The sequence below is a fragment of the Rhipicephalus microplus genome, chromosome 2 (genome assembly GCF_043290135.1).
Source record: "Rhipicephalus microplus isolate Deutch F79 chromosome 2, USDA_Rmic, whole genome shotgun sequence".
NCBI classification, from domain to species: Eukaryota; Metazoa; Arthropoda; class Arachnida; order Ixodida; family Ixodidae; genus Rhipicephalus; species Rhipicephalus microplus.
The window spans coordinates 28,108,394-28,252,572 of NC_134701.1; the positions used below are offsets into that span (position 1 = coordinate 28,108,394).

The window sequence follows — 144,179 nt, forward strand, 5'->3', positions numbered from 1 at the left end:
GCATATTTGGCCTGAGCAGTCGCAAATGCTTATATTTGTTTGATGCACAAGTGGCCTGTGCATGCGTTCATTTCGTATCATGTAATGCTCTTTTGCTCACGCTGGCTTTACCGCAGTGCTTTTTCCATGCAGTTAAGCTTGATCATAGTTCGGTATTTGTCCTTTTGTTTGCCTGAAACGGACGTGCCAAGATGCATATTTGGCCTGAGCAGTCGCAAATGCTGATATTTGTTTGATGCACAAGTGGCCTGTGCATGCGTTCATTTCTTATCATGTAATGCTCTTCTGCTCACGCTGGCTTTACCGCAGTGCTTTTTCCATGCAGTTAAGCTTGATCATAGTTCGGTATTTGTCCTTTTGTTTGCCTGAAACGGACGTGCCAAGATGCATATTTGGCCTGAGCAGTCGCAAATGTTGATATTTGTTTGATGCACAAGTGGCCTGTGCATGCGTTCATTTCTTATCATGTAATGCTCTTCTGCTCACGCTGGCTTTACCACAGTGCTTTTTCCATGCAGTGAAGCTTGATCATAGTTCGGTATTTGTCCTTTTGTTTGCCTGAAAAGGACGTGCCAAGATGCATATTTGGCCTGAGCAGTCGCAAATGCTTATATTTGTTTGATGCACAAGTGGCCTGTGCATGCATTCATTTCGTATCATGTAATGCTCTTCTGCTCACGCTGGCTTTACCGCAGTGCTTTTTTCATGCAGTGAAGCTTGATCATAGTTCGGTATTTGTCCTTTCGTTTGCCTGAAACGGACGTGCCAAGATGCATATTTGGCCTGAGCAGTCGCAAATGCTGATATTTGTTTGATGCACAAGTGGCCTGTGCATGCGTTCATTTCTTATCATGTAATGCTCTTCTGCTCACGCTGGCTTTACCACAGTGCTTTTTCTATGCAGTGAAGCTTGATCATAGTTCGGTATTTGTCCTTTTGTTTGCCTGAAACGGACGTGCCAAGATGCATATTTGGCCTGAGCAGTCGCAAATGCTGATATTTGTTTGATGCACAAGTGGCCTGTGCATGCGTTCATTTCTTATCATGTAATGCTCTTCTGCTCACGCTGGCTTTACCGCAGTGCTTTCACAAGGCAGTGAAGCTTGATCATAGTTCGGTATTTGTCCTTTTGTTTGCCTGAAACGGACGTGCCAAGATGCATATTTGGCCTGAGCAGTCGCAAATGCTTATATTTGTTTGATGCACAAGTGGCCTGTGCATGCGCTCATTTCGTATCATGTAATGCTCTTCTGCTCACGCTGGCTTTACCGCAGTGCTTTTTCCATGCAGTTAAGCTTGATCATAGTTCGGTATTTGTCCTTTTGTTTGCCTGAAACGGACGTGCCAAGATGCATATTTGGCCTGAGCAGTCGCAAATGCTTATATTTGTTTGATGCACAAGTGGCCTGTGCATGCGTTCATTTCGTATCATGTAATGCTCTTCTGCTCACGCTGGCTTTACCGCAGTGTTTTTTTCATGCAGTGAAGCTTGATCATAGTTCTGTATTTGTCCTTTCGTTTGCCTGAAACGGCCGTGCCAAGATGCATATTTGGCCTGAGCAGTCGCAAATGCTGATATTTGTTTGATGCACAAGTGGCCTGTGCATGCGTTCATTTCGTATCATGTAATGCTCTTCTGCTCACGCTGGCTTTACCACAGTGCTTTTTCCATGCAGTTAAGCTTGATCATAGTTCGGTATTTGTCCTTTTGTTTGCCTGAAACGGACGTGCCTAGATGCATATTTGGCCTGAGCAGTCGCAAATGCTTATATTTGTTTGATGCACAAGTGGCCTGTGCATGCGTTCATTTCGTATCATGTAATGCTCTTCTGCTCACGCTGGCTTTACCGCAGTGCTTTTTCCATGCAGTGAAGCTTGATCATAGTTCGGTATTTGTCCTTTCGTTTGCCTGAAACGGACGTGCCAAGATGCATATTTGGCCTGAGCAGTCGCAAATGCTGATATTTGTTTGATGCACAAGTGGCCTGTGCATGCGTTCATTTCGTATCATGTAATGCTCTTCTGCTCACGCTGGCTTTACCGCAGTGCTTTCACAAGGCAGTGAAGCTTGACCATACTTGCTTTTACGTGTATTGCGACTTATCAAAGTTTTGTAATAGCTCAACTGTTGACGCTAGAAGTGATGCATTCTATGTGAAAGTTTTATACTTAACTTCGGGGATTCATGTTTTCATAAAGTTTTCACAATATATCAGTAAGGTCGAGTTGGAAACTATGCATTTTTGGAAAATGCCCACGAACACGACGGAGACACGAGATTAGAAAGACTCAGTACTTCGCCTTTGTCTTGTCCCTCCGTCGTTTTCACGTTGATTTTCAAAGTATCTATCAAAATGCTGACAACGCTGTTTCACTGCCAGCAACCTTTGGCGTGTAAGAAAGGGAGCTAAATTTTCTCTCAGCCTGTAAACCAAGCAATTGCGGCTACTCGATGTGCGATAAATAAAAGACCAAAATTAAGAATGACCAGCTGATGTTGATAACAGGTGCTCATAGCAGCACTTTTTTGCTGTGCACTTGAATTCCTGTTTTATGTAATGTTATGGTCCGTGAGTACACAATGACACTACTACAACCAAGAAAAATTTTACTAACATTTATTTGTAAAATAACTGCTACAAAATAGAATTCTGATCCCCTTCTTAGTAGTTGCATAATTTAGCTAGAAGAAGACAGCATCATCCAACTTCCTGACAACTTGACAACAGGGTGAGTCCACAATGTACTGGACCTGTACAAGATGAAGAAAACAGACGAAAAAAACAACAGATAAATCAAAGAGTTCAAAAAATGGCACCTGAAACTTTCAACTTGCCCACCACAGCAGTGAAAAGACTCCTGTTGTCTTATGTATTTTCTGCCTGTTGGTCCGCGGGCACAAGTGCCAGTCTTGTTTATTAATAGAAGCTGCTTAGCATCACTTCATTGCAAGACTTTTCTCTATCCGCCACCCGAGAACGCGCTCTGTAGCGGTCAGGCTCCGCCTAGAGACTTGTGGCAGTGTGACGTTAATGTGGGCTATATATAGACAGACTTTGGTTGCTTAATTTGTAGCAAACTCATTGTGAGCAAATTTCATATTTGAATTCATAAAATATTTGAATGTTATATTGTAATATAACACTAAAATGCTGAGGTTTTAGAACATTACAAACTCAGCCTGCCTACATTAACAATCTCAGTGCCACAGGCATGCAAGAACTGCTTGCATAATCATGAATCAACTAAACCATTTTGATATATTGACAGGTTTTCAAAAAAGACTATTTTTGAAAACTTGATATTCATATTTTTCTCTTAAAGGGCAAGTTACTGTTGCTGAAAAGAAAAAAAAAGCAAGTCGTATACAATATCTGATACTTTTTGTTTGCAGTTTACAGCTGCACATGGTGAAAGGCTGCATGCATGAGTGTTTGTTGTGTGCCATTCATGGTATTATTTCCGAAATCCTTATTCAATTGACATTTAGTAATCAGCCTATAAATTTTCTTGTTTTTTATTTTTCATTCCGTGCATTAGATATGAATATATTTTAGTTCAGGAAAATTTGCTCAATGAAGGGAAGTTTTCCTACTTTTGGCAAAAAAAAAACAAAACAAAGCAAGAACTAGTTCTAGAACTTTTATGAAAGAGACAGGTTTGAGGTTTGACGTGATGAGAAGTCAATAAAGAAGGAATGCCACAGAAAGGATTGCCTCAACAAAGGAATTTGGTTCGTTGGGGTAACATACATTTGGCAATGTTTTTATGTACTTCTAGTTAACGCTCCACCACTAGCTTACAACAAGGAAAAAAAATAAGGTGGTGCATGCAGAAAGTTAACTCATCACATAGCGTGAAAATTTGACCCAGAACAAGAGAAGGAACAAAGACGAGTGCTCACCTCCAACAAGATTTATCTTGAAGAGCAAACATATATACTCTTGAAATGCAAAAAATAGACAAATCATTCAAAAAGCCCACAACTGCCATGCACGAAAACCTTACATCCTCAGGAAAGACAATTCGTTTTGACGAATCCCTAGAGACAGAGTGAGAGAAAGTACTGATGCAGCTCAGCTCTAGTCTACAAATCTTTTTCGCCACGACAATTTCTCTTGTAGTTTTTTTTTCCCAATGATAATGGTGTCACACAAAAGTGGTTTAGAGCCACACCTGCTGCAGTGCAAGGCCAAGAAACGATTGCGACCATTCTTGAGGTTACAAGGGTGTTCATTGCAGCACGTGTGGCTGCAAAATGATTTTGCGGGACATCATTATTGCTGGAAGAAAAAACAACAAATAAAATGACAAGAGAAATCATCGAGGCAAAGAGGATTTGTAGACTAGAGCTGAACTGCATCAGCACTCTGTCTCGGGCTTTGTCAAATTGTCTATTTTGAAAATGTAAGATATTTGCGCATGGCAGTTGTGGGCGTCTTGAATGATTTGCCTGATTTTCACATTTCAGGAGTATATATGTGTTTGCTCTTCAAGATAAATCGTCTTGGAAGTGAGCACTCGTGTTTGTTCCTTCTCTTGTCCTGGGTCAAATTTTTGTGCTATGTGATCCGTTATGCATTACCAACATGCCTAACTTCATACTTTCGATCCCTGAAGTCAGTCCTTAAAGGGCCACTCACCAGGTCCCATAACAAACTGTGGAAGTTGTGTATCTAACGGAGAGCATTATACCACAAAAAGTTTTTCAATCGGTTCATTACGAGCTGAGAAAACAGTTTCTTCTTTTTTTAACAGCAGGAAACAAGGATGAAAGGAGGCAAGCCCAAAACCCTTGCCACTTCCCCGTGTAGCCTTCACAAGCCAAATCTCTTTCCTACCCTCTCCAGCATCCAACCAAGAGGTCACGTGCACATGACGTGCTCAAACAAGCCCAACTCTTGAGCGCGCGAGCGGTGTTGTTTTGTTGACCAGCATTGTATTGTGTCTACTGCCTGTTTTTGCGACATTGTTTGGAAACGCTGGCTTTGATGCGGTTGAAAAGATGAGCATAATGAGTGCTCGAATGCGCAGGACCATTAATTTCTTTTCCAGGACAGGAGTCTGCTTGATGCAGTAACCGCGGAGACACAAACGCATGCGAAACGCCAGCACATTAGCTCGGCATCTCGTTGCAATTCACGGGGAAAAAATGCAAAAGACAAACACATTCTTCTATTGCGTCTCAATATGTATCCCAAGTTTTATTCATCTCTTCAAGCAACAAATTACATTAACTACGCATGTCACGTTAAATAATTTTCGTCATGTCACGTGCCACTGTTGGCAGCGTCAGAGCACAGTCGTATACATATAGGACTAACGTCACTGCACTGCTGTGTATGTAGGGCGATTCATACTTGCACATCATAACCTCCTTCTCTGGGGGCGTGACCCCCCAAAAAAAGGGAGAAGCGTTCGTTTTGAAATTTGACCCATTTCCGTGTCGCATAAAGTTGCAATGTTTGACAGACGTGACCACAAACTCCCGATGTACGCATTGCACTTGTCAACTCAAAATCGCCAAACCCGGTGAGTGGCCCTTTAAAGAAAAGCAAAAATTAGAGGAGGAGACATGAAGAATGCTTAGAAATTTTGCCATATGTCTACACTAAAATGGAATGCTATTATTAATTAGAAGAATGTATCTTTTCCTTGGCAACCAGCAAACATGACTGAGAACACACGAATACTTTTTTGTCCAAGTTATCTGCTAAAGAGCCGAGACAAGCTCCGTGAAATCCTCTTGAACAACTTGCACAAGTAATGTCCAATACTACCCCACTATATTGTGGTTGCCGGCAGACACAATGTAACTTGTAAATACTATCTCTTGGCTGTACGTGAGCAGCCATGGAGTTTATGAGGGGAAATTTTTCGATCATACCATTCTGTATGCATTGCAGCAAATGTTTGCGTAGCATAACTTGGTTAAGGTTCAAAGTTTCTGGTTTTCTGCCTGACGCTATATAATACATGTTGGCAATTGCAAACAAGCCACAGTCAAGTGTGTTGCACTGGTTTTGTGCCTTCATTGTTTGAATGGTTAATGTTGGCGATTGTAATTTTAGAATATGACAGATTTGCCTAACAGCGTCAGGAGGGGTATCTTGATCAATTGAATCATATATGAAGACTGTGTTTTTGTCCGCACCAACATTTGTTACTGTAAGCCAATGATTGGGGTTCTGAACATGCAAGATTTGAACGAAAGGGCCTTTGATTTGAGTGAATTGTAAACATCGGCCCAGTAAGACATCTTGAAAGCCGACACAAGTAGGATACTTTTTCTGAATTAAATACTGTGCGACATTTATTACGCTATCTGATATGGAGGTGCCCTGTACCAGAACATTTAAATCTGCATCTGAAAGAGAACAGTTGCAAGGCCTACCTTTTTTACTTGATTTGGGAAAAATTTACGCTTGACAGCTCTCACTTTTTTTGGCCGCCCCCTTCTTGCTTTAACCAAAGGTACCACAAGTTTTGTACTGTTAGAATGCCCAAGATAACTTGTGGCAGTAGTTTGTGCTAACTGAGCTGGTGCAGCCTTTATGGCTGCTGAAGTTTGGTTACGAGGAAATGTGGTTAAATTTCTGAAGAAAGCCTCGCAGGACGAAAGTTTTTCCATTAACTCCTTCTCACCACAATTAGATAATACGTTAGCCACGGTTTTTGACATTTCGCAAAGACTCCTATAAGCATAAGTATACTTCTCTTGTGCAGTGTCAAGCTTCACACAGGGTGGTGACTGAATGCTGCTTATTACCACTAGTGTGGCACTAGTGGTTGTGCAGCTGTCACTCAGGAAATGATCCTTGCACCACCTGTCTGGTATGCAAGCCTTGTCGAAAAGATCTCGCTTAGTAAAGTCACGCACTGCTAAAATATGTGCACAAGGCAGAGTGTACTGGTTATAAAAAGCACATGTGCAAGAAGCCAAGCACAATGAAACACTATAGTACTGTGATCTTGGTGAAACTACAACATAAGAATTAGGAGTGGAAGTGACTTGATAACTTACATTTTTAAACTTCTCATACTGCTCTAGTACTTTACTTGTAGCCTCATAAGTGCAATTACAAGACAATTCTAGCTGAAATGAGTCATTGAAATCATTTATGTTTAGGTTCAGCTTCATTTCTTTAAGCTTAGAGAACTGTAGAGATAAAGAATCGTTATCAATGTAACCTACCAATGCTACTATTGCTTGAACCAAATGCATGCTTGAAGAGAGATAATTTTTAATCTTTTGATTGTGGCACTCAATGCGATTATTAGTATTATTACCAAATGTAGGAAGGGCTTGCCGATATGCATGTACCCACATTTCCTCACACAAGTGCCAGTTATGCATATAGTAAGAAATGAAATCTGTGCAAGTCATAGCTTGGAGGTTAGCAAGCTTATCGAAGTAGTCTTGCTCAGTGGGGGAATAAACTAAGCTTTTTAAGAGAGGAAGCAACTGATCACGTTGCTGTCTAGCTTTTTCATTAACCTTTTGCTGGAAACAATGCAACACATGCCACGTACACAAAAGTATGTTAGAATTAGGAAGAATACTGGTTAAAATGTGCAGTTCATTGAGATCTTTATCAATCATCACTACTTTGCAAGCAGACACAACAAATGGGTTGAAATCTACAAACTTTGTGAACATGGGCTCAACAATTTCAGTCGTCTCATTTCGTAAGAAGGCATAACACACAGGTCTCCCACGACCACGACCATCTTGAACTAATATAGAGTAAAGAATATAACCCTCAATATTCACTTTATACGTTCCATCAATAAATAGAATCTCTGGATACTTTTCCAAAATCTCACGCATGTGCGTTGTTTGAAGAAGTATGAATTGCAGGTTATTATTTTGATTCATTTCATAGTGAATAACCCAGTTTGAATTATTTTTTAGCAAGGTCTCTAACTTCTCTAAAACCATTTCACCATGAGCCTGCTCATTGCGGATAGGAATAGAAAATCGTTGCTTGTAATTATTAATGTCCTTTGTAGTTAACTTCTTACCAGTTTTTTGCTCGACCAAATTTTTAAAATCCTTTGCGCCAATATTACACTTAGCTAAGTCAAAGAATTCTTCTTTTTCTCCATGATTCAGGAGCCTCTTCTGAGGATACAAATCATAATATTCTGTGGGATGGTTATGCTTAGCTTGTTTGATTGATATGTGGGGTTTAACGTCCCAAAACCACCATATGATTATGAGAGACCCCGTAGTGGAGGGCTCCGGAAATTTCGACCACCTGGGGTTCTTTAACGTGCACCCAAATTTGAGCACACGGGCCTACAACATTTCCGCCTCCATCGGAAATGCAGCCGCCGCAGCCGTGATTAGAACCAGCGACCTGCGGGTCAGCAGCCGAGTACCTTAGCCACTAGACCACCACGGCGGGGCCTTAGCTTGTAGTTTAGTTATCTTGTAGTGCAGAGTAGGCGATTTACATAGGCTTACCGATACTGTCATTTCACAGCCAGTATCATTGTAAGCTTGCTTTGGTCGCTTTCCTATCCCCCTGGGCTTTATTGTGCGACCGTGAATGCAGCTATATTTAATCCTAATATACTCGAAGTCCTTATCTTCTGATGTGAATGGACTTTTATTACTCTTATTTATCATGACTACATGCCTGCCCTCCCTGCACCACTCATCAAAGCTTTTCTTAAAAAAGGAAAGTTATCAAATGTTGCATTTAAATAAACTTTGCTACCCCCACCATATAGTGTATTTACTGGGTTATTGAGGACAGTTGGGTTGGCACCACTGTTTACACAAATAGCCTGGGCACCAGGGCTGGCAGGCCTGCTTCTGGATGTCAAAGCAGCCTCACAATACTTGTACTGCACAGCTGCAGTGCACTCAGCTTCCATAGGGTCACCAGCCTCTGTGCCAGGATCGCGCTCAATTCGCATGCAATCCCGAGTCAGTGCTGGTAGATGGCTTTTGCAGACAGAAACCTCGTTCACAGCGTCATTCGTGACAGATTCACAGTGAGTCGCGGAACTAACTGAGCAGTCTTTCAACTGCTTGCTAGGAACACGCTGCACCTTTTTAAAACTATCACGAATGACGTTGTGCGAGACACTGGCTCGTCCTTCAGGCTTTCTACCACAGACAGCGGAAGAAGCAGACTGAATCTGTTTCTGGCTCACAACTGCTGTCATAGGTGAAGTGGACCTGATGGACTTGGCAGCTGTCACAGCAAGAACTTTGCCTTCACTGTCTGCACACAGTTTAGAGCTCTGTTCTTGCTTGTGCAGTGCCGCAGCCTTCCGCCGGCTCTTCTTTGACTGCACCAGTTTCCACTCACTGTCGCCACGCTGGCCGACAGCCTGTGGCACAGCTGCTTTTCCAGCACTGGCCTCCTCTTCCCCCACAGAAGAGCGCACAAGAGCACTCTCATGCTCCTGTGAGGCTCTCCTTATTTTCCTGTCACAAGTGCTGCTTGCACCTCGTCTAGGGATCATTGGCTGAATAGGCCTCTCCCCAGTGTTTCCCTTGCATGGTACACTTGTGCCATGGAAAATGGGGGAAGGCCGGCTGTCCCAGGTCCACCAAGCCTTGCTTTCCTTGCAGCGAACGCGGACACCGCCAACGAGCGTAAAGCCAATACCATGAATGGTATTGGCCAGTTGGTCAGTGTCGTGTCTCTGCATGAGAGCACTGCTGGTTTTCCAGACAGGAGCTGGTGCAGCGGAAGGTCCACCTACTGCTGGAGAATATTGAACTGCATGCATACCAAGTGCTGGAAAATCGACTTCCAAGTTGATGGAAAAGTGCTCCTGCCGAGCCCACCCACTCCATGCAGATGCCTTGGACTCCTTGTAGGACTGTTGGATGTGTCTCCTCTCTAGATGGGTGGACAAGGCACAGGCCTCACGGTGCAGGAAGTCTGCCAGCCCCTTGTTGCCAAGCCGGCTGGGGTGGACACCATCCCTGCTCAGGAATCCAGGCCAGCTGTCCACAAGACTATCCAGGATAGTGAAGCCCCTCTCCAGGCAAAGCTGTGCGAGTGCGGCATTCACATTCTTGTAGTGGTCATTCAAATGACAAACATCACACAACTGTTCTTCCCCTTGGCGGTACCGATTCTGCCCCCGAGGAAGAATGGCAGAAAAAGCTACATGCAACGTGGGATTGCTTTCGATGATTCCCTGAGCGAGCTAGCGATATTTGTCCTTGCACATGTTGACACTGTCAACAGTGTTGTTCGTGCCAACATGTACAATGACAACATCAAAACTGGCCAGCTTGTCAGCAATCATTGAGAGCAAGTGCTCAATCCTTATTCCTCTGTGTGCGGCAACGCTAACAGACAAGCCACGGCGCGATGGGAAATACTGGTCGACGTATTTCACCATTGAATCGCCCGCTACTAACACAGGCGTCATGTTGCGCACACTTTCAATTCAGAATTACACCATGAAAAAAAAAAAGAAACAAGAAAGTGAATATTTAATCTAAAACACGGCTGTCAACTACGCAAATGCACTACGACACAGATACGAAGCACGTTAACACGGATGACCAAAGAAAGGGCCACGCACAGATACTGCTAAATCAGCCTACACGCGAAAAATCACAAAAATACGTATTGGGATGGATATAAACAAAGTTAGTAAATATAAAATAGCAGTGAAAATAAGCGGTTGAGCTTAGATGAAGATGATGTTCGAGGCTTGCGAATATGTAGCAGAACAAGGCCTGTAGACAGCTCGCAGAAGCAGCAACCAGCCGTACTCCAGCAGCAGCAGCAGCAGCAAGTGAGCGTCTGCTGGCCAGCTGAGCCACGTTCCGATTCGGTAAATTCGAACAACGCGCTAAATCAAAAACGACGTAAGTCATGACAATTTTTGTGACGTCACTTCCGTGCGGCGCAGCAACCGTTTTTGTGTGGGGATGGCTACAGCGCCGCGCGGCGCAGCAGCCATTGCCTTTTTCTTTTCTTGCGGCAGGCATCGTTGTAGAGAAGGCGTTGGTTTAGCTCAAAAGTCTATTTGTTAAGCTATAAAAAATATGAAAACATTCCTTAGGTTTACGTTAGTAAAACATTTCGAAATGATACGATTTTGTCTGTTATGGTATTCACCGCGGCAGGTTCCGTTTTGTGAAACAGGTGGGGCTGTCGACACAGCAAGCAAGTCACCTGACTGCTGCGGCAGCATCGAGCAGTGCCGAACAAGCTCTCTCTCTACTTCTGCTTCGTCGACCTCCGCAATGACCAGTCAAAGCCAGGGGGTCCAGCAGCTGCTTGCCGCTGAGAAGAAAGCCTCGGACAGAGTCGCCGAAGCCCGAAAACGTAAGTTCCAGCGCAAACGACAGGTCGACCGCAGCCGCTTCTTTGTGCACTTGCTATGTCGTTTAACCATCTTCCTAACGTTCGTTTTCTAAATTATGTGTCCAAACAGTTTTCTTTGCTGTTGCCCCGGGCATGCGAAGCCGCTAAGGCTCTTCAATTCTTGATTTGGCGTATGAGGGGATCCTAAAGTTGGCAAGGTTCTATTTGGCGTTGCATAAGTGGTTGCCAGACTGGAAGGGTGGCTGTTGCCAGACTGCCGCTAACTTTGTCAGAAAAGTTTTTTACTGTAGTTGTGGCTTCTCCGTAAGAGTTTGGTGCTATCCGCGGTGAATTTTGCGAGTGCATGAGCGACGCTGGCCGTTTTAATTAACGGAATGGACCGAGCCTAGCAGAAGTCGAGCGCGGCGCTGCCGTGCAATTAAGAGGCCGTTTCAATTCCGTTTTAATTAACGGAATATACCGCGCCTAGCAGAAGTTGAGCGCGGCGCTGCCGTGCAATTAAGAGGCCGTTTTAATTAACGGAATGAACCTCCCATTACAGAAGTCGAGGCGCGTTCTCTTGCTGTGTGCGCAGCTGTGCGATTAAGATATCGCGTTACCAACTCCACCATCTTCGCATCGTTTGTTTTTAGGACGGTGAGGTCGCAGACTCGGAGCGAGCGCGTATGCAGTGCTGGAGCTTCGGCTGTTAACCATTTCTGGGGCGCCCTCTCGTATGAAACGGTACCCAGACAGCACGAATAAAACCTCGGGACGTCCGCGGTGTTTCTTCTCGAGGACATTAATTCTCTTTTTGTACTGAAATGGCACTATTCCAGACATCTTGTCCGTACTCATTACCTCATTACATCCTCAAAACAGCTTTTCAGGAATTTTTCAGTATGTTTCAGAACCACCACTGTGCAGCCGGTTCATTAGAGTAGGCTGTACCAGTGCCTTCTCTATAATTATAGAGAAGGCACTGGCTGTACTGAACCGGCCGCACAATGGTGGTACTACTTAGGATTTATTTCTTCTCATGGTATTTGTATACATCAAGGGTAAAATACCTTGGTGAGATCTTGTGTGTATGTTGTGTAAAGCAACAGAGGCTACAGTGCTCGACTATGACAGTAATATAAACAAAGCTTCTTTACTGAAATCGTTTATTTAAGCAGTAATTAGGTCAACTGGTTATAAGCACAGCTTTGTCAGGCATTCGAGTTCGAGTATAGTCTTAAAAAAAAGGATATGCAGTGTTAAGGCTGTCTACAGAACTCGCTTGTGTTTGTATTCTTCCTCGAATGTTTGACGCGGAGTCCCCGTCGCCACGTGTATCATGCCTAATGCATTGATTAGTCTTAGGGGCTTGCTCTCAACACCAGCGCACTCAACACGGGACACGACTTAATTTGCTCTGTCATGTCAGATACAAATGTCAATTCTTTCACGTTGGTACCAGGCTGCTTCAAAGCGCAATTCACCGTGATCGGCCGGTGCCGATAGACTCACAGGAGCATCATTCACAACATTGAGCAACCGTCATTCGACTCGTCATTCAACTTGCATGGAGGATGCCTCTCTCTAGCCTTGAGTTGATAAATTATAACAGAAAAAATTGCGAAAAATGGTGCGACAAGACGATGAAAACAACAGGGCAAGAGCGTACTAACAACAGAACATTTATTACAGAGAACGAATATATATATATATATATATATATATATATATATATATATATATATATATATATATATATGGGAAACCAAATCACATGTTTACTACAAATAAAACCAGAAAAACTTCGGGCGTTTACATCCAGGTACTTTATTTCTACCTTGTTTAAGGTAAAAGATGGCTAAGCCCCACAGTTATCACCAGCTTCTAATATGAAGCCTTCAACAAGCTCTCGTGCCATCTGGTCCCTGTGACATGGAAACACTTTGGCAACAGATAAGAGAGGAGTACACCTAGAATCACTGTTGTGTGAGGCCAAACTTTACGATGGCTGACCTTTGAAAGATGGTGATCTTGAAGGCACACACACGGTGTACACCTTTCTTGAATGTAAGAACGCCTGTGTGCATGATTGTGTTCTCATTATAAACAAGCCCAAGTGCCTAAAATAATAGAGAATCCCCCTGCATCGTGTGCCACAGAAATCTTTCATTATTTTGGCTCCTAAAATTTCATAATTGCATTACACTTTGTACTGTGGGGACCTGTGTGCAGTGAAGAATAAAAGGATGGGTGCTTTGAGTGTGTCCCCCTCGGGTGAAAAAAAGATGCGTTCCTGGTGAATGCAGCCACAACAGTGGGGTTAATTTAGTGAAAAAGTCACAAAATATAGCGCCTTTTGAGTCATGCTTTCTATCTCTTCGGAGTGTTAGTGACTGTTTCGGGAACTTTTGAAATCTGAGATAGTGTTTCTAAAACAGTCAGGAAATTGGGAACATCACCGAGCCAAAACCACCTCGGTAGTAGCAATCAAACAATACAGCAAAAAAAGAGGAGGAACAATACCCCTCCTTGGGTAGCATTCATGGTGAGCGTCCCGTCAATGAATGTTTTTTTTTTTTTGTGGAACATAAGGGTCCTCTCTGTCTCTGTCAAACTAGTGGCGATGTTTCAAGGTGCTAAAAACTTGGATGGGGACTAGCACTTACTTTAAAGCCAAATTGAAATCTTAGTCTGCTTTCATTAGTTATAATTGATTTGAAGTTTCCACTCATGCAGTACTATCAAACACGGGCATCTTGAGTTTTCAAATTTCAATTTGGTTTCAGGGGTCTTATAAGATTAATAACTTCTGTATTGGTTTATATGTGAGAAAAAGCAAAACTCAAAGGACCAGCAAAAGGAGGCACATTCAAGCACACCCAGTCACCGGACGAAGTGAGGTTGAATGGGCCTTGCTTTGAGTTTTGGTGGTCTTCCTCGCATGCATTGTGAACCAACTAGCCCAGTTTTTCATGCTTCTGCACCAGTTTGGTTTGTTCCATGTTAAGTGGCGTACTTCATGAGTGAATATTGTGGGAATGCATTTAAAAAAAAATGTGTTGTGAATACCTTTATATGGAAGTGTGCATTTTGCTTTTCCATCATCAGCCTTACTACACCCACAGCAGGTCTAGTAAAAGCTTCATGACAAGTAAAAGTGTTGAAAGAGACTAGTTTTTTTTTACGAAGTCTGAGATCACTTATGGAGAAAGTATTTAGTAATTTATTGTCAGCTTAGTTTTTACAACACTTGCATAGACTGCTATTGCATTACCTGCGATGGAATTATAGCATGCTACAAGTGGGTGCCACTGGCACCAGCTTGTGCTCTGCTTGCCCAATTCATCAGGTCATTCATTCTAGAAGACTGGGCGTGTAAACATACATTGCAAAAAAAAGTGAGGATAATGCCAACAACAGGTGACTTTCTTCTTGTGTTTGTGTTTATTTGAATGAACCACTAGCTCATCCATCTGTTATATAAAGCTTTATCAAGTCTTCAGCCTGACTATGCCCACTGCATGACAAAGGTCTCTTCCATGTTCCACCAGTCGACTCTGTCCTGTGCTTGCTGCTTCCACTTTATAGCCGCAAACTTCCTAATCTCATCAGCCCTCATAACTTTCTCTCCCCTTCGTGTATTTGCCTCCTATGGAAATCCAGTAAGTTGCCCTTAATGGCCAACAGTTTTCCTGCCTACGTGCTACGTGCCTGGCCGATGTCCATTTCTTCTTGATTTCAACTATGGGATCCTTAACACTGGTTTTTTTCCTGACCCACTCTGCCCTCTTCTTGTCGGTTAAGGTTACACCTATCATTTTCCTTTCCATCGCTCGCTGCATCGTCCTCAATTTAGGCTGAACCCTCTTTGTAAGCATCCAGGTTTCGGCTCCGTAGATAAGCACTGGCAAGAGGCAGCTGTTATGTACCTTTCTCTTGAGGGTTAGTTGGTTAGTGAGAGTGAAAGTTAGTGTTTTTTTTGTGCCGTGCATGCATCCCCCCCCCCCTCGTTGCATAAATCTCCCAGAATCGGAATCCCTAAACTTGGCAGGTGTGCATTTATAACCAAGGAAATAGCAGCAGATGAATTCGCGAGAGTAGTGGAATACGATATGAAGATTATTGGCCATTTCAAGAATAGTCTTGCATCAACAAGTTAAAGAGTCACCGTGCATGATGGACAACCTTCCATGGAAATAACAAGAACTAGACTGACAGTGTCAAGAAATTAGACTACTGATTGTTATGTGAATTTGCCAAAAATAGACATGTTCAGGTTTGACGGCAACAAGCTGACGTTGCAAAGATTTTGGATGCAGCTTGAAAGTGTGATACATCTTAGACACAACTTACCAGAAAGTAAAAAGCTTCACTACATAATCCCTGTCCTTGACGGAATGATAGTCGCTTTCATTTAAGGACTACAATACTCGTACAAAAATTACCAGGAGCCGTTAAGTTTTTGAAAGTGGGGTCCGGCAATGAACATTTGAAAGAAATTTACATGAATGCATTGATCAAGTTAGAACCACTTAGGAATCCAAAAGATGTCAAAGTTTTACGCGACCTTTGACAGACAGTGCAAGTGCACACGAATGCATTGGAAGTGCTTAGAGTTGCAGTGCGTTCGTATGCAGCAACTTATGCAGATCTTAAAGCATTGTACACCGCAAAGAATCGTTCATTGAATATCAATTTTATGAGAAGAGAAGGCAAAGTACGCAAGAGAGAACAGGAACTTCCGAAGGTGAAAAGAACATTGGTACTGGTGAAGATTCACTAAAAGGATTGATAACAGTTTTGCAAGAAAAAGTGAGGCGCAGAGAGTCTCTAGAACCCCGCCGCGGTGGTCTAGTGGCTAAGGTACTCGGCTGCTGACCCGCAGGGCGCGGGTTCGAATCCCGGCTGCGGCGGCAGCATTTCCGATGGAGGCGGAAATGTTGTAGGCCCGTGTGCTCAGATTTGGGTGCACGTTAAAGAACCCCAGGTTGTCTAAATTTCCGGAGCCCTCCACTACGGCGTCTCTCATAATCATATAGTGGTTTTGGGACGTTAAACCCCACATATCAATCAGAGAGTCTCTAGAAAGTTTTGACGATGGGGAAGACAGACCACGAAGAAAATGTATTAACAGGTCAAACTTAACAAGTGAGACAGAGCTCTGTCACAAAAAGATGTTGCTTCTGTAATATAACCAATCACAGCACTGAAGACTGTAGGATGTCACTAAAATACGACAAAAGGGAAAAACTTAAGAAGAAAACGGGTGCTTTAGGTGCACGAGACCAAGTCGCAACGCTATAGTTTGTAAAGCCGTGGTAGTTTGTAAACGTTGCAAAGCAAGACATGCAACTTCCATGTGCAGGACAAAGGGCAGTGAAGGCAGTAAGCATGAAAAAAGTGACGAACGAAACGACGATGTTGCTCTTAACAAATCATGCAACCTGCTAGCAGTGCCTAAACTGAAAAAAGAATGCCATCGTGTACTATTGCAGACGGCCATAGCATGGACAGAAGGTGAAGATAAAGGAGAGTATGGAAGAATTTTATTCGACAGCTGAAGCCAAAGATAATTCATACAAACCAGTCTATCACAAAGAATTAGTTGCAAGGTACTCTGCAGAGAAAAATTGACAGTTGGATCATGTGGAGGAAAAGAAAGTGAAAGTGTTACAAATGTTGTCGAAGTTGCACCGAAGGAAAATATAGATGTGGGATCACTAGTTGTGGAGGCTATTGAAATAGACATGGTATCAAGGACGAGACTCCTCAGCCCAAATGACAACTCAAGGTCGTATATGAAGAGAATGGGAATGAAAATCGCTGATGACAATTATGAAAAACATACAATGCAGGAAACAAGCTTACTCCTAGGATCTGATTTTTACTGGGAGGCAATAACTGTATGTGAGAAAAGTTAAATGAAGACACTGCTAGTAGAAAGCATTCTTGATTGTATGATACATGGACCATGTGGTGTAGAATCATTTGCATTCATCAGAGAAGCAAAATCAGTCATGGTTCTTCACGCTACAGAAAGAACAGATAAGATAACGAATGCTACACAAAGATTTTGGGAGTGCGAAAACACTGGAATAATGGAAACGAGGAACAGGCTGCATGGAGTTGACCACATTTTTGCATCATTTGAAAAGACGGTGAAGAGGGATGGAGATATATACAAAGTAAGACTACCATGGAAAGAAACACTGAATATGGAAGACAACAAGGAAGTAGCAAATAAGATTGATGCAAGTATCCAGAAGACTTTAGAAAGACTTGGCGCTAAGAGATACAACAGGGCTATGAAAAAATACTTTACATTGGGAGTTGTAGAGCTAGCGACGTCGAATGAATCTGAGCACGTCGCATACTACATGCCACATCAAGCAGTGATTAGAGAAGATTGACGGACAACAAAGGTGAGGATAGTGTTAGACGCTTCGTCGTAAACGACACCAGGAATGTCGTTGAATGAAAACCTAGAAGCTGGAGAAAACTCAAATCGAGACATACTGGCACTGATAATGACCTTTCACAAACACAATGTTGCAATGACTGCAGACGTGGAAAAGGAATTCCTGCAGATTAGTATTCATGAAGAAGACCAAGACACTTTTTGTTTTTTGTGGTGAAAAAAAAAATGAGCACTACGACTTGACTAAAGAAAACATCGTTGCATGTAGGTTGACCAGGGTGACGTTTGGTTTCTTGTTGGCAGCAACAATACATCACCTGAATCATGAACAGGAAAAGTTTCTCGAAACGGTGGATAAACTTCGAAATTCAATTTACGTCGATGTCATGATTGGAGCAACCCATGAGAGTCAAGCGAAATGTTTATATCGGGATGCAAAGAAAATTTTTTTGCAGAGCAGGACTGAACCTAAGGAAATGAACATCAAACAGTGTAGAGATGAGGCAACATTTTTCTGAGAATCAAGGTGCCGTTCCTACATGATCAAATGAAACCAACATTTTCAGAACAACATGGAATACGGATGACGATACTTTGTGTCGTCCTGTGAAAAAATGCTTGACAGCAAAAGTCAGTGAAAAGCTGAGCTAGTGTACAGTGCTTCAAGATAGTGCCAAGATATTCGATCTATTGGGATATCTAACACCTGTCGCAGTAAGCACAAAGATAGCGATGCAAAGGCTCTGGAATACTGGAATTTCTTGGGATATCATTTAGCAGAGCAAGATGAAAAGATATGGAGGAAATGGTTGGAGGAAATTAAATCAATTGAAAATATTAAAGTACCATGGCAGTACATCTCAAATAACAAAGAGCATTTGAACTCAGAATTGCACATTTTCTTCGATGCAAGCCCTGTGGCGTATGGAAGTGTAGCATACATGCTACTGTCCTGCGAAAATAGAGTCGGAGACATTGCTGATTTTTGCAAGAAATGTCTCCAATGAAGGCAATCATCCTGACAAAATTGGAACTTCTAGGAGCAACACTGTGAGAATGTGGCGTTACACCAAAAGTAACCTGAAACAAGAAATTTACCTGGTGAAGGTTTGGACAAATGCTACAATTGTGTTAAACTGGATGAGAAAAGAAAGAAGGCATAAAGCATTTGTTAAACATCGACTACAAGAAATAAGAAAATTGTCAACAGAGAGTCAATGGGCATATGTGAGCAGTAATGAAAATCCGGCGGACCTAACCAGAGGGGTCACCGTGGAACAACTTCCATCAGCAGAAATTAAGTGTTAAGGACCGGAATGGTTACAGAACAAAGGCTATCCAAGTTACAAAGAGCCAGGTGGTAATGAAGAAACAAGGGAAGTTGAAATACTGGTTGAATATACAACGGAACAAGGTGAAGAACAAGGAACCGAAATTGAAAGGTTTGGCACTTACTCAAAGATGTTGAGAGTAACAGCTTGAATGTTTCACTTCTATGGCAATGTTTGATGCGACAAAGTATCAGCTAAAGAGATCAAGGCCGCGGAGAACCGTAGTTTTTGGCAAGAAAAAAATGTGAAATTTGCCAAAGAACTGAAGAAAGTCTGAGCATATGACACAATAAGGGGATGTCGGGTATTCACAGACGAACAAGGTGTACTGATCGTGGAATATTTTACTGCGCAACAGGTTAGAAACGGATGGAGAAGGGACACAGTTCTGAACACTCAACTGAAATTTATTTGGAAAAAGTAAGGACATATATAGGAGACAATGAGTCATAGAAACTGTGCGCATGGGCACATGTGTTACAGCACAACACGCTTTATGTCTTGTTTAACAGGAAGTCATAATCTTCATCTTGAATAGTGATAGATGGATGACTTATGCACTTGTTATTAAATTTAATGAAAAGAGCTTCAGCTATCTCGCGCGTGCGCTGATCCACGTGTCTATATTTGGTGGAAGTTTTTTGCAGCTAGGACGAAAAAGCAAGAAGTTCAAAGGCCTTTAGAAAATATGCTTGGTAAAGGAAGTTTTCCCAGGGCGAGTCCGACTCATAAGAGTCTACATTTTGAAGACTCCTGACAATAAGCGTCTACGAAGACCCATGAGCTTGGTTTATCCACTAGAAGGCTGCTTATAAGTGCGTACAATATAGGCCCCGGGAAGATGTAGAAACAGCAAGGTAAAGAAGACGATGAAGATTAGAAGAGAAAGAAGACATAACATCATTATAATATTCACGTTGAAATCATCAAAAGAAACGGTTCTAACAGTCATGGCTCTTCGTTCACAACAGACGACGCTCGTAGAGGTGCTCAAGAACGCCGTCTGAAAGAGATCCCAGCTTCGTAGCGTCGATTCCCGGTTCTCGAACCATGTATTCGCGGCTTCTTCTAGGTAGAAGTATACACGGCATAATTTTTCTTCGGGGTCCGAGTAGTTCAAGGCGGCGACATGGTCGTATGTCTCCAGCCAGGTTTGTGGGTCTTCACTAGGTTCATGGAAACTCTGTGGATCTCGGGGTCGCTGCATCACAATTGCCGCAGGTGGTGGCGCAGCAGCTGTCATCGTTGCTGCAGTCGTCATGATGGTCATCATGAGTCTTGTCGGGTAAAGGCCCGTACTCCGGTGATAGACCTTGTTGCCTACGGCATACTTGCTGAACGTAGTTGGCGTCGGTGTCTTCTATACGACGTGGACTAGGCTTGTGGTTGGAGGGGGGGGGGGGGGACGTGCGGTACGTATATCGAGAAGCACTTCCATCAGATGTCACGGGGTCGTGACGTCGAGGAAGGGGAGCAGACAGTAGGTTGAAGATTCAACTGTTTATTCGGCCAAACCTGTGGCCGCAAAAAAGGAAAGTAAGATAACAGAAAAACACTAGCACTGAGAGCGGCGAACTTAGTGTCTGCGGTCGATCAACTGACGAGCGGCGAAGCGTGTCGGCATTTATACACTTGCCGTAGAACATTCTAGCGATATCGCTAGCGGCATCATAGGTTCCAGAATAAACTGTACTGTTCGCAAAGTGGGCGTTATTTTAACAAAGTAATCTTAACAAAATGATCCTAATGATATGATCCTAACGATATGATCCTAACGAAATGATCCTAACTAGATGATCTTAACTAGATGATCTTAACTAGGTGATCTTAACTAGATGATCTTAACTAGATGATCTTAACTAGATGATCTTAACTAGATGATCTTAACTAGATGATCTTAACTAGATGATCTTAACTAGATGATCTTAACTAGATGATATTAACTAGATGATATTAACTAGATGATCTTAACTAGATGATATTAACTAGATGATCTTAACTAGATGATCTTAACTAGATGATCTTAACTAGATGATCTTAACTAGATGATTTTAACAAGATGATTTTAACAAAACCTGAAGGTTCTGTAACAGTGTAGGCGCGGTTTGCGCTTAATTGCGTACAGAGTAATGGGGTGATAGAAAAACTTGAGGAAGGAACGTGGCAATATGTTATTTATTACGCTGACAAAAAAAGAATCTGATTTTCACCCTACATTGCCTGCAAAAAAAGGTAATGCGTTACCGTTGCCGAAAGAAAATTAACGCACATTACTTCTGCAGTGAAGAAGAAACTTGGAATAGTCAAAAATCGGATGTATGCACTAAGGGACATAGAAGGCAAAATGACTACTAATATGGGTACAATAGTTAAAATAGCCTAGGAGTTTTACAGAGATCTGTACAGTAGCCGGGACAACCACGACCTTAATACTATAAGAACTAGCAATAACCCAGATTACACCCCCTCAGTAATGATAGAAGTCAGAAAAGCCTTGGGAAGCATGCAAAGAGGCAAAGCTGCTGGTGAGGATCATGTAACACCAGATCTGCTGAAAGATGGAGGACAGATTGTGTTAGAAAATCTGACCACCCTGTTTACGAGGTGTTTCCTGCCCGGAAGAGTACCAGTCTTGGAAGAATGCTAACATCATCTTGATACATAAGAAAAATGACAAGGACTTGAAGAATTACAGGCCGATACAAGCTAGAGTCGCAGACCGATTTTTTAGACCTAGCGAGCACTGAAAAAAGATTCGAAAAATCGAACAGTTCGAAAGATTCGTTTTTGTCAGAAACATGAACTTCATTGCATCAGGTAGGCTTAAAAAAGTCCATGATTCTGCCTTGCCTCATACTACTCTTGGAAACAATTTGGTTCACCCTTATTTGCACCAAGGTGACATCCTCACAGTAAATGCTCAACAAAAGAGTCACCGCGGTGGGGATCTCCGCTGCCGACAGCTGCGGGCGATGATCGTCATCACTATCCGAATTGTTCTTTGGCTGCGGCACAACCTGGTGAAGGATTTCTTCGTCTGTGTGCTCCACGCACGAAATTGTCATCGTCCGTAAGAGCAAAGTCTTTAAATAGGGAGGTTTAGAATAACGTTTGCAGGCGCTACGGGCGTTGCGGGTATAGCGGACACGTTATGAGTTCTAGAATAGCGTTTGCTCCCCCTAGGGAAAGGTCTAGAAACATTTGCCTTGACCGCAAACTCAAATGCACGGAAGCTACACACAACACTTCGCAGGCCGCGATCGCCGCACGCTATTTTGGATTTGCTGCGGACAGGCCGCGAACGGTGACTCGCATTACGACGCATGCGCAGTGGCAGCAACCGCACCACAAGGGCTTGCGGTGCGCTATTTTAAAACTTCCTAATGTCATTCTGGCAGGCATATTCACTTCACTACTATAGTGTATTAGAATATGGGGTAGTGTGTTCAGGCACCCTCTCTTGCCATGCATCGCGGGAAGTGGCGCACGTGGACAAAAAACCTGTTTTCAAGGCGGCGCTGCCGTAGCATGGGCTGGAAAGATTGTCAGCTTCGCGCCGCTCGGGTGCTGTTAAATGACCTGTTGCTTGTGTTTGCGCCCGCTTAACAAAAGTTTTTCTGCCAATGTTTTTGCTGGCCACGTAGTAGTGAGTCAATGCCGAGTCATTGGCGGCTACGACACTGCTTTGCACCTAGGTGCGAAACAGGGTGTACCATTTGAAAAAAGGTGAGCAGTCGTCACTTTTCGTTGCACCCAAAGACGAAGCACAGAGGAAGGTTTGGGAGCAGAATTTACATCGAAAGGATGGGACCTTGAACAAAAGCTGCTCTGTATGTCAGCTACACTTCGAGCCTTCATGCGTTCTTGGAAACTACGTGCACGTTAGAAACGGCAAAGAAGTTCGTGTATAACCTAGGAGACCAGAGCTAAGGCCAGCCGCCATGCCGATGTTACTGCACAACGCACCAAGCTACTTATAGAAGAAAGTGACGCATCCAAGACCTTCGAGAAAGCGGAAGAACTCGGCGGTCGAATCTACCATCTCCAAGCAAACTGCAGCACCCTGTGTTGACAGTGAGGCCACTGATCCAGGTTCATCGATGGACCTTCCTGCTGACTACAAACCCGAGGTGGCTGCAGTGACTGCAGCTTCGCTGGAATGCTTACTCAAGCTTTGTTTACCTTCAATTTATATGTGTTCGATCGCACCACATCTCGTGTCAGAGAGCGGCAATTTACATGCTGTCACGGCTTCATTTTATCGTGTGGGGTATCAACTAGCCTCCAGAGGCAAAATGAAAAAAAAAAAAAAAGCTGCACGCGAAAATGTGTCAGTGTTCATAAATGTGCCATCATGGTGAAGTGATCGTGAACTGATAGTTCCACGGAATGGCAACGAATTTGATTGGTGTTACTGCTCACTGCAGTATGCGCGCTCATAAATAAAGGGTTTCTTCTTACAGCCTGACAGTGGTGCCAAGTGACGTTTTCTTCTGACTGTACAGTGCAATATTCCGACCACAGCAGCAGTATTTCAACGGGCGCGTAATCGTTTAAGGACCCAAGATTGTCAAAATTATCCCAAGTCTTCAGCTACGGGGTACCTCTCAATCAAATGGCAGTTTTGTCACCTTAGCCACATAATTACAATTGCATGATGCAACTATCGACAAGAATGGTAGTAAGAAAGGAAGCCGAAGCTTACGCAGTGTGCAGACTACTACTCGATATAGCAGTAATATAACAAGAAACTTTCGGGTTTATAGATCGTCCTTCGATACCTCAAGCTTGTTAATTTTTTATTCGTTCACCAACCGAGCTTTAAAAACTGCAGGCAGTTTCCCCAGGGATGACTGATTTGCCGTTGTTTGTTAATACTTGCATTTAGACCGTGGGTTGCAGCTTTTACATTTCATTTTGTTTTGAATGCAGTACGAACACACACAATCAGAAAGCTTTTCGCAAATAAGTCGGCAATGAAAGGCAAGACTATTAAGCACGACGTATACAAGCGCATGTTACGGGGTGAAATCCCGGCCGCGGCGGCTGCATTTTTGGTGGAGGCGCCAATGCTCAGGTGCGTGTACCTAGATTTAGGGGCACATTAGAGCACCCCAGGTGGTCGAATTTCTGGAGCACTCCGCTACGGCGCCTCTCATAATCATATGGTGGTTTTTGGACGTTAAACCCCAGCTGTAGCTAATATCAAAGCAGAGAAGTGCATAAGGAGCAATGCGTGAGGTGACAGCCCATGCCAAGGTGACGCTACCTTGCGGCTGTCGATACCATCTGCGGCAGCCACGGCTCCTCTCTGAAAACACTACCCCATATTCTTGTACACTATACCACTATTGCGCAGCTCTGCCTCCACCCTGTATGGTGCGATGATGACAGGGCTGGCCACTACGGCTGACCGAAGACGAAAAAATGGTCCTGTGCCGCATTTTCTAAAGCAGCCACGGCCTCTGAAACTTGAAATATTGTCACAAAGACACAGGTACGCAGGTGCAAATTAGGGCGTTTACTTTCTAACCCAAGGGCCAGAAACGCGAACACCAGAGCACGCGCATCCAGAACTACTTTGTTGTCCTCCTCAGAGGCTGGCTACTATAGTTGCCAGCCTACCTTGTGTCAATTCCCTCCTTTCAAGAGCGACCGTCCCGGTCGATTGACTGAGATGCTAGAGGTGGCCATGGAAAAAAAAAAAAAAAAAGATCCTGTCAACGAAAAAAAAAAAAAAAACACGCTGTTGTAGATAATAAGGAAAAAGTTCGAAGTGTTCATAACTCGCGGGCGTGGTACGGTTTCATCCGTACTACATGGACTACTTCTGGACGTGGACGTCTTCGGTTTAAACTGGTGGCGGAGCTTTGGGGAACTACCTCGTAATTCACGTCACTGAGGCAGCGCACAACATCGTAAGGGCCAAAGTAGCGTCGCAATAGCTTCTTCGAAAGCCCATGATGTCGAACTGGTGTCCACACCCATACATAGTCACCTGGTTGATAGTGGACGTTCCTTCGGCCTTGGTTGTAACGGCGAGCATCGATATCTTGCTGCGCGCGAATGTGGTTCCGTGCAAGCTGGCGGGCTCCCTCGGCTTTCTCGACGAAGTCGTCAACGCTGTCATTTCCGCTGTTGTCCTGGTCTACGGGGACGGCTGCATTTCCGATGGAGGCGGAAACGTTGTAGGCCCGTGCGCTCAGATTTGGGTGCACGTTAAAGAACCCCAGGTGGTCGAAATTTCCGGAGCCCTCCACTACCGCGTCTCTCATAATCATATGGTGGTTTTGGGACGTTAAACCCCACGTATCAATCAATCAATCAGTCAATGGTCTACGGGGAGCATAGCGTCTAACGGTGTTTTGACACGACGGCCATAAACAAGCTCGAATGGTGTTAGGTCTGTGGTCTCTTGCACAGCAGTGTTATAAGCAAACGTGACGTGCGGCAAAATTTCATCCCACGTTTTGTGCTCTACATTAACATACATAGATAACATGTCGGCCAGTGTTTTGTTTAACCTCTCTGTCAAGCCGTTCGTTTGGGGATGATAAGCTGTTGTTTTCCAGGGGTTGGTGTGCGTCAGCTTGGTGACTTGTTGCAATAACTCTGCCGTAAATGCTGCTCCGCGATCGGTTATGAGAAGAGCAGGTGCACCATGACGCAAAACAATGACGTGGACAAAGAATCTGGCGACTTCAACTGCAGTTCCCTTAGGCACAGCTTCGGTTTCTGCATAGCGAGTCAGATAGTCGGTTGCGACGATTATCCACTTATTTTCTGAGGACGACATAGGAAAGGGACCAAGAAAATTCATTCCCACTTGCTGAAATGGTGCTCGAGGTAGATCTAAAGGTTGGAGGAAACTGGCGGGCTTTGCGGGTAGAACTTTACGCCTCTGACAGTCACGGCAGGTGCGGACATAGTGCTGAACGGACGAATACAGCTGTGGCCAGTAGTACTTTTGTCGGATGCGCGCTAATGTCCTAGCAAAACCTAAATGACCGGCCGAAGGATCGTCGTGGCACGTCTGCAAAACTTCCTCACGCAGTGTCGTTGGAACAGCGAGGTGGAAAGTTTCCTGGCTGCTCTCAAGATTTCTCTTGTAGAGAACATTGTTCCGTAGGCAATACGTTGTTAAACCGCGCGAGAGCTGGCGTGGGACGATTACGTGTTCTCCTTGAAGATGCTGGATGACGGGAAGTAGCTCAGTGTCGTCACGTTGAAGCTCAGCCATCCGCACCACATCGACGATGCCAAGAAACAGTAAATCTCGTTCAGTGGCTGATGATGTCGGGGAAATAGGAGCACGAGACAGGCAGTCAGCATCTGTATGCTTATGTCCTGATTGGTAGACCACCGTTATGTCGTACTCTTGAAGTCGGAGGCTTCAGCGGGCGAGGCGGCCTGATGGATCCCGTAGATTGGCAAGCCAACAGAGCGAATGGTGGTCACTGACCGCTCGAAATGGCCGGCCGTATAGGTAGGATCGAAACTTGCTAATGGCCCAAACGACTGCTAGGCACTTTTTTTTCAGTGGTAGAGTAATTAGCCTCTGCTTTTGTGAGACTGCGGCTCGCGTAAGCGATCACACGCTCTTCGCCGTTCTGCCATTGAACTAGAATGGCTCCGATTCCTACATTGCTGGCGTCTGTGTGGATCTCGGTGTCGGCAGTGTCATCGAAATGTGCCAGCACTGAGGCTGTCTGCAGTCGATTGCGCAGCTCTACGAAGGCTTGTTGCTGTTCTTCCGTCCATACGAAAGGTACATCTGGCCGTATCAGTCTTGTAACAGGTTCCGCAATTTTCGAAAATCCTTCGACAAAACGGCGGTAGTACGCGCAGAGTCCGAGGAATCGCTGAACAGCTTTATTGTCTCCAGGACGAGGGAAATCGGCAACGGCAGCCAACTTCTCCGGATCTGGTCGAACACCCCGCGGGCTCACCACGTGGCCGAGAAACTTGAGTTCCTGATAGCCGAAGTAGCACTTTTTGGGCTTGATAGTACGGTTCGCTCTCCTTATTGCAGTGAGGACACTTTTTAGCCTTGAAAGATGCTCGTCAAACGTGCTTGAAAACACAATGACATCATCCAAGTATACAAGACACGTCCCCACTTTAGTCCAGCTAGTACAGTGTCCATCATGCGTTGAAACCTGGCGGGAGCGTAACAGAGACCGAAAGGCAGCACTTTAAATAAAATCGTAGAGCCCGTCAGGCGTCACGAACACGGTTTTCTCACGGTCGCCCTCGTCAACTTCAATTTGCCAGTACCCTGACTTGAGATCTAATGATGTAAAGAACTGGGCGTGGCGTAGACGGTCTAAGGCATCATCAATCCGTGGCAGGGAGTAAACGTCGCGTTTTGTGACTTTGTTAAGCCGTCGATAGTCGAAGCAGAAGCGTAGTGTGTTGTCTTTTTTCTTTACTAAGACAACAGGTGACGCCCACGGATTTGTCGAGGGTTGAATGACGTCATCATTCAGCATTTCTTGAACTTGACGTTTCATCACCTCTTTCCTTCGGGACACACGGTATGGATTTTGACGAAGAGGCCTCGCCGACTCCTCGGTAACAATGCGGTGTTTTGTAACGGTGGTACACCGAACTTTCGATGCTGTGGAGAAGCAATCTGAGAATTCCCTCACAAGGTTTAGCAGCCGCTCTTTTTGTGAATCTGGCAAGTCTAGATTAATGTGAATGCGGCTTCCCAGGTCAGCACAAGCTTTTGCGTGCGGTGAAGTCGTATCCAATTTGCCGATATCGAAAAAGTCGGCGATTTCACTGAGGAAAGTGACAGTAGTCCCTCTAGGGACGTGCTGAAACTCATTGCTGAAGTTGGTCAGCAGAGCTCGAGAGCGTTTATTCTCTAACCGGACAAGGCATCGGGCTATGCATATGTTTTGTTTGAGCAGCAGCAGGATATTTGCCTCTGCAATACCTTCATAGTCGTTGAATTCATCAAAAACGTCGCAAGCTACCAAGGTGAACACGCTACTCTTCGGCGGTAACGTGACGTCATCGTCAACAATTCTCAAAGCATTGACGTAACTGCCGTGAGGGTTGCACGCTAAAGCGTGTGCCGTAGAAAACGTCACCTGCGACTCTTCCAAATCAATCACGGCTCCATTATCACGCAGAAAGTCCTGTCCGAGAATTAGGTTTCTCGAGCAACTTGGCAGTATTACAAAATCTCCGAGATACGTATATCCGTGAATACTGACTCGCGCTGTGCACCAGCCCACCGGAGTGAGAAGATGACCTCCTGCCATACGTATCTGCGACCCAGCCCACTGGGTGGAAACCTTCTTCAGCCTGCAGGCAAGACCCATGCTCATAATGGAAGTGTCTGCTCCAGTGTCAATTAGCGTCATTACTTCTTCGTCGTCCACAGTGGAGGATCTTCCGTAGAGTCAGCGTCAGCGGCCTCACCTCTTGAGGTCGCTGAACTCAGTTTTCCCGACTTGCAGGACTGGGTGAACGGCGTCTCGGAGCGCCGCGTAAATAGGCTGGGCTCGGTGACCTGTAGGGAGCAGGCGACGACGAGCGAGGCCATTGCGACCGATGTTCGATACTGCGCCGATTCGAAATGAAACTCTCTATTTCCTGTGGTCGCTCGCCAGGTCGTGGACGAGGGGCATTAGGCTAAAATCCACGGAGACCCACACGACGGTATGGACATGTTTGGTAGACGTCTCCGGCTTCCCCGCAGGTGAAACAAAGGGGCCTGTGGTCGGGTGTACGCCAGATGTTGCTCTTTCTCGGTCTTGCTTCGGCGATCATCGGTGAGCTGCGAGGACGGAAGCCTACCTCCATTTGCTGAGCGTGTCGCTCATTGGGGTGAAATACGCTGGTTGAACTGCACGATGGAGGACATTGCACTGCTTCCGCATAACTCATCTCGACGCAATGCCTCTTTTGTGGCGCCTCGGGCAGTTGGGGAGCGTGAACGGCTTGCCGTAGCTCGGCGCGTACCATCTCCGCAATGGAGAGCTGCTCTACAGGTTAAGCAGTCACTTGCATCTTTTGTAGCTCTTCCTTAATGAGGGCTCTGATAAGCTCTCGCAACGCGCTGATGTCACTGCTGAGAGTGACAGAAGTGACCTCACTTGGAGGTACACCCCGGTTATACTGCCTGGCACGCTGTTGAAGGGCCCTCTCCATAGCAATGGCTTCCTCATGGAACTCCGCAAGTGTCGCAGGCTGGTTTCGAATCAGGCCGGCTAAAATGTCTTCTTTAACACCACGCATTAGGTGGCGAACTTTTTTGGATTCGGACATAGAGGGCTCTGCACGCCTGAAAAGTCGATCCATGTCCTCTACGTAAGTCGTCACCCTTTCGTTAGGGCCTTGAACCCTTGCCTCTATAGCACGCTTTGCTGTCTCTTTCCTGTCCTCTCGGGCAAATGCCTTGAGGAACTGCCGGTGAAACTCATCCCATGACGTAAGCGCTGCTTCATGGTTCTCAAACCACGTTTTTGTGGAGTCCTCCAGGAAGCAGTACACATAGCGTAGCTTATGCTCTGGGGTCCAATCGTTGATGACGGCGACCCGGTCGAAATGCTAGAGCCAGTCGTCGGCATCTTCAAAAGCAGCTTCGTGAAATGTCTTCGGCATCTTGGGCTGGTTGATAACCAGGTGCGCTGGTGCTGGCGCGGTGACGTTAGGTGGTGTTTGATTCATAGTCCTCTGACGTTCAGGCAGCAAACCGTGCTGTGGCTCGAGTCCCTGGAGACGAGGGCTGGAATGTACGTGCACAGGGGTAAGCTCGGCTTAGCTACTCGATGGACTTGAGTCAGGGGCTCTCAGGAGACCGTATCATCTACCGTACCCCGCACTTCTACCAGAAAATGTCACAGACACGGGTACGCAGGTACAAAATAGGGCGTTTACTTTCGTAACCCAAGGGCCAGAAACGCGAACACCAGAGCACGCGCACTCGGAACTACTTCGTTGTCCTCCTCAGAGGCTGGCTACTATAGTTGCCAGCCTACCTTGCATCAATATGAGGTTTGCTTTCAAATCTTGGAGGCAAGAAAGCCATTTTAAAATTAAGCCACTAAGCTTAGTCAAGCCGGCAGACAATTCAACATGGAGGTGTCCTTAGAGGTTCGTGGCATGGCTCAAAACAAGCGATTTAGTCAGAAAAATCCAACTTCAGGGGGCGAATTCGTCCGAAAAATCGGTCGAAAAAATGCCTTAGCCCTACGGGAATCCTGATGGTGCACTTCTGAAGTCGGAATTTTTGGAGTCCAAATATTCTGTCGGCGACTGTATTTACAAAATTAGGAAAACAGAGTTAAGAAAACAGAGTTAAGAAATATTAGAATTCAATCAACCAAAAGAACAAGCAGGATTTTGAACAGGCTACTCAACAATCGACCACATTCTTGCATTGAATCGGGTAGAAGGTAAAAAAACCTGGAGGCACTGCACTGACCAAAGTAAATGTTTAAAAGGAAAAAAGAAAAAAAAAACAAAAAATATGTTTCGGCTCCTGCACGGAAGCCTTGTTCAATTTTTTTTTTTCACTGTGAACAAGGCTTTCGTGTGGCAGCCGAAATGTCTCTTTTCTGTGTTTTTTATTTTTAAACTTTTACTTTGGTGTGTGCAGTGCTTCCAGGATTTTTATCTTCAATCATGTATCATCCTGACCAGACGGGCTTCCGTCAAACTTTTAACTTCATCAATCAGGTAATAGAGAAATGCTCAGAATGTAGCCAACCACTGCCTCGCCACGGTGGTCTAGTGGCTAAGGTACTCGGCTGCTGACCCGCATGTCGCGGGATCGAATCCCGGCTGTGGCAGCTGCATTTCCGATGGAGGCGGAAATGTTGTAGGCCCGTGTACGCAGATTTGGGTGCACGTTAAAGAACCCCAGGTGGTCGACATTTCCGGATCCCTCCACTACGGCGCCTCTCATAATTATATGGTGGTTTTGGGACGTTAAACTCCACAAATCAATCAATCAATGTAGCCAACCATTATACCTAGTCTTTATAGATTACGAGAAAGCGTTTGATTCAGTAGAAATATCGGCAATCTTGCAGACACTGCGGAATCAGGGGGTCGATGAAGCATATATAAACATCCTGGAAGAAATCAACAGGGGATCAACTGCTACTATAGTGCTTCACAAAGAAAATAACAGCATACCAATCAAGATGGGTGTAAAGCCGGGGGAAACAATCTCCCCAATGCTATTTACCGCGTGCTTACAAGGAGGTTTTCAGAGGGCTAGAAGGGGAACAGTTAAGGATAAGCGTTGATGAAGAGTACCTTAGTAACCTGCGCTTCGCCGATGACATTGCATTGCTGAGTAACTCAGGGGACGAATTGCGACTCATGATTATGGAGTTAGACAAGGAGAGCAGAAAGGTAGGCCTTCAAATTTATCTGTAGAAAATTAAAGTAATGTACAACAACCTCGGAAGAGAACAGCGCTTCGAGATAGGTAATAGTGTACTGGAAGATGTAGAAGACTGTATACTTAGGGCAGATAATAACCGCGGAGCTGAATCACGAGACTGAAGTAACTAGAAGAACAAGACTGGGGTGGTACACGAATTGCGAGCACTCTCAAATCATGACAGGTAGATTGATCCTTCAAGATGAAAGTATAAAACAGCTGTAGCTTGCCGGTACTTAGCTACGGAGCAGAAACCTGGAGACTTACAAAGAGGGTTCAGCTCTAATCGAGGACGCCGCAGCGAGCAATGGAAAAAAAAAAAAGTAGGTGTAACCTTGAGAGACGAGAAGAGAGCAGAGTGGATTAAGGAACTGACGGGGGTTAAGGATATCATAGTTGAAATCAAGAAGAGGAAATGGACATGGGCCGGGCATGTAGCGCGAAGGCAGGATAACCACTGGTCATGAAGGGTAATTGACTGGATTTCTAGAGAAGGCAAGTGGGTCAGGGGGAGACAGAAGGTTAGGTGGGCAGATGAGATGAAGAAGTTTGCGGGTATAAATTGCCAGCAGCAAGCACAGGATCGAGTTAACTGGTAGAACGTGGGAGAGGCCTTTGTCCTACAGTGTATGTAGTTAGGCTGATGATGATGATTACTTCTGTAGTTACTCCAAGATCAGAAGTTTGAATCAGTGCGCCCTCGCTGCGGGAGCCCGCATAGCAATTGAATAAACCTTGTATCACATAAGCCTCTGCGAATGACTGATATAACTAGAAAACTTAGCACAAGATGCCAGAATTATAATGCATGCAGTGTCATAATGTTTACTGTAGTGTTTTATGTGCTGGCTCATAACGTCGTGGCACATGTGAAATCCATTTCTTATTGTCCACAGCAAGCAGGAAATAAGATTTCATCATCTCTGAAAAAAATTTATCGCTGATTTTTCAACAAATTTAATTCTGGCAGCGTGCATCTTCCAGCAGACAAGGTGTAAGCACAGGTCTTGTATGAATGAAGAAATTTCTAAAATATTTAGTCCCACAGAAAAGGATATTTGTACCATAATTTTGCCCCTTCAATTTTTTTAGGTGCCACGAAAGTTGTCACTGCTTATGCGAAGGCGTTCAAGGCGTGCCTCGCTTTCCCAAGTGTTCAGCAACTTTTCAGTGACATTTGGAAGGCAGAAGCAAATCTTATTTTTAAAATAGCGCTACCGTATTGATGGGACGACTTACTGATAACTACAACTTTGAAATTTTAGGCAGCAGCTCAGTGTCTACATGGTAGTGATTGAGTATTTTAGTTACTAAATTATCATAAAAAATAATATGCTATACAGTAATGGGTTTACTCGTGACACGTTACCACGAACAGTGGAAACAAGACTGCCGCTGTCACACTTATCAAGATTATTATTAAGTACAAGCTTTCAGGCAACGTAGACTGCCACATAATATACAAGGCGACCACCACCCGGCCGCTCAGTCTTTTGGTGCATCAAATAGAAGTCTTTCGTTGTCTTCCTCGTCCTATTCTGTTTCATGCCGCGTTTCTTCTACAGACAGAAGAGACTCCACGGCTACGGCAGCCACATTGCCACCATTAATATTCTATGCAGGCTGACCTGCGTCAAATGTTTCACCTAGACACAATGCACCGAAGCTGGGTCTCTTTTGTTGTTGACATCTTCATGCACTTTAGAAAAACCTAACGCAACCACCGATTGACGAAATGCTTGTAAAGCAGCCAATGCCTGTGTAGAAAATAACAGCGCACAGCTGACAAAAACGCAGCAAAGTACACGGCTCGCTATCCGCGCCGCTATCAGCGCCCCTAGCGGTATCGGCGCCAAAGGACCCTCTCTGTCAAGCGAAAAGCGCCGCGCTCATCCCGCCTTTCCATGCTAGCCGCCCTATACGGGCTGGTCGGACCACTTCTCCCTCTACACGCACGTTGTGTCGGCAAGCAGAGTACTTCACCATTGGTGAAAACGTGCTGTACTGGTGAAGCTACACACCTGGTGGCCGTCAATGGCTACTGGTCATTCCACGTTACCTATGGTCTGAAATTCTTTCCATGTTTTATATCGAGACCCCCAGTGTGGTCACACAGGATACTTGAAGACTTTCTAATGCATCAAGCTTTGCTATTATTGGTGTGGTATATACCATTTTGTTCGGCGGTAAGTTCGGGCTTGTTCCACGTGCGAGAGATGCAAGGCTCCCCCTCAATACGCCACTGCTACCTTGTTAATTTGCCATGCCCCTCTTGACCATTCCACCGCATCGGCCTTGACATATACGGCCTCCTCCCCAGCACTGCAGACGGTAACCGTTGGGTCATTGTTGTCGTCGATCACCTCATGCGGTATGCCGAAACTTCACCCCTTCCTTCATCTACCGCCAAAGATGTTGCGATTTTCATTCTGCATAATCTCGTCCTTCGTCATGGAGGATCTCAAGAGCTGTCGAGTGATCGTGGTAGTATGTTCCTTTCAGATGCCATCACAGAATTGCTGCATGAATGCCGCGTCGTTTACTGTACCACAAGTGCCTATCATCCCCAAACTAATGGAATGACAGAATGATTCAACCGCACCCTCGGTGACATGGTGTCTATGTAAATCTCGTTAGGCTTCTCCAATTGGGGCAGAGTTCTACACTCTAAAAAAATATCGAGTAAAAAGGTTGTCTTTTTGTCCCACAACAATCAGGCTTGTGTGCACTTCCTTTCTACGAACACTCGGCGCTGGCCACTTTCCTATCGAGAATGCAATGTAACCCTGATAATGGGCATGTGGATTGTGACAGGAATGTACCGGGCGCGGGGCGATAGTGCAAGGATGGAACGCAATATAGATGACGATTATTGTTGTGGGACAAAAAGACACCCTTTTTACTCGCTCTTTTTTTTAGTGTACAGTTTATTACATTCGCCTACAATTCTGTCTTTCAAAGCACTACTGGATTGTTCTATTTTTTTTTTCTCTTTCATGGGTGTGAACCTTCTTGCACTGTACACATCATTCTTTTGTACAGACCTGACGTTTCAGAGTTAACAACTGTGTCGAAAGTGGCTACATACACCGAAGAATGCCGCCAATTAGCACGGTCATTCACAACACAAGACCAAAGGCGCCAGAAGCACAACCACGACGCGTCCACTAATACTACTTCCAACAATGCGGGCTTGCTCGTCTAGCTTCGTGTCCCTTCTGCTACAAATCCTGGTCTTTGTCAAGTTGGTCCCAAAGTAAAAAGGCCAGAAATCTGCTTTGCTCTTCACTAGATGAGTGTATTGCTATATTAGCAATAAAGCTGAGATTGCAAACTCGGGAGGATAAAGCAAAATACTATGGCGTATCACTTCCCTCTTTTATTAAGGCACCACCTGAAAAGTTTTGGAGATTGATCAAGCAGAGTTCATGTAGCACTACCTCATTTTCACCTAATGGGCATATCAGTACTGGTAACACAACCTTGTCTGCTTTCAATAATCACTTTAGATCTGTATTTACAACTGATAATGGTTTTCTTTCAATGTTTAATATGTCTTTACCACCCATGCCTTATGTGAGAATTACTGAGCAGGGTATTTTACACCTTCTGCATAAATTAGATGTTAAAAAATCTCCTGGCCCAGACGATATCCCAAACGCTTCCTCGAAAAGGTATGCAGAGTGGTGTGCAAAGTATTTACTCGTAATATTAAAAAAAAAATCTCTTGGTGACGGTGCATTGCTGGAGGACTGGAAACCGCAAGAATCAAACCACTGTTTAAATCTGGTGATAAATCCGACATCACGAATTATCGGCCCATTTCATTAACATCTACTTCATTATAAAATCTTCGAGCACATAATTTATAAACATATAGTGGAGTTTCTTGAAAAGTATAAAGTGCTAACAGATGCACAACACGGCTGTAGAGGGGGGTATTCTACAAATACGTTTACTCGGAATTATGCATGATTTTGTCGAAGGTATAAATGAAGGATACCAGACAAACACTATATACGTGGACTTCAGTAAGGCCTTTGACAAAGTATCTTATAATGAACTATTTCACGATCTAGGCTTTATTATAACAAATAAAACTCTCTTGGCATGGATTAAATCTTACCTACTCAACTGCTATCAATACGTTTCCCTAAATGGCACCTGCTCAGGTCGAGTTGACGTTATTTTTGGCATCCCTCAGGGGTCTGTGCTAGGGCCTGTTATTTTTATATTTACAAACGACATCACCACTGATATTAATGGTAAGATTAAACTTTATGGAGACGACTGTGTGATTTTAAGACAGTTAGGTCAATCGACGATCAGACTAGAATAAATGGAAACTTTCAAAGAATCGCATCATGATGTGAACAGTGGCAAATGACTAATAATTACGACAAGACTGTCTTTATGTGAATCACCCACAAAAAGAAACAACTTTTATTTCATTACGGAGCAAACAAAAATACTCTCTCCGAGGTCGATAAATATAGAGACCTGGGTTTATGGTTCACAAATAATTTGTCATGGTCAAAGCATATAGATGTTACGAACAAGGCATTGCGTAAATTATTCTTTTTAAGACCATCCTTAAAATTATCTACTCCTTCCGTTGCTTTCCTTGCCTACCAGTTCATTATATCTCCTATGCTCCAATATGCCATGTGAATTTGTGACCAATTCACCAAAGCAAATATCAGCTAACTCAAAACAATGTGAAAAAGTAATTCGATACATATATCTCATATGGTAATTGCTTAATTACTTAGCTCATCAAATGGTCCGGGTTGCCCTCAGTTAGCAATAGAGGTAGAATTTGCAGACTGAATTAATTTTAACAAATAGTTAAAGAACATTACAACATAGACTTTTCTGCATTGTCAATTATTCTTAGGTTATGCAACCAGGCAAGGACATTCTTTCATAATAACACCATTACTTCCACAAAATGACTGCTAAGAACTACTTTGATTGGAATGACCTACCCGACAATATTGTAACACAAGACTCTCATTCTTTGTTTGAACAATACTTGCAGTAGCACGTTAGTACCTTTGAATATACTTCTAGATTATTCATTACTATTTATTGTTTAATTTCGTTCAAATCAATTAGTTTTGTCCTTAAAATTTCTCTTTTGTGTTTATTGAGCTTGTTCCTGTTTTGCATTCTACAGTGACTATTTGCTAGTAAATTCCGTTGTGCTCTTGTTCATTTTCGTAGCCTTATTATTTTACCTGTATGCATTGTATTTTTCACATCCTGTATTTTCTTTGAATACTATTGTGCCTTTTTTTAATAACATGTAGTAATGTTTCACACCTGCTATACTATCTGCTTGAGACTGCAGTATCAATAAGTAAAAAAAAATAAACAAGTACAGTGGCCCATATCGCATACTTCAAAATGCACTACCTCTCAACTACCTAATTAAACCACTGGAACAGTTTTCTGACCATGGCTAAGGTACTCGGCTGCTGACGCGCAAGTTGCGGGATCGAATTCCGGCTGCGGCGGCTGAATTTCCGATGGAGGTGGAAATGTTGTAGGCCCATGTGCTCAGATTCGGGTGCATGTTAAAGAACTCCAGGTGGCCGAAATTCCCGGAGTCCTCCACTACGGTGTCTCTCATAATCATCTGGTGGTTTTGGAACGTCAAACCCCACATATCAATGAGTTTTCTGACCATCGACGTCACAGCCAACAAATTGTCCACGGATTCAGACTCAGCACAGCTATGACCCTCCCGTGTCTCTTTATTGCGTGGGGAATAGTTGTACTGACTGCGAATGACCGGCACTAGACTGTTACAGAAGACGGCGATCGGCGGCTGTAGTTGCCGTTTGCACTCTGACTCGCCCGTAGGGAGAAAACCTGCGTAGTAAAGAGCTGCTTTCGCCAAGCAGCTTCTCAATCTTTGTCGCAGTACAACACCCCCATTTTAATATTTTGTAAGGCTTGATACTGCACGAGTTTTTGTAAGTGTGCGAGGGGCTTGGCATATCGGAGAAAATGCTGTCTGCAGGTGCATGAATGCATTCAGTTATGAACTAACTCTTATGGAGATGAAAATATCATGCTTCTGAACAGTGTAACCTAATAATGTGAAAACAGTCCATCTTGGTAGGAAGCGCACAACATTTACTTAATTGCAAAATGTCGGAATATATATATGTGTGAGTGAAAGAAGGAAAAAGAAAAGTAATAACCAGAACAAACAACCAAAAGCCCACATGTCGTACTATACATTACTCATCTATTATCAATCACACTATCCAGAAACGCTTTCTGCATGAGTAAGATAGATGGTGTGCTTACACACTCAGTCATCTTTTGTCATTTCTGCTACTTCAACAATCAAATCTGTTATTAAATCTGTCAAGATATGAAACGTATGTGTTGACAAAACAAGGCTCACAATCGCACTCATTACAGTGGATAGTCAAGTGACCAATAGTAGCCATTTGCACTTTATCGCGTTCTTTTACCCTACCATCTTTCAGCCTTCCAACAGTGGGCATAATCTTAACAAAATGATCTACTACAGCCTCGGAGCTTCTTGAACGTCGTAGGTGCGGTTTTCGCTGAACATAGTGTAACGGGGTGATAACAAAACTTGATTAAAGGAACAAGTAGGCTTGTGTGAATATTCGAATGCTTCGAATATTCGAACGAATAGGTGAGTATTTGAATTTGCTTCGATTCGAATTTAAATTATCGAATATTTTCGAAGTATTCGCAATAAATAAATAAATGTACACTAGTTCGCCTGTAAAGGTGGTTTCACGGCAATGTAGTAATGCAAAACCGTGAAAGCACCTACTGAGAAGAAATTTGCTTTGCGGCGAAGCCCCCCTTCAGATTTAAAGGGGCCCTGCAACATTTGCTGAGCATGGTCAGAAAACGCTTCCGATCGGTAGTAGAGGCTACCGAGAACATGCGAAGCAAGAATTATTGCGCAGCACGCGGCCTGAAATTCACAATGAGTTTTCAAAGCTAAACATTGCTCTCTTCCCTCAGCAAATGACACAAGCTCAAAAATCATTTGTCACAGCCAAGAAAGAAAATACGGCTCTGGTCAGTCATTGGCTGATTTGAGCATGTCGCGCTCGTTGTTTTCGGACCACCGCAAGAGGCTGTTGCTTGTCCACAAGTACGTGCACGATCGCACTGAAAGGCCTCGTATTCGAAGAAAAAAGAGAGATGAGATGCTCAAGGTTGCTAGGCGCTCATGACGTTTTTTGTTTTTTTCTATTCTCGTGCCATCCTTCCCTATTTAGCTTCCAGATCAATTGACTGGTCCAGAATGGAGAACGAAATTGCAGCATGTGACAAATTTTTGGAACTCCGCTTGTACTGCACCGATTTTAGAAACTTTGCAGCGGTAAATTTGTGAGGCGACAAGCATGTTTACTGGCTCCATGGATACTTGAAAAAGTGTTGCAGGGCACCCTCAAATCAATCCATTTTATTAAGCTTGTTAAGATGGTTTATATGATTTAAGTATAATAAAAGTTTAAAACGTTACGTATCTTACAGGTTATCACTTGAATCCTACCGAAACTACTAATCAAGGTTGTTTCGACTTCCTTTCAACGAAAAAAAAGGCATTTGCATAGAGCCCCTATTTCAATTCAAAAGAAATATCGTGCAGATTAGTTAGGTTATCATAAATATTCCCGCGGTGTCTTTCGTTGCTGACAGTCGCAGCAGGTCTTGACGTAACGAGTGACGTTGGGGAGAAGTTCTTGGCCAGTAATACTTTTCTTGTATTCTTGTGGGCATACGAGAAACGCCGAGGTGTTCAACCGTCGCTTCTTCGTGTAGAGCTTCAAATACTACTGGTCTCGCTGCTCAACGAACCACAAGAAGGTGTCCAGCTCGAAGGGGCAAGACGTTCTTCTTTAAGAGAACTCCGTTTCGCAAAAAGCACTTTAGTTCTCTTTTGAAAACATTCGGAACAGTCGTGCTGTTACCCTCAAGGTATTCCACAGGGCTTCTTAATTCCGGGCCAGCTTGCTGTTGCTTGGAGAAGTCGTTGGTAGTTATCGTTGCTAAGAAGCTGTTCGCATCCAGGCTGTCAGGCAGCGGTGGTTCGACGGGAGCGCGAGACGAGCAGTCGGTATCGGGGTTTTCTTCCAGGCTTGTGAATGACTGTCACGTCGAATTCTTGAAATCTGAGGCTCCATCGTGCGAGATGACCCAAAGGGTCTTACAAGTTAGCTAACCAACACAAGACGTGGTGGTCGCTCGCAGCTTTTAAAAACCTGCCGTCGAGGTAGAGGCGAAACTTTGACGCTGCCCATATGATAGCAAGGCACTCCTTTTCTGTTGGGGAATAGTTGGCTTCGGCCTTGGATAGCGACCGTCTAGCATAACCGATAAGCCTTTCCACACCATCAGTCATTTGCACAAGGATGGCACCGAGTCCTACGCTGCTTGCGTCAGTGTGTGCATCTGTTTTGGCGTATTCGTCGAAATGCGCAACTATCGGTTGTTTCTTGAGGTGTCGTTTAGTTCCTTAAATGCTTCCTCTTGTGCCGCTTCCAATTTGAATTCAACGGTGCTTTTCGTAAGGTGAGTTAGCGACTCAGCAATCTGGGAAAAACGTTTGATGAAACGCCTTTATTTATTTATTTATTAGAATACCCTCAGGGCCCGTAGGGCATTACAGAGGGGGTGGGTACAATATATATAACACACAAGAAAAAAAAGACAAAATAAAGAAACAAGTGTCAAATGCGAAAATCAGGAAGGCAACATAAGTCAACTAAAAATGTTTAAGAATTCAAGCACAAACAAGACAAAGATAGATAATGGAAACTGCGTATAGTTACAAGCATTGCTGAGAAATTGCAGTCTTGAATAACAAAGGGTCTGTTATTGTTACAACGGAAGAGGGAAGGTGGTTCCAATCGGCAGCCGTTTTCGGTAAGAAGGCTGCTGAAAAGAATTTGGTGCGGCAAAACGGAATGGCAACCTTATGCTGATGATCAATGCGCGATGAGTGGTATGACGGTTGTGAAATGAGGTCTCGCTTCATTGATGGATTGTGAAAAAATATCTTATGAAAAAAATGCAGTCGCGCCAGTTTCCTCCGGACAGTTAAATTGGGTAGGTCAAGGTTAGATTTCATTTCTGATATGCTAGCAGTACGGGAATAATTAGAACAAATGAACCGAACTGAGCGGTTCTGAACAGATTCTAACGCGTTGATTAAATTTTGCTGCACGGGATCCCATATAGCGGACACGTACTCAAGCTTTGGGCGAATTAGTGATCGGTATAATAGTTTTGAGGGACAGCGGACTTTAATAGGCCAACAATCCGAGGCATCGGCGTACAGCCTTCTTGTCAGTTGGCTGCGGGAAATTAGGGATAGCATTTGTTTATCGGGGGTCGGTATGGACTCCTTACTTGTTAATAATGTGTCCCAGGAACAACAGCTCCTCGTACGCGAAGCAGCACTTTTCTGGCTTCAGGGTTAGTCCACAGGTGTTGATAGCTTGTAGTGCCGCTTCAAGGCGTTGGAGATGCCCGTTGAGGCTGGAAGAAAACACCACGACATCATCCAGGTACACGAGGCAAGCCTGCCATTTCAATCCAGCCAGCACGGTGTCCATAACGCGCTGAAAAGTGGCAGGCGCCGAGCAAAGACTAAATGGCATAGCCCTTAACTCGAAGAGGATGTCTGATGGGATAAAGACCGTTTTCTCTCGATCTCTCTCCTCAACCTCAAATCGCCAATAGCCCGTTTTGAGGTCCATCGAGGAAAAGTACTTCGTGCTTTGGAGTCGGTTCTAGGGCTTCGACTATGCGTGGAAGAGGGTACACGTTTTTCTTCGCGATTTCGTTCTTCAGGCGACGGTAATCGATGCAAGAACGTAGGGTCCCGTTTGTCTTCTTCACTAATACCACGGGTGACACCTGTGGACTCTTGGACGGCTGAATGATGTCGTTGCGTAGCATTTCGACTTCATGATGTGGTGTTCGCACGTCAAGACTCTGTATGGGCTTTGTTGAACTGGTCAGATACTACGGCTGAATGATGTCGTCGCGTAGCATTTCGACTTCACGATGTGGTGTTCGCACGTCGAGACTCTGTATGGGCTTTGTTGAACTGGTCAGATACTTTCTTCTGTTATGATGCGATGTTTCACGACTGGGGTTTGTCGAATTTGCAATGATGACGAGAAGCAGTCCTTGAGTGGCAAGAGCAGGAACTTTAGCTGGTCTTGCTTGCCCATCAAAAGGCTTGGGCCGACATCGAAATATGGTTTGGGACCTCAGTTCGTCGAAGCAGCCTGGGCAGCATCGAAGAGGGAGAATGAATTGCTGGACTACACAAATTCTTCGATGTAGGCGACCGTCGTACCACGTGTGGCCTGTGGCATTGCTGCGTGCGTCACCAACATCGTTAACGCCACTAGTGCCATTTCCCCTCCTCGGCCATATGCTGATTCAATACATGTTCTTTTGTTGTCAGCCATCTTGTCCTGTTTGAGCGCTGGCTTGTACAGCTTCCCACACGGTGTCAGAAGACCCGGCAAGGTAGGCCCAGCACTGTTGGCCTAACCAGAAGCTTTCGCCGGACAGCTATGCACCCGTGCAGCCTTGCCATGGCTACAGAAAGTGTTAGTCTTTGCTCCTAGCGCTGAAAAGTTCCTTGATACGATGTAAGATCTTTGGGTAGCGTTGAAACTTTGGGAAAGCGACTGCAAGCTCTACTTTACTGCGACTGGACTCTCCGGTAAGCCAAAAGACGTTCAAGTGGCAACATTTCTCGTCATAATTGGAGAAGAAAGATGATTCACCGCAAGTTTAACTTTGAAGCCAAGGCGGACCATAATGACATAGGTAAGCTGTTAATAAAATTTGAAGAACTCTGCAAGCCCGTCGTCGACCTTGCGTACCACAACTTTGTTTCTGGCACGAGAGATCAAAAGCCGGGAGAGGGTTTACATAAATGGCTCACAGAACTCCGAACCCTCGTTCGCAACTGCGAGTATGGGCTACTTGAAAAGAGAATGTTGAAGGGTCGCTTCGTCCTAGGTATAAAAGACAAAGAGTCCTCAAAGCCAGTTAATCAACGACAACCCAGATTCCCATAAGCTTGTCGAAATTTGTCGCGCGGGAGAACGAAGCATGGAGCAAATAGAAGAAATACAGAGAACGATCCAAGGAAGTCGCAGCAACGCTGACAAGCACCCGGACTGCCCTGAAGAGGTCAAACTTGTCCAAAATTACAAAACATGCACGAAATGTGGATACGCGTTTCACAGGAATCGGTCCTGCCCCGCAGAAGGCAAGACATGTAAGAAGTGCGGAAAACGCAACCGCTTTGCGAACGTTTGTCGGTCAAAGAAGACTAGCAAGAAGAGCGTGACCCAGACAAAGACTGAAAACGTTGATAGCCTTGAATGCGAAGAAAATTACTTCCTTCGTGCTGTCTCGCAAACCCACATGCAAACGAGTGGAGGATGGAAGGTCGAGATTGAGATTGAGGGCAAGGCAGTGCTCTGCGACTTAGGCACCAGAGCGAACTATTCAATTATTTCACTCAAACAACTGAAAGCAGTTACAAGCACACAACCGGAAGCAAGCAACACATTGCTTAACATGTTTTTTGAGCAGAAGAAAAAAAAGCAATGGGAAGGGTTATTCTACAAGCAAACACTGATCTGCTCAAGCACATTTTTTCACTGTGCAAGAACGCATGCCAACAACTCTCAGCAGTGAACTGTCTCAGAAGCCAGGACTCGCAACTTGTTGTGGCCATGCTCACAACTACAGAGAACGAACTTTATGAAGTGTCAAAACCATATGTTGACACATTCACAGGCCTCGGTGAGCTACGTGGTGTGATTTACCACGTGAACTTACACAAGGGATTTCAAGGCGTAGTCAAGCCCGCCCGTAGCGTTGCACTAGCTCTCTGTGAAAAGGCCAAGGTCGTACTTGACTAAATGCAAGAAAACGAAGTCCTCGCACATCTCAACGAATTGACTGAATGGGCAACTGAAATTGTAGTTGTGGTGAAGAAAGACGAGATAAGAATTTGCTTGGATCCTGTTAACCTTATCAAGGCACTAAAACGAGAGCACTACGACATGCCGACACTTAAAGACGTCATGACCAAGATACTATGCCAAGTACTTTTCTACGTTGGACGCTGCCATTGCATTTTAGCAAATCTGACTTGACAAGCCCAGTTCATACTTATGCACCATCAGCACCCCATAAAGAAAATACAGATTTCTACAGATGCCATTTGTAATTTCCACTGCACCGGAAGTCTTCCAGAAAGCAATGCATTAAACACTTCGAAGTCTTGATGGCATCTATGTAGTCATGGGTGACGTACTGGTATGAGGTTCAACTAAGGCTACAAGTAGTTACCAGCCAACATGGAAATGGAGCAGTCATCCTGCATAGCGAACACCCCTTGGCTTACTCTTCTCGCTCATTAATAGAAGCCCAATAGAAGTAGGCACAAATTGAAAAGGAGATGTTAGCCATTGTACACAGATGCACCAGACTTTCACGACTGTCTTTGCACAGCCAAGCATCTCGGTGGAAAGTGACCACTGCCCACTCGAGACGATCTTCAAGAAACAGCTTCACTAGTGTCCATTATGTCTGCAAAGGATGCGACTGAAACTCCAAAAGTACTCGCTTCGGATAATATATAAACCAGGAACTGAGATGTTTATAGCAGATGCCTTGTCTCGGTTTCCGTCAAAAGAAAAGGTGCCGGAAGAATACTTCCAATTAAATGTCGTGCAATAATTGTCAGTTCCACCGAAAAGCTGCAGCAGATCAAGCGTCCCTGTGTGAGACTAGTTGCAACAACAATCTATGTACCCTGAAGGAATATGCTAATACCACTTAGACAGAGGAAAAAAGGTCAGTCCCTGAACAAATTCGAACTTGCTAATCATACCGTGACGAGGTCTATGTTGAAAATATTCTGTTCCGATCCAAGCGACTGATCATTCCCAGCAGCATGAGGAACCATGTCAGAGACCTGCACGCAGCCCATGGAGGAGCGGAAAAGATGAAGCAACGCTCTAGAGATGTTATGTTTTGGCCTGGCATGTCGACAGACATTCAAGAGAAAGCAGATCGATGTGCACTTTGCAGAAAACTTAAGCCCAGGAACCAGGGACTGCAGATACCCAAAATACTCAAACTACCCTGGCAAACAGTTGGCATCGATTTCTTGTGCCACGAGGAAGAGGAAAATCGAGTCATTGTCGACTTCTACTCGTTCTACTTTGAGATTTGTTGCATCAAGCATACGACCACTGAAGCCGTCATTGTTTTGTCAAGTAGTCTTCGCTAATCATGGTCTACCTTGTAAGCTTATCAGCGACGATGGACCGCCAATAAACAGCCACAAATTTGCTGAATACATTAGTCAGTGTGACATCGAGCACACCACCTCAAGTTTCCACTATCCACGGTCCAATGAGATGGCGGAACGAGCCATCCAAGAGCTGAAGAAACTTCTTGAAAAGACTGCTTATGGGAACACGGGTTATTACAACGCCCTACTAGAGTGGAGAAACACTCAGAGACAAGCTGTTGCAGTCCCCAGTCCAGCAACTGATGGGAAGAACAAGGACATAGCTGCCTGTTCACACCAAGCTACAGTGCCTTCCAATCGGGTGACAGCAAGACTTAAGGAGATCCGCCAGCGGCAGAAGACGTACAACTCGCAGCCAAGACGCACGTGTGACCTTGCATGTTTAGATCCTGGATCGGAAATCGGTGTTTAACAGCCGAATTTCCGAGTGGCATACAGCAATTGTAGTCTTCGAAGCCCCAATGCAGAGATCATAAATCTTGGCCAACGAAGACGGGAAAGAGTTCCGCCGCTACCGAGAGCATATACGAGCCCACAGCTCAACAGGAACTACATTGCTACAGCCCCCGGGACCGCCACCCCAACCACTTAGGCGTAGTATCAGAAAAAGCAAAAAACCACTACGCTTTGTTGAAGAGCGCTTAGTCAAGCTATTTTCTTTCAAAAAAGAAAGGGAGATGTGGCCTATGGGGCCGGTGCGTGCGTCACCAACATTGTTAGCGGCACTAGCGCCGTTTCCCCTCCTCGGCCATCGACGCATCCTGTTGTTTGCGCGCTGGCTCGTACAGCGTCTCGCACCATGGTTGATGTGCCTTTATTCGTGACTGAAGTTTGTCAGCACCACCTTTGCTTTGCCGTCACACTGCTCAGCTATGTCTCTAGCGACGCAAATCTGACTGTTAGAAGAAGCTGCTGATCGCCTTCGACGATGCCTTCAATGTTTCTGGCTTTTTGGTGCCAACGAAAATGACACTGGAGGAAGGCGACATGGTGACCTGCTCTTCTAGCACATTCAATGCGTGATTTCTTGGTCTTGTAGGGGTCTGCAGCGTGTTTTCTGAGGTAGTGTGATTAAGACCGCAGATTCATGACAGCACCGTGTTGACTTAGAAAGTCCATTGCAACTATCACATCTTTGGAGAAACTTTGTAGGATGACGAAGCTCGCAGGATAAGTCTAGTTATTGATCGTGACTCTAGCTGTGCAGACTCCAGTCGGCGTTATGTGACCTCAGCAGTCAGCAGTCCGGATTTCGGGGCCTTGCCATGCAGTCCTTGCCTTTTTCTAACTTCGTCGGGAAAGGCCCACTGACGACGGAATAGTCGGCTCCAGTATCGTCGAGAGCAGTGACGAGGTGGCCGTCAAACATTACGTCGAGGTCGCTGGTTCGTCGCATTGGATCGTGGCTACGTCTATTTGCTCCACTGCTTCCACGTTGCATTGTGACTTCTTCAGGCTGCGAAGGTTCGATGTCAAGACCCTTTTCGTCTTGCAGCGGGTGCTTTCGATTTAGTGGCGGCGGATGATCTTCGTTAGTTCGCCTTACAGCAACTGCACCTCCACCGGTTTCTGCCCTTCGTTATCAGAGTAAGGGCTCGGAGATCGGCCCCGAACAGGGCCGATGTACTGTGGGCAGTGCAGTGAGGCATAGCTTCCTGGCGACGGCGAACGATAACGTCGACGGGGTGTCAACTGTACTCCCACGAAGTAGTTGATGTCATACAGTCGTTCAACCCGCTGTGGACACCGTGCATTGATGTCGAAGCCCCGTGACCCATTTGTCAAAACTGGCAATGGCAGAAGGTGCGCCCGGCTTCGCTGCAGTGGTAGCAAAGCGGGCGATTGTCAGGCGCATGCCAATTGTTGGTTTTCTTCGGCGTGCTGCGCTGGCCTGCTGGCAAACGGTAGGACGTCGGTGGTAGTGGTGGTGGTGGTGGCATTTGGCAACGAAAGTGCGACGGGGCGGTGTCTTGGCGTGGAGGAGGGGCGTGACAGCGGGCTGTGGCAGCATAGCTCAAGACTTGCAGCTGAGGCTCTGGAGGCTGAAGGATGCCCAGTGATTTCTGGATATTCTGGCGTACGACGTCTGCCATGGAGTCCACATGAGGCTGCGCTGAAGAAAGCAATTTTCGCAGCTCTTCTTGCACGGTTGCTCGGATCGTCTCGTGCAAGTCGGTGTTTTCTAGCGCTTAGATGCTGGCATAGCTTGTAGACGAAAAGCTACGATTGTATTGCCCCGTGCGCATCTTAAGCGTCTTCTCTGTAGATAGTGTGCAAGTGCGTCACGCAGCACCCCTTCGTTACTTCTGAAATGCCCGCCGACATGCCCGGGTACCTACAGACTCCGTCGGCTACCGCTGCAGTCTTGTCTCCTCGTGCTTGTGCCCATTTAGTTCAGCCTCACGATGTAAGTTTGAGGGCTGCTTGTGAGGCAATTTGATTTAGTTGTCCGCGAAGAGGGAGCAGAACTTCGGGGTGCTTCTTCGCCGAAAGTTATTACCCGAAGCTGAGAACGCACATTGCGATTTTCCGAAAAGTACTAGCGTGTTTGGCTGGCGCGGATTAACAAAAAAACTACTTGAAGAAACTTGGTGATATTTGCGTCTTCAGGTGTCGCTTCATTCCGGGTAAGTGCTATAGTCAAGCACTTACCTGCGAACAGAGATAGCTTACCAAGATACTGATGTACATACAAACTTGTCCGCGACCACTGCGTGCACAATCAGCGTGTCAGGGAGGCGGTTAAAATCGTGATGGTGATCGCAGAAATTCGGGTATTGCATTGAAACAAACTGTAAAAATGGATTCGAAACAATATTAGTTCACTTTGAAGTGTAGCCGATCCGTTCGAGTTGGGGGGTCAGGATTTTGAAAAGTTGGTCAATTAATTCCCTAACATGGTCTCCATCATTTTCAGGGACTCCACTGTACATTAGGGTACAAAAAAAGTAAAATACAAGGTGAGAAAGGTGTCAAAACATACACGAAAAAAAAATGATGACCGACATTACCGCGGCATGCACCACACGAAGTCTCTATCTGCTTGCATAATATTTTCCTCGACTGTTTCCACAAATTTCAATCAAAATCGGCTCAACATCAGCACTGTTTAAAACACTTGGGGGGGACGGGGACGGGGGGACGCTGCTACTTTGGTGGCGTGGGCCGCAGCAATATATTATTATCATTATATCTCTTGTAAACTTGCCTAGCTCTGCACGACTCGTTTTCGATGGGAGCTGCTGCGCTTCGCTCATCCACACTTAAAATTGTGGCTTGCGAGAATGTGGGTTTTCACTTGTTCTTGGGCCACGCGATTTGTGGTGTTTGTAGTGATAGCGAGATAATGGGCTATTGTAGGTCGTGGCGGGCAGCCGGTGTACACGGTGGCTTGTATACGTGTAGCACATCTTGATTTTCTGGTTTTGTATCGAGTGAACAAATGAGGCCTTCCTGGTCCAATGAGGTCGTTAAAGTACGGCAACAAAAAAACCACAATGCTTCCTTTTCAACATCGTGCACAGCAACAAATGAAGAGCCCCCAACGAACCGCGCTGCAGCACGCGAACTTCCGTAGGTACCCAGGAAGGTACCCAGGCATGGCGGGAGAGGGCGACAACGGCGGAAGTGACATCACATGAACATATGTATCGTAGATGCTTCTGAATTGAATTCGGTGACAGTCCTTGGCGGTTTCCTGATCAGCCCGGCGAAGAGTTTTTGCTTGACTCCTTGCATGAGTAGTTGGACCTTCTCAGACATGTCGGAGTGAGCGTGGCGGAAAAGTTTAATCATATCTTCCGTGAATTGCGCCACATTTTCGTTTGGCATCTGCATACGGGTTTCGAGGAGAGCTGCATCCTTCTTGCAGACCACACTTGCGAAAGTGGTAAGGAACATGGTGCGAAAGTCGTCCCACGTTGTAAGGCCTCGCTCTTGATTCTCGAACCAGGTCAGAGCAGAATCTTTTAAGGTGAAATACACATGCCGAAGCTTGTCATTGCAGTCCAGTCATTGAAGGCGGCGTCCTGGTCGAATCTTTCGATCCAGCTTTTCGGGTCTTCCAGTGGCGAACCGTGGAAAGATGGCAGCTCTTCGATTTGCCGGAGCAGGAGTGATGCAGGTGGCACAGGTGCTATCATTGTCGCCGTGTTCGACGTCAACCTATTGGTTTTCTGAGTCTTGTCTGGTAAAAGCCTGTACTCGGGTGGCAGGCCTTGTTGCCTGCGGCTAACTCGCTGCTCGTGCCTGGCGTCGGTGTTTTCTTCGCGGCATGGGCTGGGTTCACGACTTGACGGGGTCGTCACATACATGAAAGAAGCAGCACCTCACCAGATGTCACGGGTTTGTGACGTGGACGAATGGAGCACACAGGGAGTCGGATAATGAACTGTTATTTTGAGTGAACTTGTGCCCAGTAACCAGTCTGATTACAGTAGCAGTGTTGCACTGATGGCAGTGAACAGTGTCAGCCCTCGATCAACTGACAAGCGGTGAAGCGTGTCAGCATTTGTGCCCTTGCCATCGAATATTCTAGCGTTATCGCTAGTGGCGACGTAGGTTCCAGAATTATCTGTAATGTTCACAAAGTAGGCGTAACTTTAACAAAACCATACGGCCTCGAAGCTTTTTGAATATCGTATGCGCAATTTGCGCTGAATGTAATGTAACGGGGAGATAACCAAACTTAAAGCAAGGAACGCGGCAATATTATGGTTATCATGTTTGAATGTGTCATTAACCTTCGTCGTCTATTCACGTCTTGGTATATGGGGAGCTAGCAAAACTGCCGCAACCACGCTATAAGCGTAGCATGTAGTCGTGTTTTACTTGGCATGCGTGCCATGATTATCATTTTCAACGTTCGTCGTCCATTCATGTCGCCTGTTACCAAATTTGGTATATGTGAAGGTAGCGAAATGGCCACGAGCGCATTATAAGTGTGGCGTGTAGTCATGACTTTAATGACATGCATGTCATGATTACCACATTAGGCTCTGTCACTTGCGTTCGCCATGCAGTCATGCTGTACCATACTAGTTTTGCAATATGTCATGTGAACGAAACGACCACAAGAGAAGCAAAATGATGAAATGTAAATCACAACGTTCATGACATACATTTCATGATTATGTTAGGAGTAGTCAATTATGCTCGTAATACAGTCATGTTATGCCATACCAATTTAGGTATCGATACGATTAGATAGGGCCAGGAGAAAGGAGAAAACCTGGGGTTCAACAGGATCCTTCCCATTGTTATTCGTTGTTGAGGTGTTGAGACTTATCCATTTCTGGCACCAAGGACTTGGGAAGAAGATGCCAAGCATCAAGAGACTGATGAGGAAAACTGTAAAGAGGTTTATCTTACATTATTTACAAGAAAGCATTTCTCGCCACAAGTTGAACATCTTGACGAAGATGTCGTCCTACATCGTGGCGATCACGTTGAAGGCGCTCTCAAGAGCACACTGCGGCTAGTTATCAAGCGTCATTTTTCCCCTCACTCTTAGATGAGGTAATAACTTTAAACTTTTCTGTCCAACCACGGGACACTCATCAACGAAGTCTTTGACCGGTACGTGGCCACCACATGTGCTTCTCTGGCGGCTAGCTGTCTCCTCCGTGTGGTGAGATGCCGCTACGTGCATCATCCCAGGATCGTACTACCGCCGCGCCACCAGGAGCACCAAAAGACCTGTACTCGTCCCGCTCATTTTGCGGGGCTGACGGTAATCCATGCTATCACCGCCATCTCTTCAAGGAGGCTGTCTCGTTCTACACTTGCAAACGCGGCGTCGCGTTTGCAGGCGCCTCGCTTCCAGGTTGGGAGGACAATACCCATATTTGGACGGCTGTCAGCGGTCCCGCTTCCTTTCGGCAACTTGTTCGCAGAATTTTGAACACTCCTCTCTGCTCAGCTCAAGTGTCTATCTTAACAATAGATAGATAGCATAGATAGATACGCTCAGTCGCCGAAGTTCGTCAAAAAGTTCTCAAGAAGTGCTTCGCATTTAAAAGGCACATACGTGCGACAGACCTCTTGACTACTTCAGTATATACAGAAGAAAAAGGCAACAATGGCTTTTTGCTCCTGGGCTTGTAAAGCCAATAAACGTAGTCATCCTGAAATTTTAATGAGATCAAGGAACCTGAGCGTATTCCCACATGGAATTTCAGGTGCAAGTTTTTTAAGCTGGCTAACAGTCTCAAATACTTCAAGGGTCAATCTTTGAAACTCGATTGCATCATATTTCAAAATTATCATTCATAAACTTGAAGATATTTATAACACTAGTTTCTAACGACTTCTCATAATTATTCGGTCCAAGTGGGCCATGAAAATGAGTACGGGTTCAATTGCCGAACCAGTACGAATACCCTGTTTTCAGATGTGTTGCCATTCCAATTAACGAAAGTGGACGTTAAAGCCAACACGTCTAAAACCGCAATGACATGTTCAAGAGTATACTGTTCGTCAAATTCTAGAAGCATAGCATGAGACAAAGAATAATACAGTTCTGGGCCGGAGTAGTGTCTTCTTTGTGAAATTTATGGCACCTGGCATAAAAGACTCTTGAAAAATCTACAAAATGCACGTCATAGCAACAAGGAATTTCGTCGTCGGGCATTGTCCTTGTCAATGTGTGGCCGCCAGTGCAGCTGCAACGAAGAAGCTTCTGGAGCATTACGGCATAAATGTAGCGCGAAATAGACACCGAGAAGAAAGTGTACACCACAAGTGCTTGCAGAAACACCTGGAAGTTGTCCATCCGTGATCCATTTCCCATAAGCAACTCTAAGGAAGTCCTTTCATTTTTGCCTACTATAGAGTTCACCGCGTGTACGGCTATAAGTATTGGTGTGGAAGACCTTTTCTTCTCCCATCCACGTGACTTATTAATGCAATTCATGAAGGAATGCCTGTGGTACCACGGTGGAAGCCTCCTTAGCATTGTTAAGCTTCTACCTATCTAACATCATTGTGGGCAATAAAAATAAGGTTTTTGTGCAAAAGTCGAGGGTTGCATAGGGTCACGGGTTGCCCCCGTGCTTAGTAGCATATTTTTGAGCAGGTTTCACAGGGACTTGGAGGTAGATTTGCAGGACATAACTGTTAGTGTTTCGGTATGTCTACGATTTTCTGGTTTTTGGTAGTTTGAACTTCGCCTGTGACTTGCGAGTTGAGAACAACTGATAATTTTTAGATTTATCCCTGCATTTTCCGTCACAGCGCATCTGCTGCGTGTACGCACCCTGGTTGACTAAACTGCTCTTGAGCTACCGTTCCTTCTACTCTAAGCTTGTGAAGAACAGTATTGCACTGTCGTGTCTTAAGGCTGCTGCCAACAGATCTTGCACGCATTTCGCTTTGCGCAGCTTTCAAGAGCAGGTGGATTGTCTAAAAAATGTGGCCTTTCCTGTCTCGGTGATACATACCATCTGCCAGTGCCTTGTCAAACAGATAAGAGGTATCCATACACATAGCCAGAAGGAGATTCATAATGGTAAAATAGCAGTTACGTCACATCTGCACGCGTGCTCAGATCAGTTTAAGAAAACGGCCAAGCGGTTTGGCCTAAGGGTCATTTTTTGTTCTAATAACAAGCTAGGCAGACTATGCTCAATGGTAGACAACAAGCTTGATAACGTAGGGACGCTCAGTTGCCCCATTAACCACAAGGTTACATTTGTCTCATGTAAGGCCGACGTAGTCTATTGCATTCTTCTGTCGTGTGGTCCTGTCTATGTCGGCCAGACAGGCCAATGTTTAAACATGCGTATTGAAGAACATCAGTCTTCTTTACGGGGAAAACCTTTAACGCACCTGGCCATGCATGGCTGAGAGTGCCAGTGCGAGGCACCATTCTCCACGACGGAGATCTTGTTTCGACACCACGATCGCAACACACGAGAACTTGCGGAGGCTAGACATAATGACGCGTGTCGCATAATGACGGAATGGTGGCTAGAAAGTAGACCTGCCACTGGTCAGAAATTGCCAGTGAAAACGCGCCAGTGTTTCCACCCCAGTGTTAGTGTGTGAGCAGTGCGGGCTTCAGCAGATAGGCAGCGTCATGGTGCGATGAGGGGAGGGGGGTACACTGGACAGTGGGAGGGGGGACTGTAGTTCCTTCAATTAAAGAAAAATCTCTTCACCAACGGGTATGCAAAGTAAGGCTATAGCATATAATACTTATGGATTCGTTTTTGTGCAAGTTCCGATCGGATTTTGCGTAAGCACTAACGTAAGGAAATATAGCTGCTGCAGGCAGAGAAGTGCTTCTAACAGCAGAGGTGTTACACGCTTGTCTTTAGTCCGTGCAGAACGAACCGAAGGCTCTCATCAAGAACTGGCACATGCTCTTTGTCTTCATTTGCTTTGCTCCCTGAACTGGTGTGCCTATTTGTCCAGCCTAAACAGCTCCGCTGTTAAAACTGCTGCGGTCCCCAGAGGGACCGCATTCTCCTACACCAGTGTTAAGTATGATTCCATGAGATTGGATCCATCGTAATTATACTGTGTAGCCTTACTTTGTATAATACTATAATTTATTGCCATCACACTGATTGCATTATCATGTAGCCAGAAAAATTTTGCTTGTTTAAATTCTTGGTACTCTCCCACGAACAGAATACTATCATCATCATCATGAATTAGTGCATATCTTTGTTATGTTCTGTTCATCTTCACTCGTGGCACATGTGTGCCGAAATGTCTGGTGCAAGAGGCAATAGCCCTAATGGGCGAGAGAAAAAAAGTTGGGAGAGAGATATATAAAAAGAAAAAAATGGGGAAAGAAGAGGGGAAACGATATAGAGACAGACATAAGAACAGTTGAATTATATATGTACTATAAGTAGAAAGTGACAGTGAGAAGATGGTGGTGTTCAAACGCTGATCTTGTGATCCCTTCTTTTCGTGGCGACGATCGTTGTTCATTATAATTGCCCTGTCGAAAGATGAAGGCATCCTGGTGATTTAACAGATAAGAACAAGCGTGTTGAAGTATGCCTTGAGGCGTGCTACATGAACTGTATCACGTGCAAGTAGACTACAGTCACTCGGTGGCGTAAGAGGTTTAACAACGTACTCCACTGGTGAAGTGCACTCAACCACACAGTAGGGATCATAATAACTTGAGAGTAATTTGGGAGACAAACTAGGAGCACAGGATGGTATGTTTTTTTTGCAAGAAGGTGGTTGTCATGGCGCGCCTCTTTCTGTCATTGTTGGTTGGCCGTAGTAAACTGCTTGGCTAGTCAGCAACATTTTTCAGGAAGCCGGCGGCTTGCGACACGGTAGTGCACTTCGGTGCATATGGCAGTCAAGTGTTGATAGTGTGGGAAGGCTGGCGACAGTACAAAAGGAAGAAAGAAAAAACTTGATTGTGACTTGTGTAGCCATGTTGTAAGTGTAGGTCGGAAATGGAAGAACCAGGTACCACATTGTTTGACCAGGTGCGACATGTGTCGCGAGTATGTCACCTGGGGTCCAGTTTAACCGCTCAAATTGTTTGTCTGAGGGTGGTAAGCGGTACTTGTCCAATGTGCAACATGGCGCTGAGGCAGAAGTGCTTGAGTGACGTCAGAAATACGTTGCCACGGTTATGAAAAGTTAGCGAGGAGGGCCGTGACGGCGAGAGGATAAAATCAGAAATGTCCTGCATTCTTGCTGTGCGAAGAGCAGTGCCTGCGGCGTACCGTGTAAGCTCATCCACAGCAAAGATAGTCCATCAGTGCACCTGCTGTGGTCAGTGGCAGTGGCACCTAAAGGTCTATTCTAGGGTGGCTAGAATGGGGAGGTGTGAAAAGCGGCCGCCGAAACCGGTCCCCAAAGCGCACCGATGCCGTTTGGGGCGCTGCATGCACCGGCACGGGTAACCTTGCGGAAGAGACAAACAAGGCAGCACGTGCCGCTCTCTACAAAAATTGCTCCCACGCTGTGTGGTGGTGACCCGTTTTCGCTAAAATCATTTTGATCGAGCAAGTGTAAGTCAGTACATGGCACCTAGGCCCTTTAAAGTCTCATCTCTGAAAACCATTCTTGAAAAGGCCTTGATATGTTCAGTTTAACGTCCCAAAACAACCATATGATTATGAGAGACGCCGAAGTGGAAGGCTCCGGAAATTTTGACCTCCTGGGGTTCTTTATCGATTATACTCCAAGATCAGAAGTTTGAATCGATGCACCCACGCTGCGGGAGCCAGAATATCATATTAACAAACCTCTTACTTATAATCGACATGTCATAAAGCATTAGTTAACATGGTTGTAGTACCATAATTTATCTTGCTAAGATAAACGTAAACCCAAGTGTTTGTCTCACTAGGCACGATGAATTAAATCTGGATTTTACCTGTTCCTAGAAGCATTTAGGATGAACATTGTCCTACAGGCTATCTTACCTATTAACCACCTTAAACAATGAAGACATTGACCCTTTGTCCTTCCTTCTACCATTGAGAACTTCCTGTGAATCTAATTAAATATTACAAGTAACGTCGCTAACATTGGCTGTCTTGCGCATCTTTTTTAATAATTCTTATTACTGTATTGTATCTTCTATTGTGATCTCTCTGTGTATCAGTGTATAGGTTTGATCCTGATGATTCCTGACCCTTCATTATAATATTACGTGTAATTAATTTCTCATGATTCATTTTCAACTATAGCGCTGTAGATATATGTAATTTTAAATAATCGAAATCGCCACATTAGATGCTTCGCCCAGCTAATTCACTTTCCCGAATAGTAGATCTCCAGGAATTTTCGTCACTCTACTTATTGACTTTTGTTCTTCATGTTCATGCCAAATCATGATACATATGTATTCCCTCGCTCTCTATTTGTGGAGCTTTGTTTCATAACTGTTGTATTCGTACTTAGTGTCATTTTATACTTGTAAAGTTTATTTTTTTATTCTACGTGTATGAATCTTTGTCGTGTATTGCTGCTTTGCCAACTTGTGACTGGGTCGGTACATTGTCGATCCCTCGAGCATTCAGTCCCATGCTCCTCGACCTATTGAAAGAAAAGAAATGAAGTCTCTGACCAAAAGAACTATAGCTAATTTATGTGAATTAAACTAGCAAATCTTGCACAGGATGCCGGACGTAGAACACAGTGGCCTAATGTGCACCGGAGAGTTGCATATGATTCTTTATAACAACGTGGCGCATGTTAAACCCATTTCTCATTGTCACAGAAAACCAAAATATCATTTCAAGGTCGACCGTTTCCCCAAAGATATCATAACTGACCTAAAAATAATTACAGTAATTCTGACAGCTTGCATACGCTAGCGCACCATAATCGCAGGTATTTGCAGTGTAAATAATTTTTGCCTTTTTAACCTACACAGGGCCCGCTAGAATCGCAACTGTTCATGTAAACATGAGCCATGCTTTTCCAGGTACTGCAACCTTAATGCTCCGCGACCTGTACTATCAGCAGAAGCAAATTTTCATTGGGAAACATAACTGATAAAATGGCTACTGTGTTGCAGGAATGACTTGCTGACAACTACAACTCGCACAATTTAAGCAGCAGCTTCATTTCTACATGTATAACAAGTGCGTCAAATACTAATTGCCGAAGTAACGTGCTATACCAGCAACAGTGTTACTTATAACACGTAACCACCACCAACTGCAAAACAAGGCAGGCGCGTTCTTCCATTCATCACGATTATCTTCAAGTACCAGATTTCTCACAGTGTAGCTTGCCACATAATATACAGGGTGACAATCCGCCGCTCAGCGGTGTACGATTAATGGGCGACAGACACTGCTAGTAAATCAGATAGAAGTCTTTCGTAGTCTTCCTCATTTTATTACATCTCGTGCAGCATTTTTTCTACAGACAGAGCGACTTTTCCACTAAGTGATCCATGTTGCCACCCTTGGGACTCTTCAAGAGGCTGAACTGAAGCATTAAGTTTTGTGGACAAGCATAATGCAGTGACACTGGATCTACTTTTTTTTTTTTTGTCGTGACACTTTCAGGCATTTCAGAGTAACCCAGCACAATCACCGGTTGACGAAGTACTTGCAAAGCAGCTATTGCCTCCGAAAAAAAAAAAAAAAAAGCAGCACACCCGAGGAAAACTCTGCGAAGTGCGCCGCTCACTAGCCACGCCGCTGCCATCAGTGCCCCGTAGCGGCATCGGCGCGCCGAAGGGCCTTCTCCGGCAAGCAAAAAGCGCCGCGCTCATCACACCTCCCCATTCTAGCCACCCTATCTTTTCCGAAGTGGTCGAATGGGCAGTCTGGGCATGGCAGTGGCTGCAGTGCACCTGCTGCAGGATGCAGTAGTTTCTTCCATTGCTGACATACGGGGCAGGCTCGAATGAACTAATGAACGAGGGTATACGTTCCACCCCAGTAATATCTCTTCCATAAGCGTTCATTCGTCCTGCATAGACAGGCGTGAGCACATTGTGGGTTGGAGTGAAAAGATGCGCAGATTGTGGAGTGCAGAATTCGGGGAATAATCAGGACCATCATCCTGTCATCTTGCTAGTTCAAGAGGCTATCGTGGATGCTGAAGTGTGACGCCTGGTGTCACAGTGCTCGAATGATCGCAAGTGCAGACACCTCTGATAAAACGTCAGAGCGAAGCGGTTCATAGATCATTGCGCTGTGCAGAGGAGACGTCGTCACCATTAAGAGCTGACACGGTGTGATGTGCAACAGTGCATCAGTATTGGCATCTTTGTGGCCGGAAAGGCAGACAACACGGGATCTCGTATACCTTTAGTCGAAGGGCCCAACGAGGCCCATGAAATGGCAAGGGCTGGTGTAGCTACCGCCGCTTTACTGCCTCAGCGCAAGTAAGAGTATGCAGCGACAGGGCTGCTGAAAAGGCACTGGCATGGCCCTGAAAATCTGCTCATGGAATAACTTGTCGGATCACAAGAGCCAACGGCATTGGCTGTCGCAGGGGCCGCTGCTGTGAGAACTCCTGCTGCTGCTGTGAGAGCTCCTGCTGCTGCTGAGCAAGAGGGAGGAGAGGAAGTTGACAAGATGTTTCTTCATGCATGAAGTTTCGGGGAATACCAGCCTGGTGACCGTGTTTGGGTATGGACACGGATACGCCGACGTGGACTCTGTGAAAAACTTCCGCGACGGTACTTTGGACTGTACAAAGTAGGCACACTCAACTACGAGTTTGTCCCCGATGGCATAACGAACTCTCACCGGCACTGCGCGCAACCTGAAGTCATCCATGTCACGCGCCTCAAGTTGTATCATGCACGTTAGCGAACATGAGTGTATCGTTCAGAGGGTTACGTGCATGTGCAAAGCATTAACGAGACTGACATGCTGACAGGCGAACAGACTCCTGGGTCCTCTTTTGCGCTTGCTCATATAGCCACACCGACAAAAGCGAAAGAGAAGAGAAAGGACACAGCTCGTGTCGAGTAGACATGTATTAGAAGTATTGTATTAGAAGTATTAGAGTATTAAAAGATGGAGATGGATAGTATTGAATGTTTTTAGCCCAACAAGTTCATTGCGCATTCTCTATCTAGAGGATGCTGCTGTGATAGCAGCTTTCATTGAGCCCAGGCCTCCATGCTCTTGTTTAAGGGCACTGCAGAGGCACTGGTGCTCCACGTCAAGTTTTTATTTCATATACGTATCATTTTTAAAGCATTTTATGTCTCCTTAGCACACATCATTTGTCATTGCCATAATTTTACTCTATATTTATTTTATGCACCTACAGCGACTGTTTTTAGGCCCATTTACAGCCACATCACATCTTTTTTATCCATACTGCATATCGCACAGTTCATTATCAATGTTCTGGTACTTTTTGGCCGCATCTGGCACTTGCGCCACTAAACTCCACTAATCATCATCTGCCTTCGTCAGCGTCATGACCCCGTGAGAATATGGTATTGGGCAAGCTACGTGAGGGTATGGGATGTGGGCAGGCCCCTGGTAAGGTTTCAAGTGAGAAGAAAGCAGCACACATTTTTACGTGTGCATTACACGGGTGTGCCCATGCAATGTCCTTGACACACCTGTTTTGCAGAGTGTGGCATTTTCAGGAACTAAAATCACCGTTGCCTGTGTACTCCTGAATATTTTAGGTTTCTGGCAGGTAAATCTGCATAGATATAGCTCATTTTCTTGTTTTTATTCGTATGTGTTCATTCCCGGTAGCATTTAATTGGCAGCCTCCTACAGGCAAGTTGACGTGCCATTGATGAGGCCAGGGATCTGACACATGGCTGGCCTGTCATCCCTCTGCTGTTGTGTTTTGCACTTGCCAGGCCCTGATTGGGCACTTGCGTTGGTCATTCACAGAGCTGAACTTTCCTTTGTCTACTTGGTCACCAGATTTTATTCAGCTGTTCTTTTTTTAATCTGAAAATTGCATTGCTTGTCCTGTGACTTTTTTTATTGTAGATTTAATCTGTCTCGCAGGCAAGGCCAAGCGTTTGAAGCAGGCCAAGGATGAAGCTGAGATTGAGATCAACAGGTTCAAGGCTGAAAAGGAGCAGCAGTTCAAGGAGTATGAAGCCAGGGTATGTCACCCATGGCTTCATGTGCACATGCTGCCTTATTTGTTCACAATGAGAGAGCCCATCCTCAAAAAAATTCAGTGATCTTGCGTGTTCAGCTTTACAAGGGTTTTTGATCAAAAGTAGCTCATCATTTAAGAAAGGAACTTTAGGCAAAATGCCTATTTTTTCCTGGAGTCTGTTCAGAGCCCATTTAACATATAAAAACCAACTAGAAGATGAGAAAAGTTTTGATCACATATATTTATTGAGTCTATAAGTGCGTATTCTGAGGTTCGTGCCTATATCAGCTTTTCAGTGCCTAAAGATGCCTTTTCACGTTTGAGTGATTGTTTTGATTATATGAGCAGTTCATATGGAGGAAAACAAGAAGCGCTCAGTGTGGCCATAATAAGGACAACACGTGCATAGCGTGCTAGTGTTTTTTTTTTTTCATCCGTGTTTTTATATGCTGGTAAAGTGCAATTATGGTTCAACGTAGGGTCGACACGTGCATTTGCACTGTCATGTCGGCGAAAACAATTCATGAGTCGACGCACTGCCACAGCCAATGTATATGTAGACTCTGCCGATGCGCTCCCACACGTGTGACGTTTGCCAGTGCTCTGATAACGTTGCACTATCAACACGCCTTTACGTGAGCGGGGCTTGTACCCCAACGATGAAAAGCGAGGCTAGCATCTATAGCGTTAGTGGGCCCTCCTAAAAGATTTCAGTCACTTGGTTCGAAAGTAGTGCAGCATGGCAGTTGAGTGAGCAAGGCTATAGTAGCCACCTTAGCTAGAGTGCACTGTAGCGAAGCGAGGAGAGGCCAACGCCAGTGTACCTCCTGCCCCTTGAAGGTCCCCATCGCTATAGGTTCGAGAGTGGTGCAGCTCGGCGGCTGCATTTGGGAAGCTAGAGAAACTAAGCTAGGCTAGCGCTGCCGCTTGCAGGATACACGCAAGTTTCATTGACATTTATGTACCTCATAAAAGCAGCAGTCGGATGTTGGAAGTTGATCAAGGACATCATCTATTCGGGGGGGAGGGTATACGTCCTTCTTTGTTATCTTGTTGAGTCTGCAATAGTTAACGCAAGTAGTGTTCCATCCTTTTTTTTTTTCACTAACACCACCGGTGACGCCCTTGGGCTCTTTGTAGGCTGGATAATGTCGCAAAGCATCTCATCAACTTGTTTCCTTATGGCCTTTCGTTCTCGCATCGAAACTTTGTACGGACTCTGACAGAGTGGCGTGGCATTTTCTTCTATTACAATTCGATGTCTCATGACAGGGGTCTGTCGAATTCTCGATGACGCCGAAAAGAAGTTCTTGTATATGAGGAGCAGGTTTTCGAGCTGCTCTTTATTAATGTCGAATGCTGGTTGAAGGGCTTCAGTCATCGGAATAGATTTGGCGGAATCGGTGAGGGCGAAGTGTTGCTGGCTTCCAGTATCTCTTCAATGTAGGCAACCGTTGTGCCTTTGTTCACATGCTTGTACTCGTTGCTGAAGTTCGTGAGCATCACTCTTGCATTTCCTCCTCGCAGCTCGGCTATTCTTCTGGCGACGCAAATTTCGCAGTTGATCAAGAGGTGTTCGTCGCCTTCAACGACGCCTTGCATGTCTGTCAATTCTCGAGTGCCGACAGAAATGCTTACGCTGCAGCGAGGAGGAATGGTGACTTGGTCTTCCAGCACATTCAGGGTGTGCCTTCCTGACGACGTGTGCGGTGGCAGTGCTTTTTCTGTGGATATTGTTATGGACATTGTTCTCAGATCGGTGACGGCTCCATGGAGGCTTAAGAAGTCGATACCAAAGATGACATCTCTCGAGCAATGCTTGCAGTACGACGAAGCTTGCAGGATAAATCTTACGGTTAATAGTGACTGGCTGTGCAGGTGCCTGCCGGTGTAACTAAATGGCCTCTGGCTGTACGGATTTCAGGGCCTTCCCAAGTTGTCCTAACTTTTTTTAACTTCGTGGCGAATGTCCCCTAATGACGGAATAGTCGGCTCCAGTGTCGTGAGCTGTGATGCTGTGGTCGTCGATGTGGACGTCGAGGTCACTAGTTTGTCTCTTCGCATTGTGGTTAGATCGCGACGTCTGATCTCGGCTACGACGGTTGGTACCGCTGCTTGTACGTTGCGTCATCAAGTCGTCTTCTGATCCGGAAGTTTTCATGTCGGGGCAACGTCCATGTTTAGACGGGTTCTTCAGGTTTCGTCGTGGCGGCGACGGAGGATCTTCGGCAGTTCGTCCTTGCTGCCCTTAGTTTCCCGGGTGAGGGCTAGGAGACTGGCCCCGGGTTGGGCCAGTGTACGGTGGGCGGTGATGCGACATGTAGCGGCTAGGTGACGGCGAACGAGAAGGTCCTCGAGGTGTCCACTGCGCTGCTGCAAGGTAGTCTGTGATGTCACATGGTACATGGTGTGATGTCACATGCACATGGCACACAGACATAAGCCTTGAAGTTGTGCACTGTGAAGAGCGGCGGTCATACTGCCTTGTGCACATTTAAAGTGCCTTCTCGGTCATGGTGGCCTCGGTGAGGAATTCTTCAACCGTCTTCGGCAGGTTGCGCACAAGCCTCACAAACAAGTCTTCTTTAACATCTCGCATAAGGAATCGGACCTTCTTGTCCTCGGTCATGGTGGAGTCAGCGTGGTGGAACAACCGGGTCATTTCCTCGACATAAATTTTGACGTTCTCGTTGGGGAGTTGCACACACCTCTCCAAGATAGTCGCACCACGTTCTTTGCAGACGTCGCTCGTGAACGTGTAGAGGAACGTCGTCCGAAAGACATCCCAGCTTCGCAGTGTGGATTCCCGGTTCTCGAACCACGTCTTTTGTGGTGTCTTCTAGGTAGAAGTATATGCGATGTAGTTTTTCTTCGGTGTCGCAGCCGTTCAAGGAGGCGACTCGTTCGTATGTCTCGAGCCAGGTTTCCGGGTCTTCATTAGGTGCTCCATGGAAGCTCGTTGGCTCTCTGCGTGGGTGCATCAGGATAGCCACAGGCAGTGGCGCAGCGGCAGTCATCGTTGCAGCAGTGGTCATAATGCTGGCCGTGCGAGTCTTGTTGGGTACAGGCCCGTACTCCGGCATTATACCTTGTCGCCTACGGCTGATTTGCAGGTCCTGGTCGGCGTCGCTGTCTTCTCTACGACGTGGACTTGGTTCAGGGCTGGAAGGGGGCATTCTGTACATGGATTGGGAAGCACCTCCACCAAATGTCACGGGGTCGTGACGTGGCTGAAGGCAGGAGACTAGATGGTCAGATCAAACTGTTTATTTGGGCGAACCTCTGCCTGATAAACAGAAATTCGGCTTACAGTAGCACACTTGCACTGATAGCGGTGAATGCAGCGTTGGTCGTCAATCAACTGACAAGCGGGGAAGGGTGTCGGCATTTATATGCACGCCTTTGAACATTCTAGCTTTATCGCTAGCGGCGACGTAGATTCTAGAATAATCTGAAATGCTCACGACGTGGGTGTAATCTCAACAAAATGATCTACGGCAGCCCTAAAGCTTTTCGAACACACTAGGCGCGGTTTGAGCTGAGAATCGCGTACAGCGTAACGGGGTGATAAAAAAACTTGAGGAAGGAACGTGGCAATATATTACTATTTACGAGAATGCTTCAACAATGCTCTGAACTTCATTTAACGTGCAGCAAATTTAAGATCTCCCAACACACCAACAAGTTCTCTAAACTACTCCGTTTTTTTTTGCTTTGAATATGCTTGTGGCCGCTCCAAAACGGTACTTTTTTTGTTGCTCCAAAGTATGCTCCAAAATCTAAGAAGTCACTTCCATGACTGAGATATTCTATAGTACTTGGATTAAAGATTTTCTGAACAGTCACCATGAATTATGTGGCCATATATGTTAGTTAGCATGAACTGCTAGTTGGATCAATCACTGCATTGCAAGCAGCAATGTTTAATTCTCACGGGAGCTCTATTTGAGGAGCAATCGTTTGTAAAACAGCCTAAAGTCGTAATGAGCGTTCCAAACTGATTCGATAGTGCTATCAGTGACATGGCCCACATAATTAAATGTCCTTTGTGTCATTGTGTCATTGTCTGGTCTTCCACATCATACACTCATGCAGGTTAATGAAGCTCAGGGGTAAGGAAATGCAAGAAAACTTAACTTTTTATCCTAGGGTTAATATATGCGGACCAAGAATATCAGTGTAGTGGGATCAGGCTAGGCAATGCATTGGCTTAAATATCCATTTGAAATGTTGACATTACTTTAGCAGTTCATAAAAACATTTACATGTGCCCACTTCTGTGAACAAGCAGCAGTATATGCCAGAGAAAAATTGAACTCTTCTCAAGTCGCTTTCTGAGGTGTATGCCTACATTTTTTTGACAAGCTCACTCAAAATGATTGAGTTTTTAAATTCTTTGTCATCATTTGAGACAACGAAGTTTATCTTGCTTTTGTGAGAGTTCTGTTGCACTGCGAACCACGTAGGATTTGTAAGTTGAGTTGGCGGTGTGGCATTCACGTTTGTGGATGCCAGGCATGCTGAGTTCATCCAAGAAGCTGATAGATAGCTACTGGGGTTCACTTCATTGCCGAGCGGCTGGCTCTATGCAAAACATTATCTTCATTATAGGTAATGTAAGGACGAACATCGATATCGGCACTCGGGTGAACATGTGGGCTGGATCCGGAAAGACAAAGGGAAGAATAACACCTGGCCTGGCATACAGGCATTATTTTATTTCTCTACTGTAAACAGGTCGTTCAAAGTTATGATTACAATTTATTTACTTTATTCAAGATATAGACTAAATGATACATACCGTAATTTTCTATATGACTAGCGGAAGTGAATGTTCTGATTTCGAGAGCAGCAGTAATTAGAGCATCAAAGCAGCACCATTAGCACGCAAAGGCCTCTTGAACAATACTGCTGATGGTGAAAGTGTCCAGTTTGAACGTAACCATAGACACTTTGGTAATGATGATAAACGATGATAATGTCACGGGTACAGACATTATCATCGCACCCGTGACTGAGGTACCTTAGTCACGGGTGCAGATGACGATGTTGTTGTGGGGCCGTGTCTGGACTGCCCTGTTGTCCTGCATCCTTGCACACTGTGTACAGTGTCAGCCCAACCGGCGTTAACTTAATAAATACTCCCCGTTACATATTCTTGGTGAAAGTGCTGAGTAACATTCCGACTCTGGATCTCCGTAGCGGACGTCGGCTTCGTCCAGCCACGATGCCTGAAGGCAGTGCGCCGTCCGTTCAGTCTACACCTGCAACATCACCTGTGATCCCTTCTCATCTTCTCAATCATCTTCTCAATCCAGGTACATTTTGGGGCACAGAGGCAACTGACGTTGACAAGTGGCTCGCCTTATACAAGCGCGTCAGCAAGCAATGCAGTTGGGATGAGACACTTATGCTGGCCAGCATCATCTTTTATTTCCGAGGTACTGCACGCGCCTGGTTCGAGATGCACGAGGAAGACCTGATAAGTTGGGATGTGTGCAAGTAGAAGCTCCGTGACTTGTTCGGCCGGTCAGTTGCTCGACAAATAGCAGCCAGGCAGGAACTCTCGTCACGAGTTCAATCTTCCACCGAGTCGTACATCACCTATATCCAAGACGTGCTCGCTTTGTGTCGGAAGGCCGAAATAGACATGATCAAACTAGACGTCAGCAATATGTTGAAGGGCATAGCCGACGATGCCTTCAACATTCTGATATGCAAGAACTGTACCACCATTGACTCGATTGCCAGTGAATGTCGGCTGTTCGAACAAGCCAAAAGCAGAAGAATAACTCAACGTTTTTCCCGATTCCCGAACAATGTTTTTCCCGACTTCTTCCTGCGAGGATCCTGTGGCACCACATTTATTTGTGAATCCTCCAAACATCACAAGAATTGTCCGCCAGGAGATGGAAGCCATGGCTCCTTCCGCTTATCAGCCCCCTGTGCCTGACAACTTGTCCCCAATATCTCTTATTCAGGCTGTTGTGCGACAAGAGTTTTGCCAACATGGGCTTCTTATTTGCCCCAAAACTCCAGCCACACTCCGCAGCGCATAAATCCTAACGTTCACTACCACGTCGCCCCACTTGTTGCTGCTGCCGTGTCGGTCCTGTGGTTATCATCGCTCTACCGAAATCCATCTGAGTGGCGCACACAAGATGATCGACCGATATGCATCTCTTGCCATCGCGTTGGCCACATTTCCCGCCACTGCCGTAACAGATGGTCTTTCCGGCAACGTTTTCTAGACGACCACCGACAGGATCGTGGGCAGTATTCGCCACCTCGTTTTGCCAATGACCACCTTCAGGACCCTCCACCTAGCCGTTCTACGCTACGCTCTGAACCATCCTACGCCGATGTCGTCGCCCAGAAATTCAGGTCCAGCCACTCGTCTTCGCCTCAGTCGCCAGCCGCGTTCCTATCAACTCCGTCGCTCCCCGTCACCGACATATTCTGGGCAGTTCTCGGGAAACTAACAGATGCAGCTCCTGGAGGTGGCGCTGCATTGACAACTCAGACCGAAAAACCTCTACCGACCACTAATTCCAGACGAAATTTACTTAGTGTTCTTATAGATGACCTGACCGTTATAGCTCTAATAGACACTGGTACCGACATATCCGTTATGAGTTCACGTCTTCGATTCTGCCTGAAAAAAGTTCCTACCCTTGTCTTTGACTGTGCGAGTAGCCGACGGCAGCTGAATATCAGTTCTTGGTATGTGCACTGCCCCTTCACACTTCAGTCCTCTTCGCTGTTCTAGACGTTTGCCCACACGACGTGATTCTCGGCATTGACTTCTTGACCGCGCATTCAGCCCTCATCGATTGTTCAACCGGCACTTTACAGCTAGAGTTGCCTTTGCACTCTGATGTCCCTCCTACGGCTTGCACATGGCTACAGTCCGTGGAGTGTCTACGATTACCGCTTCAGGCCACTGTGTACCTTAATATGTCACCGTTCCTACCTGTTCCCGATGGCGACTACTTGGTAGCTTCACTCATTGACCTGACCCTTCCCGGAACATTATACTTCCTCATACTATAGTGAGGATTAGCGACAACAAGACGCTTCTCCCTGTCCTCAACTTCTCCGTGTCAACCCAGGTCATTCCTCAAGGTATTGCCTTAGCAGAACTCTCCACTCTGGAGCAATGTACCATTTTATCTCTTACTCCTGACATCAAGACCGTAGCCGAACCTGTCGCAGCCGCACACAATAGAGCTTTCCTAGACAAAATGATGTCAAATGACCTGTCGCCGTCCTAAGTTGAAGCACTCCGTGGTCTTCTATTTTTTTACTTCGACATTTTTGATATCGACGACCGTTCTTTGGGTCGCACAAGCGGCGTAGCCCACCGTATTGACACTGGCGACGCCAGTCCCCTGCATAAGCGTCCTTACCGTGTGTCTCATTCAAAGCGCCAAATAATCCAGAAGGAGGTAGAGAAAATGCTCGACAAAGACATCATAGAGCCTTCAACCAGTCCTTGGGCATCACCTGTTGTGCTTGTTAAAAAGGACACCTGGTGGTTCTGCGTCGACTATCACCATCTAAATCGAATAACCAAGAAATATGTCTATCCTCTACCTCGAATTGATGATGCGCTTGACTGCCTTCATGGTGCCAAGTATTTCTCTTCTCTGGACCTACAATGTAGATATCGGCAAATTTCAGTCAATGACCGAGACCGCGAGAAGACGGCATTCATAACACCCGACTGGCTCCATCAATTTAAAGTCATGTCTTTTGGGTTGTGCAATGCGCCAGCAACTTTTGAACGCATGATGGACTCCCTCCTTCGCGGTTTTAAATGGTCGATGTGCCTGTGCTATCTAGACGATGTCATCGTTTTCTCGCCAACCTTTGAAAGCCATCTTCCACGTCTGTCGGCCATTCTTGACGTTTTTCGCTCTGCTGGCCTCCAGCTTAACGCGTCTAAGTGCTCCTTTGGGCGCCGTCAGATAAAGCTACTTGGCCACCTTGTTGACGCTACTGGTGTACGACCCGACCCTGATAAACTCTGCGCAGTGCGCGAGTTTCCGTTCCCACGTTCCACGCAAGAAGTCCGCAGCTTTTTGGGACTGTGTTCATATTTCTGCCGTTTCGTCAGCAACTTCGCAGAAATTGCTCGGCCCCTCATGGATCTCCTCAAAAAGAACGTGGCTTTTTCCTGGCGTGAAGACCAAGAACATTCCTTTGCGTCATTGATTTTTGCGCTCGGATCACCACCTGTGTTGGCTCATTTTGACCCAGCCGCTCGAACGCAGCTTCGCACCGACTCAAGTGGCCATGGCATAGGGACAATACTCGCGCAAATGCAGAACGGCACAAACCGTGTCGTAGCGTACGCTAGCCGCCTACTTTCTCGGTCGGAAAAGAACTATTCAATTACTGAGCGAGAGTGCCTGGCTTTCATCTAGGCTATCGCAAAATTTCGTCCGTACCTATATAGACGCACGTTCGCAGTCATCACAGATCATGTTGTCACTCCTGCAATCGCAATGCCCATCGCCCGAGTCTTCCTGTAGGATCCTTAAGGGTTGACAGCCACTCTGCTGGCTGTCAACCCTTAAGGATCCTACAGGAAGACTCGGGGGATGGGCATTGCGATTGCAAGAGTACACATTCTCTGTAGTGTATAAGTCTGACAAGCTTCACAGCAATGCCAACTGCTTATCTTGACACTCTGTTGATCCACCCGACTCCTCTGAGTTAGAAGCTGATGCCAACATCCTAGCCATAACAAATTTTCTGCAAATAGCCGACGAACAACGCCGAGATCCATCGCTGCTATCTATGATTGACCATCTTCAATCCCGCCATGAAGACCCTTCACTGAGTCAATGTTTTCTTCAAGACAACGTTTTGTACCGCCGCAACTTACGGCCCGATAGCCCGGAACTTTTGCTCGTCGTCCCACGTCATCTTCGCAAGAACATTTTGCAAGAACTTCACAACACCCCAACTTCGAGACATTTAGGTATTTCCAGAACTTATGACCGTGTCCGCCGGCGAGTATTCTGGAAGGGTGTTTATTGTTCCATTCGCCGCTACGTTGCAGCGTGTGACCTATGCCAGCGTCGGAAGAAGCCCATGTCTCTCCCTGCCGGTCACCTTTAACCTATTGAAGTCCCAGCTGAGCCGTTTCATCGTGTGGGTTTGGATTTGTTAGGTCCCTTCCCAACATCGGCAACAGGAAACAAAGGGATAGCAGTAGCTACGGTTTATGCCACTCGGTATGCAATTACTAGAGCGCTACCGAACAGCTGCGCAATGGATGTTGCAGATTTCCTACTCTATGACATAATCCTTCAGCATGGCACTCCTTTTCACTTACTCGGGGACCGTGGCCGCTGCTTCCCATCTCGTGTGGTTGACGACCTCCTTAGATCCTGTGCTATGCGGCACAACTTTACGACTTCTTACCATCCTAAGACTAACGGACTTACTGAACGCCTCAACTGCACACTGACGACCATGCTTGCTATGTATGTTTCTGACGACCACACCGATTGGGACACTGTCCTTCCGTTCGTTACCTTCGCCTACAACTCATTGCGTCATGAAACTGCCGGCTACTCACCATTTTATCTTCTCTTTGGCCGTGATCCCTTACTACCTTTCAATAACCTGCTTGCGCATGAGCTTCCGTCCACCACTTCGTGCGCACAAGATGCCATCTCCTGTGCTCTGATCGCATGTAGAGTAGCCCGCGCCAGGTTCTCATCGTCCCTGAGAGCACAGAAGTCTCTCTACGACAGCCGACATAGGGATGTCGATTATACTCCAGACTCTCTCGTGCTACTGTGGCTGCCATCCCGTCGTGTCGGCCTGTGCGAAAAACTTTTATTGCAATACTTTGGGTCTTACCCAGTTCTGTGCCAAGTCACACCTGTCACCTATGAATTTTCTCCCACTATGAACCCCACTGTTACATCTAGAAGTGACATTGTGCATGTTTCTCGCCTGAAGCCCTATCACAGTGACCCGTCCTTCTAATGACGGAAGGCACCGGGATGGTGCTTTGCCGCCCAGGGTAATGTCACAGGTATAGAAAGGTACCTCAGGCACGGGTGCAGAAATGACGCAGAAGGGATGATGACGACAATGTTGTTGCGGGGCCGTGTCTGGACTGCCCTGTTGTCCTGCATCCTTGCACACTGTGTGCAGGGTAAGCCCAACCGGTGTTAACTTATTAAATACTTCCTGTTACAATAACGACCGCAATACAGTAGAGCGGTAGGCAAGCAAATGGGTCTTGAATGAGGGTAATGATGGTCATGATGGAAGTGTTGAATATGAGCAAGAGGGTGGTGATGGCAATAATGAACGGTGATGGAAATGCCGAGTCAGAGCAGTTAGCAAGCGACCAAATGAGTGTTTATCATGAAGATTTAATTAGTGAACAAGTTGTACTTATGATGCCCGTGATTATGGTAAGTACAGTAAAAGCTAGTTAACTCGAATCTCACGGCACCGGAGGAAATGTCTGCGTTAACCGAATCCTGAATTATCGAATGGACCATGAAAATAAAAGGGAAATGTACACAACACAAACAAACCTTTATTTCTTAAAAGTGTGTTATTTTTATCGGCCTCACCTTTGCAATTTCCGACAGAATGATCTTATTTATTTCCATTTGATGGTGGTGCGCATGTTCTCTGTCGCAAGAACAAACGCAGAACTCCTCGAGGACAGCGAGGGCTTCGGCAGCTTCCTGCACGGTGCGACGTCATGTTGGTGGCTAATCTTGACTGTCATCACTGGAACAGTGATTTTGGTCCTTTTCAAGCACTTCCCATAATATATCATCGACAGTCAGCAAATCAGCAACGGCATTATGATAATCTATAGTGTCGTAGTCTAAAATCTGGATGCCTCTAGAAAGGAGAGTCAAAACGCGTGTCAACCTAGTCGTCTATATTTCCCAAGGGCTCACGGGCGTCCCAAGGAGTGGCCTCTGGAGGAATATCAGTCTTCAGGGTGGACAAAGCCACTGTGCCGGAAAGAATTTGTAATGACCGCGGGTGGCATTTCGCTCCAGAAATGTGGTAAGATGTGAATTGCAGTCAGGAGAGTCAGGTCATTCTCGCCCTGCTTTTTTGCACAGCAGGATCCGTTCTAGCACATGCTTTCTGTACCTGCTTTTTACGTGCTAAATTATCCCTTGATCCAGCGGTTGCAGAGCAGCTGTCGTGTTTGCAGGTAGAAATATAAGTTCGATGCACTCCAGCCCTGTCACTCTGGTATGAGTGTTGCAGTTATCAACTAGAAGTAAAACCTTGCGCTTGTCAGCAGAGAAGCGGCGGTTGAGCTGGCGCGGCCAAGCTTGGAAAATGTCATCGCGGCCTCTTTATTGGCACGATATTGCACTGGAAAGTAATGAGCGTTCTTTAAACGCCTTGGGTTAAGTGCCTTCCCAATGACGAACAGTGGCAGGCGCTCGGTGCTCGACATATTTGAAGCGAGAAGTGCAGTGATCTTTTGTTTGCTTTTCTTCCCTCGAACGCACGGGTCACCCTTGAAAGCGATCCTTTTTTCCGGCAAGGCTTTAATAAAGAGCCATTTCATCAGCATTCAAGATGTTGGCAGGTTCATAATGAGCCAAGTACTGGGGAAGCTCGGTTGTCTTCCAGTCAGCATTGCGCTGTTCATCAACTGCTGTTTTTTCCCCGCACACGTTTCAAAAGACCAAGCCTTGCCTTTCTCCAAAGTGGGCAAACCAGCCTTCAGACGCACTGAAAGATTCTATGTTCATTCTCGGTGCGTACCTTCAGCTTGCTGACTGATCAACAGTCCACTCACGGGAAGCTGGCTGTTCTGAATGTCTGTTATTCAGTGCAACAGTGAGTCTTCCAGTTTCAGGTGTGCGGCCATCCTTAGTAATTTTCGTTTTCCGGTGAGTTTGTCGCTGTCAAATGGTTTGGAAAATTTTTGCTTGGTTCTTCACATAGTCTCTTAAGGTGCTTCTCTTAACATCATACTTTTTCATTACGTCTTGTCGAGAAAACACCTGCGTTCACGTCTTTCAATATCACCGCCTTTCTTTCGATATGATTTGCTGGCTGCTGTGGCCGCTTAACTCCTGCGACGGTCGCCATCAGTATGAAGTTCGATGGAGGCGGCAACGTGCAGTAACACAGCCTCAACACACGAAGTCACAACACAAAGAATCATGCCAACCAAGTCACGAAGTACACCAGTAAGTGTAGCGAGCAGCTGTTGGTATACACTGCATGCGCCAGTGGCTTAAGCGCTTCCGCCGAGCGGTGACTAGCGCCACCTAGCCACTTCTCCCTCATTCGCTGTCATCATGATCATATTCTGCTGTAGTTCGTTCGGTTTTGGAAACTCTGGTTCCACCGTCAGTTAGAGCGAAGGGTGCTCGAGCCTGCAAGCTTCGGAGATCTTACGACTCCGGAGTCCCGATAGCCTTCTCCGGAGTTGTCCGAGACAACCGGTGCGCGGCTAAATCCCTCCGAATTTATGAGCGTTTGACCTCATCAAAATATACAGTTTTGCCAGGACTATGCTGCGAGTCCGAGTTGAACGAATTTCCGAGTTAACAAGGTCTAAATAAATGAGCTTTTACTGTAGTGATGATCATGATAATTGATGTGTTAAAGAACAGTTGCGGCAAATTTTCCGAAAAGAATGAAAGGTGATGTAGGGAGCATTACTGTTGTGTACAGTGTCCACATGCCGTATTTACTCGCTTAACATCTCTCTTTTTGTTTTTTTTGGAAAAGCTAACAGTTTGGGAGAAAAGTTGACAATAGTTTGAGGGCAAGGGTTCATTGCATAGGAGAAAAAAAAGTAACTGGAGTTATAACAGTGAAAATTTCGCATGACTCTCTGTCCAACCGCTGCTGGCCTCCAATTCTGTAGCAGGACTGTGGGGACTCTAAAGAAGAACTTCACTCTCCATAAGAGAAAACTGTTCTTGTTTTGGCCCGCGAAATGCTCGACGAACCTTTCTTGTAGCTTGAAGCTCTCTTCTCCAGTAAAACAAACGCACACGAATCCACGCCAAAGGGTCGTCCAGCCACTCTGTTTCTATGCTCCAACTCATGTTCTACTAACTCAGCATTAAAATTGGCCGTGTAGCTAGCGTCCCGGCAAATCGTGCCTTGCACAGCAGGTGTGCCAAGTAGTTAACAATTATAAATAAGCCTGACAGCAAAAACGCAGCATCACATAGCGGCACATTCTCATTGCGGGTGCACTTCGCAGTTCCACTTTGTTTTCTCACCTGTGTGCTTGCTCTATTGGCCACGAGATCGAGCGAAGTTGCCGACTGGCGGCAACTGGCTGAAGCGTGAAAGTGTAAATTGCTTCGTGCGTCGTCTGCTAGCCACATCTTGTTTCTATGTGCGCGTACGTCAGCAGTGTTAGCAAAGGGTGGTTTGTTCGGTTATCTCAACATGAGTGTAACTGCTTCTACGTATGCTTAAAACGATGTGCAAAAGGATGTGTTCCTGCTCCTCTGTTAATGCATTGTAATGAGATTGGCAAGTGCAACTTTCCAGAGTGCTGTTGATTGTCGTCGTACCCTTTATTCACCTGAATAATTACAGATTGGGTGCTGCTTTCTGTTTCAAGCACATCGTGAAATTCTCTTGGCATCTTCTCACACATCAGGACTATTAAATGGTGTGCGAATGTAGCGTTTCATAGCAACTCAATTGTAAACAAAAACAAGGCTGTAGGCCACGCACTAGCGCACTGTTGATAGGTGCAAAATTACGGCACTGTAGTTTATCGATTGTGCAAGGAGCCTTAGTTGGGTTTATCTGTTCATAATACCACTACATAGAAATATTACTATCACATAAATTGTGACAGGTCTGTGCCTAAACAGTACTTAGAACGGAGTTGCCAAATGCAACCGTCTACTTCAATTTAGGAACGCTTTAATGAGCCCAGATGTTCAAAATTAATTCAGACGGCACCTTTGTTGTAGCACCGTCATGCATGTAATCGATCGATGACAGATTTCTGCTGAACTCTTACAAGGTTTTTATATCTACCAGTGCAAGGACATGTGCCCATACATGATAAACTTAATGTAGCTCTAAGTGCTGTCAACCATTAAGCATTCCTGACTAGACTTATCGACTGTGTCGGATTTCCTAATGAGCAGAACAAAAAAAATGTGTAGGCGTATAAGGGCGAATGGATATACTGAACTCGTAGCACGGATATGTGGGCTTTCTACAATCTTTCTCTTTTTTTTTTTTGTTGTATGCAGATGACGAAGTAAATGAGCTGTTCAGTTCCGCTGCAGCAATGCGTATACAGCTGGCGGAACACAAGCTAAATGCACACAAACGACACAGGAAAAGCATGATTTAGTGCAAAAGAGCGCAGACACTCACTCAGAGAGAGCCCCCCTTTGAAAGTCAGAATACGCTTTGTTCGCTGGTAATGGTAACATCCCATAGACTTCGTGCAGTGATTCAGTAGAGAGGAGCGTACACATTACCAGTAAATTCTGATCAGCGCATTTTACTTGCCAAGAATCTACTCACGAGGCGCCGCTGCGTGTGTTTGTATACGCACCACCGATCGCCTATCTACACTTCAGCGCTGACGGTGCTGTCACCTATAGCCCGATTTCACCGTGACTAAGCAAAGAGGTTTATTCTGTGGTAGACACATGGCGCTCTACTGTCAAAGGTGCTAGAATAACTATGTGCTACCCAAAGGTTGCATATTAGAGCATTTGTTTTCAAACGCCGTTAGCAATTATGCATTGTGGGGAAGCTGATGCACAGGCCGCACCGCCGAAAGCGTTTGCCGACCGAATGGCGTCTGGCCCTTTATAGCTAATTAGGTACAAACTGGTACTTTTATTTGCATTAGATTCGTGTCTTTAAGCTTCTACAGCAATGTATTTGGGTGGATTTCGCATCTTTCTTGAAAAGCATACGAAAATAATCAATTCTTCAGTCTTACTGGGGCGCTCCTTGAATCTCGGAGGATCTATATTTTGCGTTTGAGTTTTATCCTCCATAGCTGGCGGTGCACGTTTTTTGGCACTACGCTATGCTTTTGCCCTTTGTGTTACCAAACAGATGAACAATGCTTTTGAACTCCTGTGGCACTGTCCCGAAAGCAAGTGTTTCTTCTTTCTTCGTAAGGCGTTAATACGGCATTCGTGTCGACTGGCGATTGACGGCACGCTTTGTCCATCGATGACAAGATTAAGCAAGTTGCCTGCAAAACCAGCGTGGCTATGCTGCATAACTATGGTTGCTAACCAGGCAGGATGGCGGACCTATGCGCTTGGGAGGATGCACAGCGAGTCTAGAAGGAGCGACCCCTAAATTTCGATCATCATGCGCGCTTGCACTACTTGTAAATGTTGATTTAACTGCTTTTACTTTTATAATGGCGTGATTTAACGTTGTTTCAGTCGACTCAGCACTAGCTGTTGGTTAGGTTAGGTTAGGTTAGGTTAGGTTTGTTATGTTGAAACAAAATGAACAGATACTTAAAAAATAATTTTTGTTTTAAGGATTAACGTGGGGGATGGGTTCATTGGTGGGGGATAGGTAGCGCGTTCATTACTTGAGTAAATATGTTATGCGGGCATTTGAAATTTGAGCTGTCCCACCCTGGGAATAGTAGTGGTTGCCTTTTCCTTTCTCTCCTCGCATACCGTATTTGCTCCAATCTAGGCCCACCCCTGAAATTCGCAAGGCCAGAAAAAAAAAAAAAAAAAAACTTTCCTCGAATGTAGGCCGAATGGAAAAAAACACACCATTTTATTGGTAGAAAACACGGCCTTTATTCTTACTCAAGTGCACACTCCGTAGGCATGCCCTTTTTCTTCTGCAAACACACACTCCGTAAGCATCTAGTTTATAAGTTTATTCATCGTCATCGTTGTTATCATCGTCCACAACATCGCTGTCTTCTTTAGTGCTAAGTTCGTCCCAGAGAGCATCATACTCGCTTCCGTCCATCACATTGGAGATACAACACTTTTTTGGAACCTCTTCTTTCATTTCATTGCATTTATTCATACTCTCACCCCTTTTTGTAGGGCTATTACAGCAGTGGAAAGAAATTATGTTTAAACAGAAATGTGCCCAACGGAAACAGGAAAAAATTTTTGTTACAGAAACACATATCCCTTCACGGCACGAATCGAAATTCAGATAATGAAAGTATTAAAATTGAAAGCTCTTCAGTGAAACAAAGAAAGCAAGTATCACTGCTAAAGCATATATTACATAACTCATCAAAACACATAATAAAAATCATAGTTTAATTGCGAGGCACGTAATATACACAAGTCATCTCAATTTTATGCGTGAGATTGAAAAACACTATGAAGCTCATGGCCTCTGAAAACTCTAAGGATTTTAGTTTTCACCACCGGATCTGGCAACGAATTCCACTGTTGAATTGCCCTAGGGAAGAAACTGTACCTGAAACAACCGTTATGAGCTATGAGAGGCGGTATGTACATACTGTGTCTGTGTCTTGATGTTTTCTGTATTTCAATCTCGTAGTACTTATAGGAGCTAATTTTAACGTGATTATTAATTATCAAGAAAAAAATTTTAGCCTTTCAAATTCTGTTCACTTCTGAAGTGGTGAAAGCTTTGTTAGTTTACATAAATGAGTAGGTGAATCAAAACGGCGGTACTTGTTAAATGGGAACCTAGAGCTAAGGCACTGTATATTCTCAAGTTTCGAACAGTTAGTTAGGATATAAGGATCACAAACTAGTTTGGCATATTCTATTATGGGTCTTTGCAAGGTTTTGTAAGCTAAACTATTAATTTAAAAATAGGCACAGTAGAGGTTATGTCTCGGGCCCCAGAACACCTTATTGGTCTTGGAACAAAGTTTCTCTCTATGTGGAGATTCCAGCACAAGTCTGGCGTAAATATCAGACCTAGGTATGTGTATTCATGAGTTTGAGAAAGTTCATGACTGTTAATACTGTAAGGGTTTTAAGAATGTTCTTTTTTCTGCAAATGTACATAAATACGTTTTGTGTTGGGTTGAGCTGCATTTGCCACTCATCACGCCAGTTCTTGTTTTTCTGTAAGTTGAGATTAAGTTTAGCTTGGTCTCTCGGGGATTTCATGTTTTTGTACAGTATGAAGTCATCAGCAAACATTCTTATTTGAGCTGTAATATTTTTTGGCAGATCGTCGTTATCATCGTCCACATCATCGCTCTCTTCTTTGTTCATCCCAGAGAGCATCATCCTCACTCTCGTTCATCACATTGGAGATACAACACTTTTAGGAAGCTCTTATTACCATTTCATTCCGGTTTTCACTCCTCGCTGCGGCGATGCAGTTTGCTAGCTGGCCGAGCGAAGCTCGCTTGATGCGCCCGGTTGGGGTAAACTGGTGTTCCTCCGACGCAAGCCAGTTGGTGTAGTGCTTGCGAAGCTGTGTTCAAAGGGATTACAAGTTGCGACGTCAAGCGGCGGGAGTTGGCTAGTCATGCCACCAGGGATTATGGCGATGTCCGTACCAGCACGACAAAGCGTGGTCTTGACATTGTTAGTCAAGCCGCGGTAGGAGTCGCCGCGGTAGGAGTCAAGCCGCGGTAGGAGTCGAGGACTAGAAGTGACTGCATGCACAATGTAGCCCCTAGACGGCGTTTTCAAACTGTTTTTACTCAGTCTTCCGCCAAACCTCTGGACATCCAACCTTTCTTGTAAACATGCACGACAACGTTCCTGGGGAACTTTTTGCCCGCCGGTATGGTCTTGCATTTGAAAATTATGAATGGAGGTAGTTTTCGCCCATCGGTGGTGCAGCACAACATAACCGTTGTTCGCTGTTTCTTGAAACTCGCCGTCTTGAGCTTCTTTCGCACCTTTCTCATTCACAGTGTACCCAATCGGCATATCGAAGAACACCGGGGGTCTGGTTGACATACGCGATTTGTCCCAGTTAGTAGCTGTTTTCCTGCCGTTTGTCGATTACTTACCCCTGAAACTTCACAAACTTCTCTAAGTCATTTGGAAGCTTCTGATTCATGGAGGTGCGTTGTCGCAGTCTGAATCCAAACCGTTTCATGGAGAGTGTTGTCCAGCCCCCGCTGGCTTTAAAACAGGATCTGAGACACCTTTCGCGTTAGCGACTTCTCTGGCCTTCGCCTGAATAGTTTCAATCGTCACGGGCGTTCCCACTCCCCTCAGTTCTGTAACAAATTCGGCAATAACTTCTTCCACCATTTCGTGTCCGCCGGTTTTCAATCTAGTGAACGCCATGCAGGTTGTTGCACAACTGAAGAGTTCCACACGTTCTTTTTGTGCACACCAAACTCTTGCTGTGCTCGTAAGTTCAATGTCTTTTTCGCATGTAACACGACCTTCCGCTTAAACGCCGCGCTGTAGTGGCACTGCTTGGTTGGTGCCATTGAATCTGAGGCAAAAAGGTGGATAGCAAAATGGTGCATCGTCTGATATGGTTCTTCCGGTTCGAGGCATATTCCTTCGCTGCTTCAAGGTGCCTGCTGCGCAGTGTGACAGAGAAGGAGACGTGCGATTCTGCGACGCATTTGTAGTCGCTTGTTCAGTAAAAAATTTTTTTTTTTACGCATGGATAGATGATATTTCACGCATTTCAGAGAATGAAGCGAGCAGTGGAAATTTACAAATGCCAAGAATGATAAAAGGCGGGTTCCGAAGGCAGCATGAGATTATGCTTTCGTTCATGCTGCAATCTTTTCCGGAATCACCTCGATTTAACCTTGTCGAACACAAATGGTGACTGCTTCAAAATCACTCACGCATACTTATAGGCACATGCTGCCGAATGTCAACATACGTTAGATGATAACAGAAGTATGCGTACTCTGTCAGATATATGGAAACTCCTGAGCCCTTAAAAGGCCCACTGGACAAAACGGCCGGTCTGTTAATAGTAGCATGGGACATGGAACAGTCCCAGTAACTTTTGAAGCAACAAGGAACATGGTATGCTTCCTTTATTGTGTTAGACTTGCAAGCGTAAAGTGCCGATAGGCTGTGTTATGTGTTGTGCGCAGAGAATTTCACATATGTTAAAACCTAATGTGCGGGTACGTGATAGAACGAGATCTAACGTATAGGAATATAGAAAGTTCTAGAAAAAAGCCATTTCATTGCATCTTCAGAGTAAGAAACAGTTGACTATATCGAACCTGGGATGGTATCTTTGTAACACAAAAGCAAATAATTTTATGGGTAAGCAGCATAAAAAAAAATGGAAGAATATTTCGTGATGCCATGATGTCCAAAAATTCATTGCATGTAACAAAAGATATGTTTCACACCCTCCGCAGCAACACATGCATGTGTCCGGAGGTGCATGCCGCTTGAATGAAGAAATGACTCCTCGCCTGATTATAACTATTTCGTAGTGACTGCATTTGTTATTAAACCAAACTGCATAGCTCTTCAAAGTATTATGCAGCGATTTGTGAGAAAAGTGCACCTCGAGTGCTGGGTTCAACACGCATAAAGCAATGGCACTGGCTAGAATGCCCGTACGGCAGCACCGCATCTCGAACCGGAATTCGATGCAGACGGGCACCATAGCCCACAATGCGTAATCCCAGATTTTGCTATTCACCTATTGACACAGGCGTTTCGCGAGCAAGAGGCACTACACTGCGCGATGGCTTTCAAAAGAATGACCATTGACCCACTCCACGCCGTCCACCATGCGATAGCCGATAGGTTGCCAAGGTGGCAAGTGCCGGCGGTAATCACGTGACACAATCCACGTCTTCCTGTTTTTCTTATGTGAAATCTTGCCGGCTCGACAACCCTCGCTCCCTCGCTGCGTAGATGTGAGACTGCATGATTTCGGGACAATGGACCGTACGAAAGCGATGGGGATCGCCATTTTCCCGCCGAACAGGCCTGCGGAGCTTCATCACCGTGTAGCTATCATTGAATGTGGCGAAAATAAGCCTCCGGTATACGAAACCGGTATTTTGAGATCGGCGCATCGAGGGACTGCTATCGCGGCTGGGCTTTCAGGCAGATTGCAACGGCGGCCAAATCATGGTACTCGAATCTAAGCTAACCCCTCCACTTTCGCACATCGTTTTTTCGAAAAAGCATCGGCTGATTCGAGTATTAATATGGTATTTGTTTTTTTTCTCTTTTAATTATTTCTCTCTTCGATTCGCTTACATTTTTGCTTGCAGCAAGGGTTACTGGATTGTGTGTGCCGGCACATTATTCTAAAGGCTGTGTACAGCTGGTGTTGGCATGCTTTATCAAGTGCCGTCCTCATGTTGGGCTCCATAGAGGGCGGCTGCCATAGCAACTTGTGGCCTTCACCCATTTTCTCCATTTGATTTTGCTCTCGCAAAGAGAGGACACACTGAAGAGACCATATACCATTTCTTGTAGCCAAATGAAATTTTTCTCAGATTCGTGGTACTGTACTATGAAACAATAGACAATAATGCCAGAACAATCTCTTGCTTGTGTCCAATTGTCTCACCGGGTAATACTCGGTTAAGGTAATGAGGCTTAGAATGACTAGTGGTGACCTTTTCCTTGAAGAACAAAAATTAGAACCACTTCAGGGGTGGAACAACTTTGCTCCTTGTGTCATCCTTTGCTGAATCACACCTATTGTGCCAAACTCTTATAAGCACCATACTATGCCGCAGCACCCCGTCCCGCCGCAGTGCTCTAGTGGCTAAGGTACTCAGCTGCTAACCCGCAGGTCGCGGGATCGAATCCCGGTGGCTGCATTTCCGATGGAGGTGGAAATGTTGTAGGCCCGTGTGCTCAGATTTGGGTGCACGTTAAAGAACCCCAGGTGGTCGAAATTTCCGGAGCCCTCCACTACGGCGTCTCTCATAATCATATGGTGGTTTTGGGACGTTAAATCCCACATATCAACCAATCAATCTCTTGGAATAAATGATTCGCTCCCTGAAACTAGGTCGATTTGTTTTTTGTTGTTTCCACGAATTACCTGCCAAAATCGACGAGGATTAGTTACTAACAGAGAAGGCAACGTCTGTTCAAAATATGAGTGCTTGGCAAGTGAGAGTGCGCATGCGTACTCGTCGGCTACACTACGATAATCATCCCATTTTTTGATGTTGCCCGAGAGCTTTGCACTTCGAAAGATGCGCTTCTTTTTATTAAGTAGGCGTCTTAAAGTAGGCGAGAACCAAGCAGACCGATCGTTATCGCTTATTTTATAGCACGGTATGAAGCGGTCATTAAGTTCTTCGATTTTAGCTCTAAAACGTAGCCAGTTTTCGTTTACCGAGTATTCAGAAAAGCTAGAAAAAAATTCGTGTGAAAATGTCTCCAGGAGAGTTCAGCATTAACGTGTAGTCAGCTCTCCCGTAATCTCTGATTATTTTTGTAGTTTTACTAATTTTTGACGGCGTGTTCGGTACGAGAAAGTGAATGGCAGAGTGATCGCTGAGACCTGGCACGACTGACAGAAACTGGATGAGATCAGGGTTATTTGTGAACACCAAGTCTAATATGGTAGAACGAGTAGACGTGATACGGGTTGGGGAGTTAACCAACTGGCTAAGGTTAAACTCTAAGCATGTATTAATAAAAGAGGTGGATTCGGAATTACTAGAGCCAGGTAAGGTAGAAACCAAATTCCAATGGATGTCGGGGAAATTAAAATCACCTAAAAGAATAATATGCGAGGCGGGAAACCGAACTTGAAGCATGTTAAGGACATCGTACAGATCTGAAGAAAAACCAGCAGGTACATTAGGAAGCCTATAGCACGCACAAACGAGAGCGTTTTTATTGTGTAAGCGAACACTAATGCACACTAATTCTAGAGGGCAAACGAGAGCTACGTGCGATGTAACAAGATCCTCTGCAACTGCTATGAGGACACTGCCTCCGGAACGCGATTCGCGATCGCATCGATAAAACTTGTATTTTTTTTCGCAATTTAGAATTTCGGAGCTGTCTACTTCGGCGGAAAGTCACGTCTTTGTCAATACGACGACGTCTGCAAGACAGGTGTCAATCAGAGATGACATGGCGTCTCGCTTGCCCATTACACTTCTCACATTACTAAGCAGAAAGGAACAATTGTGTTTGACAGTACCCCGTTGTGGATTTGTTTTTTGCTACGAAGACGCTTGGACCGACTAGCTAGGAGGACTTGGGTTAGTAGTGTCGTTTTCGTTATCGTCAACCGGAACTACAGACAAGGCATGATCAGTGACTGGGCAGTGCTCGTAACTTTTCTTGTTAATAATAACCTTGTTGTATTTTACTGAATGCTTTTGACCGCTGGCTTTACCGAAATCAGTTAGTTTTTTCCTGGCTGTCCGTGTGGCTTTACAGAAATTTTCGTTAATTTTAATGTTCGTACCGCAACTTTGCTTTTTGGGAAAAGATGTTATCTCTAACTTTGAATGACGCAAACCGTACGACAACAGGGCGGCACATGTTTGGTGCAAATGCTTCTAGTCTGTGGGCTCGAGATATCGCGTCATCTGAAAGCTGGATCTCGAAAGAACTTGAAGGAATTGCCCTAACCTTTTCTTCTGTGTCTGACCATGTTTCGGCTGCAGCATCAGTAATTCCGTGGAAGATAAAGTTGTCTCGTTGCGATCGGTCTTCGTAGTCGTCAAGTCGTGCGCGAAGAGCAGCATTCTCATTAAGAACTGCTGACGCAATCCAAGCTGAACAATCCAAACGCGAACGTCGGATACGTTTTCAGAAGCGTTCACCGTTTCCTCAAGGTTTGCTAAACGTGTTGTAAGGTCGGACACTTTGTTATCAAGAACTTTTTGGTTATCCTTGACTACTTCAATGGATGCTGGAACACTGTCAAAGTTTGGGCTTGTTGGTGCATTGTGACGACAGAAAATAGCGCAAAGAAACGAGGACACAAGACGAGGACACACGGCACAGGCGCTAACTTCCAACATAATGTTTATTACCACCACACACTCGCCTATATCACCAAGAAAAATAACATCACATGACATGAATGATGCGCACAAAAAATTAATTTCTTAGAAAATACAATTCTTTTTCACTGAGCGTAAGAGAGAGAGTGCTGACGCACTTAGACCCCAGTGAAGGGATAGCCTCAGCCTCAATAATCTCTCTAGTAAGCTTGTCAAACATTCTCTTGATAACTGTGCATGCATTGAATATCGGCGCACAACCGCAGGATTTACAATGTATGGCCAACCAACTTCCCTGGCCGTTTTTCACATTATTACAATGTTCTCTTAATCGATCATTAAGACAACGGCCCGTCTGTCCAATATACTCTTTACCACAAAAAAGCGGGATACGATGAACAACGCATATGATACAGGGAACATAAACAGTTCGATGCTTCTTACTACAACCTTTGGGTTTTCCGTCACGGTCATGAAGGCCACACAGGCTGACCAACTTCTTGGGAGCCGAAAAGACAACCCTAACTTCAGAGCGCTTAGCTAATTTCTTTAGGTTGTGCGATATCTTGTGATAGTATGGTATGACGACTAGGTGCTTCGGTTTCTCGGAATCACGACTCGCTGTACATCCTGGGTTGCGAAGCGTACGAAGCAAGCCTTCTGCAACTGAAGTTTGGACGTGCATAGGATAACCTGCTTTCAACAAACGGTCTGACTGATTATGAAAACTATTGGCGATTTCGTGCTCACAAGATTTGCTTAAAGCATGACGAAAACAATGACTGATGATGCCTCTTTTCACTAGTTTGGAGTGAGCTGATTGGTAAGGAAGGACCGGTTTGTTCATACGTGGTTGGCAAGCCCAACATATGCGGTTAGGATAAAAGGTGAAGAGGACATCGAGGAATTTTATGACATTGCTTTCAGGCAGTTCGTGTGTGAGAGTCAAGGGTTTAAAACGCTCAGAAAAATGTTAAATTATTTTTGCCAAACCTGCCTCATCCGCTACCGTGTCGTTTGATAATAAAACAAGATAGTCATCGACATACCGGAACACTTTTTTTTATCTTCAAATTATCAAGACGTAGGTAAATCGATCTGTCAATTCTACTTAAAAATATGTCGCTTAAAATAGGCGCAATGCAGGACCCGATACAGATTCCGTCCTTTTGAATAAAAGGCTTGTCATCCCATGAAATGTAGGTCGTCTTGAGGTAAAATGATAAAAGTTCTAAAAACCGACTGACAGGAACACCACACTCGGTTTGAAATCTAACAGAGCCAAACAAATCTATGCACTTTTCAACCGCAGGAAGGAACTGATCATGGGGAATAGAATAATACAAATCAGTCGCGTCGACTGAAAAATCATAAACATGCTCAACGACACAAGTTTTCACATAATCTATGACTTGATCAGAACACTTTACTATGAAAGGATCATCAACGTTAAGCCGGTTCAACTGTTCTTGCGAAAAGGTAGCAATCGATTTTTGCCATGTATCACATTCTGAAACAATTACCCTAAAAGGCATATTACTCTTGTGAGTCTTTGCATTAAAACACTTTTAAAAAGTCATGCTTACTATTTGTGATGCCACTGACAACTCGAGAAAGGTTAAGGTCTTTGCATAGCTTTTTTGCTACCGATTTAACTTTTTCAAAGCGGACGTCCTCGCGAGAGGAGAAAACAGAGCTTCCGTTTCTTTGCGGTATTTTCTGTCGTCACAATGCACCAACAAGCCCAAATTTCGACAGTGTTGAACTTTATTTCTCGTACTACAACGGGCCCTTATTTATGTTCATCTTCAAACCCATGTGCTACAGTCGCCTACATCGCTCTTGCATCCTGTCAAGCTCGTTCCCTTGCTTTTTGCATTCGCCACAGCATTTTGCCTCAGGAAGTCAAGCACCTTTTCGGCAACGTCGCCCCCTCAGTTGGTCATGGGCTTAGGGTGTGCAAAATCTTGAAGGCAGAATGGTATAAACAAGCACGTCTACATAAACAATACTTGTCCGCCCTTCTTTTTGATCGTCTCGAAGATACTGTGGCCATGCAGCGGCTTCGTCAATTTCAGCGCCTCGCCGACCAAAGCACGGAATTCCTCTGGGCTCGACAATTGCCGGTGCTACGCACAGGCGTCGCCAAAAAAGTAACCGATCAAAAGCAGACAGTTCACGTGTCTGAACAGATCACCGTGCCTCCCGACATCTTCCGTACTTTGAGCTTCGGGCCCAAGTTTGCGGTGGAACCTAAGACTTCTCCACCGGAACTTCTAGCCATGGTGCGACAAGTTTGACGCCATGTGCCCGAACAAGAGCAACCTCACTCCATCTCAGAAGGCGTTGACACTGTTTCGCGCTACAGACCAGCTGGATCCAAAATTCCTCTCAGGAGAGTTGAGGCTTTTCTCAAGAAGCACTCTCTTACCGTCCTTCCCGCTGATAAGGAAGGAGGCTTCGCCATCCTGACTCAGGGATTGTTTGGTTCTAAGGCTCACACTGCCGTAAGCTCTGTTTTCTCCTCTCGCGAGGACGTCCGCATTGAAAAAGTTAAATCGGTAGCAAAAAAGCTATGCAAAGACCTTAACCTTTCTCGAGTTGTCAGTGGCATCACAAATAGTAAGCATGACTTTTTAAAAGTGTTTTTTAATGCAGACTCACAAGAGTAATAATATGCCTTTTAGGGTAATTGTTTCAGAATGTGATACATGGCAAAAATCGATTGCTACCTTTTCGCAAGAACAGTTGAACCGGCTTAACGATGATGATCCTTTCATAGTAAAAAGTTCTGATCGTCATAGATTATGTGAAAACTTGTGTCGTTGAGCATGTTTATGGTTTTTCAGTCGACGTGACTGATTTGTATTATTCTATTCCCCATGATCAGTTGCTTCCTGCGGTTGAAGAGTGCATAGATTTGTTTGGCTCTGTTACATTTCAAACCGAGTGTGGTGTTCCTGTCAGTCGGTTTTTAGAACTTTTATCATTTTACCTCAAGACGACCTACATTTCATGGGATGACAAGCCTTTTATTCAAAAGGACGGAATCTGTATCGGGTCCTGCATTGCGCCTATTTTAAGCGACATATTTTTAAGTAGAATTGACAGATCGATTTACCTACGTCTTGATAATTTCAAGATAAAAAAAGTGTTCCGGTATGTCGATGACTATCTTGTTTTATTATCTAACGACACGGTAGCGGATGAGGCAGGTTTGGCAAAAATAATTTAACATTTTTCTGAGCGTTTTAAACCCTTGACTCTCACACACGAACTGCCTGAAAGCAATGCCATCAAATTTCTCGATGTCCTCTTCACCTTTCATCCTAACCGCATATGTTGGGCTTACCAACCACGTATGAACAAACCGGTCCTTCCTTACCAATCAGCTCACTCCAAACTAGTGAAAAGAGGCATCATCAGTCATTGTTTTCGTCATGCTTTAAGCAAATCTTGTGAGCACGAAATCGCCAATAGTTTTCATAATCAGTCAGACCGTTTGTTGAAAGCAGGTTATCCTATGCACGTCCAAAATTCAGTTGCAGAAGGCTTGCTTCGTACGCTTCGCAACCCAGGATGTACAGCGAGTCGTGATTCCGAGAAACCGAAGCACCTAGTCGTCATACCATACTATCACAAGATATCGCACAACCTAAAGATAATATTCATAACTTCTTTGCGCAAACACGTACACGGACACAAGGAAAAGAGGCAAACAACACGGGCGCAAACTCACAACTAGTTTATTTTGAACAACAAACTGTACTTATATCTTCACATAGCCCACACGCCCCCCCCCATCGGTGGATCCAGGAACAAACGAGATAACCTAAAGAAAGCTTATTCAGCGCTACGTCATGATAAGAACCACAAAACAACAAAAAATTGAAGAGTTCACACATCTGCAGACGGATTGTAGCACGTGCCTTTCAAAAAGTCAAATTCTTTATCGGACATAATGACGGAAGCTTGGCCAACACATTTATCTCCCATGTTTCTAATATGGAATGCTTCAATCAACTCCCCGTTAATTTTTCTCTTGTGAGTTGACAGAATCTTTGTGTCTGTAAAAATTGGTACGTACCCACAAGACTTGCAGTGATCCACCAGATGTGTTCGTCCTGAACTACGTAATGCCGAGTCATGCTCTCTCAACCGTGTGTTTACACACCTTCCAGTTTGCCCGACATAAGATCTGCCACAGCTGAACGGAACCTGGGAGATATAAGTACAGTTCGTTGTTCAAAATAAACTAGTTGTGAGTTTGCGCCCGTGTTGTTTGCCTCTTTTCCTTGTGTCCGTGTACGTGTTTGCGCAAAGAAGTTATGAATGAGTACCAACTCGCCCAACTTTCAGTACTGTTAGTACTAAAGAAATTAGCTAAGCGCTCTGAAGTTAGGGTTGTCTTTTCGGCTCCCAAGAAGTTGGTCAGCCTGTGTGGCGTTCATGACTGTGACGGAAAACCTAAAGGTTGTAGTAAGAAGCATCTGTTTATGTTCCCTGTATCATATGCGTTGTTTATCGTATCCCGCTTTCTTGTGGTAAAGAGTATATTGGACAGACGGGCTGTTGTCTTAATGATCGATTAAGAGAACATTGTAATAATGTGAAAAACGGCCAGGGAAGTTGGTTGGCCATACATTGTAAATCCTGCGGCTGCGCGCCGATATTCAATGCATGCACAGTTATCAAGTGAATGTTTGACAAGCTTACTAGAGAGATTATTGAGGCTGAGGCTATCGCTTCCCTGGGGTCTAAGTGCGTCAGCACTCCCTCTCTTACGCTCAGTGATAAAGAATTGTATTTTCTAAGAAATTAATTTTTTGTGCGCATCATTCATGTCATGTGATGTTATTTTTCTTGGTGATATAGGCGAGTGTGCGGTGGTAATAAACATTATGTTGGAAGTTAGCGCCTGTGCCGTGTGTCCTCGTCTTGTGTCCCCGTTTCTTTGCGCTATTTTCTGTCGTCATGATGCTGGAAGATTGTCGTGCCGCTCATGGAGGTGCTCCGTTAGGCGACCTATAGCTAATAAGACTACATTATCCTGTACTTTGGGGTCTGGCTTTGCGGGACCTCGATTCAGTTCGTCACCTCCTAACAAAAGCAATTTCACTACATGAACACATTCACTAGCAGTAACCATTAAAACGTGTGGGCATGGGAATAGCAGCAAACATACATTATTACATCTTCTACAGTGAATAGAATAACAACCAACCTGGGTGAAAAAGACAGAAATGGTTATTAGCGACCATTGTCGCTGCTGCCATTCCATGCCTATCGAAGGGATGATGCTTCGAGGACGAGCTTATGTAGTCCACCGTTGTCGCTGTCGATGTCGTTGCGGCCTTCCTCAAACGCTCCAGTGTCCCATCACACAGTGGGTGAGGGGTCCCAGGAAATCGGAGCCGATATCGCTGCAAGCCTCCGGAAGAGGGCACGTGCCAGGCTTAGGTATGTGCGCGGCACAAACCACGCAGACAGGGATGCACGTTCCGATGACAAGGGCCAACTGGGTGAAAAGACAAAAGTGGTTTTTAGCGACCATTGTCGCTGCTGCCATCCCATGCCCACTCATCTGGGATCAGGATCTGGGATCAGGTGCCCAAGAACTAGTATGCCTCACTGCACAGTGTTCAGAAGGCGGTAGCTAATGCTATCAGCAGATTCAATCAGGGCATTGCAAAAACAAGCATGACAGTTGCAGAGAAGCTGGGCTATTTTTCAGGAAGCTGTCTAGTACACTCATGCACTGAAAAGGACACTGGTGAAGGCTTTACATAGGCAACAAAGACCATGCAGACAGAAATGCCATGAAAAATAAACTTGGAAAGAGGCACAAGTCAACAAAGGGCACTTTCTACAGTCCCGGCCAGGTGTGAGGTGTGCATTCAAGCCGATGTGATGGAAGAAATTCGAAGAATGTTTTTTTTCTTTTTGTGTGTGTGACGAACAACTTGGTGCAGACCGTGAAAGTGCAGATTACACGGGCATGCCATTTCTATGTACAGTGTACACCTTCAAGCCCAAATATAAATGTGAAGTGTAGGGTAGCACATTGGTCACACTATTTTTGAAGACTATGCATGATGATTCGGCATGATGTTTTATGGTTCCTCTTATTTTTGTCACATATATGGCATCATCTTGTTCCTGAAAGCTAGTGTGTGTGTGTGTGTGTGTGTGTGTGTGTGTGTGTGTGTGTGTGTGTGTGTGTGTGTGTGTGTGTGTGTGTGTGTGTGTGTGTGTGTGTGTGTGTGTGTGTGTGTGTGTGTGTGTGTGTGTGTGTGTGTGTGTGTGTGTGTGTGTGTGTGTGTGTGTGTGCGCGCGTGCGTGTGTGTGTCCTATTTATACAATTGTACTCTGCAACACCGCCTAAATTTATTAAAAACTAAAACTTCAAATGCATTTTTGTCAGTTTCATGTTTTTAGACGTAAGACATAGCCTTACAGGGCATTTCATTTTTATTGACTGTCCATAACAGGTTCGATACCAATGTTGCCGTATTGAATACATCACGCCGATGATGTTATTCATTTTCTTCTATATCTTGTTTACCTAATTGTAATGCATGACGATTGTAAACAATATGTGGCAGAAATTTCGCACTTGTGTTTGTATCCATTTATTTCACATTTGAAGTTTGTTACAAACAATGAAATCAGCATCATCGACTAGACTAACTCTCTCTGGCAATCTGGATATGTACTTTGTTTTTGTGTTTGACATAATGAAATTGCCAAAAAGCCCCGTAAGAAATATGCTAATTGCGTGTTATAAAAATTTACTATCTTCTGTTCTAATGCAGCTATCGAAATTTAGAATCTACAGAGGAAACTGAATAAGTGTACGAAGTTTCAGTCTATTCAGACAATTAATAATCTTCTTTTAAAGACCCACGCCTTCCTTCAACACGTCCCAAAACCACCATATGGTTATGAGAGACCAGAAATTCCGACTATCAACGTGCACCCAAACCTGAGCAGACGGGTTTACACCATGTTTGCTTCTATAAAAAATGCAGCCGCCGCAGCCGGTATTCGATCCCGCGACCTCGTGGACGTAAACCTAAAGCAGTGTAATAAAAAATGCAGTGTGGGCAGTTGTAATGAGCACAAGTTCTATTTTTCTGCAGTGTGGCAAGCTGTTCTAGAATAAGAAACATAAATCTGAACAAAAAATATACAATATATATTAATATATATATATATTTATTTATATATATTGATCGCTTCATTTGTTTGTCTTTTTAGGATGCCATGACTAGAAGGGCACACCAAGCAATTTCGGCAACTAGCCACATTACTCACAAGAAATGCACAAAATAAAGAAATATGGGTGGGCAAGTTATCGTGCAAAATTAAGAACAATGTACATGGTAACCATATTTTTTTTACAAGAAATGAAATAGGCTCTGTGCAAGCAACGTTTCATGCAGCAAAGAGACACAGGACATACTGGGATATTGTTGGTTATCTTTTTCGATTGACACGCGTATAGAGCGGCGGTTTTGTGGCTTCTGAAATTTTCAAGCACGTCCTTTCATTGTGTCAACGGAAAGAGCACCAGGGCTCCAAATACTTGGTGCCTTAGTCTGTAAAAACTTGGTGCCCTCACCTGAACTTTCTTTACCAAGAAGGGCACGTCTTGCAGAGAGCTCCTTCTTGATATTTGAAATACACCAGCCATGCAAACATTTCTAGCCACAGAAATTGGAACTTCAGTTAGCTCTTACTAACTGAGGGAAAGGTGTGGTTAGCATCTGGTTTCTATGGAGTCATTAGCAAACAATGTCTAGTCTCATCGTCCTGCAACTCCTGGCGTCTTAGCCCAGTGAACACATAAAGACCAATGTCGTTGTCAGGAATTACCGTTTCCGTGCATGCACCATGCTCTGATCAGAGCAAACAATGTCTAGTCTCATCGTCCTGCAACTCCTGGCGTCTTAGCCCGTTAAACACCTAAAGACCAATGTCGTTGTCGGGAATCGTGGTTTCCGTGCATGCACCATGCTCTGATCGGTTTTCAGGAGTTCTTTTGACACACCAGTCGTATTCAGGCAGTGCAGAACTGTAGCTGGGAGCCGTTTCTTCAGCTGTTGTAGCTTTTTCGCTAGTTGCCCAGTGTGCACTTAGGCAATCGTCACCTTGCAAGAACTAATCAAGTGTTACCTTATGGCGTTTCAGCGCAGCCATCGAGTCTCGCAGGAGGGCGCTGGTTGACACAGAACACAAGCTACTCACGAATACGTGCAGGCAGCGTATTTCAAGGGGGTGACTTCGCATATCTAAGAAGCAACGGGCTCAGCAATGTTTAGACATAGACTCTAATTGTGAAAAAAGAAAACTTTAGTGATGATACAAGTTGGATGGTAAAGTTCCGCCTTATACACCAGTGCTCGTTTCTCTCCCTAGGGAAGATTTGCAGGTATACATTTCGTCCGCTTCTCTTTAGGTGCCAGTAAGGTCGCGTTTTGTGCGCAGAACTTGCCAGCCCCTACAGAAGGCTATAGGTTCTGTTGCGTTATGATACCAAACTACAAACTTGAATGAACGCAAAGGTGTTGAAGTTCCAGCGACTCGCATAAGAATGCCCCAAACAGACAACCGACAGGCACGGATGGTGCGCAGTACAGCCTAAGCAAACTCGTGTTGCATTTGCTGGCAGTTCTCGTGCATTCGCCGACGCCGGGTTCTTGGACCTTTAAGGACCCCTGGCAGAGGAAGCTCACCCCTTTGGCCCCGGCTTCTTGTAAACGGCACCCCTGTACTGACCCACCCAGGGGAAATTGGTAGTCGCCTTTTCTGGCCTCCTTCTCTCCCTGCATTTTTTTTTGCTACTACCTTTGATCTTTTCTGTCCTCTCCTCTCTTCATTTTACTTCCACATTTCTCGGCGGCAAGTGTTAACCTGGTGTAAATGTCCAACCATGGGTAGATGTATTAGGTTATAGCGGCCATGTACCGCTGGCGCTTGAGTTTTCTTCGAGTCTCACAGCGTCCCCTCCTTCCACTCGGAGGTGGGCGGTTGGTATGGCTGCCGAATAAGCTACATAATTCATGAGAACTCCTAGCCCCATCATAACCGATCGCCTCTCCAAGAGGTGGCAATTTTTTAATTTCTCCCCACCAAGAAAGATCACTTCCCCAAATATCACATCATTCACTGTGAAAGTACAGAATAGAAAGCCAGAAGTGAGTAACCTTTCCTTATATTCAAATGCCTTATAGAAACACCAGGCGTGGGCTACAAATTCACGAAGACGACCAGTGGCGACCTCCTAATCGAACTGAAAAACCATACACAGTACCAGAGACTGCATAACTTGACATGCTCTTTGTATTGACCTCAGAGTGGGCACGGTGATACGGCAGGAGCAATGCTGCTAACAAAGTCGACGCTGTTTTTTGTCTAGGTTTGTTCAAATTCATCTAGCATATGAAGTGACGATCGTATGTTATTGATTGTGCCAAGCCCACGGACATGTGTTCTGATGGCGTATAGTTGCTTGTGTGCTTGTAAACTAATTTTGTGTGGTGATGTTCAGGTAAATCACGGACCTACTGTCGAGGAAATGCTTAAAGAACTTCAAAGTGGCCAAGCCGCAATACTAAAGAGAACTTTCCGATATAAGGACTAGACTAGTAATTACCAAAACCACAGTAAATGTCCTCGGCAATCGCTGGAATGAGGTTGACAAAATGATGGCAGACATTCGAGACAAATCTTCGCAAATCGAAACTCTTCAGAACAAAATCGTTTCACTTGAGCAAAGGCTAGGCCAACAGGCTGAGAAAATTACAGATTTCTAGGACCGTTGTCGAAGATCTAACCTCGTCATTTGTGGCATTCAGGAACAAAGCGGAGAGGATGAACAAATGTTAAGAGAGAAGGTGATTTTGGATCTTTTTGGCAGAAAATTAGGACACAATTGCAAATCAATGGCGAGAATTCACCGTCTTAGAAGGAGTCACCAAAATAGGCCAGTCAATGTCTTAATTCCAAGACTTCACAGAAAAGGAGACCATAATGCGGAATGCAAGAAAATTGAAAGGGACTAATATATCGATTAGTAATGACTACAGTTCTTCGACATGACATAAGCGATGGCTTCTGTGGTAGTCCGGGAAAGAAGAGAGGGCAAACGGCGAGAAGGTGACTCTTATTCATGAGAAACTGAATGTAGATGCGTACTTCACATGTGGGATGAAGACAGAAACGATCGAGCAGTTCTTGCACCGAAGACAATTACGCGGGATAGCGCAGAGGCAAGGAGCAAATCCGTAAAACTCTGCCAGAACACAAGGTCGAATGCTCTATGAAACCATGCATGCACGAGGCCGAAATGTCTTAGAATACTTAATCTTAATGCTTGTAGCACAGCGAACAAAACAAATGAAATCGAGTGCCTCCTTTTTAGCCACGATCCACATATCACGATAATAACGGAAACTTGGCTGCATGATGGCGTGCCAGACGAAGTAATAGTTGACAAATCGCACCATATTTTCTGTCGTGATAGCACGTCACGGGGAGGTGGCGTTGCAGTTATCTTGAAAAACACACTATCAGCTGCATCACTAACGCAAGTAGAAAATTATGAAAGTTTTTTTTTTTCAAAGATAAACTGCTGGGGACATGCACTTACGCTGTGTGCGGTCTACAGACCTCCGTCTTCGCCCCCTGAATTCTTGATGTCCCTGTCGAATTACATGACGATGAACGATTGCGGAACACTAATTATGGCTGGGGATTTTCATCATCATTTCATCATCATCATCATCATCACCATCAATCATTTGGGCTTGCAGCACTACGTTTCACTTGCTCGACAACAGGTTACAAGATATAAATGCTGACAAGCGACTTGGTTCAAGTTGTTCATGAAACCACCCGTGAATCTGAAGGGGGCGGCGCAATTTTAGATCTTATATTTGTCAGCAGAAGCATTGCTGATTATGCTGTTCGTGTAGAGGATGGTATATCGGACCATAAGTTAGTTCTTTTTTCTTGCACCCTAAATAACTGCGTGAAAACTCGGCTAAAGAGCAAAACTGTCAAAAACTTTCATCAGGCGAATGATGACACTATTCTCGACGAGCTGTGGGAACTAGCAGATAATTTGCGTGACCATGATGGTATCACTTTGTGGAATAAGTTTAAAACAACTGTTCAAAAGTGCATTGAAAATTTGTTCCTACGAGGCGTATTAAGTCAGATCGACACAACCCCTGGGCTGATAGAAACATTATTCATTCGAAGCGCAATCTTAAACGTGCAAAGAAAAAAAAGATCACCAATAACAAATCGGTTCGTGAAATTCGAAAAGAATTACACCGTGTGCTGTCTTGTGCGAAAAATAAATATTTTGAGGTTACCTTGCCTACTTTTATTAAAACAAAGGCAGAGACTGCTGCGCCGCGTGGCGCACGAGCCATCCCCACATAGAAACTGCTGCTGCGCCGCACAGAAGTGACGTGTTGCATTTTCCGGTTAGGCGCTTTGTTTGAATAGTCGGGAGTGTCTAGCGGTACGTCTAGACATAACAATAAAAGCCGTTAAAATTACGTCCAAACGTAAAAGTGAACAAAAATGTTATTTAGGTTTCGCGTGACAACAATACAAAACAGGCTTGTTTGTCACCTCAAACCGATCGGCAGCTGTGGCGTAGTTGGTTAAAGCAACACATAAACTGGTGAGGTCGGTGGTTCAAATCCCATTGCAGTTATCGATACTATTCTTTTTTTTTTTCTGTTCACGCATGTATTGTTTTAACATTTGTGCCTCCTCATCAGCCCAATTTGCTGCTGGTGGTGGTCCCATCCACAGACCCTTTAATATTGGATCTTTGATGACGCTTGCAGGATTGACTATATTTATTATGATAAAGTGTTTTGCGAATTAGTGCTCCAAATTGGCGAGACGCAAAAAGCCACAAATACTCGAATGCAGCTGGCTGCATTGGTTTCTTCAGCACAGGTGTCAGGAATGTTGATTTCCACGGTTTATCAAAGTCTTGATGACAGAAAGGTGCACCGCAACGTAGTCTTGGGCAACTTTTTTTATGTCGCTCAGTGTACCATCACCTGACGAGGTAACCGGCAGGCCGCTTTCTTTAAAAATACTGACGTGTCACCGCAATGTTCTCGGCGATCAGCACTTGATAAACAATGCCCAAGGGCAAGTGCCGACGCCGTTAGCCCATTTAACTACTTGTCTGCGTTGCTCAAAAACACGCGCGGCCTGTGACAGCACGGGAGCATTCACGTAGCAACGGATGAGAACGGCCGTACGTGTTCGCACTTGACAAAACAGACTGCAATGCAGTAGCTCTGGCCTTCGGAGATCACAGGCTTCGTAAGAACATTACAATAAAGTTGTTTCCATCCATCGTATGAACACTTCGCCGACGCACTGGGGTTTCATGCATGTGCGTCCAGTCAGTCACACGTGAACCGTGCGAAAGCATTTATTTCATCGTCGACCTTGTCCTTCGCGACAAGCAAAACTCGGCAGCAAGAACTTTCTCCTTTGACAACACCACGCTTGGCATTGCAATCTAGAAAATGCAGTACGTCCAACGACTGTAATCCGCACATCATACTGAGAAACTTTATGGCGCACACACTCAGATGAAGCTGCGGCGCGGTGGATGGCCGCGCTAGCTCCAACCACCAGGTTCAACTAAGCATCCAGCAATCACATGAAGCAGCGACGACACTCCAGTCCTCCTTGTGAGTGGCCTAGGCCATGGCCAAGATTTCATCGGAGTTTTCACCATAAACACATCGCAGGCGGCTACCATCTCGCAGTGTTTACCTTTCGCAGCCGCAGCGCCCATGGCGCCCCCTGTACTTCAAATACTTGTAATTTGTATTTAAATAACAAACCTGAACTAATTGACTCATCAAACACCTTTTTAATAAAAGTTTTGTAGGTTTAACGCAATACGCACGAATAATTTACACATTTAATTAGCTTTAGGTAATAATTTTTTAAGTGACGTCACTTCCGTGCGGTGCAGGAGCCAGTTCTGTGTGGGGATGGCTGCTGCGCCGCGCGGCGCAGGAGACGCTGCCTAAAACAAATCCTCAAAAGTTCTGGCGTTTTCTCGGCTCAAAATCTAAACAAATAGACAAAGTAAAAGAAGCAGATGTGCTTATAACGGAACCTAGTGGCATAGCGGATGTGGCATAGTGGCATAGTGGAACCTAGTGGCATAGCGGAGATGAAAGCAGCGTCCAGTCATTCGGGCCATCAGATTTTGACGATAACTTTATATCTGTAGCAGGTGTCTTTTCTCTCTTACTGAACCTTAAAGAAAGATCTTCAGGTGGCCCAGACAACATTCCCAATGCTTTTTTGTGCCGGTATGCCGAGCCTGTGTCATACATTCTCACTGCGATTTTTTGTTCCTGTTTGAAGCTAGCCATCATTCCAGATATGATTGGCGTGTCACCCCGGTGGTGGCAGTTCACAAAAAAGGAGGCGGCTTAAAAAAAGAAAACTATCGCCCGATATCCCTGACGTCTTCCTGCTGCAAAATACTTGAACACATACTCGTACATTCCATAACGGATTTTCTTGAACACAATAGGTTGCTATCTGATCACCAACATGGATTTCGTAAAAACTTTTCAACAATCACACAGCTTAATACCACTATTCACGAGGTTGCTTTAACCCTCGATTTGGCCGGTCAGATTGATTTAATCTTTTTGGATTTTAGCAAAGCCTTCGACCGTGTATCCCACAGTAAACTTCTAAACAAACTTCAAAGATTTGGCCTACCATATTTTATTATAAATTGGATAAAACAGTACTTATCCAGCTGAACTCAGTTTGTTGATGTTGATGGATACTCATCCACACGCTTGCCAGTTACGTCTAATGTGCCTCAGGGAATCGTCTTCGGACCAATTCTTTTTCTCATGTATGTGAACGATTTAACCGCGGCTGTGTGTCCTGATGTGCAAATTAGGCTGTTTGCCGATGATTGTTTGATTTTCAAAAAGGTAACATGCAAAAATGATCAAATTTCTTTAAACTCTAGTCTAGGAAAAATCCACGAATGGTACACAACATGGTCAATGTCCCTGAATTTCGAGAAAACTGTACTGCTACGCGTAAGCAATAAAAGACAACCTTTCTTATACTCATATAAAATTAATACTGACACCGTCGCAGAAGCCACGGAGTACAAATATTTGGGATTGACGGTCTCCAACAAACTCACATGGTCCTCCCACATCGAAAACATCTGTACAGCAGCTACTCGCAAACTTGACCTACTTAGGCACAGACTGAAAAATGCGCCCCCGATGCAAAGCTTCTCGCCTACAAAACTCGTGTTTCGCCTAAAGTTGAATACGCTAGCGTGATTTGGGATCCCCACTACAAAAAAGATAAGCATAGGCTCGAGATGGTACAGAGGCGGGCAGTACGCTTCATATTCAACAAATATAAGAGAACAGATTCACCATCATATTTAATGCAGGCAAATAAGATTCCAACCTTAGAGCAGTGTAGGAGAATATCAAGACTTAAATTTTTATTTATGCTTTATCACAACAGACTTAATGTGAATGTGCGTGCATTTATTCAGCCATTTTTGTCACGTACATTGAGAAATCGACATGCACATAATCTACTTCCTTATCAAACGCTCTAATCTTTCTAAGTACTCTTTTTTTCCACGAACCATTACTGATGGGAATTCGCTGCCTGAAAATATTGTTTCTTTAAAATCTGCAAATGCATTTGAAAGTGCGCTACTTATTGATCTGGAAATGCAGTAAACCAGTGAATGTTCATGCTTTCACTTTTGCATTTCGTCGTTTTTTCGCTACGTCTTTTATTAATGCAGTGTTACTTCATAATTTGCAAATAATGCATTTACGCACCTGACGTATTCCGAGAACAGTTCTTTTTTGCTTGCTTTTATACTTCTTATAGTGTGCATCACTCTCCTAAGAACAGTATTATTTTTTTTTGACAGGCTGCGCTGGTAATACTTCTAGATATGCCTTAAGATTGCTTTGTTTCCCTTTTCTGTGAGCTTGTGTGCCTTATGGCTCCATTTGTGCTTGCAATTTTGAAACTGTATATTTTCCCACCTGCATGGTCCTTTGTGACCGCAGTATACTGTAAATAAAAAAATAAATAAAAAACATCATTTGGTAATCAGTCCGTCAGCATCACATGGCATGGAACACCGTGAAGGGTGTTGTATCAGATGGTGGAACTCTTCCGTGAGGAACTTCTAACAGGCTGGAAAGACTAAAATGTCATCCAGGTGCAGCACATCAAAATAAGGAAACAGACATCTCAATGAAACACGTCATACTTTCTTTCGCATCTAGAACCCTTCTCTCTGAAATAGCAACAGGATATCTTCAACTGCCAGTCAGACCATATATACCCAACTTGCCGCAATGCTTTAAGTGTAAGTGGTTTGGGCATGGCTGCTAAAGCTGCTGAGGCCAGCTTACTTTGGCGAAATGCGAAACCAAAGGTCATTTCGCTAACAATGATTGTAATTCACAAGTCTGCTGCGCCAACTCTGAGGGTATCAGACACTCCAGGTCGTGTGTGGCCTGGAAAAGGGAAAAGGAAGTTTAAACTGGACATGAGCTTCTTTGAAGCGCGGCAGTGCATTTCTATTTCTTGGCATTTTGCAAGGAACACGTCATACGCCAAAGTGATGCGAAAAGGGGTCAGCACCACTACGGTTTTCGGCAATGCTTTGGACCACGCCTAACGTGCAGAAGCAAACGCCACAAGCCCCTACGGGTGGAGCAGCTTCGGCCGCCTCATCCTTCCTGAACATAGCCTCACCAAAGGCCCCTGTGCACTCTGGCCGCAGCCAGGACACGACACAAGCTAAAGAGGTACCCACGACCTCTGGCCTGGTGAGGTTGAAGGCCGACGAACGGAGCTATCAACTTCTCAAACTGCTCAAAACCCCCGCAGGGGCGCCTGTGAAAGCAGGCTTTTGGTGTGTAGCGACACCACGGACCCGAGCTAATGGGGGAGTTTCTACTCCCTCCCACGCCTAGCTGTGCGTGGCTTTGCCGTGTCCGGGGAAAAGGGGATCCTGGGGGTTGAGCCGATGCTGGGTGATTGGACTGTTAAGGCCCCCCGGCAGAGGCAACACACCTCTTTGGCCCCGGCTTCACGTAGATGGCACCCCTGGGCTGACCCACCCAGGGGAGGCAGTTGCCTTTTCCTATCTCTCTCTCCTTACATCTTCGTCTTTATTTCTTACTATTTATCTGTCCTGTCTTCTACTCTCTTCCGTTTACTTCCAAACTCCCTGGCGGCTAGGGTTAACCCTGTGCAAATAGCCTACCTTGGTCTAGGCGCATTGGGTTATAGTGGCGTTGTACGGCTGGCGTCTGCAGTTTTCAGCATCTGTAAACTTGTAGCGTTCCCTCGTTGGGCTCCATGGTGGGTGGCCGCCAACGCTGCTGAACAAAAATGAGAAAGGCATGCATAGAGCATTCCCCCTACTGTCTGATCGTACCGGCTTAAAGCGAGCACGCACCGATGATATAAATTTTTTCAACCAGCCAAACGAAACATATCCTCACTTTCATGTTATCCACTGTGAAAAAACTGAAAAGCAAGCCAGGACCGTCTCTCCTTTCCTAGTTTCTAGATGTCTCACCGAAACTCTTGGCACAGGATACAAGGTAACCAAAATGGCTAGTGGAGATCTTCTCCTCGAAATCCGCGACAAAGAACAATTTGAAAAGCTAAACAGTCTTTCAGGTTTCGGTGGCATACCAATAACCATAACACCACATAGATCGATGAACAAAACTCGCGGAGGGGTATCTGACATGGACTTAATTGACTTGACTGAGACTAAACTTTTGGAGGGGTGGAAGAGCCAAAATGTCACTAATGTACACAGAATCATCATCAGAAGAGATAATAAGGAAACACCTACAAAACACTTAATACTCACGTTTGCATCCAGTAAACTACCGGAATCTATTCAAACAGGGTACACGAAGACATCTATCAGGCCGTACATACCAAACCCTCGTCGTTGCTTCCAATGTCAGAGGTATGGCCATGGCTCTAAAACCTGTCGTGGTCGCCAGACTTGTGCACAATATGGAGTCCTAGGCCACGTGTCTGAGAACTGCAAACAACCGCCACACTGTGTAAACTGCGAAGGAAACCATGCCGCATATTCACACTCCTGCACATACTGGAAAAAAGAAACAGAAATAATTACATTGAAGGTGAAGGAGAACATTACATTTAAGGAAGCACGGCGAAGAGTCGCTCAATTCTATGGACCTACATACGCTGATGCGGCGCGTCGGGGGGCACCGCCGCACCAGCCCTCGCCACACCTTCGGCCCGCGCATACCGAGCCGGTGGTTGTGGCACCTGCCCACAAGGCGGCTGTAGCCCAGGCTACACCGCCTACTCCCAAACAGGTGTGCTCAGATTTGGGTGCACGTTAAAGCACCCCAGGTGGTCTAAATTTCAGGAGCCCTCCAGTGCGGCGTCTCTCATAATCATATAGTGGTTTTGGGACGTTAAACCCCACGTATCTATCTATCTACTCCCAAACAGAGACCGGAGACTCCAGAGTCCTCGGGTCTCAAGGCCTCACCTCACCAGGCGAGGCCCGAAATTCGTACTAACAGCCCGCACGTGCGGGAATCCAGTGCCTCCGAAGAGGCAATGGATACATCGGTACCCTTGGTGCCGAAAGAGCGGCGTGGCTCCTTGGAGCGCGCCAAGAAAACAAAAAAGCAGATAACAGGGCCTGGTGACGGCCCTGTTAAGTGAATTCAAACTCCCTGTCTAAACAGCCACTCGCTTTTCGTACACACAGCACTATTTTACATTCATCATGAACACTCAAATCGTACATTAGAACGTCGGGGGCCTTCTCGGAAACCTTGACGACATCCAAGAACTATTACACGAACACTCACCAAAAGTGCTGTGTGTACAAGAAACACACCTTAATTCAAAACACACAAATTTTCTTCGTAAATACGTTATTTTCCCAAAGGACCGTGTTGATGCCATGATATCATCCGGAGGTGTTGCCATCATAGTGAATCAAGGAATTGCATGCACACGCTTACAACTCCAAACATTCCTTGAGGCAGTGGCTGTTCGAGCAGTTCTTTTTGATAAACTGATCACAATCTGCACTATTTACATTCCTCCTAGCTATCAGCTGCAAAAACTTGATTTACACTCTCTAATTGATGAACTTCCAGAGCCTTATGTTCTCCTTGGAGACTTTAATGCGCATAGCAGGCTATGGGGTGACTCTCGGTATGACGCACGAGGTCGACTCATCGAACAGTTCCTTCTCTCGTCGAGCGCGTGTCTCCTGAATCAAAAAGAACCAACCTCTTATAATCTCGCTAATAACACCTACTCCTCCATAGACCTAAGCATAGCATCTCCATCTCTTGTGCCTCTACTCCAGTGGAATGTCGTCAGTAATCTGTACGGAAGTGACCACTTCCCCGTAGTTTTGAGCACAACTACAGTAACTGAGTGCCCACCACATGTTTCCAAGTGGCTCATAAATAGAGCCAACTGGGAACAGTTTTATACCATCGCTCGTCTAGGTTGGAATGACATATGTTCTTTGAACATTGATGTTGCTGTCAACTACTTCACAGCGTTTTTGATTGATGCTGCAACAAAATGCATCCCACAAACAAATGGACACCCTGGAAAACGGCGTGTGCCATGGTGGAACTCTGAATGCCAAAACGCACGCAAACAGCAAAACGGAGCTTGGAGGCTGCTTCGGAACTCACCGACAGCCGAAAATCTCGACACTTTTAAGAAAATAGTCTCAAGGCAGGAGAACGCGTCGGCAGGCCAGAAGGGAAAGCTGGCAGAAGTTTTTGTCAGGGATCAATTCATACACACAGGAGGTTAAAGTCTGGAACATGGTCGGTAAGATGGCAGGAAAACAAGTACACACACTTCCACTCGTAAACACTCAGGGTGATACCTTGGAAGATCAGGCAAACTTCCTCGGTGCACACTTCGAACAGGTGTCCAGCTCATCCCACTATACTGACACTTTCCAAAAATACAGAACAAGAATAGAAAAGCAGAAACTCGAACACAAAGGCACTAGATACGAGGCATATAACCAAGCTTTTAGTCTAGCTGAGCTGCGAACGTCTCTAAACTCCTGAAGTACTTCTGCCCCAGGTTCTGACCGTGTGGTGTATGAAATGTTAAAAAACCTACCAATCGAAACACGAAAAACCTTACTTTGTTTGTACAATGCTATCTGGTTTTCTGGCACTATCCCTACCTCCTGGAAAGAGGCTATTATTATTCCCATTTTGAAAGAGGGCAAGGACCCTTCTTTACCTTCGAGTTATAGGCCTATTGCACTTACAAGCTGCTTGTGCAAAGTCTTCGAAAAAATGATAAACTGCCGACTTGTACATATCCTTGAAACAAACAATTTGCTCGATCCATTTCAGTGCGAGTTTCGAGAAAGTAGATCCACCACAGACCACCTTGTTCGTATTGAGGCACAGATCAGGAACGCCTTCGTCCATAAACAATATTTTCTCTCTGTATTCCTCGATATCGAAAAGGCTTATGATACAACATGGCGTTTTGGAATTCTAAGAGACCTGTCCCGCCTTGGCGTGCGCGGAAGAATGTTTCACATAATCGAAAATTACCTGTCAAACCAGACATTCCGTGTCCGAGTGAGCACGGTTCTTTCCCAATTATTTGTCCAGGAAACGGGCGTGCCACAAGGGGGTGTACTTAGCTGCACACTTTTTCTCATCGAAATGAATTCCTTGCGCTTGTTCATTTCTCTCAATATGTCTTATTGTACATATGTCAATGACGTCCAGCTTGGCTTTAGATCTTGCAATCTAGCAATGTGTGAGCGGCACGTTCAGTTAGGTTTAAACAAGGTCTCCAAATGGGCAGAGGAACACAGATTCTGACTGAACCCACAAAAAAGCATGTGTGTCTTGTTCTCCCGAAAGAGAGGCATGCACTCAGAACCCGACATTGAACTGAACGGTCAACGTCTGTCTGTTAATACAGAGCATAAATTCTTAGGGTTAATCTTGGACAAGAAGTTGATCTTCGTACCGCACATCAAGTATCTAAAAACAAGATGTTTAAAAGCCATGAATGTTTTAAAAGTGTTGTCACGTACTAGGTGGGGTAGTGACAGGCAATGTCTCATGAACCTATATAGAAGCCTCATTCGCACCCGCTTAGATTATGAGGCTGTTGTTTATCAGTCTGCGACTCAAAGTGCTTTGAAGATGCTGGACCCAGTGCACCATTTGGGCATCCGCCTCTCTACGGGTGCTTTTCGCACTAGCCCCGTAGAAAGCCTTTACGTTGAGTCAAATGAGTGGTCGCTTCATCTGCAGAGAACTTGCATGTCCTTTGTTTATTTTCTTAAGGTGAAAGCAGACAAGAAGCACCCCTCATACTCTACTATTAACGATTTGTCGAGCTCAATTCCGTTTCAAAACAGGCCTTCGATGAGGCAGCCCTTCTCAGTTCGCCTGAAGAGTCTAGCTGAGGAAACTGGAGTCTCACTTGAACACAGTTTAATGGCTCCTGTAGCATGCCCGCCACCGTGGCAATGGCAGACTATAGACTGCGATGTGTCTTTTCTAGAAGTTACAAAACATACGCCTATTGCCCATATCCGAACACACTTCCTGGAACTTCAACACAAATACACACGTCCTGAGTTTTTTACAGATGCCTCCAAGTCTAACTCCTCTGTGTCCTACGCTGCTGTCGGCCCATCCTTTTCGGATGCTGGCCCTCTACATCCGGACACAAGTATCTTCACAGCGGAAGCTTATGCGAAACTTGTGGCGGCTAAACACTTCAAGCAATTACAAATACAAAAAGCAGTAATTTATACGGACTCCCTCAGTGTGGTAACGGCTCTGCACACTCCTAAAAAACACAAAAACCCAGTCCTTGTCTCACTTTACTCCATTTTGTGCACACTCTACACACTCAAACAACATGTTGTAGTGTGCTGGGTGCCAGGGCACCGTGAGATTCAAGGCAACGTGAGGGCGGATCAGCTCGCTGCATTCGTCCACAAAAGCACTGCCCCTACACCCATATCAATCCCGGCCCTTGATCTTAAGCCGTCTCTCAAACGAAACCTCAGGGTATACTGGCAGAGCAAGTGGGATACACACACACAAAACAAACTACACGTTATTAAGCCACACCTTGGTCATTGGCTGCCCGTATCCTAATCGTGTCATACAGATATAATACTAACGAGACTCAGGATAGGACACACACTTATCTTTTGTCTGGTGACGATCCACCATTGTGTGACAAATGTGGTGAAACATTAACAGTCCTTCACATACTAATCCAGTGCAAACACTTAGAAACTCTAAGAAAACAACATTTTCCATTACCCTACCGACAACATATACCTTTACACCCTACAATGTTCGTTGGCAGGGAACCGCTTTTTAGTCATAAATCATTGTTAGCGTTTTTAAAAGAACTTCATAATTTTCATATCACATACCCGGGCATCCCGTAGCACGACCTCTCCAGGGAGGTTTTTGCTGCGGTGGCTACACAGGAAAGCACTTGCCTCACGGCCCTTGGACGCAAGGGTATGAACCAGTGAGGTACTTGTGCTAATGCCATACATGTCCACCATCGTTTTACATTATCACCAACTTTTGTCATCTATTCACACCACACACACATTTCACGGCATGGTCATGATTTTATTGTATGTTTTTACCCGCCTTACCGCGAGGAATTTTATGGCCCTTATACAGCCGCTAATCACAGTCATTGTCCACAATCGTTGTCCTATGAACTGGCGCTCTTTGGCCATCAAATGGCCCTTGCGCCAAAAAACACCATATATCATCATCATCATCATCACTTGTGCTAATGCCATACATATCCACCATCGTCTTTTATTATCACCAACTTTTGTCATCTATTCACACCACACGCACCTTTCACGGCATGGTCATGATTTTATTACTTGTATGCTTTTACCCGCCTTACTGCGAGGAATTTTACGGCCCTTATACAGCCGCTTATCACAATCATTGTCCATATTTTTAGTAAGATGAACTGGCGCTCTTTGGCCACGAATTGGCACTTGCGCCACAAAACCTCAAACATCATCATCAAACTGCTCAAAAGCCTCAACAGCTCAAGAAAAAAAAAAAAAGACAAAACAGTATTGACAGGGCTTCCCAAAGGCTCCGTAATGTAGGTCTCTACTTTTTTTGAGACAACAGCCACATAAGAAACACACCTAAAATGAAAAAGACTAACTTTTTACGCCATTATGCTATATTCCGAAAGGACCAGGATGATGCAGTAGCGTCATCAGGTAGCGTAGCCATTGTAGTCGGTCAAAAAATTGCATATTCACACTTACCGCTTCAAACATTCCATGAGGCAGTTTGAGTAGTTCTTTTGAATAAGCTCGCCACCATCTGCTCTCTACATACCTCCACAACACCATCTTGAAAAACATGAATTTCAGTGTTAAAATCTTTCTAAGACTCTATCTTATCCTAGGGGGACTTTAATATTAAGTGCATAGTAGCCTCTGAGGTGACTTTCGCTGCGATGCGCGAGGTCGCCTGTTTGGACTGTTCAATTTTTGTTTCGTCGCGTGCTTCTTGAAGCGAAAAAAGGCAACATATTACAACATTGCGAACAATACCTACTCATCAGTAGACCTCAATATAACATCTCCATCACTCGTGCCTCTACATAAATGAGAAGTCATTATGAATCCATACGGAAGTGACCAGTTTTCTGTGGTTTTCAGCACACCAATAGCAAATCTGTCCTCCACAGGTTCCCAAATGGCTCATCGACAAAGCAGATTGGAAACAGTTTGAAAAATGACTCTCTTAGCCTGGACTGATATGTCTGTGTCAAGCATGGAGGCTGCTGTGGACTACTTCGCAGCTTTTTTGACACACAGCTATGGAATGTATTCCATAAACAAGTGAATTGTCAGGCAAACAGCATGTGCCTTGGTGGAATAATGAGTGTAGAAGTGCGCGAAAAAAAAAACAGAAAAAAGCATGGAGGTTGCTTCGAGACTCACCAACAGCACAAAATCTTACACTACAAAAAAAGTCTCGGGGCAGGAGGACATGAAGACAGGCCAGAAGGGAGAGCTGGCAGAAATTTTTAACGGACTATAATTCATATACAGATGAGGCGAGAGTCTGGAACATGGTTGGTAAAGTAGCAGGATGACAGGCAAATTCTCTTCTCCTAGTAAATGCACAAGGCAACAACTTGAAAGACCAGACGACTTCTCTCGGCGCACACTTCGAACAGGCCTCCAGCTCGTCGCACTATACTACATCATTCTGATGTTACAAAACTACAAAAAGGGAAACTAGAGCGCAAATCCACAAAAAAACGAAGCACATAATGAACTTTTATGTCAGCCGAGCCACAGGCATTGCTTAACTTCTACAATAAATCTGCCCTAGGCTCCGACCGTATAGTATATGAAATGTTAAAACACCTGCCCTCTGAAATGCGAACAGCTCTTCTGTCTCTGTATAATGCTATTTGGTGATCGGGCTAGATCTCCTCTGCCTGGAAAGAGGCCATTGTATTCTCAACTTTAAAGCAAGGCGGATCTTCCATCTTTTATAGCCAGTTGCAGACCGATCGCATTAACAAGTTGCCTGTGTAAACTTTTCGAAAAGATGATCAACTGCTGGCTTCTACGTTTCCGAGAAACAAATACTCTACTGGACCTATACCAGTCTGGATATCATGAGGGTAGGTTACGTTTCGAGGCACAAATCCGGGATGCTTTCGTCCATAATTCTTTTTCGCTGTTCCTCGATGTGAAAAAGGCTTGCGACAACACCGGGTGCTTTGGCATATTCCGAGACCTTGTAAACTTAGGTGTCAGAGGCAACATGCCGGCCATAATCGAAAGTTATTTGTCCAAACTTGTGTTCCGTGTCTGAGTAGGCAATGTTTTGTCTCCAATTGTTATCCTAGAAATCAAAATGCCCCAAGGTGGCTTCCTGAGTTGCACACTTTTTATCATCAAAATGAATTACCTGTGACGATGGATTTCATGCAATATATTCTATTGCACCTATGTCTACAATATGCAGATTAGCTTTAAATTGTGCAATCTCTCAACGTGTGAGCGGCAGGTACAGCTTAGCAAGGGAAAAAATTATATTTGTATCATCTTCTGCAGGTGTTGGACAGATGTGAAATTGACGGTGCGCTGACACACTTATTGTTTTTTCTTCGGATGTACAAAGCTTCAATCACTTCTTTTGCTAGCTGATTTCTATTACGCGATAGTGTCATTGTGTCCTTGAATAAGGGTACCTAGCCGCATTCGCAACAATGAGCTGCGAGGGAGTACGGTTTTGGCTCTGATAATGAGCGTTCGTGTTCTCGCAGGCGAATGTTGATGCATCTTCAGCGTTGGCCAGTGTAAGTTCTACCTCATGATAAGGGAATCTGATAGTCAGTGACACAGAATTCAGATATTTAACACCTGCAGAAGATAATACCAATGTTATACTTTTTTCCCTTGCTTGTGGGGTGTTTAATTGTTTTTGCGGTCAAGTCTTTTTTGAATTTTTTGTTAAGTGCTACTTTATATAAACGTCATCTATTACTTTGCTAAATAGTTAGTTGTGAGTAAGCAAGCGGCTTGCTCGTGTTCTTGTCCTGTGTGCGCTGTTTAGCCAAGATGAACCCATACCAACTCGCTCAAGCTTTCATTCTTATGCAGTTCATTTCTAGTACAGAGAGCCCTTTTCCATGTGCTAACCCTTATAGCCCCACCACTTTGGCCTCAGTAATAGCAATTTGTGTCTGTAACGCCCGTACGTTAGCATCGTACAAGAGACAAGGGACATGCCCACCAAATGCACGGGAAACTGGGGACCCCTACAACTCTCCGCAGCACATGCCAAAAAGGTATGCAGCATATTGCACACTGAATGGTGGCGTAATGCCCGATTTTATCAGGACCAACTGCGACTGGCCTGCGGAAGGGAAGGGAAGATGGCTTTCATGAGACCAGACACCACCGAGAAAGTGCCTACACGGAGCGGCGGCGCATAACCAACAGCACGTCAGATTTCCTTTGGAACAAGGCACGACCAAGCCTTCCTCCAAGAAGAAAGAAAATGCTTATTCAAGAAGGAAAGGTACTCATTCTGAGAGATACGACTGTGCCGGAGGAATGCATAAGACTGTTGGTGAAAGGACCAAAGTTCGCGACAGTACCTTCGCTTTTGCTAATGGACAATGTTGTGAATTCTAGAGAAATTTGCGCAAAAGTGGCTGACGAGTATCGGACTGAATGAGTGGACGTTCTTGTGAAGAAAGGCGAAACCACAACGGAAGTCTAAAAACAAGAAATATGTAGCGACTTTTCTGACCGATAGACGGCAGGCTTGTCACTGCCGACAAAGAGGGTTTTTTTTGTCGTGGTTACTGAGGGAATGTACGAAGCAAAAGGTAATAAGGCTATTGAAAAGAATTTCAAAAAAGCAGGCGATAAGATAACTCAAGTCAAAAGAACTGCAGTAAGCCTGCTGAACGACTTGAAGCTAGACAAAATTGTTACTGACATAGAGAAGGCCAAAAAGAGTTTTTGTAAGCTTTTTTCGCAGCAAAAATTCACAAATTTGGTATACCGCTCAGGACAATTGTGACCGAGAGAGGTACTTGGCAACATGCGGTGTCAGAATACCGTATTTACTCGATTCTACCGCGCCCTCGATTGTAACGCGCACCCGATTTCCACCGCGAAAAAAAAAAAAAAAAACGTAAGACATCGATTGCAACGCGCACCCATTTTTTTTCGCTGGCCCGCACGATCACACCACTCGAAAAAACGATTCCTTTCGGGATTGTCTTCCATCTAAATATGAGGTACGGGCGAAGCTTGTGCCCATCTGACGTGTAACAGAGCATTGCCGTCACTGTAGTTTTACCGTGGACCGATGTCAGCACGCGAAATTGCTTCGCCCCCTTCTTCTCGACGGTTGTGGTGCCAGACATGTCGAAGTAAAGAGGCGCGTCTGATCGGCATTCCAGATTTGCCCAAGCAGGTAGCCGTTGTTGCGCCGCAAGTTTAGGACGAACCTTTGAAAACTGTAAAGCTTTTCATCGTACTTCTCCGCAAAAGTTTTCGCATATGCATGTTCCCCTTCGAAGGGAAGAGCCTTTCCTCTTCATATAGTTAATTAGCCAGCACCTGCTCGCTTTAAACTGGCTCCGCATTACACTTTTTTCTAAGACTAATTGCATAGCCCGCACTTGGAGCAGTTCTGTCGTCACGGGCCGCTGTGCCGCTCGCTCCTCAAGCACATACTCGCGGAGCAGCTCTTTAATTTGCGGAAACCGACCCTGCTGTGGTTCACTGAAGCCTTTGCGTGAAGCTTTGCTGTCGACAATCTTCTGCTTTTGTTTCCGCCGGTCCCGCACGCACGTTTCGGGAACGACCGCGATGCGGCCCGACTTCCGTCCGTTTCTGCACACGCGATGACTTTTCTTTTAAAAGCGGCATCGTGGTGCACTCGAGTTTTTGGAGTCGGCCCTTTCACGTCGTCGATGCTAATGCACTACTAGATGACGAACTCATCAGCACACGTACGAAGTGCCGCACATGGTAAACACATAGGCAGAAATAGCCGACGCACCATGCCGACGCACGTAGGAGGCGGCCATTTTGGATTTGCGATGGCAATAGATTGACCGTAATTTTTTGTTCGTACTCGATTCTAACGCGCATGCGATTTTTGAACTCGCTTAACCGGAAAAAAGGTGCGCGTTAGATTCGAGTAATTACGGTACTTACAGAGGCATTTATATACTTTAACTGTAGATGATTCATTTCGTGTACCAAACTCTTCTGCCCTGGTAGAGCTCCTGCAGCAGAAAAACCCTGGTAAATGTCACGTTGTTAGTGTTGATGTAAAAGATCTATTCTACTCAATACCGTATGATGAATTAATGAGAAGTGTGAAAACGTGTGTATGTGATTACTACGATGAAGACGCCTTTTTCAGCAGTTGTCCACTTTCTCTGGAATCTTTTTTAGAGTTAGTATCATTCTACTTGAAATCCACATTTTTTAAACACGAAGAGCAAGTCTACATTAAAACGAATAGAATCTGTATTGGCGCACGAGTGACACCTATCCTTTGTGAAATCTTTCTGAGCTTCGTGGACAGAAAGTTGGCAGACAGCTTGAAAGGGATGGTCGGACATGTTTACCGTTATGCCGACGATTTAGTGCTTTTCATGCAGGGGACTATTTTCGAGATGCAGTGAATATCTTGGAAAGTGTTTCGCGAGAACGGCAGCGGCTGCAACTTTACAATCGAGATTATGAAAATAGAGTTCTTTGATTTATAGACCTGCAGCTAGAATTTTTACATACTCATGTGTGTTGGCGCTACCATCCTCGTTCTTCGAAGCCCTTACCTAACTTTTCATCAAATTATTCTAAAATCATAAAGCACAGTTTAGCCTTTTCTTGTGTTCATTCTGTAACGCAGAATTTTTGAAAGGGTAAGTTACAAATAAGCTTTTATGAACAAGTGTGACTTAGGCAAGCTGGTTACCTAGAGCACGTAATTGCCCAAGCATGTGGAAAGATGCGCAAATGTCTTAAAACACATGGAACACGGGTTGGGAATGAGGAAGGCACCGTCGGAGCAAAAAAGTATACAGTCATACTGTTAAGGGTTGGAAGGAGGAAGTTGCCGATGGCATCCCACCGCTGCCACCAGTCGTTGCGAATGGGGATCTACCCGGTCTCTTGTGGTAGCGTGGTGTTAACCGGGTGGAGGAAAGGAATGCTGACAAGAAGAGGATACGAAAACAAACAGGTTTATGGCATTATTTACACGCATTTACAGCAAAGAAGGGTTAGTGGTTTCACAAACCACGAGCGTGGTGGTTGAACAGTTACATGGTTTAGAGCGACGTCCAGCACTCTGCGGCGTCGTTTTAAGCCCTGTCGGGCTTCTCCTTTTTGAGGGGAACACCAATCACACACACACAAGTGAGGGGGACGAGCATGCACGGTCCACGTGAACGTCCAATATTGAGTCGTGAACACTGCACTACAAGGTGGCGCCAGCGACGCTCTTCCTCGTCGTGTGTGTGCCGCTAGTTGAAAGGTCCCAAGCTCCTGACAGCATACATCAAAGGGTCCGCCGATTTGTTCGCTCAATTAGCGGGATGATTTGCGGCTGCCGCCATGGTCTCTTCCAAGGGAGATGGTGTCTTTGTTGCCCTCTCTGGAACGGTTTACGGCGTCGTGGCAACACGACGTCTCATCCTCCGGTTAGCAGGGACAATGCCTGACGAGCATAGGCAGCCAGCCGGTCGGCTACTTGATTGAGGATTAAAAGAGCGCCGCTCCCCCGTCAGCCCTGGCGCCGGTCACAACAGCTTCCCCGTCGCCAGATGAGTCGCCAAGGTCATCAGGCACCGCTGCTGCTCGAAGGGACGACGTAAGGGCCCGCATTTGAAAGTCGGGTCAGGAACTCGCCTTTGCTTGCCACATGGTCTGGGTAATTGCCAAAATCTTCGACAGCGTCTGGCAGACTGGGCGCCGAAGGGGCTGAGAGCCCCCCCAGTAGACTGGCTTATGCACAGTGACGTCTGCCCAGACGAATCGCCGGGCCAAGCGTAACAGCTCCTCCGCCGCCCGGAAAATCTCGGCTGGCCAGCGCTCCCAACCGCTGGGCTCGAAGAGAATGGCTGGTGACGAGGACGATGGCCTGGCTTTGACCCTCCAGGTTCAAACTCGTAACCAACTCCCAAACCAGCTCACAATGATCGACAACAGCAAGGCTAACCACACAGCACAATATCATGCTGCAGTCGAGCACATTGGACCCGCTTAAAACCCTCCAGGCTTCTCAACACAAAAAGGAAAACCTGTACGCTAAAATTGTGACACTTCGGTGCCGCCAAAGTTACAACAATCATGGACTTGGAGATGCCTACCAAAGATGGAACAAATTGCTGTGCGAGAAAAGCACACAAAGGCAAATATAATTTGGCCCCATATAACCGTAATCACTTTTTCAAAGCTAACCTCCAACCATCCGCACTACTAAGTTGTAACTAACATCTGCTAATTTATCATTAACTTAATGAAACACCACTATCTACAATGGTTTCACACGAATGCTGCCAGACCCTATACACAAGTTATCTGGGCGCATTCTTCATTCTCTCAATATATCGAACTGTGTAAATCCTTAAAACGCATTCCTAATCTCAACGTTCGGTATAACATAACGCTCAGCTAAAGAATTCATCTGATCCCTGAGCACTTGCTAAAATACAAAGGGAAATGCAACTCGCGTACTAACACGCTCATTTGCTGAATGTAGTTTCATGTCAGCCCATGTTTTTAAAGAACGCACATGACTTTGCTGTGCGCTCTAGCACGACATCATACTCTCATCCAAAGAGGGTTAGCACACTAACACACACCTAACCAAGGTAAATCCCTAAAACCAAGTCATTGCTAAACACGAATCTGAACGTAAATGTTCACAAAGAACCAAACGCAATGAAAAATACCACTTACAAAGCTTTTAAAAAAAAGATCTAGAAGGGAAGAACTGCTGCCACACGAACTAGCCGGGGAGATGACAAAGGAATATTACTTTAAAAACAAAAATAAGCAAACAAAGATGCTTCCCCGTAAATTCCTGTGTCACTTTCTCCAGCTTACAGCTGTCCCTCACTTCAATCGCACACACGGCGGTCGAGGTCTTGGCGGATTTTCAGAAGGCCCTGCGCCACAATGTGCACATCCTACAAGCTGAACAGCGCAGTCACGCCTCATTCGCGATTTCTGCGGGCTTCTGTCAGTCTGGCGGAGGGGGCACCAGCGATCCGCAGAAAAGAGTGGCGATGCCCTCTTTGGGCTTTCACCCGCGTTGTGCTTCGCTAGACTGGCCTTTTTCTTAGGACCACGTCGACCCTCCTGTCTTCGCAAAACCTTAAAGTTCTGCCGCGAGAATGTGCGTTGTGCTCTATGCCGTTTGCCTCTTACTGTACGTCACAAAGGCCTGTTCGTTGAACTGGCCGATGATCTACTCTTCTGTCGTTCGCCCGGCAGACTGCTAACTCTTCCATGCCTTCGCTTTATCTCTCGCGTACGCTTCCCTCTTTTATGGCGACGTTTGCGACTGACTTGTCCCGCACTGCTTTGAATTTTGTCGCAGGTTGAGTCATCAATGATTTTACAGCTCAAGGGCGCACCATGAAACTTGCCGTGGATGGAATCGGAAGACTGGCGCTTTACACGAGATTCTATTTGCGAACCGGCGTTCTTTCTACTTTTGGTCTGGCTCCTAGCACACATGCAAACCGGCTTTGACGCCAATGCAGAACTCCTCGTCCTGCTTGCTACGCTAAAAGAATTTGTGCCTTTTTCCCGCGTAGTACCTTTTTTCTCTCTCGCAACTTTCCGACCTCTCTTGCGTCTGCGCCACTTCTTGCGACTCTTTTCAGAGTTTCCCGATCGTAACTCAAGCTCGTCAACCCTCGCATACCTTGCGTCAGCTGTCGAATCCACGCAGTCTTAATGATTCTCTAAAAAATCGTCTCTTTTGCACTCTAGACTTGTGGAAAGCTCAACACACTCATGAACAGTGCCGCAGTTTTCCTTCACACAATCTACCTCGAATGGGTGGGAGCTGTCGGCAACTGTAGTGTTATTCTCACCCTCTGCTTTGGCTGCTGCTCCTGAGGTTTCTCCGGTTTCCTTGCTTACTACCACATTGTTTGCAAGTTCCACCGTCGCGACAACCTCAGTTGAGGCCTGTACCAGCCTGTCTACAGATATCCTAGCTGTTTCGCTAGCATCTAACTGGCACAGCACCTCGTCGCACACGCTCTGGCCTTTGTCAGCCTCTCTACTCAGAGCAGCACCTTTCGCAGCTCTCACATTTGGTTCGTCTTCAAACCTGCTGTGCTCTTCACACGTGCTAGCTATAGCTCTGGACTGCACCTCACTCGTTTTAACGCCGTACTTCTCTTGAGCTACACTTTTGGAAGGCTGAATTTTCCGTCTCATTGCCTCGATTTTCTGTTTCAATTGTTCGATCACCAAGTCGCGTGCTCGATCACGCTCTTTTCTGTCCCTTATTTCCTTTTCTTCTCTTTCTTTTCTCTGTTTTCGTTCCTCCAACCTTTTTAAAGCTTTTAACACGTATCCAATATCCTCCTCACTGGCGTTTTGCAAAATTAGCTCTAAAATTTTGGACCTGCCCACTCCTTCCTTCACCCTAATACCCAAGTCTTCGCAAATATACAAAAGACCATCTTTTAGCAGTGTCTTCACCTCCATAATTGCCGTTGTACTTTGGTCCTGCATTTCACACATAATTAGGTGATCTCTACAACTCAAAACGCACAAAAGGTAATCTCCTTAATTCACACACAATCCAGCCCAAAATAAACTCACACATATGGAGCCTGGAAAGTCAAAGCAAAGACCAAGCAATCACCACAGCACAGCACCATGTCGTGAAGTCCATCTCACCGCTGCCAACCAGTTGTTGCGGTTCGGAAGGAGGAAGTTGCTGATGGCATCCCACCGCTGCCACCAGTCGTTGCGAATGGGGATCTACCCGGTCTCTTGTGGTAGCGTGGTGTTAACCGGGTGGAGGAAAGGAATGCTGACAAGAAGAGGATACGAAAACGAACAGGTTTATGGCATTATTTATGCGTATTTACAGCAAAGAAGGGTTAGTGGTTTCACAAACCACGAGCAGGGTGGTTAAACCGTTACATGGTTCAGAGCGACGTCCAGCACTCTGGGCTTCTCCCCTTTGAGGGGAACACCAATCACACGCACAAAACAAGTGAGGGGGACGAGCATGCACGGTCCACGTGAACGTCCAATAATTGAGTCATGAACACTGCACTGGAAGGTGGCGCCAGCGACGCTCTTCCTCGTCGTGTGTGTGCCGCTAGTCGAGAGGTCCCAAGCTCCTGACAGCATACATCAAAGGGTCCGCCGATTTGTTCGCTCAATTAGCGGGGTGATTTGCGGCGGCCGCCATGGTCTCTTCCAAGGAAGATGCCGTCTTTGTTGTCCTCTCTGGAAAGGTTTACGGCGTCGTGGCAACACGTCTCATCCTCCGGTTAGCAGGGACAATGCCTGACGAGCATAGGCAGCCAGCCGGTCGGCTACTTGATTGAGGATTAAAAGAGCGCCGCTCCCCCGTCAGCCCTGGCGCCGGTCACAACAGCTTCCCCGTCGCCAGATGAGTCGCCAAGGTCATCAGGCACCGCTGCTGCTCGAAGGGACTACGTAAGGGCCCGCATTTGAAAGTCGGGTCAGGAACTCGCCTTTGCTTGCCACATGGTCTGGGTAATTGCCGAAATCTTCGACAGCGTCTGGCAGACTGGGCACCGAAGGGGCTGCGAGCCCCCCAGTAGACCGGCTTACGCACAATGACGTCTGTCCAGACGAATCGCCCGGCCAAACGTAACAATACCCTATACTCACAGAGTGGCACACGATTTACAAAACGTGGCCTGTCTTGTGGATAGCAAGTCAGCATTTGTCTGTGTTTTTTTCTTTCGTCCTCGTCCCGTGTGTGCTGTTAATTTTAGATGAACCTATACCAACTTTTATTTATTTATTTATTTGATACTGTATACCCCCTGCTTGGAGTCATTACAGGGAGGGTGTCACAAAGTACATTACATTCGCACAAAAAAGAAAAATGCAAAAGCACATATAAATACGACATGAATAACCAGCAGAAAAATGAGAAACAAACAACAGTGACTATACACTTAAAAATCAACAAATAAATGCTTGCAACAGAATTTAGCGCACATCACTACAAAGAAAACCGTCTAATGCGTTTTCGAAATTCACTGACGTTGTTTGTTGCACAACCACGTTGGGTAAACTATTCCACATTTCTGTTGTGTCTGGGAAAAAGGAGTGGCGGAAAGCATTCGTGCATGTGAAATAACGTTGAATCACTCTACTATTATTAAGATGAACACGTCGCCTTCCAAGGAGCTGAAGATATAAATTCTTATTTATTTTTGTTTGCCCACCTATAGTCTTCAAAAAAAAATTTGAAGCGATGTTTGCGCCTGCGATATTCCAAAGACTTAAGATCACAGACCTTTAATAATGCTGTGACTGAGTGTGCACGACAGTATCCACTGCATATGCAACTGACTGCTAATTCTTGTATTCTTTCAATTTTTGTCCTCAACACCTTTTGGTGAAGCGACCACTCAATACTCGCGTACTCTAAGACAGGACACATGAATGTTTTTTAAGCAGTTAGTTTTACATTCGGTGTGGCATGTTCCAATTTTTTCTTTAGGAAATAGTTTTTTTTGTTTGCCTTGGAACAGGCGTTATCTATATGCGAGTGGCATTTGAATGTGTGCTTAATACTAACTCCTAGGTATTTGAAACAAGCAGCATTATTTAAAGGGTGACTTCCGATGTAATACATGAATGACAATTCCTGCCCACTAGAGTGGATATGTGTAAATGTCGTCTTGCTATAGTTTATTTCCATGTCCCATATTATACACCACTGATCTAATGCCTTTAAGCCTGTTCAGATTAATTTGGTCACCTTCGCAATTAACTGGGGAATAAATCAAGCAGTCATCTGCAAAAAGTTTCATTTTAGTAGGAGCCTCAATTATTGAACATAGATCAATAACAAATATCTGAAAAAGAATTGGTCCTGAAACAGATCCTTGGGGAACGCTCGAGTACACGGTCAGTGGTCTTGAAGTGTAATTTTCAGTTTTTACAGCCTGTTGACGTGCAGATAAATAGGCCTTTATCCATTTAATACTTCTTCGCTTATAACTAATCTTTCTAGCTTGAAAAGTAATTTACGATGAGAGACCTTGTCAAAGGCTTTCCTAAAATCGACACAAATACATCAGTCTGCAGAAGGGCATTGCTGTTATTATTGAAATCATGGAGCGTTTCAACTAATTGTGTCACAGTAGAAAGACCATGCCAAAACCCATGTTGGCTTGCACAAAGTAACTGGTTAGAATCAAGAAAACTAAGAATATGTTTTGCTATTACATGTTCCAGAACTTTACAGCAAACCAATGCCAAGGATCTTTATCACTATGGCTTTTATTAAAGAACATTCGAATTGTGGAGGCCTCATTCACAATGTCGGCGACATCAAAAACATCAATACGTTCTCTCCTGTCGCATTCTGTCTCCAGGAAACTAATCTGGGTCTAATAACACAAACTTCCAGAGAGGTGTAAACATTTTTTGACTGTCGGGAGGAGTCAGCATCATTGTAAAAGGCGGCATTCCCACTCGAGACATCACAAACACCTCCCTCAAGGCTGTAGCAGTTAACATTATGGGGCACAAAACCATCTCTATCTGCTCTGTTTGCATGGCCCCTCATGAACATTCAAACAAGAACTTGAGGACTTAACGGCGCAACTACCAGAACTATTTGTTTTAGCAGTGGATTTTAATGCCCATGGTACACACTGGGGCAGTGACAAAATAGACCGAAGAGGACAACTAATTTAGGATTTCATTCTGTCGAACATCTGTCCTTTGAACTCTAGTGCACCAACATACTTTTCATCAGGTTCACGCAAGTTCAGTTGCCTCGATTTAGCATTTGTCGCCATGCATTTGTAATGACTTTAAGTAGGAAGTTCTGGAATCTTCGTACGACAGCGATCATTTACCGGCAATCGTCAAATTACCACACACATTCCTCAGAATCGCCTCCAAACCACGCTGCTGGCTAATCCATCTTGTAGACTGACCCTTGATTCAGGAGAATGGAAAACTAGCACACATTCTTTTGCAAAAAATTAGCATCAGTGACATGAACGACAAAATAACTGAGGTCATAATAGCAGCCTCATCTTAATAGATAAAAAAGAAGATGACAAGGACTTGAAGAATTATAGGCCGATGAGCTTGCTCGCAGTTGTATGCGAGATATTTAAAAGGTAATTGCTAACAGAATTAAGACATTAGGATTCAATCAACCAAAAGATTATGTCCACTTAGAACAGGAAGATTATGTCCACTTAGGACAGGTAATAACCGCAGAGCCGAACCACGAGATTGAAGTAACTAAAAGAATCTAAATTGAAGTAACTAAAAGGTCTTAGCTCGGGTTGTGCCGGGACCCCTAGTACGCAGCACCGAGGCTACAATCTCCTCTTCGAAAGAGGGTCAGCTCGGGTTGTGCCGGAAACCCTGGGACGCGGCACCGAGGCCACGATACGGCTCCGGAAGAGGGTTAGCTCGGGTCGTGCCGGGACCCCTGGAACGCGGCACCGAGGCCATGATCTCGGCTCCGGACCACACGCTTGAGCCCCACAAGAACAGCTGCTAGGCCGGCCCGTAACGCGCGACCGTTCTTGGAACACATCAAGCTCTTCCCGGCTGGTCTGGTCGCACCAGCTTAATCCCTGTAGACTGTCGGACCGAACGTCCGATGCTCTGGTTGGCTGGCCACTTTTTCCCAGCCTGGCGACATTCGCCAGCTTGCGAGATTCACAAGTATCTCTCTCGCGCACATTGTCGTCTTCTTTTCAGATTGGCTCTTTTGGTTGTGGGAAATAGTCTCTTACCACACCATTCTTACAAGCCCAGACATGCAGACAACAATACAAGAACAAGCGAATATACCAGGGGAGCATTTCTACATTTCTAGCTCTGCCAACTACTCTGATATGTTCTTGAAACAGTCTGTAGAAAAACAAACTGCCTCTCGCAGGTGCATCGCATAAAGCCTATAATAACCCTCTTACATTACAGCGCATCCACTATTCCATGCTAGCGCATCTTTCTGCAGCATTACATTCAACATATGGTGATTCGGTACAATTTTAAAACTGTGAGAAAGTGCTATAGTGGTTCCAATTCTAAAAGCAGGTAAGACCCCTACCTCTTCTTGCAGCTACAGACCGATCGCTCTCACCAGCTGTCTGGCAAAATTGTATGAAAGCATTATAAACTCTCGGCTGTCTTTTATCCTTCATTCAAGAGACTTGATAGGTAATCATCAAGGCGGCTATAAGAAAGGCTGTTCATCCATTGACCATCTCGTTCGACGGGAGCATGAAATTCAAGAAACATTTCGATGCAAGCAGTACTGTCTCACTGTTTTCTTAGACTTAGAGAAAGCTTATGACACCACAATGAGATACGAAAGTCTGCAAGACCTCGCCAATTTACTACTACATTAGGCATTCGTGGTCAAATGCTAAGCTGCCTATAGGACTTCATGTCTGACAGAACATTTCAGGTGCGTTTGGGCACAGTTCTTGCGCGCACGTTGCTCTAGAAAAATGGCGTACCACAGGGCTGTGTTCTTAGCACAATATTGTTCAAAGTAAATATGAATTCCATTAATAAGGTCATACCACACACAATTATGCACTCGGCAGTGAAAACTGTCTGTAATAGGTGTGATGTGTTGTTAGAATGGAGTTCTTCGATCACTGAAATATGTGTGGGAACATTCATGTTTGGGATTTAGTGCTTGTGGAATTACACAGCACTGCACATAAGTTTTTCAGTCATGTTGAATCACTATTGCCTGCACAGTACGAGAGTGATTTGAACTAATGTAACTATGTATAAACTTCGTTGAATAAGCTTATAATAATATCAGGTTTAATATCCCAAAACCATCACAAAGTTAGGAAAGATGCCATGATAGAGGGCTCTGGAAATTTCGATCACCAGGAGTTCATTAACGTGCACCTAAATATAAGCACACGAGCCTCAAGCATCTTCCCCTCCATTGAAAATGCGGTCAGAATTAGGTCATGCTACCTGTGTGTCAACGGCCAAGTGTCACTAGACTGCCGGGGTGGGGCATGTTTGATAAGCTCACAACTATGTTGATTTGAGTAGCGCTGTTGCATGCTTGTTCATCAGAATGCTCTAGTTCATTTAAATATTTGAATCGCTCTTAGAAACCTTCTATTCTATGTTATATTCAACTGTCTCTAGCTCCTGCTAAAGTTTTTTTTTACCTTTCTTTATTGGCAGTAAAATGCTCAACCAACGTTTTTTGACCGACCCATAGGAAATATGTTCAATGGGTGCTGTGTATTGATTCTATGACTACCTGTTTTCAGCACATGGGTTCTAAGGAGGACATAGCCACCAAGATTGAGGCTGAGACCCGCCAGAAGATGAACGAGATGAACCAGCTGGTGGCACAACACAAGAAGGCTGTCATTGAGAAACTGCTGAGTTTGGTGTATGATATCGACCCACAAGTGCACCGCAACTATAGACCTCCTGCTGCCCAATGAGGAGAGCGGCCTTCCTCTTTCATGCGAAGGTTTTGCCAAATTCCTGGCTCAAGCTTTCCTTCCTCACGGGGTCAGTTGTTGTGTATGCAGTAAATAAAACATTTCTTGTCACTTCCTGTGAACTTCGAACTTTTCATGTTTTGCACTCTTGTGCCATTTTTGTAATATCAACATAAATTGTGCCATACTGCGCCAGTCGGATTTGGGAGCGTCCATCACTGGCAATAGCCACGCTGGCATGTCAGAACATGTGCACCTTATTCTTGGGGCCATCAAAGCTATTGTCACGTAACTAGAATTATTCCACGGAATAAAAAACGGTCGTGCGTGCGTCATAAGTAATGCACAATGCTACGTTTGGTGTCAACGCAACTTCCTTGTGCAAGTCTGCTTAAAAGCCAACTCCGGCGATTTTTCAAGGTCAGTGGATCTCAATGAAATTCACCGGGTACGTTCATTTGCACGTTTGTGTCATTCATGCCGAATTGCAGGCTTGGGAGTTTCGCAGGTTCTTTTTAAATGAATTTTATAGCTTTCCTCGAAACGCTTACCTCCCTTGCCACAATCAATGACAACATTGTGTGTGTGTGACTGAGTTTTGCCTAACAGAAGTGATAAACCGATGTGCCACTGCAGCGTCTGCTTGTCTGCTATGGATTGCCTGGGTTTTACTGGCTCTTCCTTGGTTGAGCGTGCGATTTTTTTGTCCGTGTTGGTGGGCGTGCGATAGGTGCTAAGTGGTGTTGCGTTGTGAGCCACACACAATTCGCCATATATTCATAACAGCCTAAGCGTTTTCTAAAAGCTGGTCACCGCTGGCGGCGTGTACAGCTAGTGCCATCTAGCGAGCATTATGTGCAATCGGGCAGGTTCCGGCAGCATCAAGCAAGTCTTTTACGTCACACATAAAAGTGCACTCGGTGAGATTTCGGTTTTAATATTGCGATTTTTCAGTAATCAAAAACTATTTTCGAATTTTTGAAAATTTTCAGTTATCAGGCGTGTAAGAAAGAAGAGTGTCTAAGGGACATAAAACCACCACTATGCTGACATGGCCAAAAAATCGCCATAGTTCCCTTTTAACAGCGAAACGCGCTATTTGCAGGGGCTCGTGACGTATAGTCCAATCGGTAGCGTGAAAGTGTAGCGGCGATTCATCGTCGCACGTCTTTCATTCTAGGAACACTGCTCGTTCGAAGGGTTCAGTGGCACGTAATAAAGCAATTTTCATTAATAGCTGCACGTACACTGTCATGTCTTTATCTAGACATCGCAATCTAATTTTCTATACTTTGTGTCCACAGAACACGTGAACAGTGCATGGGAACGCATTGGCGCTTCTCCTTTATTATACTTATTCATGGACCATCATTCGGAAGAGCTTTTTTTACCAGCACATCCGCATTTGTAATTTCTGTTGCAGTAACAGCCCCCAAAAGACCTTGCCATTTCAAAGTCAGGATTGCTAGGGCCTAAAATCAAAATTTTTGCGCGCTTTCTTCTAAAATGCCATCTCATTAATAAAAGCATGCTTTCTTGTCAAAGCAGCTGCGTTAGGTTTTAATACATGCAGTTTCTGTAGTGCGGTCATTGCTGGCGGTTCTGGTGTCTGAAGCCCTGCTGTTTACGCCTATTAGACGCTTGCTCCTTGCTATCCAGGGTCAAGAGCTGACTGCTCAAAAAAAAAATACGCTTGCGCGTTCCCACGCGGGCTACTCGAATAAATGGGCTGCAAAGTGTGTGTGTGTGTTGGGGGGGGGGGTATCGGGTAAATGTTGTGTATTTTGTATGGCTTGGGAATGCTTGATTGTTATTTCATCTTAATATTCCTATTTATTGAATGAAGAGGCATTGCCTTCAATGTGAAGCGAAAGCCAAGATGCTCTTGACTGACTTTCTAATTTGCGAACCAGTACCTACATATACGAGTTGGTCAGTGAATGGTTGTGTAGCGCGAGCAGTCTTTTTTTTTTTTACTAGCTCATGCACCCTGCCTCGGCCTTGCGAGGGGAGAAATGGGAAGGGGAACGGCAGTTTTGCGGGTGTCTTCCTGGGTCAGCACGAGATGTGATTATGCACAATGGGGGTGTGGACAGCTGGATGGATGGATGGATTGATGTGGCTGTACCCTTTAGATCTGGTGGTGGCTAACGCCTCCTAGCCGTAATACTTAGTAAACTAACTACTAAATTTATCTTTTTTTCCCTTTAAATAGTAAAGTTGGACGGGTAGTTGGCGGAGCCACAGCCTCGCGGCTGTGGCTCCGCCGCTGCTGGATGCGGAGACGCCGCTCGGTCAACTCCTCAACATGGCGCTGCCTGAACAACGTGGCTACGACCCTACAACTCTGTCGTGGTCGTATATCCCGACAAATCCATCAGACGACGGCCCATCCACCATTTCGGCGGAGCAAGCTGACATTTTTCAACTCGTCGAGGGTCGGCGTCGCCGCCGAAGAAACGCGGAAGGAGCGTCTGCACTGAAAACTCTCAACAATCCAGCCACTGGAAACGCTTGCGCTCCATCTCCTAAAGCTCCACAAAAGACTTCACCAGTCTCCAAGTGGACGCCGAAACCAACGGTCAGGATGAATCCTGGCGACTACGTGATCGTGCTCAAGCCACGCATCACAGTAGCCCTCAAGGCAGCGTTTCAACAAGGTGAGCTCGGCGCTGCCATTTCCTAACTCATCGGCAGGCAGCACATGAATGACATCACCATTTCTCCCAATTGGGAGCAAAATATCATCTGTGGCACGCAGAATAACGAGGTGGTTCAGAAACTGCTGTCGGACTTTCAAATCAACACCAGCAAAGGACCGCTGCCGCTTCGCGGTCACCTCAAGCTCACCGTTGAAGTGTGTCGCGGCGTGATTTCTGTGCACAACCTCGAAACCAGTGCGTCCCTGAAACATAATGTGCAGTGGCGTGGCGGTGAACAGTCTATACGCGCAAGCTGGGGAACTCCAACGTAGCTGTGTTGACTTTCGCGGGAAGGAACGTTTCGCGTTTCGTCCACTATAACGCAGAACTGACTCCCGTCAGGGAGTACAAGAAGACAGTGCCAGCGTGCTACCGCTGTGGTGCACTGGGGCACCGGGCGGATATCTGTCCCAACCCGGTCACCGAAAGACGCAGCCTTTGTGGCCAAAACGTGCGCGCTGGTCCTGAGGGGATTGCCCCCCACGAATGCAACCCAACGTGCATAGTTTGCGGGGGTCCGCACCTCACCAGCTCCCGCGAATGCACTGAAAAATTCATCAGGCTTCAGCAACCAGGGTCCAGGACATCGGGGACCCCAACCAAACCAAAGCGCCGGTCAACTGGCAAAGCGCCAATTCCTGGCAAAGCAGCAACGGCAACGCTACCACCTGGCGTGGCGGAATCTCCAGCTTTCGGCGCTCCATCTGGCAGCGCTGCACGCAACCAACCCAAGGTGGGCAGTTGGGTGGAGGTCGCCTCCTCTACCTCCTCTCTCTCCTCTCCACCTTCTGCCACAAGCACTACCGAAACACAAAAACTCAGGCATGAGCTCGCCCTTTTGCGATCTCAGAATGAAAAACTAGCCAGCGAACTTGACTCGCTCAGAGCCAATCTCACTACTCAGCCCTCGTTGAGCGACGAAGAGGAAAATATTACAGACAGGGAGATTCCTGCTACTGTAGAGAGCCGCGCCGTGGCCCTGGAGACCCAGGTGAATGCAATAGAAACACAATTGGCCGACCTCCCCAAAATTATCCACGACACCATCGCGCGTCATATGGAGACTGTCATCGCACAGGTGACACAAACAGTAACTCACATTATCCAAAAGTGGATACAAGACAATCCACGCGTCCTTAAGCGCGTAGGGCCCATTAGGGACGTTAATCGCTCTCAAAATTTAACAGAATGACTCCAGATGAGTCTGACTTTTCTGAAGACTCCAGCACGTCAGCACAGGGTGCTAGTGAACTGAGTAATCTTAACAACACAACCCCACCCTCCATCTCCGAACATGGCCTCCAATCCTAGGTCGCGAGCCAGAGCAACTCAGCCGTTGTTACTAACTCAGTGGAACTGCAGAGGTCTCAAGAACCACAAGAAGCGGGCTCATTTCCGCCTCTATCTTGGGACCTTTCAGTTCCTCGTTGCCGTGGTTGCCCTTCAGGAACCCGGCAGGGACGTCAAACTCACAAATTACTCTACATTTCAACACAACCCGGAGACATGTATACTTGTAATATACCGCCCAGGAAGTCACACTCCCCACAACACCGCCTTTCCCATACACGATGGTGTCGGTGCTGTCTATAAGGCGATCTGACCCACCTGTTCATATTTTAAACATTTACTGTCCCCCAAAGCTTAAGAACGTCACGTTCAGCGCAACTTTCACACAAGCTATGCAGGTGGCAGGAAGGGACCCCCTCCTGATCGTCGGCGACTTCAATGCCCCAAGCAGGTTATGGGGTTACCCACGAGAGGACACGCGTGGAAGGAAGCTTGCGGAACTTCTTTCTACACTTGAACTCACCCTCCACACCGATCCCGCCAGCCCAACACGTGTAGGCAACTCTGTTCAACGAGATACTTGCCCGGACCTCACAATTACACGCAAAATACGCCATGCCGACTGGCTGAACACACAGGACACTCTCAGTAGTGATCATTGTGTATTAAACACAACCGTGTACATGCGTCCCTTAAAACGCCCACTTACACAAGCTCATATTCCAGATTGGACAACTTTCCGCATCACTCTACCTATTGTAGACCCTCTCCAGTCGGGATACGACACCTGGTCTAAATCACTGGCGTCTACACTGAAACAACACGAACGGCTGATACAGCTCACGGAAACTCAAACGGACGTGGACAACCACCTCCTCCATCTTTGGCAGGCCCGCCGCAGCCTCAGCAAACGATGTAAAAAACAGAAACGTAACAGACGCCTCAAAAAACGCATCCTAGAACTCACGGAGCAAGCTGCGGAATATGCTGCTCAGCTAGCCGACACTAACTGGGTGAACAGGTGCAACACGGCTGCACGCCAGATGTCTGGTCGCAAAACGTGGCGCCTCTTTCGCGCTCTCATCGATCCAACACAAACACGCACGGAAACTCAACGTCACTTACATAAGGTCATGCACAACTTTACAGGAACGACAACACAGCTGGCAAACACGCTCAGGGACCGATACCTGTGCACCACCAAGGACCCCCGTACGGCCGCATACTCCTACGCAGGCAAAAAAAAAAACACGCAGTTGGACACCCCGTTCCAGCTCCACGACCTCCTGGCGGCCTTACGCAAGATGAAGCGTGGCACTGCACCAGGGCGTGACCAGGTTACGGTCAAACTGTTGGCCAATCTTCCCGACGCAGCCTACGCCACGCTTCTCAAATACATCAATAGCATTTAGGACGGAGAAACTCCTCTCCCTCTTGAATGGAAATCAGCTCTCGTGACCTTCATCCCGAAGGCAGGTAAACCTATTGACGTGGAGAACCTTCGCCCCATCTCCCTCACGTCTCGTGTCGGCAAGCTGATGGAAACGATGGTGCGCGACCGACTCTCCGAGTTTCTAGAAACACAGCACACTTTTGCGGACACCATGTTTGTATTCTGCCCTCAGAAGTGAGCCCAGGATATACTTCTACAGCTCCACCATGACATATTAGATCCTGTTGAATGCCCCCACAATGACAATGTAGTCCTGGCCTTGGATCTTAAAGGGGCATTCGACAACGTGAAGCATGAGGTAATCCTTGACCACCTCAGTCAGACCAACTGTGGTTATAAAACATTCAATTATGTTAGACAGTTTCTTACAGACCGTCAAGCCTACATACGCATACAAGATGAGGAACATGGGCCTTACGTCATCGGCTCGAGGGGAACTCCTCAAGGCGCGGTCCTCTCTCCCCTCCTATTTAATATTGCCATGCTTCATCTTCCCCCCAAATTGGCTTCTCTACCAGGGATACATCACGCTCTTTACGCGGATGATGTCACGATCTGGGCCACGCAAGGTAACCTGGGTCACATGGAGTCATGCCTGCAAGCAGCAGCGACTGTAATCGACGACTACGCAACCTACTGCGGACTCCAGTGTGCCCCGGCTAAGTCGGAATTTGTGCACGTACGTCCCTCCCCTCAGTACACAACTCAGCTCCATATCAGTCTTCCCTCGGGACCGATCCGTGAGGCCAAGGAGACCCGTGTCCTTGGCCTCTTCATACACCACCAACGCAAGGCCGACACCACAATAGCCAAACTTCGCACGGGGGGAGACCAGGTGGGCCGTATGGTCTGCCGGGTCTCCAACAGGCGGGGCGGATTACGAAGCAGGGATGCAATGCGGCTTGCCCATGCTTTCGTAACGAGTAGAATACTCTACTCGACTCCCTACTTGCACCTAAGCAAACACGAGGATGATCAACTCGAGGTCATCCACCGTAAAGTTATCAAGTGGGCTCTCGACCTCCCTATCACCACGTCGAACCAGAGACTTCTGGCCCTAGGCGTGGTGAATACCTACCGGGAACTTCGAGAAGCCCACCTCGTTAACCAATACACGCGCCTTGCACAGACCCATTCCGGTCGCCGCCTGTTGGACCGAATACACATCAAACACGATTACTATATTGAGGAAAGGGTGAGAGTGCCAGAACCTTGGAGACGCGCCCTCCGGGTCCGACCCCTTCCCCGCAACATGTCCAAAGAAAACCACAGTGGTCGCCGCCAGGCGCGCGCGGAAGCGTTGCAGCGACACTTTGGTCAAGAGGAACACGTGTGCTACGTGGACGTTACCGGCCCGCACCATGGGGAGTGGTATACTGCCGCAGTCATACACAACGCGAACACTGTAAACGGGCTCACTTTCAAAGCCTACAGCGCAACACACGCGGAGGAGATTGCCATCACTCTGGCTCTCACCTATCCCTCTTCTAAACATATCATCACCGACTCACGAGGGGCCTGTCGGAACTATCAGCTAAGGTGAGCTTCACCGCTTGCTCAGCGCATACTGGAACCTAGCTGCCGATACGTTAATCCAACTCCGCGAAATCTGGTTTGGGCACCCGGTCACCAAGGACTCGGGGGTAACGAACAGGCCGATCAGGCCGCCCGCGCACTCTCTTCCTGGGCTATCTCCCTGTCTTTGGAAGCCTACTCGCAATCAGACAATTCGGCCCTTTCATTCAAAGATATTATCAATTATTACTACAAGAAGGAGCACCGGAGCTGTCCAGACCCTTGTAAGGGACTGCATCGCGCTGACGAGCGCCTCCTTTTAAAACTGTTTACCAATTCTGTACTGTGCCCGGCGGTGCTAAAACATTTCAATTCATCCTTTGATGGCACGTGCCAGTTCTGTGGTGCGGTGGCTGACACCTTTCACATCGTCTGGGCGTGCCAGTCTAATCCATCTATCCCCCCCAACCCCAATGCCACGAGAGAGGACTGGGAGGCGGCCCTGCTCGGCTGTCAAGACCTGAAGGTCCAAGAGGCTCTGGTTCAACGGGTGCGCGCGGCGTGCTTGCCAATGGAGCCCCGGAATAGGGGTTCCACCTAGTGCTGTGAGGGTAGGAGGCCAATAAGGCCCCAACCCAATAAACTCTCTGTAACCATTTAATGGTTATTAAATGTTTTCACCACCACCCATGTACCTCTTTGCTTCAGTATTTATCGACTCCTTGCAAAGGAGATAAGTCGACTCTATTTATTGGCCGCGTTTGTTGCCCGGCTCGCGGGCTTTCACCCGCTTGTAAAACTCACGATGCTCGGGATTCGTTACCGATTTTTACATTACACAAAGCATCCCGGCGGTGGCCAGTTGCATAGCCAGGGGAGGGGGGGATGCACATCAGGAACGTCCCTTTTCCCTGAATTTTTTATCACTGGCATATAGAGTGCAAAATGACCATTTGCCTGCCCCCCCCCCCCAAAAAAAAATCAAATTTCTGCCTACTTCTTTGGTGACGGCAAATCCAGTTGAGAATGCCCATAAAATTGTTATCCCAACAAAAACGAAATGGCTTTTCCCCTTGAGCCTTCTTAGGCGTATGCATAAGGTATTCTGGGAGGCCCTAGCAGCATGAAGCATTGCTGTAAAACGAAGTGTGTTAAATCGTGAAGTTTCAGCTGAGAGTGCCGGAAGAGGTTGGTTTTGTGAGAGTATATCTGAATGGCGTAATGTTAAGCCCAGAAAAAGTTATGAACCACCTTTCATAAGGGAACACTGATAGGATGCGAAGCAGCAGCGGTGTGCACGGCGTTGACCCCGTTAAAATGGGAGTCGACGCTGGTGCTGAAAGAACGGTTTCAAGCGCAACTTGGTGCAGCGTTTACTCGAGCAAACGTTTGTTTGCAAAGACGCGGGAGATGAGACGCGTTGAAGCCGCTTGCGCTAGGAATCCTTGGCTGGCGTCTCGTCGGTGTTACCCGCACGCCGTCTGTATTCTTAAACGCGATCGGTGTTCTTGACTCGCATCTCGTCGGTGTCGCTAGCCTTCCACTGCTGACACTGGCGTGCGGCTTCTCTGGCTTGCGCCTTGTTATTGTTGACGTCGCCATTCGCAAACGTGATCGGCTTCTCTGACCTTCGCAACGCCAGTGACAGCCGGGAAAGGTACGTGCACACTAGCCGGAAGCATGCTGCGGCGGCGTCCCGCCCGTCGGTGCGACCGCGCGGCAAGCAGCTTCATGCTGTCCAAATTGTCAATGCCGGGAGATTCTCGAGGCGCGCAGCACGCGCACCTACTGGCTCGTGGCTTATCACCGACAGATGGGGAGAGGTAGCGCGGCTGAGATGTTGCGCACGTGATGAGTGGGCTCGAGCGTTGTGAGTGGTGGAAAAGGTGAGGCGAGGGAGAGCTGATGTGCGGCGAGCGCGTGGCAGGCGAGGGAGGGAGACCTCACCGCGCACTGCTAGGTGGGCGTGAGCTACCTGGCACCGCTCCAACACCTGCGGTGAAGGCAGCGGTACGGACAGAGGGACAGCGTTACACAGGCTAGTCAAAGAGCGGCTTCGCATCTAATATAATCGGTTGTCTTGTTATATCTCGCTAACGTGGAAATAACTTTGCTTTTTGGTTAGTGCGGTTGATAATAGATGAGTAATGTACGGCGCTGCACGTGTGCTTTTTACTTCTCTGCTTTTTGCTTTTTCCACTTTCACTCCTTCATATACTCTGACGTTTGCAATAAGCGTTTAGTGGAAGGTAAGCACTTGTGTCTCGTGTTCCTGTGTAATAGTTGTGTGCTTCCTACCAAAGTGTATTCATACCAACTGGCCCTATATAATTGTTTATGAAGAAAAAAGCCTTTCTTTATCTTTGAAGTCATCTTGGAGATATACAGTTGGGACTGTGTGAGTATCTAGTGTCGTCACAGCGTTGGACTACCATATCTGCTGACAACAATGTAGGTGTATTTAGTAAACTCAATAAACAATTGTATCAGGCCAGTTGGTAAGGATCTATCTTGCTAGGAAGCGCAGCCACCATTACAAAGAACACACAACACAAACGCTTAACTTCAACTAAACGTTTATTACAAACATCAGAGTTGTAATAAACGAATGGTTCTTTTTTTCAAAAAGCGCAAGTGGCGATTGAGTCGGTATTTGATATTAAGCCAAATGTGTCACTCAAATCTGTTCGAACAGCTGCAAAAAACTTGTGCAATAGCCTTCTATTGCATGATTTCGCTTAACAGATCATGAAAACAGATAAGCTGGGCGTAGACTTGTTTTTTAGTTGCAAGACGCACAAAGATGGAATGCCGTTCCGGGTAATTATTTCGGAACAAGGTTCTTGGCAGAAAATTGTGGCGTTTTTCTACAGGAAAAGCTGAATCTCTTTCAAATTAGTGACCCATTTCACACTAAGAATTCTGAGCAGATTGTGAATTTTTCGGTATCGAATGCCAAAACTGTCGTTAAGGCGTTGTCCATAGATGAGAAAGATTTGTACTATTCTTTACCCCATGAAATGCTTCTAGAATTTGTTGAGCGGTGCATACTTGAGCATAGTGCAGTGACCTTTCAGAGTACTTGTGGTATGTCAGTGAGAGGTTTTCTGGATTTACTGGCTTTGTACTTAACGTCCACATTCGTTAATTGGAATGGGAACACCTATATCCAAAAACAGGGTATTTGTATTGGTTCGGCTATTGCACCCGTCCTTAGTGATATTTTTATGGCCCACTTAGATCGATTAATTGATGAGAGGTTGTCGGGAACTAAGGTTTTAAAGATCTTCAGGTTTGTGGATGATTATTTGGTTTTTTTGAAGTGTGATGCCAAAAAGTGTCAAAGTGTTGCTGTTTTGACTCTTGGAGTATTTGAGACAGTTTGTCAGCCTCTGAAGCTTACACATGAAGTGCCCTATGGTGCCCATGAAGTCCCCTATACGCTCAGGTTCCTAGATCTGTCGTTGCAATTTCAAGATGACCACGTTTGCTGGCTTTATGAATGAGCTCAGGAGCAAAAAGCCATTGTTGCCTTTCTCTTTTGCCCATACCAAAGTAGTGAAGAGGCCTGTTGCACGAATGTGCCATCTTAATTCGTTGAAGAAGTCATGTTTTCACCTCATGAAGAAGAGCTTTGAGCAACAGGTTTTGCGACTGAAGGCAGCAGGCTACCCGCAACGAATGGTTATAAGCGTCGCTGATTCGCTACATAGGGACCTAAAGTAACAAAATAGGCAGCGTAATAACACTTCCCTGCAGCAGCGTAAAACGGCTGTTGTCCCCTATATCCATAGTGTGGCACACAATCTTAAAAAGATTGGTAATAAGGTGGGCGTCCGAGTGGTTATGTCTGCTCCTGAAAAACTGTCGAGAATATGTCGCCAAACTTGTCCTGTTTCAAAAGAAAAGAAAGGTTGCCAAATTAAGCATCGCAATAAATTTGTTGAGTGTGCACAGTCGGTTGTTTACAGAGTGCCCTTGTCATGTGGTCTTGTTTATGTGGGAACAACCGAAAGACGCATTAATGAAAGGCTAAAAGAGCACCGCAATAAAGTGCAGAAGGGTACTGATGGTCACTTGGTGATCCACTGTAAGGAGTGCGGTTGTGTGCCTTATTTTGATAACACGTGCGTGCTGTATCGAGACAGAGATTTGTTAACCCGTTTGATAGTAGAAGCGGCTGAAATGACACGCGATGATTTTGATTGTGTTAGTGCACCCTCTATCTCGCTCACGCGGAAAGAACTATGTTTTTTGGATGGGGTGATAGACAATTACGGATAGTAATGTACGGGACTGGCACGTGTGCTTTTTGTTGTCTACCATTTTTAACTTTTTTATTCATTTTGTTATTCTTTTTCTCTTTTCGTCCCCTTTATAAACTCTGACGTTTGTAATAAACGTTTAGTTGAAGTTAAGCGCTTGTGTTGTGTGTTCATTGTAATAGTGGCTGCGCTTCCTAGCAAGATGGTGTACTTAGAATGTTATTTGATGATGTACAATTTTATAGAACGAGTATTCCCTTGGCTACGAAAATATTATCTGAACAAGTTTTTCGCGAATGCTCAAAAGCATGACGCCATTATTTTTGCATCATCAACTGAGAGCTTCTGAGATGTCTTTCCCCACGAGGTTTGCAATGAATCGATATATATCTAGCTCTTCACAAAAGCCCATGTCCTTTAATGTATATGAAACTTGCTTATCCTCTAGGATGGGAAGTGAACTGCTCCAGATTGCTTCAAAATAAAAAAGTTAGCTGCTACGAAATGCTCCAAAAGTGAAAATATTGCTGCTCTAAAGTTCTCCTAAACGAAAATTTTGTTGCTCCGAATCAGAAGACCTCGGTAGCATCACTGTATTTCAGCATAATAGAAGAACACTCAATGTGTGAGGTATTGTGTTCAGTTAGGGAAGCTCTAAGTATGTTCTTAATTTTGCATTATCGCATCCTTCTAAAGCAAAACAAACTTGGCAAAAGTACATTGAATAAACTCTGATATTAGAGGCTGTGTCATGTGTTGATAGTGAAATTGCATTTTTAGACGCTGTTATAGTAAGTGTCGCAGTTACTCTATACGCTCCCTACGATATAGAGTAGGGGTATGCACTTGATTTCATCCGCGAGGATCGCTAGCATCGGGGTTGCCATTTTGGCGGTCTGCGTGCTCGCCACTCGCGCGAAAAACTCGCTGCACGTGCTGTGTCAGAAATTTTTATGGTCACTTTGGTGTCTTGTGACCTCTGGAATACCTCCTGCACCCCGAATAATGGGCCTCTGGACGTACGCACGAATAGACCTTCAAAATGGCGTAGCGATAGGGTTGCCCCCTTGCGGATCAAGGCTCAGTGCACACTTCCCATTTGAATAGAAGCTAACGGACAATAATGCCAAGGAATGTACTTTCCTGAGCAGACTCGCTAATATTGTCCTTTGCTTCACTCACTCAAACTGGCCAAAATAATATTCACCTGGACTCGCTCATACTCATATTCATGGCTGCATCCGAGTTTGAGTGAGAAGACTCATAAGTTCGTCAACCTGGAATTAGCTGTATGGACCATGGTGCAAATGCTCATTAACACCAATATCTTGCTAGATCGGTTCTCGGCGCCTTTTCATATATTATCCTCTACTGTTAGTTATGAGTGGTTGCAATGCAGTGAAGACATTGTTTTTAAATGCGAAGCATTTCTTATCGAACTTCGGCGACTTAGAGCGTATCTATCTCCTCTAGGATAGGATATAAATAGATACGCTGGATCTATCTATCTATCTATCTATCTATCTATCTATCTATCTATCTATCTATCTATCTATCTATCTATCTATCTATCTATCTATCTATCTATCTATCTATCTATCTATCTATCTATCTATCTATCTATCTATCTATCTATCTATCTATCTATCTATCTATCTATCTATCTATCTATCTATCTATCTATCTATCTATCTATCTATCTATCTATCTATCTATCTATCTATCTATCTATCTATCTATCTATCTATCTATCTATCTATCTATCTATCTATCTATCTATCTATCTATCTATCTATCTATCTATCTATCTATCTATCTATCTATCTATCTATCTATCTATCTATCTATCTATCTATCTATCTATCTATCTGTCTGTCTGTCTGTCTGTCTGTCTGTCTGTCTGTCTGTCTGTCTGTCTGTCTGTCTGTCTGTCTGTCTGTCTGTCTGTCTGTCTGTCTGTCTGTCTGTCTGTCTGTCTGTCTGTCTGTCTGTCTGTCTGTCTGTCTGTCTGTCTGTCTGTCTATCTATCTATCTATCTATCTATCTATCTATCTATCTATCTATCTATCTATCTATCTATCTATCTATCTATCTATCTTAAGACATACGACTTTTAGCTCTCCTCGCCGTTTCAATAATGGTATCGATTCCAAACTTGATATGACATAACATGACTGTATAAAGAACATACAGTCATATTCCATGGGCACGGCAGCATGGCTGGGATGCGTCTCGCTAATCCGTTCATCTATCTCGCGCAGCTTTTTGCGGCACTGTTGACTTCGTCAGCGGTGCACAATGGATCATGTGCTTGGACACATCCTGCCTCGACCAAGCTAATCGACGGCATCGACTGGCATGAGGTGAATGCGCCATTCAACCCGGTGATATGGATGCTACCGCACATGCGCTTGTCGTCTCCGATTACTTCAGGGAACGACCATGGCGCCACCACGATGACGCAATGGACCCACATGGCTATAAGAATGCCGCACGACCCTCGAACAGCTCATGGGCACGGCAGCATGGCTGGGATGCGTCTAATCTGTCATCTATCTCGTGCAGCTTTTTGCGGCACTGTTGACTTCGTCAGCGGTGCACAATGGATCATGTGCTCGGACACATCCTGCCTCGACCAAGCTAATCGACGGCATCGACTGGCATGAGGCGAAGGCGCCATTCAACCCAGTGATCTGGACGCTACCGCACATGCGGTTGTCGTCTTCGATTACTTCAGGGAACGACCATGGCGCCACCACGATGACGCAATGGACTCACAAGGCTATAAGAATGCCGCACGACCTTCGAACAGCTCATGGGCACGGCAGCATGGCTGGGATACGTCTCGCTAATCCGTTCATCTATCTCGTGCAGGTGAGGAAAAATTATGGCAAGTGCTTCCGAACCAGCAACCCTTACATAGTTGTGCTGCCATGCACATGGCTGATTTGTACTATGTTTTGTGATTTGGGATCGTTTCTTGTGAAATTATTGCTTCTTGCTGGTGACGTGGAGACTAACCCTGGACCTGATATGACGCAATTTTCCAAACAGCTCCAGCAGATAGCAAACGATGTTAAAGAAATGAAAAAGGTAACATTGGCATCCATTGACAAAAAGTTAGAAAGCCTACCCGCTCTTGAAAATGAGATATCATTGTGCATGAGGGAAATCACATCATTAAGAAATCTTGTATCTACAGTAGAGACGAAAATATACGATTCAGAAAATCGGTCTAGAAGAAATAACCTCATTATACATTGTATCCCCGGAGAAAAAAATGAAGACCCGAGTTTGCTTGATACCATTGTTAACGGGAAAATAATAAGTGACATCCTAAAAACAGAACCTGTCGCTATAGAAAGAATTCATAGATTAGGCAAACCAGCTACAAAGAAGGTTAGACCAGTTATACTCAAGCTGCTTGATCACAGAGACAAAAACAGAGTGCTTAAAAACTGCTTCAAATTAAAAGGCTCTAGCTTTGCCATCAGCGAAGACTTCTCAAGTCGAGTTCGTGATGTAAGTAGGAAATTATGGAACTGTGCAAAGAAATTCAAACATGTGGGACATAAAGTCATAATAAACTACGACAAACTGCGCATAAACGAAGAACTGTTTATTTGGGACAGCGAAAAAGATGGCATCGCTCCTGCGGTATCTAGCTATTGCCGCGTGCATAGCTGCATTTAGCGGCGAGATAGCGACGACAACGAAGAACGCGGATTTGCTCGAGAGGCGCAGCGCAGCAGAGTGAAGAAGACGACAATCTTAGGGGCCTTCTCTGAGAGCGTCTCTACAAGTCCCACTGATACACTGCAATGATTCAACTTTCAGGAGAATTTCATATAACGATTCCACCACAGATATTCAACAAATTTCATTATTTCCTCCCCCCCTTTTTTTCTTTTTTTTTCTGACATTGCGCCAAATTAATTTCACAGTCAAAACACAGTAATCATATTCCCCTAATCTAGAAAATCTATAGGTATTTACTTGCATTAACCACCGGCTTCTTGGCCAATCCCCCTTAGTGGGTGAGAGCCACAAAAGAAAGGAACAAGCAAGCAAGCACGTCCCACTGTCCGTGTTTTTAAATAAACCCCCTGTCAGTTATAACCCGCGACACTGGTGGAGGAGCTGGGTACTACCACCTCATGATCAGCACCCCTGTGAGAAGCCCCGAGTCCAGCCCTACGAGACAGCCACGCGTGGAGACGCCTGTGCACCGCTGAAGCCGTCGCCTTCAAGGTCTTGAACCAGAATTTGGCCTTTTAAAGGGAGCAACACTTCCGACAACCACCCCTACTCAAGAAATGGCAAGGAGTCCTGCACAGGTGACGGTCCAAAATATGCGCATTCCTGAACTATTTCATGGCCGGCCGAAAGAAGATGCGCAAGACTGGCTTGAGCAGTTCGAACGGGTAGCTAAATCGAACTACTGGAGTCTCGGTGGAAAGCTCTTTCACGTATACTTCGCCCTTGAAGACGGCGCGAAGACGTGGTTTATAAACCGGGAGGCAACATTGACGACATAGGAGGAGTTTTGTCGTCGGTTTCTTGACACTTTCGGTAACGTGGACCGATGCGAAAATGCACAACGCTTTCTTGAAGAACGCACCCAACAGCTGCATGAAAGCGTCGCCATGTTTGCTGAGGATATGGTGCGCTTGTGCCACCGCGCGGACCCCAACATGCCCGAGGCTCGAAAGTTAACCCATCTCATGAGGGGCGTCAAAGAGCAGCTATTTGTTGGTCTTGTGCGCAATCCGCCAACATCAGTGGACGAGTTCACCAGGGAGGCCACCGCAATAGAGCGTGCGCTACAGCAACGGTACCGACAGTCTGATCGCCCGGCCACCGGCGCAGCTGCAGGCGCCGCCGCACTTACCGCAAACGACGAGTTTGCTCTACGCCACCTGATTAGACAGATCGTGCGTGAGGAGATCGCGAAGGAGAACGCAAAATACACATTGCAGTCACAGGCGCCCCCGCAGCAGGAGTCCACGGTAACCTCCGTCGCTGAAGTCGTTCGCCATGAACTTCGCCAAGCGTTTGCCTCTCCTCAGCAATATTCCGCTCCACCGCACCGTCCAAACTCGTGTACCTATGCAGACGCTGTGCGTCGTCCATTGGCTCCAGAAGTATCGTACGAGCCGAACGGATACAGCTGTGCAGACGCTGTTCGTCGACCAACGCCCGTGTCAGTGCCGCAGTACCTCGTACCGTATCCTGTGGTAGCTTAGGCTCAGTAGGATTCTGTCAGGTGACCATATATGCGGAAGACTGACATATGGCGCACTGCGGATCGTCGACCACTCTGCTACAACTGTGGAGAGCCAGCGCACATTTGCCATTTTTGCCCACATCGCCGAGCTGAATACCGCGGTAGTGCACCTACAGCTACGCACCGACAGTTCGACGAAAGCCGTGCCCCCATCGACGACGACCAGGCTGGCAGGCGGGAAGGCTCTTCTACCTTCCGGACGCGGTCACCATCACCGGCTCGCTTTGGCTCACCAAGCCGCCGTAGTTTTGCTGACGCCGTCAGAGGTCGGTCTCCCAGCCCACGGCGGGGAAACTGAAAGCAGCGACCTCTGGGGGAAGGTTGAAAGCCGTCGAATTGCCGAAAAACCCCCACTGCTGCCGAAACACGTGAGAGACGACGATGAAGACTTCGCCGAAAAAACTGTGACTGCCGACCTCGCTGTGACGATTGACGGCGTTGAAGTGACGGCCTTAGTCGATACGGGTGCAAACTTCTCCATAATGAGTGAACGATTGGCAGACGAACTCAAGAAAGTCAGGATGGAATAGACGGGCCCTTATATCCGAAGTGCTGGAGGCCAGATAATGACTCCCACGGGAAAATGTACAGCAAGACTCACTATTGAGAATGTGGCTTTTGTAGCCACATTTCTGATTCTACCAGAGTGCTGCAAACCTATGATTCTGGGAATGGACTTCTTAAGAGAGTACGATGCTGTGGTCAACATACGCGACGGTGTGATGACATTCGCCGCTGACAAGTCTGTGACCCAAGATCCAGACCAAGAACCCAGGGTGTTACGTGTGGTTGACGACGACGTCTGTGTGCCACCACTGTCATGTAGTCTTGTTTGCGTGTGTTGTGACGTGGACTGTAATGAAGACGCCATAGCCGAACGCATCACTGCCCTTATTTTTCGCCAAGGCATCGCCATCGCTCGCGGCATCGTCAGCTTAGTGGATGGGCGCGCAGAGGTGCTTCTGACCAACTTCACGAATGAGCGCTGGCACATCGGTAAAGGCACGGCTGTGGCGTACCTCGAAGAGCTCGACTACTCTCACGACTGTCTTATAATGCAACGGGAAGCCACAGCTCAATCACCTCCACATACACCACCAGTTGATATTGGTCCGAGTCTAACACTGACTGAAAGATGCCGTCTTATGGAGCTGCTCGACCAGTTCAAGGACTGCTTCTCATCGACATCACGAGTGGGTCGAACGCCTCTGACTAAGCATCGTATAATTACGGAAGACACAGCAAGACCGATCCGACAGAACCCATATCGCGTCGCTCAGAAAGAACGTGAGGTAATCAGCAGCAAGTCAAGAAGATGCTGGAGGATGACATTATCCAACGATCAAAGAGTCCTTGGGTATCGCCAGTGGTACTCGTGAAAAAGAAAGACGGCAGCTTGCGTTTCTGCATCGATTATCGTAAGCTGAACCATGTTACCAAAAAAGACGTTTATCCATTACCACGGATCGATGACTCTTTGGACAGGCTACGGCATGCGCGCTACTTCTCGTCAATGGACTTTAAAAGTGGATACTGGTAAATAGAAGTAGATGAGCGCGACCGAGAAAAGACCGCCTTCGTGACGCCAGACGGGCTTTATGAATTCAAAGTCCTACCTTTCGGTCTATGCTCAGCCCCAGCCACGTTTCAGAGACTAATGCATACCATTCTGTCCGGCCTGAAATGGAAAACATGCCTTGTGTACCTCGACGACGTGATCGTTTTTTCGGCCACGTTTGAAGAGCATCTAAAGCGGCTACTGTCAGTCCTTCAAGCCATACGGTCCGCTGGACTCACACTCAAACCGGAAAAATGCCACTTCGGCTTCGAAGAACTCCAGTTTCGGCAACAAAAAGATGATCTGGAGCTCAACTCGCTTATAGAATTCTTGAACGGACGAGCCGCCACTGCACCAAGAGTGTTTTCGAAGAACGTATCGTCATTCTGTTTACGGGACGAAATTCTGTACAAAAAGAACTTTTCATCAACAGGTAGAAGATATCTGCTGGTAGTTCCTGGAGCTCTCCGCAGCGAAATTTTACAAGCCTGCCATGACGAAGCCACTGCGGGCCACCTCGGTTTCACAAGAACACTGACACGCATCAAAGAAAAATATTACTGGCCAAGAATCGCAGCAGAGGTTAAACATTACGTCCGAACATGCAATGACTGTCAGCGGCGCAAGGTACCACCTTTCAAACCCGCTGGGCTATTACATCCTGTGCCCGTGCCAGAAACCCCGTTTTCTTAAATCGGAATGGATCTGCTGGGCTCATTCCCAACATCGGACAGCGGCAACAAATGCGTTATAGTGGCGACGGACTACCTCACCCGATACGCGGAGACCAAGGCAATCGCGAGTGGCACTGCAGCTGAAGCGGCCCAGTTCTTCATTGAGAACATTGTTCTGAGACATGGTGCTCCAGCTGTCGTCATAACAGACAAAGGTACCGCGTTTACAGCCGAGCTTTTGCGCACTGTGCTTACGCTCACTGGCACAGCGCATAGGAAGACGACAGCTTACCACCCACAAACGAATGGGCTTACAGAAAGAGTTAACAAGACAATCGTTGACATGCTTTGCATGTACGTCGACGTAGAACACAAGAATTGGGACCGAATATTGCCGTACATCACATTCGCGTATAATACGGCGCGCCAGGAAACAACAAAATTGACGCCGTTCGCACTAATTCATGGCAGAGAAGTTACGACAATGCTTGACGCCATGCTGCCTTACGATTGCAATGATTCAGAGACAGACGCCGCAGACTTCACTGAGCGTGCCGAAGAAGCAAGGCAGCTTGCCCGCGTCAGAATAATGAACCAGCAGCAACTTGACGCCCAACGGTACAACCTTCGCCATCGATTCGTCATTTATCAACCAGGAGATAGAGTCTGGGTTGGTTTCCTGTACGACGACAAGGCCTCTCAGAGAAACTTCTACGCCGATACTTCGGACCCTACAAGGTTCTGCGTCGTCTTAGCGACGTGACGTACGAAGTCGTGCCCGACGCCTCCTCCTGTTCGAAACGTCGCCAGTATCTGCCTGAGACAGTGCACGTGGTCCGCATGAAACTTTACCACTCTCAGTGATGTAAACACTCGATGGCCGCATCTCTACCTGTTGAGCGTCGGGACGACGCTCACTCTGGCGGGAGGGTAATGCCGCGTGCATAGCTGCATTTAGCGGCAAGATAGCGACGACAACGAAGAACGCGGATTTGCTCGAGAGGCACAGCGCAGCAGAGTGAAGAAGACGACAATCTTAGGGGCCTTCTCTGAGAGCGTCTCTACAAGTCCCACTGTCCGTGTTTTGGATAAACCCCCTGTCAGTTATAACCCGCGGCACTATAATGCCGATGATCGGCCAAAAAACAGTCAAGACGATGCACGGACATTGCGCCCGCGCCGCCAAAATACGAATCAGAAATAACGTTTTTAAACATCAATGCGCGTAGCATTTTAAACAAAAAAGACGTCCTGGAAGATTTGCTCATTTCGCTAGAACCAGAATTCGTAGGTATCACTGAATCATGGCTATCCCCTGATTTCCTAGATGTGGAAGTAACTCCTCCAAATTACGCGATTCTACGCAAGAATAGAGAGACACGTGAGGGTGGAGTTGCGTTACTAATAAGCAAAAAACTAAATTTTACGCCACTACCTCATGTTGAAAGAGTAGAGGCAATATTCTGCAAGCTTTTACTCAGCTGCTATTCAATAATTGTCGGTTGTGTTTATCGAAGTCCCGCTGCTGACACTGACACCATGCTTTCGTTGTAAAAATACATGCATAATCATCTTCGACAGGGCCGAGTAATCCTTCTCGGGGATTTCAATCTACCTGATATCAACTGGTTAACAATGGCGCATCGTTCCGCCCATTCAGATGTTATTTTAGATATTATGTTAGACTTCAACTTACACCAGGCAGTTAATACGCCTACTCGCAATCATGGGTTTGGTGGGAACATACTAGATCTGATTTTCTTGAGCAGTCACTTTCCCTTGGAAGAAATAAAAATAGAGGTAACAGACGGAATATCGGACCACAAGATGGTGATGTGTAGTATACCAGTCAACAACAAAGGCTCCAAATCGGTGCTTAAATCCTTGCCCGATTTTCGCAATGCTGACGATACTAGCATTATCGACCACCTTTCACACGAACTATCATCATTCACCGTAATTTCCTGCCAGGCTTCAACTGATGTTGAAATATTATGGCATACGTTCAAATAGATTGTCTCACATTGCATTCAAAAGTTCGTACCCTTAAAAGCAAAAAAAATAGATAAAGAAACATAACCCATGGATCACGCGTGACGTCATTCATGCAAAACGAAAAGTGAAGCGACTAAGAAAATCACTTAAGAAAAAGTTTACTACGTCAACAAAAAACGACCTTGACGATGCCATCTCTAGGCTAAAATTAAATTTAAAGGCCGCAAGAGAAAATTTCTTTAGTCACAAACTGAATAACTTTATAAAAACATCACCTACAAAATTCTGGAGCTACCTCAACCCCAAGTCATCCGATGAAAAAACAGCTTCCCCCAGCGAAAGCCTAGCTACTGCGAGCGCTCTTAATAATTATTTTCAATCAGTCTGTCGGAGCTAACACGGGAAAGATCCAGCCCTGACAGCGTTCAGTTTTTGAACTGATTTTTTTATTATCGTGTTGCACCCGCCACGCGGCCCGAATGCCAACTTCTTCCTTGACGAGCGGCGCATTGAGACGCTACAGGGCTCCCCCCCCCCCCCCCGTAGAGCGAGAGCCGTAGGAATCACCAGAGGAGCCGCCCAATGGACATGCTTGGATGTTGGCATTTGGACTTTAGATTGAAACCCCGCGGCCGCGAGAGCGGCGATATACACAGGTTTTAGTCGATCAGCAGCCACGACGTCTTCTCGGCCATTGATGTCCAGCGTGAACGTCTTAGGTGTTCGATGGAGTACGCGAAATGGGCCATCATAGGCTGGTGTTAGTGGTGGCCGTTTTCGGTCACGCCGAACGAAGACGTGACTGCAGTCATGCAGATCCTGACTGACGAAGACAGACTGGGGGTGTCAGTCGGCAGGAATCACAGGAGCAAGGTCCCGAAACGTGGTGCGCAGCTCTCGAATGTACGTGGAGGCATCGTGAGTGGAAGGTGGCGATGTTGGCTCGAAGAATTCTCCTGGAAGACACAGGGAAACGCCATAGACTAGTTCGGCTGATGAGCAGCCGAGATCCACTTTCAATGCTGATCGGATGCCCAGAAGTACGAAGGGGAGGTGGTCGAGCCAACGTTCCCTTGGCTGGTGAGCAGTGAGGGCAGCTTTCAGTTGTCGATGAAGCCGTTCGACCATGCCATTGACAGAAGGATGAAAGGCAGTTGTGTGGATGTGTCGAATGCCCAGGATATTGGCAAGTGCGGTGAAAAGGGCCGATTGAAACTGACGACCGCGATCAGTGGTGACGACAGAAGGGCATCCAAAGCGCGACACCCAGCCGTTTGTGAAAGCCTTGGCAACTGTTGGTGCTGTAATGTCGGAAATGGGAAACGCTTCCGGCCATCGGGTGAAGCGATCCACACATGTCAGCAGGTAACAGGCTCCTTGCGATGACGGAAGAGGACCGACGATGTCGAGATGGACGTGAGAAAACCTTGCGTCTGGAGGCCGAAGTGGGGATGTTGCCGTGACAGTGTGACGGTGAACTTAAGTGCGCTGGCACTCAAGGCAGGTTCGCGCCCAGCGTCGGACATCAGCATTGATGCTTGGCCAAAGGAAACGAGATGTGACTAGCTTCTGGGTCGCACGAATACCAGGATGGCTCATGTTGTGCAATTGATAAAAAATTGCACGACGACAAGCTGAAGGCACGAAGGGCCGAGGGATACCAGTAGACGTTTCGCACTTAATTAATGAGGTAGAAAATGGAAGCGGGCACTCCGTGAACGATAGAGACGTGGATGAAGAGCGAAGACGATGCAGCTCAGGATCGTTGCTTTAGGCAGCTGCTAGCTTTTCCATGTATAGTGGTGACTGGGTCGACAAGGCATCGATGCGAGATAGTGCATCAGCAGCAGCATTTTCCGGCCTATGTACGTGTCTGAGATCCACAGTGAACTCGGAAATAAAGCATAGTTGACGGATCTTCCGTGCAGTATAATTGCTGTGATTGCGATGAAAGGCAAACGTCAGGGGCTTGTGGTCTGTAACGACGTAAAAGTCCCGGCCCTCCAATAAATGACGAAAATGTTTGATGGCGAGGTATACCGCGAGGAGTTCTCGGGCAAATGTACTGTATTTTGTCTCTGGTGGCTTCAGTCTTTGCGAGAAAAACCCAAGGGGCTGCCAACCGGATACGTGCTGCTCGAGAACAGCGCCAACTGCCACGCTTGATGCATCGGTGATGAGACGAATTGGGGCATCAGGGACGGGATGTATGAGCATGGTAGCGTCTGCCAGAGCCTTCTTGGCAGTGTCGAAGGCAGATGCAGCGTCCTTGGGCCACTCCAGTGGCGCAGCCGGGTCTTTCTTTTTAGCCAATAGGTCGGTCAAGGGCTTTAAGAATGTGGCGCACTTTGGAAGAAAGCGGCGATGGAAGTTTAGTAGGCCCAGAAATTCTCGGAGTCTCTTCTGTGAAGTCGGGGGTGGAAAGTCTTGACTATAGCCTTCACTTTGCTGGCGAGTGGTTGGATACCCTTTGGAGTGACAAGGTGGCCTAGGAACTCTATTGTAGCGACGCCGAAGAGGCACTTATTGGGATTAATTACGAAGCCGTAATCATCCAGGCGGTGAAACAGGGTGCGCAGGTGGGCTTCATGCTCAGGGCCGGATGAGCTTGCTACAAGGAGGTCATCAAGGTAGGCAAATACGAAATCGAGACCTCGCGCGACCTCGTTGATAGTGCGCTGAAAGGTCTGTGCAGAGTTGCGCAATCCAAAAGGCATCCTCACATATTCAAACAGACCGAATAGGGTGGTGATAGCCGTCTTCGGAATGTCGGCGGGTTCTACAGGAATCTGATGGTAAGCCTTCATTAAGTCAATCTTAGAGAAGATTGTGCACCCAGCCAAATTTGATGTGAAATCCTGTATGTGAGGAAGTGGATAGTGGTCTGGTAAGGTGTGGGCATTGAGAGCGCGGTCATCCCCACATGCTCTCCAGTCGCCAGGATCTTTCTTCGGCACCATGTGGAGTGGCGACGCCCAGTTGCTGGAGGAAGTCCACACAATGCCGAGTTCAAGCATGTGCTCAAACTCACGGCGGGCGATGGCGAGGCGTTCTCCAGATAGTCGACGGGGTCGTGTAAAAACGGGAGGTTCAGTGGTCACAATGTGGTGAGTGATGGAATGCTTCACCGGTGACTCTCTGGTGTGCGGCTTCGTGATGCTGGGAAAGTCGTCGAGTATTTTTGCATACGGCGAAGCAGGTGTGAGAGCTCGCAGTCCCGTTGGCGAGGAAGTACAGAGTACACCGCAGATGGAGAGGCGGGTGTTGAGATCAATAAGGCGATGAGCATGCATGTCCACAGCAAGGTTGAAAAAACTGAGGAAGTCAGCTCCAAGAACAGCTTGCGAGACGTCAGTGAGGATGAAAATCCAGCAGAACGTACGGCGTATTCCAAGGTCAAGTGTAACAGAGCGTTGGCCATATGCGCGAATGGCGGAATTGTTGATCGCTTGGAGTGGGCAGGTCTGTTCGTTGCGACGGCAATCTGCACACGAGGCCGGGATGACGCTAACCTGGGCTCCTGTGTCGACTAGGAAGCAAGTGCCAGTGATCTTATCAGAAACATAGTAAAGGAGGCATGAGTTCTGACCAGTACCACTTGCCGCCGTCAGTAGCCGGTCGTCGCATTTCTCGACCAGGAGCATGGGCGAGTGCATTTGCGAGCAGAGGCACCGAATCGGCGGTGGTACCAGCACACGGTTGAGGATGAAACGTCCCGCGGCGCGTCGGGTGGCCGCAGTTCCGGAGAACGTGAAGGCGTCG

The 144,179-nt window shown here is 45.7% G+C and overlaps 2 protein-coding genes across 2 annotated transcripts; one reads left to right on the forward strand and one right to left on the reverse strand.

Annotated features, from left to right (window-relative positions):
- Window positions 1–2,602: 2,602 nt before the first annotated feature.
- LOC142784544 (uncharacterized) lies at window positions 2,603–6,416 on the reverse strand (the record flags this gene model as incomplete). The annotated part of the gene is made up of 1 exon (XM_075882991.1): window positions 2,603–6,416. A coding segment is annotated over one exon (786 nt), but the record flags the coding sequence as incomplete, so codon positions are not given.
- A 4,687-nt stretch (window positions 6,417–11,103) lies between these two features.
- On the forward strand, window positions 11,104–119,800 carry Vha13 (V-type proton ATPase subunit Vha13). Its single transcript, XM_037420265.2, has 3 exons — window positions 11,104–11,315; window positions 59,269–59,369; window positions 119,499–119,800. Exons 1-3 carry the CDS (start codon window positions 11,234–11,236, stop codon window positions 119,676–119,678), a joined length of 363 nt encoding a protein of 120 aa, XP_037276162.1. The 5' UTR covers window positions 11,104–11,233; the 3' UTR covers window positions 119,679–119,800.
- The last annotated feature ends 24,379 nt before the right edge of the window (window positions 119,801–144,179 follow it).

Coding starts and splice junctions, on each gene's coding strand:
- Vha13 (XM_037420265.2), top strand. CDS start 11,234: ATGACCAGTCAAAGCCAGGGGGTCCAGCAGCTGCTTGCCGCTGAGAAG. Junction 11,316..59,268: donor AGTCGCCGAAGCCCGAAAAC/GTAAGTTCCAGC, acceptor TCTGTCTCGCAG/GCAAGGCCAAGCGTTTGAAG. Junction 59,370..119,498: donor TCAAGGAGTATGAAGCCAGG/GTATGTCACCCA, acceptor ACCTGTTTTCAG/CACATGGGTTCTAAGGAGGA.